The 143,687-nt window shown below is 42.7% G+C and overlaps 6 protein-coding genes, 1 long non-coding RNA gene and 1 other non-coding gene across 55 annotated transcripts; 4 read left to right on the top strand and 4 right to left on the bottom strand.

Annotated features, from left to right (window-relative positions):
* Positions 1–30,271: 30,271 nt before the first annotated feature.
* fnbp4 (formin binding protein 4) lies at positions 30,272–50,370 on the bottom strand. Of its 3 annotated transcripts, XM_090231266.1 has the most exons (18): positions 50,006–50,169; positions 49,373–49,456; positions 47,999–48,117; positions 41,835–41,936; positions 41,530–41,710; positions 41,241–41,391; positions 39,645–39,741; positions 39,196–39,522; positions 38,800–38,995; positions 37,549–37,658; positions 37,305–37,409; positions 36,897–37,030; positions 35,756–35,913; positions 35,130–35,401; positions 34,725–34,851; positions 34,285–34,469; positions 31,695–31,852; positions 30,272–31,297 (listed from the first exon to the last, which is right to left on the bottom strand). In XM_090231266.1, exons 5-18 carry the CDS (start codon positions 41,594–41,596, stop codon positions 31,204–31,206), a joined length of 2,181 nt encoding a protein of 726 aa, XP_090087392.1. In that variant the 5' UTR covers positions 41,597–41,710; positions 41,835–41,936; positions 47,999–48,117; positions 49,373–49,456; positions 50,006–50,169; the 3' UTR covers positions 30,272–31,203. The 3 variants fall into 3 exon arrangements, 2 of the variants coding, with proteins under 2 accessions (XP_090087392.1, XP_021454589.3); XR_016495131.1 differs by lacking the exon at positions 41,835–41,936 and having other exon boundaries at positions 36,401–37,030; positions 50,006–50,370; XM_021598914.3 differs by lacking the exon at positions 41,835–41,936 and having other exon boundaries at positions 50,006–50,369.
* A 2,493-nt stretch (positions 50,371–52,863) lies between these two features.
* lrrc10 (leucine rich repeat containing 10) lies at positions 52,864–55,855 on the bottom strand. The gene has a single exon (XM_021598913.3). It carries the CDS (start codon positions 55,358–55,360, stop codon positions 54,506–54,508), a length of 855 nt encoding a protein of 284 aa, XP_021454588.2. The 5' UTR covers positions 55,361–55,855; the 3' UTR covers positions 52,864–54,505.
* A 13,917-nt stretch (positions 55,856–69,772) lies between these two features.
* Positions 69,773–79,291, top strand: cnot2 (CCR4-NOT transcription complex, subunit 2). 40 transcript variants are annotated; one of them, XM_021598912.3, is made up of 15 exons: positions 69,773–70,289; positions 71,367–71,489; positions 71,868–71,940; positions 72,241–72,388; positions 72,622–72,807; positions 72,960–73,039; positions 75,292–75,417; positions 75,811–75,935; positions 76,195–76,312; positions 76,480–76,636; positions 76,762–76,823; positions 76,900–76,949; positions 77,069–77,169; positions 77,429–77,573; positions 77,906–79,291. In XM_021598912.3, the coding sequence occupies exons 2-15, from the start codon at positions 71,379–71,381 to the stop codon at positions 77,990–77,992; spliced, it is 1,569 nt and encodes a 522-aa protein (XP_021454587.3). In that variant the 5' UTR covers positions 69,773–70,289; positions 71,367–71,378; the 3' UTR covers positions 77,993–79,291. The 40 variants fall into 40 exon arrangements, with proteins under 40 accessions (XP_021454587.3, XP_090087391.1, XP_090087390.1 ...); XM_090231265.1 differs by having other exon boundaries at positions 77,429–77,579; XM_090231264.1 differs by having other exon boundaries at positions 76,462–76,636.
* A 1,113-nt stretch (positions 79,292–80,404) lies between these two features.
* Positions 80,405–105,504, bottom strand: washc4 (WASH complex subunit 4). Of its 2 annotated transcripts, none has more exons than XM_036968633.2 (30): positions 105,345–105,504; positions 104,554–104,693; positions 104,213–104,266; positions 103,875–103,940; positions 103,660–103,705; positions 103,519–103,586; positions 103,325–103,407; positions 102,942–103,088; positions 102,745–102,865; positions 102,242–102,365; positions 102,009–102,136; positions 99,908–100,068; positions 97,898–98,024; positions 97,675–97,800; positions 97,456–97,563; positions 97,139–97,285; positions 96,843–96,922; positions 96,570–96,675; positions 96,193–96,309; positions 93,338–93,506; positions 93,006–93,160; positions 92,241–92,315; positions 91,922–92,161; positions 91,534–91,709; positions 91,221–91,307; positions 90,955–91,102; positions 90,487–90,583; positions 89,911–90,107; positions 89,566–89,662; positions 80,405–83,373 (listed from the first exon to the last, which is right to left on the bottom strand). In XM_036968633.2, exons 1-30 carry the CDS (start codon positions 105,403–105,405, stop codon positions 83,312–83,314), a joined length of 3,513 nt encoding a protein of 1,170 aa, XP_036824528.1. In that variant the 5' UTR covers positions 105,406–105,504; the 3' UTR covers positions 80,405–83,311. The 2 variants fall into 2 exon arrangements, with proteins under 2 accessions (XP_036824528.1, XP_090087360.1); XM_090231234.1 differs by having other exon boundaries at positions 89,542–89,662; positions 105,345–105,501.
* A 3,100-nt stretch (positions 105,505–108,604) lies between these two features.
* slc41a2a (solute carrier family 41 member 2a) lies at positions 108,605–119,948 on the top strand. Its single transcript, XM_021598896.3, has 11 exons — positions 108,605–108,869; positions 109,613–110,089; positions 110,447–110,554; positions 113,212–113,283; positions 113,765–113,909; positions 117,601–117,747; positions 117,906–118,053; positions 118,138–118,217; positions 118,332–118,463; positions 118,598–118,743; positions 119,163–119,948. The coding sequence occupies exons 2-11, from the start codon at positions 109,685–109,687 to the stop codon at positions 119,343–119,345; spliced, it is 1,566 nt and encodes a 521-aa protein (XP_021454571.3). The 5' UTR covers positions 108,605–108,869; positions 109,613–109,684; the 3' UTR covers positions 119,346–119,948.
* On the bottom strand, positions 114,481–118,734 carry LOC110521381 (uncharacterized). The gene is made up of 2 exons (XR_002473129.3): positions 118,589–118,734; positions 114,481–115,878 (listed from the first exon to the last, which is right to left on the bottom strand). It is a non-coding gene; the product is annotated as an uncharacterized LOC110521381 (long non-coding RNA).
* A 1,039-nt stretch (positions 119,949–120,987) lies between the features above and the next one.
* nfybb (nuclear transcription factor Y, beta b) lies at positions 120,988–142,941 on the top strand. Of its 6 annotated transcripts, none has more exons than XM_021598895.3 (8): positions 120,999–121,123; positions 121,757–121,901; positions 123,197–123,290; positions 128,794–128,927; positions 135,759–135,956; positions 136,152–136,230; positions 140,845–140,924; positions 141,476–142,941. In XM_021598895.3, the coding sequence occupies exons 3-8, from the start codon at positions 123,197–123,199 to the stop codon at positions 141,506–141,508; spliced, it is 618 nt and encodes a 205-aa protein (XP_021454570.1). In that variant the 5' UTR covers positions 120,999–121,123; positions 121,757–121,901; the 3' UTR covers positions 141,509–142,941. The 6 variants fall into 6 exon arrangements, 4 of the variants coding, with proteins under 4 accessions (XP_021454567.1, XP_021454570.1, XP_090087359.1 ...); XR_016495128.1 differs by having other exon boundaries at positions 121,024–121,431; positions 136,152–138,756; XM_090231233.1 differs by having other exon boundaries at positions 121,024–121,431.
* LOC118945929 (small nucleolar RNA SNORD67) lies at positions 140,981–141,093 on the top strand. Its single transcript, XR_005041082.1, has one exon. It is a non-coding gene; the product is annotated as a small nucleolar RNA SNORD67 (small nucleolar RNA).
* Positions 142,942–143,687: the final 746 nt, after the last annotated feature.

Raw genomic sequence — 143,687 nt, 5'->3', positions numbered from 1 at the left:
GTAGGAAAGAGTTTGGTGACACTTTCCATGAGCAGGCCTGTGCTGAAGAAGATGTTCCAGAGAGCTGTTCTCTTCTTCTCATCAGGATACACCTGCTGTCTGGCCAAGAGAGACTTCCCTTTTCCCCAACCCAGCTTCAAGGGTCAACTAGAGGGAGCGGTGTGCTTCTGCCAGTATGTCTCCCAGCAGCTCAGCAAAGGGGAGTGGTCATACGAGTGTAGAGTGAGCAGCCATTTGAAATGTCTATTGAAGTTAACTGTTACATCTTTAAATGCGTCATTTTTTGCACATTGTAATGTGCATCACATTTTTGAGAAACATAAGTCAATATAACTTTAAAACAGTAAGACATTTTTTAATAAATACAATTGGTAAAGTTTGAGGGGAATAATGTCCTATTAGACTTGAGGACAGAAGACAACAGATTTAACTGATGTCTCTACAAGTGATCATGAAAAATCAGTTAACAAATCCCTATTTAACCCCCATAGACTGGGTCAATTATTTTCCCATTAACAGTATTAACACAGACCACTCATTACTCAACACTTATTCATTCAAGATCTGTGTCAAATGCTGATGAGTGCATAGTTGCTGAACTATAGTGTATATGAATCTTATGTTGTGGAGACCATATTGTGTAGGCTTGAGACTGTGGTGCAGAGTTCCCTTACTACTTATGATAAAGACTGTTAACTTTGCCTTCTGGTGTCACTTTTTCTGAAACAGAAACATATTACAAATTCATGCTCGGGCCATGCGCCATACACTTTTTATCAATTTACAACATTCAGTAAAGGGATTCAGGAAATGAAGCAGAGAGGTGACACACGGCGTTGCCAGAGGGGTCCTTAACAACCGAACCTGACGAACAGCAGGGAAAATCAGACTTGTTCAGATAATGTCCTTGGCTTGTCACCAGGGTGATGTTTGAGTCAGCCAAGGAACACACAACCTAATGGAATGTGTCTCTAGTGAAAACACAACCTGAATGACTAACACTTTGACATGTTACTGATGAAAATATATTCAGTATATTTGCATGTATAACAAATGTGAAATTATTGTAGCACAAGCTGTCCTCCTAGTAATTAATTAAGCGATAAGGCCCGAGGGGGTGTGGTATATGGCCAATGTACCACGGCTAAGGGCTGTTCTTAGGCAAGACGCAAGACGGAGTACCTGGATACAGCCCTTAGCCTTGGAATATTGGCCATATACCACAAACCCCCAGAGGTGTGTTATTGCTATTCTAAACTGGTTACCATCGTAATTAGAGCAGTAAAAATAAATGCTTTACCATACCCATGGTATACGGCCTGTCAGCCCATCAGCATTCAGGGTTCGAACCCAGTTTATAATTAAGCATTAAGGCCCAAAGAGGTGTGGTATATGGCCAAACTGGTTACCAAGGTATTTTGAGAAGTAAAAATAAATGTTTTGTCATACCCATGGTATTCGGTCTGATAAACTGTACCATGGCTGTCAGCCAATCAGCATTCAGGGCTCTCACCACCCAGTTTATAGTTAAGCAATACGGTGCCTTACTGTTATTGTAAACTGGTAACCAACGTGATTAGAACAGTAAAAAGAAATGCTTTGTCATACCTGTCGTATACGGTCTGATATACCATGGCTGTCAGCCAATCAGCATTCAGGGCTCGAACCACCCAGTTTATAATAATATTTATACCATTGTTGAATACTCGTTTCTGATTGGCTTGAAGGGCATTCTAGAGCGTGCATTATTTCCCTATGTATATTAGCAAGATAGAATCCATTGGCTATAGTTCATTCTTACATGTTCTATGTTTGAGCTGCTTTTGAAAGCAAAAGTAAAATTGAAAACATTATTGGCATTGTTGAATTAGATTTTCATAATAGCAAGCTAGGACTGATGGTTTGGTTAGTTTGAATGAATGAACCATTAGACTGTTCTCTACAATATTATAACCTTAATATGCTTTTACTTGACAGTGTTGATTAAATAAAAACGTTAATTTGCTGTGACCGTTGCTAGTTTAGACTACATTGCTCTTGGTTGTATTTGGGTGTGTTTGCAAATTCCCTCTGGAGTGTGTTCGTAAATTCAGAGCATTTAGCTCTAGGAGCATTCAGAGCGCACACTAGACGCTCTGACTGAGGAGTAAGGTTGATCAGAGTGTTCTGACCTCACAACTGGCAGTCAGGTACCCAAACTAACTTGCTGAAGTTGGCTATCTTGCTAGCTACTTCGAGACACAAATGATAGAACACCTCACTCTGACCATTCATCTCGCCTTAGCAGAGCTGGTTAGGCTGTTTTCATGTTTTCTAGAGCATTGAGGACTGTAACTGTTCTGCTGGCAACAATTTAATAAAACATTTTTGCCAATGTTTACTGACTCACCCATCTAATAAATCATAAATTGTCAGAAATTCATCCGTTATTCTGCGCTCTGGCACACTCAGACGAGAGTGCTCTGAAATCGGAGTATGTACCATTTGGAGGTGTTTCCGCTGGATGGCGAAAATATTTAAAGAAAATGGAGAAAAATAAGCAGACGAAGTCCGACGAGAGCGGATACAAATTTGTTGCTTTAACTAATTATGACAAATGTTAAGAAAATATTGAGCAATGTAATAAAGTAATGACTTTTCAAATAAGTGACGCTACACGTTATGTTGGCTGACAATTTGTTAGCTATGCTATCCTTATGAACCGCAAACCATATCATTACAGCAGTATGTACCGGGTATGTCAGCTACCTACTGTAACATTATTTGGTTACTAATACATCGAACTTGCCAGTATATTTAGTTTATGCTATCTTACTAACTACCCAACGTTTATTGACTTGATTATTTACATCATTCATAGCTTAGCTAAGTGGTATAGTTGTTTGGGTGCGTTCATAAATTCCCTCAGGCTATCTACTCCGATTTCAGAGCACCCTCGTCTGACTATGCCAGAGTGCAGAATAACTGATGAATTTACGAACGCTTAACACCCATTGAATATGGCTGATGTAAGTAAACGTCGGCAAAAAAGCTAAATTAAATTGTTGCCAGCAGCACAGTTACAGGCACCAACACTCTGGATAATATGAAAACAGTCTAACCAGCTCTGCTAGGGTGAGTAAAATGGTCAGAGTGAGGTGTTCTCTCATTTGTGTCTGGAATTGCTACCAAGTTAGCTTGGGTGTTTGACTGCCGTTGTGAGGTCAGAACGCTCGGATCAACCCTACTCCTTGGCAAGAGTGTCCAGTGTACCCTCTGAATGCTCCGAGAGTGAAACTCTGAATTTACCAATGGACAATCTGACAACTCCCTGAATTTACAAACGCCCAGAGCGCACTCTGGCACTCCAGATTGAATTTACGATCCCACACTAAGTCTAGCTAGTAATTTCTTATGCTAACAAGCTAGCAAGAGGTTGCATAGCAACAGCATCAACTTCCGGTAGACAGGTGAAGCGCTAGTATGCTCAACTGAAAGGATACCGTTTGTTTACAGTATACTAAAATGAACTAATAGGATATAGTATGTAGTATATACTTATTAAGTGTGTAGTATACAGTATGTTAGTATGGGTATTCAAATACAGCTATTATCTTCGCAGAGGGTGCATGCGGAAATTCAGTCTGTTAGCTAAGTAAAAAAATATATAATTATTCCCAATTTAGTTTTGTATTCAGCGGATTTCATTTAGAAAAAGCACATGTTTTCACTCACGAACCTGCAGCCAGTAGTTACAGGAACTTGTCAATTGACGTGATGTTCAAAGTTGGTGCCGTTCTGCCGCCGTTCTGCCGTGGAGCAGAGCCAGAGTTCTATTGAGCAGTGACCACTTTTTGATCATGCCTGTGATGACATCCCATTCCATTCCCTACAAACATGCTAAATTGCCAGTAACTTTTGGAACATATACAGTGCATTTGGAAACTATTCAGACCCTTTGACTTTTTCCACATTTTGTTACATTACAGCCTTATTCTAAAATGTATCAAATATTTTTATTTTACTAACTAATAATGACAAAGCAAAAACAGAATCTTGAATTTTGTGCAAGTGTATTAGTAAAAAAAACATGAAATATCACATTTGCATAACTATTCAGACCCTTTACTCAATACCTTGTTGAAGCACCTTGGCAACAATTACAACCTCGAGTCTTCTTGGGTTGGACAATGCAAGCTTGGCACACCCGTATTTAGGAAGATTCTCCCATTCTTCTCTGCAGATACTCCCAAGCTATTTTCAGGTCTCTCCAGAGATGTTAGATCGGGTTCATTCCGGGCTCTGGCTGGGCCACTCAAGGACATTCCTGCATTGTGCTTAGGGTTGTTGTCCTGTTGGAAGGTGAACCATCGCCCCAGTCTGACATCCTGAGCGCTCTGGAGTAGGTTTTCATCAAGGATTTCTCTATACTTTGCTTTGTTCATCTTTCCCTCAAACCTTACTAGTCTCCCAGTCCCTGCCGCTAAAGAAAATCCCCACAGCATGATGCTGCCACCACTATGCTTCACTGTAGGGATGGTGCAGATTTCCTCCAGACATAATGCTTAAAAAAAAAATAATAATAATATTTAACTAGGCAAGTCAGTTAAGAACAAATTCTTATTTTCAATGACAGCTTAGGAACAGTGGGTTAACTGCCTTGTTGAGGAGCAGAAGAACTCGATTCGATCTTGCAACCTTTTGGTTACTAGTCCAACGCTCTAAACACTAGAATACCTGCCGCTGTCATGTGCCTTTTACTGAGGAGTGGTTTCCGTTTGGCCACTCTACCTTAAAGGCCTGATTGGTGGAGTGCTGCAGAGACAGTTGTCCTTCTGTAAGGCTTTCCCAACTCTGGAGCTCTGTCAGAGTGACCATCGGGTTCCCACTGAAAAAGATGAGAGAGGCCTGTAATTTTCATCATAGGTGCACTTCAACTATGACAGACAAAATTAGAAAAAAAATCCAGAAAATCACATTGTAGGATTTTTAATGAATTTATTTGCAAATTATGGTGGAAAATAAGTATTTGGTCACCTACAAACAAGCAAGATTTCTGGCTCTCACAGACCTGTAACTTCTTCTTTAAGAGGCTCCTCTGTCCTCCACTCGTTACCTGTATTAATGGCATCAGTTTGAACTTGTTATCAGTATAAAAGACACCTGTCCACAACCTCAAACAGTCACACTCCAAACTCCACTATGGCCAAGACCAAAGAGCTGTCAAAGGACACCAGAAATGCATGTGTAAACTCTGACACTCAATGATATAAACAAAGAATGTTATCAGATAAATGCTGACTGTGACTGGGTCCTCAGTGTGCAAGGACCCACTTTCTGATCCTGTCTTGAATGAATGGCCAGTCTTACATTCCTCTGAGTGTTCAACTGTTGAGTCAAGTGGAGACTAGATAGTGAAGATGAACTATTCTGATAAAAGCTGTCTTCTATTTCTAATGAAATTCATATAAAGTTCTATAGACCAGATCATGCTATTTTATGTAGGATAAATAAATGAATAGATGGATTTACTGATCTGTTATTTACATATGGATTTACAGATGTAGGATCTTAAGTTGATCACCCTGTTGTGTGATAATTTACCTGCAGCGCAGGATATTTTTTACATGTACTGTATGTGAGGTTTAAAAAGGCTTCTAAAGTTTGTAATTTCCACTTTGAAATTTCAGACTTGATTTTACCTTGTGAAAAATGTATCAACCACTACAAAAATGTACATTAATTATAATCAACATAATAATTCATATTTCCTGTTTCTGCAGGAGGATTTTCCTTCTGTAGGAGACTGGCTCAAATTACTTGCACAAGCATTTCACTACACTCGCATTAACATCTGCTATCAATGTGTATGTGACAAATAATGTTTGATTTGATTTGATTAAGATCTTACATCTGTACAGATGTTTAAGGTTTTATTTATTTGCACCAAAGAAAACAAGTGAAAGATAAAACACTAAAGTTTTTTTTTAAACATACAGACAGTGTGCAGGTGAGGTTGGAAGCACAAAAATTATATAGAACTCAAACCACATAACTATATTAAAATATAAGCACCAAAAAAAAGTTTGTTAAATTTGTTAAACAAGCACACTAATTAAACATTGTACATGATATACACAATAAACAATAAAAACAACATGGTTTATTATGTATGTGTGTGTGAGAGCTAGGCTACATGGAGGAGACTACTGGGTAGTTTGGATCATCAGTCTGACCCCTAGTCTTCACTTGAAGTTATTGAGTGATGATGACGTTTTGTCAATGTGAAGATAGGAATTCCAGAGTATGGAACCTCTGTATCTGCTAGCTAGAGAATTGACTATGTGAGGCACGGCAGAGGGGAGGGTGAAGGTTATTGCAGTGTCGTGTTGAATGCATGGATATGGGAATGAACATGGAAGAATCCATTGAAGGTTTAGGTAGGCTGTCTGGGAGGTATTTGTATATGAAGGTCCATGGAGTATATTAATGTTTTAGATAGACAATATATTGAGTTTCTTAAACAGAGGGGCAGATGGAGCCAAGTAGTTAGAGGAGGTGGCTAGTCCTGCAAATTTCTTCTGTGTGATTAGTAATTTGTGTACGTAGGAGGCATATATACTGCCCCAGACAATATTGCAGTAAATTACATATGGGTACATTTAAACTGTAGTATTGTGTTAGGAAGCAAGGCTGAAACTACTAATCTTTCTAATAATACCAATGGACTTCACTACCTTGCTGCACCCTTGTGGGGCCCCAGTGTTGAGGATCAGCAGGGTGAAGATGTTGTTTCCTACCCTCACCACCTGGGGGCGGCCCGTCAAGAAGTCCAGGACCCAGTTGCACAGGGCGGGGTCGAGATCCAGGGTCTCGAGCTTAATGACGAGTTTGGAGGGTACTATGGTGTTAAATGCTGAGCTGTAGTCAATTAACAGCATTCTTATATAGGTATTCCTCTTGTCCAGATGGATTAGGGCAGAGTGCAGTGTGATTGCGATTGTGTTGTCTGTGGACCTATTGGGGCGGTAAGCAAATTGGAGTGGGTCTAGGGTGTCAGGTAGGGTGGAGGTGATATGGTCCTTGACTAGTCTCTCAAAGCACTCCATGATGACGGAAGTGAGTGCTACGGGGCGGTAGTCATTTAGCTCAGTTACCTTAGCTTTCTTGGGAACAGGAACAATGGTGGCCCACTTTAAGCATGGGGGAACAGCAGACTGGGATAAGGATTGATTGAATATGTCCGTAAACACACCAGCCAGCTGGTCTGCGCATGCTCTGAGGACGTGGCTAGACTGACGAGTTTCAGAAGAAAGTTAATTGTTTCTGGCCATTTTAAGCCTGTAATCGAACCCACAAATGCTGATGCTCCAGATACTCAACTAGTCTAAAGAAGGCCAGTTTATTGCTTCTTTAATCAGCACAACAGTTTTTAGCTGCGCTAACATAGTTGCAAAAGGGTTTTCTAATGATAAATTAGCCTTTTAAAATGATAAACTTGGATTAGCTAACACAACGTGTCATTGGAACACAGGAGTGACGGTTGCTGATAATGGGCCTCTGTATGCCTATGTAGATATTCCATTAAAAATCAACCGTTTTCAGCTACAATAGTCATTTACCACATTAACAATGTCTACACAGTATTTCTGATCAATTTTATACATTTAAAGATAATTTGTTTATCTGGAACCATTCAGAAAATGTGGCCATGCCTGAAGTGGCTTCATTGATTAGTGAATCGAAATTCTTGTGTGATAAAATCCGAGGATCTGGTGAATAGTAAGACCTGCTCTTTCTGCTCCTTACAATCAACACTAGACACCATAAATGGTCACAATGACAGGAAAATACATCTAGTTTGTGAATCTGTGGAGATTTAAGAATTATATTTACAATATTGGAAATGGATAGGAATAAAATAATTTGAGATACAGAGATTATCACTGACAAGGGTTTCATAAGGTCTTCTGGAAAGACCAGTATGATTTTGACCATACTATACCACTATATAATGTTGTTATACTGTTTACTGGACTCATGTCCGTTTACTTGTGTCTAACTCTTAAATCCAATAGTCTGGAACAATATCCCTTCCTCTATTTTTACATTGTTAATAAGTAAGATGTGTGTTAAAGGGGAATTTCACCCTGGCTCTGCCAAGGCATATAGTAATTACTATATTAACAACATTACATTTTTATCATAAACATCACAATAATCCAAACCGTAAACTAGAACTAGCAAATTTTCATTTCACTGTTACAATCGGGAAGTTTTGACTCCCTGTGTTCGCCCGCTCATAGTGAACCATAAAGTCCGGCATTCATAGCGAATGCTGATACCACCCACTAGGTAGAGGGGGGGTGCCAGCAAACTTGAATTATGGCATTGTTTACTTTGAACGACCAACACACAGTAATCTCAGAATTTATCTGGGAAATATTTTTTGAAGATGTTTGTTTTGCAATTTTTGCCTGTGTGTTGTCCTGTGCCTGGCTGTGCTAATTACAAACAAGTGCGAAAATGAGTTATCTTTCACCATTCTACCTACCAGAGATTCACCCCGATTCTGCCAGTGACTTTGGCTATCAAGAATGATGCGGTGACAGTGGTGACCTGTCATTCAGGGCATGTGGAGCACTATTTTGCTTCCTCTGCATGCTATTCGGTGGAGAGGGCGAGCTGTCCAAATCTGGCTTTAAGGATTTAAAACATCTGTCTGAAAGGGTCTCTTTTCCAAGCTTAAAAGGATAAACATTCACAAGCATCACCATGGGCCAGAAAATGTTGAATACATTGACCATGCTGTCAATCCAGCATTACTTCTGTCGCATTCAAAACAACGAGCTCGGACTGGGAAAATACTTTTTGAATGATCATCCAACTCGGAATTCCAAGACAGGAATTCTGACCTCTATCTAGAGCTCGGACCTGCAGATCACTGACGTCATGATAAAACCTTGTTTTTTCAGAGTTTCCAGCTGTTTTGAAAGGACCACAAATCCAGAGAATGCCAGACTTGATGACAAAGTTTGATGACAACGTTTGTCCACAAGAATGACCGCCGCGCCATGTTCAAATGAGCAAAGCACAACAACGATGAGTCCAAACATATGTCTTGTATACTGCTGCATAAATGGTGTAATATGCCAGGGAGATATGTATACAGTAGCTAAAAAAGTAATACTAAGTGTATGTTGTGTAGTAAGCTGTTAGTAGCCCATGCCTCAAAACTTAACCTACTGTTCTGACTTGGTGGTGCACATGTCGCGTATAGCCTGTTTTAGTGAAATGTCATCATCAAATATTGTATTCATTGTCTGCTTATATGCCCCTGTTATTTATCCTATGGTTCTGACTTGGTGTACAGGACGAATACTGTAAGAACGGCCCATGTTCTGAATTCTGGCGCTGTTCTGGCGCTGTTCATATAAGTGCTGAACAAATAGTTATATTGATTACTCTCTCATTAATGTCTTAATCGAAATTACGGCTTGCTTCTTATATGCTCATCGTTCCCCTATGCCAAAGTTTGTACATCTCAATTGTTATAGTGCTTATATATGTCTATCTCATTAGTATCTTATTCATCATTTTAGGCAATGTTGGAATTATTTCATTATTTTGCTTTGTGTATTAAAATTAGTTAATGTGCTTTTCTTCACGAGGGGATACTATATAAGGTTGTTGGGTCTGTAACCATGTTTGCCAGTGACAGTCTCTTCCCTTTCAAATAAAAAAAAATCAACAAGAAATTTCAGTAATAGACCCATGTAATTCCAGTTGATATTGCAAGGTTTGTTTTGTTTGCACGATGTGCTGTCTGTGCGTCAGTATATTGTCTATAAAAGTGGATCCTCGTGATTGTCAAATGTCAGTGTGAATCCCACTGGGTTCCGGTGACGGAGGAGTGTACAGCGGTGTGGGTTGGGGTGAAGTGGACGGGGTGTGGGAAAACCCCCTCTCTCTCATCGCTCCATGGCTGTGCCAAGATTTTGGAGCATCGCTGCGTGCTGCTGGACGCGCTCCACCACTGGTAACAGAGGACCGGGTGTACCTGCTGACTCCATATCGAGGTGCATGTTTCTGTCAAATGTCAGTGTGCAGCGGGTAGGACCGAGTCAGGCGCAGGACACAGAACTGAGTAAAAACGTACTTTACTCTGAAAAATCACAAACAAATTCCATACAGGGAAAAATATTCCAGCTAGACACAAAAGAGCGACTACTTAACAAAGAACAAACACGCACAAAACCATGTGGGAACCAGAGGGTTAAATATGGAATAGATTATAACGTAATGGAAACCAGGTGTGTACAATCAAGATAAAACAAATGGAAAAAGAAACGTAGATCGGTGGCGGCTAGAAAGCCGGTGACGTCGACCGTCGAACACCGCCCGAACAAGGAGAGGCACCAACTTCGGCGGAAGTCGTGACAGTGATTGTATTTTTCTTCCTTTTTAGACCACATATGCCTATTAAAATATACAATCTTGTGTAGTGCTTTGCTGGCATGCATCTAAAAAAAATGGTTGAGTTTGCCCCACCAAGATTTACATGCTAAAACCTCCACTGTGCGATGACCAAAGATAATCATAGGGAATTTCAGAATTAACTGATTTCGATGACAGCTGAGAAGTGATGCAAGACCATCAATTTATTTGCCTTCAGAACAAAAAGGAAGATTCTCAATTAGAGGTAACCTAACGTTAGCTAGCTTGCTAGCCTAGCTGAGTAATTTAGCCAGCTAGCTAGCTAACACAACCACCTTATTCTTCTCTGCAGATTTTCAAAATACAAAATTCCCCTGCAAAGGGCTACTATCAAAAATAATTATCTGTCAGTCAATGGGCTGCGGGAGGATTACAGAAAGTACTTTGAGATGAAGAAGGGGGTTTTGGTTGTGAAGGTTTGTGCTTAGACTGTAAATGTATTGTGTATGAGCACGATTGAGGTGCCATTTTCCTCAAACTCCCATACACAACAATTCATACTGTGTAAGAACTGCCTTCTTCAGCCCCCCAGCCCATAGGCCCCCAGCCCATTCACTTTGTTGACTGATCTTTACTCTCAAAAGCAGCTCCCAATGTCCCCTCATTGTCCCGAAACAATATGCTAGCCAGTCCCATTCGGTTGATACCTTGACCAACAAAGGCGTGTTGCCCTACATCCCTTCCATAAAAATGATAAATCTTCTACAAGAGGACCAAACCATTGGTGGGTAAGAAGACCTACACTAGCTGACCATTCACCGCAGACAGAACAAGCCATAAGCACAGAGAGGCTCAGCTTCCACAACCCACCATTGTCAGTGTACCAAAGCTGGATAAAGGACTATGGCTGCTTTTACACAGGTAGCCCAATTCTGATATTTTTTTTCACTAATTGTTATTTTGACTAATCAGATCAGTTCTGAAAAATAGCTGGTGTGATTAAGACCAATTAGTGGAAACAAATATCAGATATCAATTATCAAAAACAGATAGATATCAAAAATATAAATTGGGCCGCTTGTGTAAAAGCAGCGAGTGTGGCTCAGCATAAGACTATGGGTGCTTTATCCAACTTATTTTGTACATAATGTTGCCACTACCATTTCTTATGACCGAAAATAACTTCTGGACATCAGGACTGCAATTATTCACCACGGACTGGCAGAATCTTTTTTTTCCTTTAACGAGTTTGAAGAGCCCGACCAAACGATATACTACTTTCTCGGGAACAGGCCCAGATTCCCGTCATTTGCATGAAGAGGAAGAGGAGAAAAGCAGGAAGCACCAGGGACTAAATCAAAAGAAAAGTGGTCAGATGAAGCAGATGCTAAGCTACAGGACTGTTTTGATAGCACAGAGTGGAATATGTTCCAGGATTCCTCCGATGGCATTGAGGAGTACGCCACATCTGTCATTGGATTCATCAATAAGTGCATCGATGACGTCTTCCCCATAGTGACCGTATGTACATACCCCAACCAGAAGCCATGTATTACAGGCAGCATCCGCACTGAGCTAAAGGCTAGAGCTGTCACTTTCAAGGAGTGGGACTCTAACCCGGAAGCTTATAAGAAATCCCACTATCCCGACGATCCATCAAACAGGCAAAGCGTAATTACAGGACTTAGATCAAATCGTACTACACCGGTTCTGACGCTCGTTGGATTTGGCAGGTACATGCATGAGAGCACCAGCTGTACCGGAAGACTGTGTAATCACGCTCTCTGCAGCCGATGTGAGTAAGACCTTTAAACAAGTCAACATTCACAAGGCCGCAGGGCCAGACAGATTACCAGGACGTGTACTGCGAGCATGTGCTGACCAACTGGCAAGTGTTTTCACTGACATTTTCTACCTCTCCCTGTCTGAGTCTGTAATATCAACATGTTTTAAGCAGACCACCATAGTGCCTGTGCCCAAGAACACTAAGGCAACCTGCCTAAATGACTACATCTGTAGCCATGAAGTGCTTTGAAAGGCTGGTCATGGCTCACATCAACATTATTATCCCAGAAACCCTAGACCCACTCCAATTTGCATACCGCCCCAACAGATCCACAGATGATGCAATCTCTATGGCACTCCACACTGCCCTTTCCAACCTGGACAAAAGGAACACTTATGTGAGAATGCTATTCATTGACTACAGCTCAGCGTTCAACACCATAGTGCCCTCAAAGCTCATCAATAAACCAAGGACCCCCGGACAAAACACCTCCCTCTGCAACTGGATCCTGCACTTCCTGACGGGCCGCCCCCAGGTAGTAAGGGTAGGTAACAACACATCCGCCAAGCTGATCCTCAACACAGGGGCGCCTCAGGGGTGTTTGCTCGTCCCCTCCTGTACTCCCTGTTCACCAGGCACGACTCCAACACCATCATTAAGTTTGCTGATGACACAATAGTGGTAGGCCTGATCACCAACAACGACAAGACAGCCTATAGGGAGGAAGTCAGAGACCTGGCCGTGTGGTTGCATCACTGCCTGGTATGGCAACTGCTCTGCCTCCGACCGCAGGTACAGAGGGTAGTGCGAACGGCCCAGTACATCACTGGGACCAAACTACCTGCCATCCAGGACCTCTATGCCAAGCGGTGTTAAAGGAAGGTCACCAGCCACCCTAGTCAAACAGTTCTCTTGTGTTACCGCACGGCAAGTGGTACCGGAGGGCCAAGGCTAGGTGAAAGAGGCTCCTAAACAGCTTCTACACCAAAGCCATAAGACTCCTGAACACCTAATCAAATGACAACCCAGACTATTTGCATTCCCCCCCCCCCTCTTTTACACCGCTGCTACTCTCTATTTTTATAATCTATGCATAGTCACTTTAATAAAACTCTACCCACGTACATATTACCTCAACTAACCGGTGCCCCAGGACATTGACTCTGTACCCACCTGTATATAGTCTTTGCTATTGTTATTTTACTGCTGCTCTTTAATTACTTGTTACTTTTATTTCTTATTCTTATCCATATTTTTTAAACTGCATTGTTGGTAAGGGGCTTGTAAGTAAGCATTTCACTGTTGTATTCGGCACATGAGACTAATAAAATTTGATTTGAACAGGGGTCTCCAAACGTGTTCCTGGAGAACTTCCCTCCTGTAGATTTTCGCTCCAACCCTGTTGTAAGTAACCTGATTCAGCTTATCAACCAGCTAATTATTAGAATTAGGGTTGGAGTGAGGATGGTATCTCTCCAGGAACAGGGTTGGAGAGCCCTGATGTAGAACCACCATAAAATAAATATGGATCTTTTCTTTTAAATTTGTCTGCCCTTATGGATTCACAGAAGATATTTATATAAGCTGTACATGACTCTGTAGCATCAAACAGATGCTAGACATTCAGATATACAAAATACAGGAGAGTGAACACTATTTAACGCTAAATCCAGAGAACTGGGTATTCAACAACAATGTTATTTATGATGGTAAAAGTAACATACAAAACATGTGTATGAACAGAGTAGTAATAGTTCAGTGTGTCCGAGTGTGTCTCAGGTGTAGAGACACACAAGTGCAGAGAACTGTAGTTACACATTGTTAGACCAGATAATGTGATTTACCCAAAGGTTTTTGCCAACATCTTCTCTATTTCAAGTCTTCTCTCATTGATTGAGACAGGTGGTCATCCACCCCAAAGTGCTGCATGTCATGATGACAGATACCTGACTCGATCAAAGAGTGAGAAGACTTGAAATAGAAACGATGGCGGGCACATACTGTGCATTCGGAAAGTATTCAGATCCCTTGACTTTTTCCACATTTTGTTACGTTACAGCCATATTCTAAAATTGATTAAATTGTTGTTTTTTTCTTCTACACAATACCCCATAATGACAAAGAAAAAACAGATTGTTAGAAATGTTTGCAAATGTATTCAAAATAAAAAACTGAAATATTACATTTACATAAGTATTCAGACCTTTTACTCAGTACTTTGTTGAAGCACCTTTGGCAGCAATTACAGCCTTTAGTATTTTGGGTATGAGCTTGCCACACCTGTATTTGGGGAGTATCTCCCATTCTTCTCTGCAGATCCTCTCAAGCTCTGTCAGGTTGGATGGGGAGTGTCGCTGCACAGCTATTTTTAGGTCTCTCCAGAGATGTTCGAACGGGTTCAAGTCCAGGCTCTGGCTGGGCCATTCAAGGTCATTTAGAGACTTGTCCCGAAGCCATTCCTGCTTTGTCTTGGCTGTGTGCTTAGGGTTGTTGTCCTGTTGGAAGGTGAACCTTCGCCCCAGTCTGAGATCCTGAGCACTCTGGAGCAGGTTTTCATCAAGGATCTCTCTGTACTTTTCTTCGTTCATCTTTCCCTCGATCCTGGCTAGTCTCCTAGTCCTTGCTGCTGAAAAACAGAATGATGCTGCCACCACCATGCTTCACCTTTTGGGCTCCCGAGTGGTGCACCGGTCTAAGACACTGCATCTCAGTGCTAGAGATCCTGGTTCGATTCAAGGCTGTATCACAACCGTCCGTGATTGGGAGTCCCATAGGGCAGCGCATAGTTGGCCAAGCGTCGTCCAGGTTAGGGTTTGGCAGGGGTAGGCTGCCATTGTAAATAAGAATTTGTTCTTAACTGACTTGCCTAGTTAAATAAAGGTTAAATAAAACAAAACAAATTGTAACCTTAGGAATGGTGCCAGGTTTCCTCCAGACATGATGCTTGGCATTCAGGCCAAAGAGTTGAATCTTGGTTTCATCAGACCAGAGAATCGTGTTTCTCATGGTCTGAGAGTTCTTTAGGTGCCTTTTGGCAAACTCCAAGCAGGCAGTCATGTGCCTTTTACCGAGGAGTGGCTTCCGTCTGGCCACTCTACCATAAAGGTCTGATTGGTCGAGTGCTACAGAGATGGTTGTCCTTCTGGATGGAGGAACTCTGGAGCTCTGTCAGACGGTTCTTGGTCACCTCCCTGATCTATAGCAGCTTCCCACAAAGACGGGCTTAAGATGAGGAAGATGAACCTGTAGCCATATTACTTGAACAGTATTTAACATGAGATTGTCTTTAATCTGTACAGGGATGTGGTTCTGAATATAGACTGGAACACTGCCCCTGTTGGCATTTCTGTATTTTCGGTAGATGTTATAACCGTGTATTGCTACCACTGTATCAAAGGTATTATCTAAGTGAGTTTCAGAGATAGTCAGAATATGAATATCATCTGTTAAAAGCAAGTTAATGACTTCATGGACCTTTTTCAGGCTGCATATCTTAATATGGGCTATTTTTAGCACTTTTCTGGGTTGCTTGACTGTTTTGAATACTTTACAGGGAAGCTTATCAGAAGTTGACTTGCTCATGTCATTCATATTGGAGCTGATGGTGCAAGGTGAGCTGCACACAGTGGTCTTCCTACTAGGGGACCTTTATGGTAAAGTGGCCAGATGGAAGTCACTCCTCAGTAAGTGATAACAGTCAGCATCTGGATAATATATGTGAAATGCTTGATAATGTATGTGATATCAACAGAGAACTATATTTTCAGGGTGATTTAAATATTGACTGGCTTTCACCAAGCTGCCCACTCAAGAAAAAACTTTGAACTGTAACCAGTGCCTACAACCGGGTTCAGGTTGTCAGTCAACCTATCAGGATAGTTACAAACAGCACATGAATGAAATCATCAACATTTATTGATCACATCTTTACTAATGCTGCAGAAATGCTTCAAAGCAGTATCCAAATCCATAGGATGTAGTGATCACAATATAGTAGCCATATCTAGGAAAACCAAAGTTCCAAAGGCTAGGCCTACTATAGTGTATAAGAAGTCATACAAGTTTTGTAGTGATTCATATGTTGATGGTGTAAAGAATATTTGCTGGTCTGTGGTGTATAATGAGGAGCAACCAGACGCTGCACTTGACAGATTTATGAAATTGCTTATTCCAGTTACTAATAAGCCTGCACCCATTAAGAAAATGACTGTAAAAACTGTTAAATCCCCTTGGATTGATGAGGAATTGAAAAATGGTATGGTTGAGAGGGATGAAGCAAAAGATATGGCAAATAAGTCTGTCAGCCCCACTGATTGGCAAACATACTGCCAATTAAGTAGTAATGTTAAACTAAAGAAAAAGAAAAAGAAACTATACTATGAAACAAAAATAAATACATAGATACAAAGAAAGATAGTAAAAAGCTTTAGAGCACCTTACATTTAGGGGAAGAAGGCTAACTCGGCTCCATCATTCATTGAATCAGATAGCTCACTCATCACAAAACCCAGTGATATTGCCAACTACTTTAATTACATTTTCATTGGCAATATTAGCAAACTTAGGTATGACATGCCAGCAACAAACGCTGACACTACACATCCAAGTATATCTGACCAAATTATGAAAGACAAGGTTAGTACTTTTGAATTCCGTAAAGTCAGTGTGGAAGAGGTGACATTTTTTGTTGTTGTCTATCAACAATGTCAAGCCGCTGGGGTCTGACAATCTGGATGGAAAATTACTGAGGATAATAGCGAACAATATTGCCACTCTTCTTTGCCATGTCTTAAACTTTAGCTTACTGGAACGTGTGTGTCCTCATGCCTGGAGGGAAGTTAAAGTAATTCCGCTACCCAAGAATAGTAAAGCCCCCTTTACTGGCTCAAATAGCCGACCAATCAGCCTGTTACCTACCCTTAGTAAACTTTAGGAAAAAGTTGGGTTTGACCAGATACAATGCTATTCCACAGTAAACAAATTGACAACAGACTTTCAGCACGGTAATAAGGAAGGACATTAAACAAGCACAGCACTTACACAAATGACTGATGATTGGCTGAGAGAAATTGATTATAAAAAGATTGTGGGGGCTGTCTTGCAGCTTTTGACATTATCGATCATAGTCTGCTGCTGGAAAAACTTGTGTTATGGCTTTACACCCTCTGCTATAATGTGGATAAAGAGTTAATTATCTAACAAAACACAGAGGGTATTCTTTAATGGAAGCCTCTCAAACTTAATCCAGGTAAAAAAGGAATTCCCCAGGGTAGCTGTTTAGGCCCCTTACTTTTTTCAATCTTTACTTTGAGTAAAGCGAGTGTGTCTACGTATGCGAATGACTCAACACTATACACGTCAACTACTACAGCAACTGAAATGACTGCAACATCTCATAATGAATAATGTGGAAATTGAGCAAGTTGAGGTGACTAAACTGCTTGGAGTAACCCTGGATTGTAAACTGTCATGGTCAAAACATATTGATACAACAGTAGCTAAGATGGGGAGAAGTCTGTCCATAATAAAGTGCTGTTCTGCCTTCTTAACAACACTATCAACAAGGAAAGTCCTACAGGCCCTAGTTGTGTCGCACCTAGACTTGCTTAGTAGTGTGGTCAGGTGCCACAAAGAGGGAAATTTGCAGTTGGCTCAGAACAGGGCAGCAAGACTGGCAGTAAAAGTACACGAAGAGCTAACATTAATGACGTGCATGTCAATCTCTCATAGCTCAAAGTGGAAGAGAGATTGACTTCATCACTACTTGTTTTTGTAAGAGGTGTTGACACGCTTAATGTACTGAGCTGTCTGTTTAAAATACTTGCACACAACTCGGACACAACTCGGACACCCATCTCCCACAAGACATGCCACCAGAGTTCTCTTCACAGTCCCCAAGTCCAGAACAGACTATGGGAGGTGCACAGTATTACATAGAGCCATGTCTTCATAGAACTCTATTCCACATCAGGTAACTGATGCAAGCAGTAGAATCAGATTGTCACGCCCTGACCTGAGATATCCCTGTTTTCTTTATATTTTGGTTAGGTCAGGGTGTGACTAGGGTGGGTACGCTAGTTTTGTATTGTCAAGGGTTTTTGTATTGTCTAGGGTTTTGTAGGTCTAGGGGTTTTGTAATTCTATGTTGGCCTGATATGGTTCCTAATCAGAGACAGCTGTTTATCGTTGTCTCTGATTAGGGATAATATTTAGGTAGCCATTTCCCTTTGGTGTTTGTAGGATCTTGTCTATATGTAGTTGCCTGTCAGCACTCGTTTGTATAGCGGCACGTTTTGTTATTTTTTATTTTGTTCAGTGTTCAGTACAGTACACTTCCCTGGTCAAAAGTACTGCACTATATAGGGAATAGGGTGCCATTTGGGATGTGAGAATGTGAATATAGCCTCATTGGAACGTTAATGCCAAACCTTCCCATTTCATCTCCAACTAAAATGAAATCACAGCCCTATTAGAAATCTGTGATTGAGAGGGGTTTTTGCTGGCTGGCAGAAAATGTTTTTGGAAAAATGTGGGTAAACTATCTTTCACAATTTGGACACAGAATCCTTTTCACTGCACTGGCAGCAGATTTTCCATTAGTGTGATATCATCAGGAGTCATTTTCTGTGATACATATGGTGTTATTTGACATAATGACATCATCATTGAATATACACTGAGTGTATAAAACATTGGGATCACCTGCTCTTTTCATGACAAAGACTGACCAGGTGAAAGCTATGATCCCTTATTGATGTCTCTTGTTAAATCCATTTCAATCAGTGTAGATGAAGGGGAAGATACAGATTAAAGAAGGATTTTTAAACCTTGAGACAATTGAGACATGGATTGTGTATGTGTGCCATTCAGAGGGTGAGTGGGCAAGACAAAAGATTTGTGTCTTTGAACGGGGTATGATAGTAGGTGCCAGGCGCACCGGTTTGAGTGTGTCAAGAACGGCAATGCTGCTGAGTTTTTCACGTTCAACAGTTTCTCATGTGTATGAAGAATAGTCCACCACCCAAAGGACATCTAGCCAACTTGGCACAACTGTGGGACGCATTGGAGTCAACATGGGCCACCTTCCCTGTGGAACACGTGATACCTTATAGAGTCCATGCCCCAACGAATTGAGGCTGTTTTGTGGGCAAAAGGGGGTGCAACTCAATATTAGGAAGGTTTTCCTAATGTTTTGTACACTGTGGATAAAGGGGAAAAACAAGGGTTTAGTAGGACTCAAGAGTAATTTTGATGATGTGCTTCACTGTCCTAAACCTAACCAAGTCAGTAACACTGTAATACCATCTGGAGCCATCTGCTGTGAGAGCTTGTCAGAGAATGTGCCCATTAAATGGAACATCAAATCAGAGGGCAAGTGATAATTCATTCCCAGATAGACAGATATTTTCCATGGTTTATTTTTATGTCTAATTTCTGTGTGAGGGCCTCAAATGATTTGTGTGATCCCCTACAGCACTGGTTGATCCCCCTACAGCACTGGTTATTTAATCTGTTTGGTTTGGGATGGGTCCACAGACAATGTCGTTATGACCTGCTCACCACAGAGCTGTCCCTGGCCTGGATTCAGAGAGGATGGATTAACAGCCATATGGTCTAAGTTAATTTGGTCTCAGCACTGAGAAGAATATACTGTACAAAGAAAAGTTGCATGGTGATTTATTTTTAAGATAGTCCGCCCAAGGCACAAGTCATTTTCACATAGAGTAGGACAATATTTATCTTCACCATCCTCCACAGGTCCGGTCAACAATGATGCTATCACTTTTTTTAACAAACTTCAAAATAAAATGACTTTAAGGGTCAATCATGAGTGGGCTTTCTACCTGAAAGTCTTTTTTAGGTGATGCACTTCAGTCTAATCTTGGAAACCCAGAACTGAACCAAAATATTGCGTAATTGAGTCAGATGTTACTTGCGTCTGTCCACAGGATTGGGCGCGTTCCACAGCTAAGGTGAGGCAACGCAACAACCAATGGTCGTGTGCCACGCCATTGACTGTGTCATGGACTGACAAATTGCTTTAACATATGTGGTTAGCTGATACTTAAAATACCTATCCAGATGTTGTAAGATGTCAGGCATAAGCAACGTCTAAGCATAGGAACTTGCCCAATAACTTCTGTCTGATGCACAACTGTCCCATTTTCTGCCTCAATAAACATATGAGTCACATATCACTAACATTCCCCGATCATTAATAATGCCTTAATATAATTTTGTTTGCTTATAAAATATAGGCAGCTTAATTTAATACATTCCTTCTGGTCATTAGAGTTATATTACATAATATTAATATCCTTCACAGACATAAGGCTGAAGGAGACAATGCGGTACGATGTATCCTTACTTAGCAGAAAGTCATTTAGAGCCACTGTACTCAAGCCTAGTGGAAGAAACAGGGGCTTAAGGTTCAAATGTTAATTTATCTCATAGTTGGGCTTTGGACTATGTGTCAAACTATAACTAAATCTCCTCTATCTCTCATTAAGAGCTGTGAGGGAGAGAGAAAAGCCACCCATTCTCAGGGAATACATGTATGTGAAAACCTGACCCATACTGTACAAATAAGGACGTGTACACTAAGGTCGGTCACATCTCTAAGAATACTGCATTCAACACATGCATTTATCTGCCAAGGATACTTATCTAAGGAATCTCAGGAAGATAAACTTGTTTCAACATTGAGAAACTCACAGTCTAGAATGTCAAAAGGAACAAATTACAAAGAAGTGGCTTTCAATTCAGCTGTAGAAAGAAACATCACATTTCTTAAATAAAGTAGGCAACAGTGGGGACAAGTGCAGCTTGGGGCAATGGCATTGTTGTCCTTTAATGTGCATACCCCACAAGATGTGCCACCAGAGGTCTCTTCACAATCCCAAAGTCAAGAACAGACTATACTATAGGACGCGCACAATACTACACAGAGCCACAACTACATGGAACTCTATTCCAGATCAGGTAACTGATGCAAGCAGTAGAATCCGATTTAAAAAACAGATCAAATACACCTTATGGAACAGCAGGGACTTTGAGGAGATATGTACACGCACACACACGCTCCCGAGTGGCGCAACTATCTAAGGCACTGCATCTCAGTGCAAGAGGCGTCACTAAAGTCCCTGGTTCGAATCCAGGCTGAATCACATCCTTCCGTGATTGGGAGTCCCATAGGGCGGCACACAATTGGCCCTGTGTTGTGCGGGTTTGGCCGGGGTAGGATGTGATTGTAAATAAGGATTTGTTCTTAACTGATGTGTCTAGTTAAATAATAATTTGCATGCACATTGTAGTGGTGTAATAATGGTATATGATGTACTGTTTTATCTTTTGTTTTATATGACATGTAAGTGCCTTAATGTGTTTGGAACCCAGGAAGAGTAGCTGCTGCCTTAAGACACTGGCTTGAATCTAGGTTGTGCCTTTAGATTTAAAAAATGTACTAAGTAAGGAATTTTTCACTTCTCTCATTGACTTCTCAAACACAAAACCCAGGCCTGGTCTGTTTGGCAAGCTTTCCCGGAAGTCTTGCGATGTTGCAAAATCGTTTTTGACATTGGACCTGGACATCAGACTCCAGAGCCCTTTATTGCAAAATCGTGTCAATGAGGTGGTTGGTTTTCAATTGGCTAACACTTATCACATGGTTTGTGCAGGCTGAAAATGTGCAGGCTGAAATGTGTAGGCATTGGGATGCATTATATGGTTGTCATGCTCTATGAAATGTAAACATTTGTAACAAGCATGGTAACAAACATTCATTTTTACACCTCTGTAATTACAGACTGCAATTACCACCAGTTACATGTTTTTATTACAGTTTAACTATATATTATTAAAATGAATTACAATACCTGTTGCAGTGCAATTACATATTACACTGTAATAAAGACCCCTTAAAATGAAGCATTACTACCCCAAGTTAGAATATATTTTGGTTGGCTCCTGTAATGCATGAGGGTGGTATAGATGGGTTATAAATGTGTTATGAAATCTTAATGTAGGTAGCCTTCAGGTAAAGTATTACAAGTCTACTAACAGTCAGGGGTGTTGCAGGAAATACTTTCAAGTTTCACGTTTTATTAGCTGTATGTATGGGATTCACATGGTATACACCGTCCAACAAAATGCTTACTTGCAGGTTCCTTGTCGACAATGTAACAATAAGAAATTATACAAGATAAGAATATGAACATAAAGTAAATGGCTCAGTTGAATAAAATATTTTTCTTTGCATAAGTATAATACAGGAAGGCACAATTTATACGGGGGGGGCTGGTAAAAAGTTGTGCATTGTATAGTGAATACTAGGGTGCCACTTGGGATGCAGTCTGGATCTCCTCAGCACAACTATACAGATGAGACACTTTTCTCACTCTACTGTGCCTGAGATTACGGTAAAGCCACTCATATGGCTTCGCCGTAAGCCTCAGTCTCCTCAGTCCCTAAGAGAGGGGCTTCCCTGCTAGTGTGAATGGGCAATGATAGATTATATGTGTAAATCTTCTTTTGAGCTATATGTAGTCCCCTTTTGAATGTATTTTTGTAAGGATTACTCAAGTTAGGCAAACAGAGTGGTCTGGTCACATGAACATATGGCGCATAAATATCCTATACATCCTACTAGCCTCGAGTGCCAGGCTTCACGGTTCCAGATGCAGAACACACACATGAAAATGGTTGCTGCTTGCTGCGTGAGACTAACAAGATACTGTAACTTGAAATATATACAAACTGAAATAAAGAAATATATATGACACAGTTTTAATACTGCTAATTAATTTGGCAGACAATAATGTTGTATTTCACATTATAACCTCTCCGAATTCAATATACTGTATACAATTCATCAAGCCCTCTTCTGCCATGGCAGAATAAGATGATAGAGAACACATTTGTCGCCATCTTGAGGCTTTCTCGACCTCTTACAGGGAAGTGCCAATTATACCGTTTTTACACTCATGAAAAACATGAATGTTATGCAACTTGAGACCGTCTCACACCAATATAGATTTAGTTGAGTACATAAATATCACTATACTATACTATGTATACCACTATATACAATAAAATAAGTCATTAAAGGACTTTAGCCTAGTTTATACCCGACGTAACCAACGGAAGAACGCTTCGCAAAATGGCGAACCTGCGTCGAGTGAATCGTGGAGCTGCACGTCTGCGTACTTTTGCTACGCAACGCCAGTACTACGTAGTTATTTAATGCATACGTACGTAGGGTATAAACTAGGCTTTGCGCCTTGATCACACCGATGGTATTATTGCGCAATTTGTACGCAGTATCATCTGGCTATGTGTGCAACAAAAGTTCAACATTCACCTTCTGCTACCATTTCTGTCTTGCCGTATGCACATACAGTTTGAAGCATACGTTCGATAAATTCAACATATTGTAATACCTGCTCCCTGCTGTTTCATTACAATATGAACCACACAGAACGCTCTGAAACTGCCTCTGAAACGCAGCATTCCATTGGAAAATAATGTATTTCTGGTGTAGCAAATTGTAAGACTCTGTTGGTGTGATCGAAGCATTAGTCCAATGTCTTCAAATTAATACCTACACACTAAAATTAAAAATACAATCAAACTCTGCTATGCAAAAAATATGTAAGTGATTGAAAAATTACATTATTACCCCCACCCTAAAGCCCAAAAAGTTTAAATGATAATACATCTAAAAAAAATGGTGTAGATGTAAAATCGAGGGTATGGCAGTATCAATCCCTGTTGAAAAGCGCCACCTTCCTAGTTACCAGAGTAGGAGCTGATAAGGGATCAAAACCTATAGGGAATTTTGGTGTTGAGTAGCATACTTATAGTAGAAATGAATAGTTTCAATAACAAAATACAACAAGCTTGTTGCTAGCTATCTCACCCTTCAGAATCATAACACCCATCCTTCTGCCTCTGCGAAGGGTGAGCATCCTTTTTGTGACGTTGTCAGCTAACCAGTCAGCTAACCATTTCCCCCAGGAATACTCACACATGGGGAGAATTCACAGTAATGTCCACCTCTGGCTAGTCTGTAGTGTCTTCAAGGGCGATGCTCACTCTGGACTGTGATCAGAATTCAAGGATGCACAATTCAACTTCAATCTCACTTCCTTTACTTATACAATTATACTTACTGGTACCGATATCAAAAAACACAACCAATGACCATTGAAGAGTAATCTGGGGCTTGTCTTACCTTTCTACCGGTGGCATAATTCACCCCCTCAGATTCCGCCTCCTCCACATCATCCCTGCTGCATGAGTCCTCAAGGTCTGAGGCCTCGCTGTCATATGAGGTAGGCACTGAGGACAATGGAGAGCATCTCCTGATCCTCAAACAAATCCTACATTTTCAAGTAGTTTCAAACACTTGACCCTCCCAAGGTCTGTGCAGCTTCGATGCCATCTTGGAATCCAAACTTGTCTCGTCCTAAATCAGATATTTTGCCCACTTCACCGTCAACCAATCTCGCCAGCTCTGTGACCAGATTACTTATTTGAATGCACTGACGCTTCTTGGTCATTTTTGGCATGCGGCATATTTTCTAGACAAGCTTCATCAGGAAATCTAGTAGAAGCTCCCTGATTAAGCTGGAGAAATCGGATGTCACTTGTTCAACTGCTGTTCAATCTCCGCTTTGATGCTGCTCTGTTCAGCTTTCTTATTCAAAGATTGACAGGTCGTCATTTCTTTAAACAAGGCTGTCAATTCAAGGCTGTAGATTCCAGTTTTTCATTGCCTTGTGCTGTTTAGGTACCTTTATAGCATAGTATTTTTTGTAGCGCTTCATTTGTGCCATAGCATTGCATCAACTTTCTATGCACAGACAAGACCACCTGAAAGAGGTCTGTTGCCTTCAGGCAGACATTGGCTACGCTCCACCCGTTCTTCACCCACACTCACAGAGCACTAGTCAACATGTTAGTCACGTCCTCAAATAGGATCCAGCCAGTTAATCCTTAAGAGTTGCACATGTGCGTCAATCTAAGAAATATAATTTTAAAAACCTCATCAGAATCTGTCAGTTTAGGCCTCCTGGGTGGCGTAGTGGTTAAGGGCGCTGTACTGCAGCGCCAGCTGTGCCATCAGAGTCCCTGGGTTCGCGCCCAGGCTCTGTCGTAACCGGCCGCGACCGGGAGGTCCGTGGGGCGACGCACAATTGGCCTAGCGTCGCCCGGGTTTTGCCATTTATAAACATCAATGAGTTTCTATGGGTTATAATGGTAAAGGGCAAATTCTATATTTTATCAAATAAATAGAAGAAAAAAATACCTAAAGGTCCTACATTTCCAAATCAAATAGCTAAATGATCCATGATCCATCTTAAAACAACTCCATATGTTCTTGCACCGTTAGGTTTCTCCTTAAGCAAAAAGTTAAGAAATTTGATTCTTGAAAATAAAGTTATTGGATTTGTTTTTAATTGAATGTGAATCTGGGACCAGGTATACAACAATCTCCAGTGTGGAATGTAGACTGGGAGAGCATGCCAGATTCAATCTTACTCAAAGATTGTCCCTCCTGACCAGGATGTTTGTCTCAGACATCTCAGACATTGGGTACGGTGTTCTCTTTGAGACGTTTGTCTCACACAGCTGTTCCACATGGAATTTCTTGGAATACAACACTGCTTCTTGAATAGGTGATTGATTGCTTATGGTTGTAGCCAGGGGAAGAGTCCCCATGATTGTGCTTACCATCAGAGGTCAAAGCTTCACAACCAGTTCATAATGTATATTAAAGGTCATTCAAAATCAAATCAAATTTTATTAGTCACATGCGCCGAATACGACAGGTGTAGTAGACCTTACAGTGAAATGCTTACTTACGAGCCCCTAAACGACAGTGCAGTTAAACAAATATGGATAAGAATAAGAGATAAAAGTAACAAGTAATTAAAGAGGAGCAATAAAAAAGCAACTATATATACAGGGGGGTGCTGGTACAGAGTCAATGTGCAGAGGCACCGGTTAGTTGAGGTAGTATGTACATGTAGGTAGAGTGACTAAAGAGTAATTAAAGTGACTTATGCATAGATGACAACAGAGAGTGGCAGTGATGTGGAGAGGGGGGGGGGGGGGGGGAATAGTCTGGGTAGACATTTGACTAGATGTTCAGGAGTCTTATGGCTTGGGGGTAGAAGCTGTTTAGAAGCCTCTTGGACCTAGACTTGCCGCTCCGGTACCGCTTGCCGTGTGGTAGCAGAGAGAACAGTCTATGACTAGGGTGGCTGGAGTCTTTGACAATTATTTGGGCCTTCCTCTGACACCGCCTGTTATAGAGGTCCTGGATGGCAGGAAGCTTGGCCCCAATGATGTACTGGGCGATTCGCACTACCCTCTGCCTTGCGGTCGGAGGCCGAGCAGTTGCCAAACCAGGCCGTGATGCAACCAGATGCTCTCAATGGTGCAGCTGTAGATCCTTTTGAGAACCTGAGGACCCATGCCAAATATTTTCAGTCTCGTGAGGGGGAATAGGTTTGGTCGTGCCCTCTTCACAACTGTCTTGGTGCATTTGGACCATGTTAGCTGGTTGGTGATGTGGACACCAAGGAACTTGAAGCTCTCAACCTGCTCCACTGCAGCCCCGTCAATGAGAATGGGGGCGTGCTCTGTCCTCTTTTTCCTGTAGTCAATAATCATCTCATTTGTCTTGATCACGTTGAGGGAGAGGTTGTTGCCCTGGCACCACACGGCCAGGTCTCTGACCTCCTCCCTATAGGCTGTCTCGTTGTTGTCGGTGATCAGGCCTACCACTGTTGTGTCATCGGTAAATTTAATGACATTGTTGGAGTCGTGTATGGCCACGCAGTCATGAGTGAACAGGGAGTACAGGAAGGGGCTGAGCACGCACCCCTGAGGGGCCCCTATATTGAGGATCAGTATGGCGGATGCGTTGTTACCTACCCTTACCACCTGGGGGCAGCCCGTCAGGAAGTCCAGGATCCAGGCAACGGGAGGTGTTTAGTCCCAGGGTCCTTAGCCTATTGATGAGCTTTGAGGGCACTATGGTGTTGAACGCTGAGCTGTAGTCAATGAATAGCACTCTCACATAGGTGTTCCTTTTGTCCAGGTGGGAAAGGGCAGTGTGGTGTGCAATAGAGACTGCATCATCTGTGGATCTGTTGGGGCGGTATGCAAATTGGAGTGGGTCTAGAGTTTCTGGGATGATGGTGTTGATGTGAGCCATGACCAGCCTTTCAAAGCACTTCATGGCCACAGACGTGAGTGCTACGGGTTGGTAGTCATTTAGGCAGGTTACCTTAGTGTTCTTGGGCACAGGGACTATGGTGTTCTGCTTGAAACATGTTGGTATTACAGACTCAGACAGGGAGAGATTGAAAATGTCAGTGAAGACACTTGCTAGTTGGTCAGCGTATGCTCACAGTACACATCCTGGTAATCTGTCTAGCCCTGTGGCCTTGTGAATGTTGACCTGTCTAAAGGTCTTACTCACATTGGCTGTGGAGAGCGTGATCACACAGTCTTCCGGGACAGCTGGTGCTCTCATGCATGTTTCAGTGTTATTTGCCTCGAAGCGAGCATAGAAGTAGTTTAACTCGTCCAGTAGGCTTGTGTCACTGGGCAGCTCTCGGCTGTGCTTCCCTTTGAAGTCTGTAAATGTTTTGCAGGCCCTGCCACATCCGCCAAGCATCAGAGCCGGTGTAGTACGACTCGATCGAAGTCCTGTATTGACGCTTTGCCTGTTTGATGGTTCGTCGGAGGGCATAGCTGGATTTCTTATAAGCTTCCAGGTTAGAGTCCCGCTCCTTGAAAGCGGAAGCTGTAGTCTTTAACTCAGTGCGGATGCTGCCTGTAATCCATGGTTTCTGGTTGGGGTATGTACATACGGTCACTGTGGGGATGACATCATCAATGCACTTATTGATGAATCCAATGACAGATGTGGCGTACTCCTCAATGCTATCGGAGAAATCCTGGAACATATTCCAGTCTGTGCTAGCAAAACAGTCCTGTAGCTTAGCATCTGCTTAATCTGACCACTTTTTAAAATCGATCTAGGTCACTGGTGCTTCCTGCTATAATTTTTGCGTGTAAGCAGGAATCAAAGAATATAATTATGGTCAGATTTACCAAATGGAGGGTGAGCTTTGTATGCATCTCGGTGTGTGGAGTATAGGTGGTCCAGAGTTATTTTCCCTCTGGTTGCACATTTAACATGTTGATAGAAATTAGGTACAACTGATTTAAGTTTCCCTGCATTAAAGTCCCTGGCTACTAGGAGTGCCGCCTCTGGGTGAGCGTTTTCTTGTTTGCTTATGGCGGAATACAAGCTCATTCAATGCTATCTTAGTGCCAGCCTCTGACTGTGGTATGTAAAACAGCTACAAAGAATATAGATGAAAACTCTCTCCATAGGTAATGTGGTCTGCAGCTTGTCATGAGAAACTCTACCTCAGCCGAGCAGTAGCTCGAGACTTCCTTAGATATTGTGCACCAGCTGTTGTTTACAAAAATACATAGACCGCCGCCCCTCGTCTTACCAGAGTCCGCTGTTCTATCCTGCCGGTACATCGTATAACCAGCCAGCTGTATGTTGATATTGTCGTTGTTCAGCCACGACTCCGTGAAGCATAGGTTTTAATGTCCCATTAGTAGTTTAATCTTCTCAATAACTCGTCCACTTCATTGCACAAACATGCAATCTTTGAGAGCAGAATTGAGGGGAGTGTGGGTTTATTCGATCGCCTCCTACTCCTCAGAAGGCAGCCCGCCCTCGGGCCTCTCTTTATCCACCTCTTCTTCAACAAGATCACTGGGGTCTGGGCCTGTTCCCGAAGGAGCCGTATATCCTCCGCCTCGTCAGAGTCGTGAAAGAAAAAGGATTTCTGCTTTTTCATCAAGACTGAGTAATCGCAGTCCTGATGTCTTGAAGTTATTTTCGGTCATAAGAGACGGTAGCGGCAACATTATGTACAAAAATAGTTTAAAAAAAGTTAAACCCAGATAAATGAACAAAAAAACTATTGGTTAGGGGCACGTAAAACATCTGCCTTCTGCTCCGGCGCCATTTTAGAGTTTCATGGGAGCATCTTCCGGGCCAGTTTGCCCACTACCCCCTCCTGTAGACAATTAGTAGGGCTTGGGTTCTCATTCCCTCTGCTGCTGGAGGGTCTCTTGCTTCTTGTTGCCAGGAATTAACTGACTTTGTGCAATACAACCTTAATCAGGCAACTCCTCCACTGCAATCTTGTGCACAACCACGTCGCCGTCGTTGCTGAAATATGATGTCGGCAGATAAATGGCATAACAAATGGGCCTCAGGAACTTGTCACGGTATCTCTGTGCATTCAAATTGCCACCAATAAAATGCATTTGTGTTTGTTGTCCAAAGCTTATGCCTGCCCATACCCCCACCTTGGGGCACTGTTCACAATATTGACATCAGCAAACCGCTCGCCCACAATGACGCCATACACGTACTCTGCAGTTGAGGCCAGTAGGACATACAGCCAAATTCTCTAAAAACGACATTGGAGGCAGCTTGTAGTAGAGAAATGAACAATGAATTATCTGGCAATAGCTTTGGTGGACATTCCTTTGCAAAGGAGAAATGCTCACTAACAGGGATGTAAAACTTAGTGGTTTTTTTACACAGAATTAAGAGAAATAAGCATTTTGTGCACATGGGACATTATTTCAGCTCATTAAACATGGGACTAACATTACACGCTGCGTTTAGATTTTTGTTCAGTGTTATGATGCAAGGTGATGTGTTGATCAGTCAGTCAGCAGTCCCCTGCACTGTCAGCTGTGTCAAACAAGCCCAATGTCATAAGAGGATAGAACTTACGCAGGTTAGGAGAATCAGGTTTAGGGTTGGCAAAGATTCTCAGGCGAGACTCAAACATGCAACATGTCACTGACATTTGCTCCATCCCTTCTAGCCATGATCCATCACCCACAACTGACCCTGTGATTACTCATAATTCAGTCCCCCACAAAAGGTGAACAGTCAATGAAGACACCCATGATGGCACTGTCAAATGAATAATGAGCTGACAATTAAAGTTTCCCCAAAAAAGTTTAATAACTTGAATACAAAATTGTTGCCAGTGTTTTACTAGGACATAGGCCTATGGAATTCACACAGCTGAAAAACTGCACCCCCCCCCACCCCAAAAAAAGACACTCCCCTTGCCACCAAACTAGTCTTGATGGTTTTCAGCACAAGAAAAGACCTCTGAATTATGAGGATTATTTGTTAGCTCTTGACAAGAGAGTGGGATGGGTACTGGTTGCATACTCATCTACTGGCTTAAATTGAAAAACTGCAGAGAATTGTTGCAATTTAGAGGTTCCACTATAGGGCCATGTGATAATTCACATTTTATACATCACTTAAATCTCCCATCTGAAGTCAGATAAAAAAACTGATGAAAGGGTATGTTCAGGATATACCATGAATAAACTAAAAGTACTGTTAATTACTATAGTTGAAGCATTAGAAAAGACAAGCGCTCATTGCATTTCCATCCGCCCTCTAATAAAATGGAAGTGTGGATTATTCAGAGAAACAGCAGTTATTATTAGGAAGATGTTATTAAATCATAGTTTATTAAAAATGGGCAAGAGGAACATGGGGAGGTCAAAACAAAGAGTTGATCTCCATTACAAACAAAGATTTAGAAACTCCAGCATTCTTAGTGCCGTACGTTTCACAGAAAACGGCATTTATGCTTTAAACAGGTAGAGGGGGATGTTTGGTAGGAGAGTCCAGTTTACCATATTAAAAACCCTAGTGGGTTTTACAGCCAAGAAATTTAAAAAAAAAACATTCAAGCCCATCCAATATATTCACAGACGAAGATATGAGGGGCTATTCAAAACCTGTTTCAAAATGACAGTGAGTCAAGTGCACAGTCAGTCCTCTCATTCTTATCCAACATTTGGAGTCAGGTTAAGGAGGAGTGTGTGTGTGTAGGCGGGGAGGGGAGTGTGTGTTACGTGCTCTTCATCATCTTCCTCTTCTTCAACATCCTCTCTCGCCAGTCATCAGGTAAAGCCTCAAAGTTGGCATTCTTTCCAGCTTTGCCCCTGCAATCCAACAGATAAATCTATTTCTTACTGCCTTTCACCAAAAACGTGTGCATTACAAGTTAAAATATAAAAACCTAATGCATGTCTCCCAACACATAGTTTGCAATCACAGTAATTCAGCTCAGGTTTGTGAAAGTCCTCATCATTGAGAGGCATGTCAAGAAAAACAGCAGGTACACTAAGGAACAGTAACCACTGCTGGACTAGATCAAACAGACTTCTAATTTTTTTTTTAATCAGAGGCTGTATGCATCAAGTGTCTCAGAGTAGGAGTGCTGATGTAGGATCAGCCTTTTAGATCATTATGAATAAGATACATGGACACGCCTACTGTGCGATTCTTAATAAGGCCCAAGAAATGTACAACTTATAAAAATGGGGGGGGGGCTCTTACGTGAGTAACTGCTGCTGTTTCCACTCCTCAATGCTCCTCTTGTTGAGCTGGTCCCTGTCCTCGTCGCTAGAACTAGCCTGCTCCTCCTCGTCCAGCTCTTTCTGGATGCTCTGCCACTTCTTCACCAGGGACGGCATCTTCGTCTTGCTCTTCTTCGACTGGACACAGCAACCAGGGGAATAACGGAGAGAGTGGGGGATTGTCATTTAATGCCATCATTGATTTGATTCTACTAGGAGACGCTTCAAAATATATATATATATTTTTTTTATACATCAAATTAGACTGATCGTTTACAATCCTTTCTCCTCAATGCATAGAACAGATGAAAAGTTAGTCGCATGCGCCAAATACATCAGGTGTAGACTGTACAGTGAAATTCTTACTTACTAGCCCTTAACCAACAATGCAGTTTAGTTTATTTAGTAAATATTTTCTTAAGTAAAAAATAAAATGAGACAGGGGGTACCAGTACCAAGTCAATGTTTAGAAGCTGGGGGTTTAGAAGCTGTTAAGGAGCCTTTTGGACCTAGACTTGGCGCTCCGGTAACGCTTGCCGTGCAATAGCAGAGAGAACAGTCCGACTTGGGTGACTGTAGTTTGACAATTTTTTGGGCCTTCCTCTGACCCGCCAAGTATATAGGTCCTGGATGGCAAGAAGCTTGGCCCCAGTAATGTACTGGGCCATACGCACTACCCTCTGTAGCGCCCTACGGTCGGATGCTGAGCAGTTGCCAAACCAAGTGGTGATGTAACCGTTCAGGATGCTCTCGATGGTGCAGCTGTAGAACTTTTTGGTGATCTGGGGACCCATGCCAAATCTTTTCAGTCTCCTGAGGGGGGAAAGGCATTGTTGTGCCCTCGTCCAAACACACCAAGAAAGTTGTGACCATGATAGTTCGTTGGTGGACACCAGGGAACTTGAAGCCACTAGAGCCCCATCGATGTGAATGGGGTTGTGTTCTGCCCTTCTTTTCCTGTAGTACACGATCATCTCCTTTGTCTTGCTCACGTTGGAGAGGTTGTGGTCCTGGCACCACACTGCCAGGTCTCTGACATCCTCCATAGGCTGTCTCATCATGCTCGGTGATCAGGCCTACCACCGTTGTCGTCAGCAAACGTAATGAAGGTGTGGAGTCCTGCTTGGCCACGCATGTGGGTGGACAGGGAGTACAGGAGGGGCCCCAGGGCTGAGGATCAGCGTGGCAGATGTGTTGTTGCCTGCCCTAACCACCTGGGGGTGGCCCATCAGGAAGTCCAGGATCCAGTTGCAGAGGGAGGTGTATTGTCCTTCGCATAGTGATGAGCTTTGTGGGCACTACGGCGTTGAATGCTGAGCTGTAGTCAATGAATGGCACTTTTGTCCAAGTGGGAAATGGCAGTGTGGAGTGCGATTGAGATTGCATCATCTGTGGATCGGTTGGGGCGGTATGCGAATTGTAGTGGGTCTAGGGTTTCCGGGATGATGGTGTTGATGTGAACCATGACCAGCCTTTCTAAGCACTTCATGGCTACCGATATGAGTGCTACAGGGCAGTAGTCATTTAGGCAGGTTACTGTCGCTTTCTTGGGCACAGGGACTATGGTGTTCTGCTTGAAACATGTAGGTATTACAGACGCAGACAGGGAGAGGTTGAAAATGTCAGTGAAGACACTTGCCATTTGGTCCGCGCATGCTCCGAGAACACGTCCTAGTAATCCATCTGGTCCTGCGCCCTTGTGAATGTCGACCTGCTTAAAAAAGGTCTTGCTCACATAGGCTACGGAGAGCGTGATCACAGTCGTCCGAAACAGCTGGTGCTCTCATGCACGCTTCAGTGTTGCTTGCCTCGAAGCGAGCATAAAAAGTAATTTAGCTCGTCTGGTAGCTCACGTTACTGGGCAGCTCGCGGTTGGGCTTTATTGTATATAGGGGTGTGACGTTTAAACTAATTTGGGATCAATAACGTCTAAAATAAAAATCCTAACTGAAACCACCCCCTTTTTGTACAACGTCGTAGTGAAGTTATCACAACTACAATGAATAGATCCTGAGCATCAAAAATACAAATTAATTGATTGAGAGCTTGCAGAGAACAGTCAAGCTCTCAAAGACCATACGTGGCGTTGACAGATTGTTGGCCATCCATTAACATGCTGTTATTGAAATTAGCCATCACATTTATGAGAAGTGGGACATGAAGTACATACAAAAAAAAAAATGGAGGAGAGGCACAGGAGAATCTAAAATGGCATTAATACCATCGTTGCTGAGTGGGTGAAGGACAGCAGTTAGGTGAGCGCCATTAGGTAGGGTTTCCACAAGTTACCACAGACATAAAATCAAAATTGCCTACATTGTAAAAATGTATGAAAACAGGAAATTGTAGAAGTAGGTGGGCTTTATGACTGTGGCTGTGGTTACTCGTGACGACCAGTAGGTAGGTAGCCAGGACTGCAGTAGATTGAACTGCATTGTCCCCTAGCGGTTAGACGCAGAACCATATCTGGATTGTGAATTCGCATCATGGCGATTCTTTTTAAAATGGTTAAAATGTCAAGCATTTTTTGTCACATTACTAATTGGATATGAAAATAAAAAAACACCCACCTTATCCTTCTTTAGTTTCTTGGTCTTGTCCGTTAGCAATGTTTTAAACCCTGTGGGGTCCAAGGCAGAGGGGGCCTGAGCGGGGGGTAGCGGGGGGCGGGTAGGGGGAGGTGGGAGAGGTGGGGCCACGGTTTCAGAAGGCAGTGGCGGTGTAGCTACCGCAGACTCACCCCAGTAGGCAGCTCCTGACATCACAGGACAGACCACAAAAGTCAACTATTTGATACAAGCCCTACACAGTTTAATTGCAAACCATGTGATCTCTAAACACCACACACCTATACTGTGAGACACTAGTGACCTTACATCTCCCATCAGAAAAATACTTCAATCACAGTAATTCAGTACAGGTCTGTGAAAGTTCTCATCATTGAGTCCTGTTACTTCAAGAGTAATGTTGACGTTGTCAGTCTGCTGGTTTTCACGTTATTGCTTTTTACCTGCTGTGGCGATGGTCTGTGTGTAGAGGATGGCGCTGCTGCCAATGGTTACAGCCTTGGTCAGCTGACCTGATCCTGAAGCCTTGCGTTTCTGACTCTTACCCAGCGAGGCTGTAGACTCCACAACCTGAGGACAGAAAATACTGAAACAGATTAGCTTACAGTAAAAGCCCATCTTATGCTAATGTACATCTCCGATCAGATTTTTTGGGGGTTGCAATCACATTCATTCAGTACCGGTCTGTGAAAGTTATTATTTAGAGTTACGTTAACAAAAACCAGCAGGCCCACTGACTGGTACTTGGCAACTGCTGGACTAAGCTGTCATCTAAAAAAGTGTTCTTAGTCTAATCACAAGACTACTAGATGACATTTGAGGTCTGGATTAGTAGAACGGTCACATACCTTTACGCCAACAACACCCGGAGGGAGTGGAGGCTCTGTTCCAGGTGCTGGAGGCTCACTGTCATCATCCTCCATCTCTACCTCCTCTATCTCTCCATCATCCTCCAGGGGAGGAGGGGGGAGAGGGGGAGGTGACTCTGGGGGTGGAGGGGGAGGCGGGGGGGAGTCGGCAGGGGGAGGGGGCTGGTCAGGGGGAAGTGGGGGCTGAGGCACAGACCAATAGGAGGGAAGGCCAGGCTGAGGGGGGACAATGGGTGTGAAGACTGAAGCTCCTGCAATATGATAGAAAATATATAAAAGCTGGGGTTAGTTGTGTACCCTTTCTTTGTCAGAAGGGAGGAGTAAGGTTAACCAAATATTGACAAGTTAGTAATATATGACAGTGGCAGGTTCCATAGCTCAAGACTTGCTAGTTAGCTGCTGAAAGACAAATGTGCTAAGCTGTCCATCTCCCTTCAGATTTTTTTTTGCAATCACAGTCATTCAGTACAGGTCTGTGAAAGTTCATCGAGAGTCATGCAACTAGCCAACTAGTGTGGTTCAAGGCCAAGAGATTCATCTGGACCTGTAGATACAGTGGCTGTTATGGGCCGTTAAGAAGACAGTGAAGGGTCTTGGTGACTGACCTGCAACTGCGAGCCCACCAGTGGGTACGGGCGGGGGTTTGGGGTCCCCATGTATGGATGTCTTGGTATTTTCTACTTCTTCCACGTCTTCCTCTGCTGGGAAGTCCCACTGGGAGGCACTGGTGCGGTCATTGGTATAGAAATACCTCCTCTGCTCTCTAGAAGGAGGGAGAACAGAGATACAAGACAGTCTCAACAGCTGGCCTCATAACTGGCTGAGTCGCTGTATACTTGAGGGGGGGGGGGGTGGGGAATAGGGAGATGGGACTGCCACAGAGGGGGAATGTTGGGCTGGACAGCCAGGTTAGCCATCCAGGAGAAGGGACGGATTGGATTGATGGGGAACCCACCTTAACGCTCTCAAAACCAAATTAACAAACCAAAACAAACAGCTTGGGTCCTGTAAAGTCGATCAAAGCAGGGTTCAGATGTTCACATAATGTTTGTCATGACAACATACATAAACAACCTTTTGCCCCCCAAACATATATGCCAGAGATATAGGCATCTTCATCATCAACTCAACAACCAAATGCAAAGAAACTAAACACTTTATACATGTTTTTTTTACATCAGAAATATCTATCAATTTTCAGTCAATCAAGGAATAAAAACAGGAAACATATGAAATAGAGTTGGTCTGACCTGCTGGGTCCTCGTCAACGCTCCGTCTTCGCTTTAACTGAAACGGTTTGTGACACTTCTCGTTTCCGGGGGGTCACTCTGTCGCCCAGCAATGCATTCTGGGGCTGTAGTCCTGTAAAGTGCAAAGCTCTCGCGCACAACCACCTTCCTAGCTACCGTACCCCTGTTCCACTAAGTGGACCCCCAAAGCAGTCTACAGAGCTCCCCACCAAAATACAAGATCCAGAGTCTGGGCTATGGTTGGACAGGACAGGTTGTCCTATCTCTGGTGGTAGTGTTGGGGGATCAGGCTGCTCCCTTATCACAACTGGCAGTGCAGAGTGCCAGCATTGCATCACAGAAACCTTGAGTGTCTCCATTTCATGTAATCCACAGATTGGTTAGGATCTCCCCCATATCAGGTTAAAAAGGTGGCGACCCCAGCTCTGAGGGGGTCGTTGTCACAGGGGTTGGGGGGTGGGGTGATTAAAGATGTTAAAAGGTAAGGAGCGCGTACCTGTCCCAGTGGCACGACCAGCCTTTAGGGGCGGCGTTAAGTTCGTAATGTTTTATGTGCTCAGCGGCTTCCTGCAGCCTGCGGCGGAGATAGATCCCGTTCAGAGCCCCCTCCCGCCAGTCAGCGATCCGCGTCTGACAGAAAGGAAGGGAAAAGAGAGGGGGGGAGAGACAATGACTGTTAGGCATACACCTTGTTTTCTAAAATGAGGATGGTGATCAAATTAATAAAAAAATCTCCCATCAGAACAATAACTTGCAATCAGTCAGTACAGGTCTGTGAAAGTTCCCATCGTTGAGTCATGCAGCTAGCCAACTAATGCAGTTTTAAGGCCAAGAAATTATCATCTGGACCTGAAGATATAGGCTGTCATTGTAGGAAAACTATGACAGACTATGGTCCTCCTACCTCAGTCTGTAACAGAAGAAGCTGAAAGTTGGAGATAGTTTTCTTGTTGATCCCCAAAAACTCCATCTTGCTGGTTAAGGTGTTGGCAAGTTCGCCAATCTGAAACTGAACATTCAAAACATTTGATTAATTAGTTAGCCACCAGTTATTTTAAAATCACTCATGACTAGGCACACAGTTCTCATGCCAAGGCCCTACTACGAAGAGTTAAATTGGTGCGAGAGTTGATAAAAAGTTTCAGTACCTTGAGCTCTGGAGTTTCGACTTCCTCCTTTGGTGGCACATTAGGAACCGTTTTGTCCCCAGTTTCCTGGTCCTCCTCTTCCCCGGCCTTCTCTGGGACTTTGGAATGTGCTGCAAAACATGCATAAGAGGACTTGTATTAAGGCTAACCCTACATGTGTATGACAGAGTTGGCCTGGGCAGCATATCAGATCTTAAGGCCTCAGGACTCAACATTAACGCTGTCCGCTTGCAAGGGGCAAGTTAAAAAAATATAACACCTATTTTTTATTTTTGCAGATTACAGATCCGTTGCCTGAATGGACAAGTAAAAAAGATCATACAAAAGTCATAATATCAAAAACAATAAAAAATAAATAATAAATAATTGTAGGCCTGCATTGACAGGCATGAGCAGTCTTTCATTTGAGATCAAAGCGAGACGCGTTTGCACATTTGTTGATAATTGCTAGTGAGTTATTTGCCCAGTTTAGCCCATTTTGTTTAAGCAATAAAACCAATGCTGCATACTCTAGTTGTAAAACACTCTATTGGCCGTGTAATTCTGAGAAAGTAACTCCTATGCTGTCAAGAACTCCTCTGAACAATCAATTACTGAATTAGCTACCTTACCAATCTTAGCCATTTCATTCCAGGTTCACTGAACGAGTGAATTATTTCATCAAGACATACTGTAAGTAGTTGGATGTAATTGTAATGTGTCAGGCTTTTGAGCCAGTCTCACTTGAACATACCACATTGTAAAAAGAGTAAAAATAAATCAGTTTTGGTGTCATCAGTGCTGGTGTTTGAGCAGGGTTGGATGAAAAGCCTGCACACCCAGTAGCTCTCCAGATGGAGGGTTGACGGACCACGTGTTTTAAATAGTAGCCCATCAGTACAGTATTTTACTATGTTGGGGGGTTAAGTGCCTTGCTCAAGGCCACAACGGCAGGAGATGTAATACATGACATCAGATCAGCAGCCTTCCATTGTCAATACCAGTAATAATGTTATTTTGTGAAGTGGTTTCTTGCAACATACAACAATTTTCAGTTACCTTTTTGGACCATGGTGTTAAAGACCAAGTGACTTGAGCTTAAGTCCTACTTGTTCAAAAGACTAGTGGGTAAAAAAGTGAATGTCCAGCACTGGTCCTAGAGAAGAGTTTACATCCCAGGATGAACCACATCAGAACAATATAATAATGTAATCTGCCCAGAGTTTGTGTATCTGGACTGGATCGCATGCTAACGGTTCTCCAGACACTCACCTGTGTCTGGGTCTTCCCGTGTATCTGAGTCCCTGCTGTTTGAATCGGGGCTGGCTGCTCTGAGGAAGGCCGTCTTCCACATGGCCTTTTTCGGAAGCAGGCTACGAGGCCCGGTGGCGGCCTCCTGACTGGCCTCAGAACAGGGGCTGGAGCCCCCCACACTGCAATCGCCCTCTTCCAATGCCCGCAGCTCAGCCTAGGGGGCAGAGCGACAAAAAGAGGAAAGAGACTCATGTTGGATTCGTTGTAAAGGATAACTCCCAACTGTACACACTAGTTCTGCACGTGTTGAATTGTCAACATTTGTGACCTTTTCAAAAGAGTTACAATATATAAACTTGCTTGACACATGCAACATCCCTGGTTAAATAAAGGATGAATCAAATATAAGCTCACCTTTTTCCTGTCCAGAGCCAGCTCCAGCTCCATGGTGTCCTCTTCTGTCTCCTCTGCATCAGAGTCCTCCTCAGACTGGTTCCTGCTGCATTGGTCTCTCAGTGGGTGTGTGGGGGTGTCTGGCTCATTCAGTGGAGGAGCAGGGGACCCTGGGAGGCTATCCTCCAAGCTGTTCTCCCTCTCCTCCAGCCCCCCCACCAGCCTTTTCCGCCACTTCTCCTCCGCTTCTTTCACCTCGGCAGGGATGAGGGGACCGAGGAGGGAGGCTGCCACACCATGACGCTCCTCTTCCTCACTGGTAAGGGCCACCACACTCTCCATCACTTCCTGTCAAAGAGACACTCAAAGTAAGACATACACAGTCACACTTTTGCCAACAAATGGGCAGTCAAGTACTTTTTGGGGATTCACACTGAATCACTGAGCACAAAAGTAGTCAAATAACTCACCTTTTTTGTCTTGGATGTTAGGGAACTAACAGCAGTGGAGTGTTGTTCAGCATAGCATCCTGCACTCTGTGTAGCTCCATTGCCATTGACTGTTGAGCTACAGGGGATGAAACAGAAAACAGATAAAAACTAAGAACAAAACACATTTCAGAGTCATGCTATAGCATACAAATCCACTTGTATGACTAACATTCAATATTATGTTGTACCATCCACTAACACCTCACATGTCTGTGTACTGCTGCAGGCTCTGCACCTGGTGGGCTAGTTAGTAGAGTTCGACAAATAAAAATAAAAAATCGGCATGGCCGATTTCAAGTTTCATAACAAATCGATAAATCTGCCCTTTTGGACGCCGATTATGGCCGATAACAGTCAATCCACGAGGAGACTGCGTAGCAGGCTGACCACCTGTTACGTGAGTGCAGCATCAAAAGGACCTTGTGGCTGCAAGGAGCCAAGGTAAGTTGCTAGCTAGCATTAAACCTATCTTTCATTTTTTTTTTTTTAAATAGCACAATAGTTGCAATAATGTACCTAATTATAAACATCAATGCCTTTCTTAAAATCAATACACAAGTATATATTTTGTTAACCTGCATATGTAGTTAAGAAATTCATGATAGCAGACAATATTAACTAGGGAAATTGTGTAACTTCTCTTGCGTTCAGTGCAAGCAGAGTCAGGGTATATGCAGCAGTTTGGGCCGCCTGGCTTGTTGAACTGTTGAAAGGCCATTTATTCCTAACAAAAGACTGTAATTCATTTGCCAGAATTGTACAAAATTATGACATAACATTGAAGGTTGTGCAATGTAACAGTAATATTTAGATTTAGGGATGCCACCCGTTAGATAAAATACGGAACAGTTCCATATTTCACTGAAAGAATAAACATTTTGTTTTCGAAATTATAGTTTCTGGATTTGACCATATTAATGACCAAAGGCTCATATTTCTGTGTGTTTATTATAATGGAGTATATGATTTGATAGGGCAGTCTGAGCGGTGGTAGGCAGCAGCAGGCTCGTAAGCATTCATTCAAACAGCAACTCTCAGCAATGCTGGGATGCACAGCGCTGTTAATGACTTCAAGCCCATCAACTTCCGAGATTTGGCTGGCAATACTAAAGTGCCTATAAGAACATCCAATAGTCAAAGGTATATGAAATACAAATGGTAGAGAGAGAAATAGTATACCTACAACCTAAAACTTCTTAACTGGGAATATTGAAGACTCATGTTAACAGGAACCACCTCATGTTCTGAGCAAGGAACTGAATTTTTTTTTTTTTTTTTACATGGCACATATTGCACTTTAACTTTCTTCTCCAACATTGTGTTTTTGCATTATTTAAACCAAATTTAACATTTTTCATTATTTATTTGAGACTAAAAATATGTTATTTATGTATTATATTAAGTTAAGTGTTCCTTGTTCATTCAGTATTGTTGTAAATGTCATTTATTGCAAAAATAATAAATAGGCGGATTAATCGGTATCGGCTTTTTTGGTCCTCCAATAAATCGTATCGGTGTTGAAAAATCATAAAATCGGTCGACCTCATTACTACCAGGTAGTAATTAACATCTCACCTGTCTGTGTACTGCTGCAGGCCCTGTACCTGGTGGGCCAGGTAATAAGGCAGCTGCCAGGCCACTTCGTTGGTCTGAGTGTTCCAGTAGTAGTAACATCCTGTATTGTCATCCCACACCTCCTGCCAGTCCCCCATCTCCAATCCTCCCACTGGTTGACAGGAAACAAATAAGGAAGGAACTCTAGATCAGCAGAACCGCACACTTGACATGTCATAAACAATGGCCAACTGAACTTCTCAGGTAAGTTCTACACAAATGTATGAAATACAATAAAACCTGTCGTCACCTCCAGCGAGTGAAGTATGGGTATCGTACTGGAAGTCCGCCCCAGTACTCTCAGGCTCTGTCCCCATCTCAGAGGCATGTTGCTGGGCTTTGGGTTCTGGACGAGGTGGGGTGGGGGCTGGGGCCGACGGATCCCCTGTGGGCTCCTCTGAGCCCGGCTGTGTAGTGATTGCATCAATTTCCTATTGGGGGGGGGGAACAGTTAATTGGGTTTATTAAAAGGATAACACTTGCCTAATGACATTAACAAATCAGGGAAATAAAGGCCAACGCGTGGCGATCACTTGTATAGCGTCTGATTCGCACCTGAATCAGTAGACTAATCCATTGCGAAGGCTGCGGGGATGGCACATCACTCTAGACAGGCATCAGCAACGTAAGGCACGCGAGTGCCGCAGGGGAATTTGCCTTGGCATGCCAAGCAAGTTGATAAAAAAGGACAAAAAGTGAAATTGCATTGTTTTCCATAAATGGCTACTGCCTTGGACCAGACACCGTTTGAGAGAATATTCCTTAGGCCTACGGTATGTGTGAAGGTACGGTATGTGTGAAGATAACATGTCTTAGGTATAATTTTTAAATGTTGAGTCAACTCATGCGCATTAAATTGTGTCATAACTTCATTGTGTGAATTGTATCATTCACTGTTACCTATTTCACCAGTAGAACAGAATTTACAGTTAATTCCCATAAATGAGTGTAAACAGATTAGAAATTATGTTACTCAATTTAATACATTATCATCCTTTACCATTCTCATTGTTGGAGTGGACAAGTTGTTTGCAGAGCTCACAACCTACACTACACGTGTGAGAAACAAGTTTCAGTTTCATTTTAAATGGTCAATGTAGTTATTGTATTGTTTGGAGCACTCCTGTCAATGTTGAGTAAGGAACCGTAGGCCTAGGCTACACGACCTGCGCACAAATGTATACATTAACCCATTTGGGGATGTCTGGTAGTCTTAACTCACAACCACTAATGACCCGTGGAGCTTCTCAAAGTAATCTCTTCACCTCAAAACAGCAAGTAAACTAAGTGTTTTTAAATCCATTGGGAACAATAGTCTTTCCAGCGCTCTCTTTCGATAGCCACTGAACCTCGATGTGAAATTGAAAGATATCATGCTCTGATCAGGTGGAAACGTAATTATTACTGAACAAAAATATAAAATGTAACATACAACAATTTCACTGAGTTGCAGTTCATAGGGAAATCAATTGAAATAAATTCATTAGGCCCTGATCTATGGATTTCACGTCATGGACATGGGCCCACCCACTCGGGAGCCAGGTCCACCCACTGGGGAGCTAGGCACAGTCAATGATAATTAGTTTTTCCCTGACCAAAGGGCTTTATTACAGACAGAAATACTCCTCAGTTTCATCAGCTGTCTGGGTCGCAGACGATCCCGCAGGCAAAGAAGCCGGATGCGGATGTCCTGGGCTGGCGTGTTTATGGTATTTCTCTCTTCCAAAAGACAGCACCAATGTCCCCAATCACCACCCTGGGGGCTTTGGGATACTATTTTAGACCAGAGGAAAGAGCACCTCCTACTGGCCCTCCAACACCATTTCCAGCAGATCTGGTCTCCCATCTACAGACAGACCCGACCAACCCTGCCTAGCTTCAGAAGCAAGCCAGCAGTGGGATGCAGGGTGATATACTCCTGGCTAAGAGAAATTAACATTACATTTGCCAACAGCTGTAGTTGACATTCCTGCAGTCAGCATGCCAATTGCACACTCGGTCAAAACACCTGTGACATTGCGTTGAGTGGTAAAACTTCACATTTTAGAGTTGCCTTATTGTCCCCAGTACAAGGTGCATCTGTTTAATGATCATGCTGTTTAATCAACTTCTTGATATGCCACACCTGTCAGGTGGATTAATTATCTTGGCAAATGAGATATGCTCATTAACAGATGTAAAAAGATGTGGGCACAAAATTTGAGAGAAATAAGCTTTGTGCGTATAGAACATGTAATTTCAGCTCATGAAACCAATACTTAACATGTTGCGTTTATATTTTTGATATAGAGTACTAGTCAAAAGTTTCAACACCTACTCATTCCAGGGTTTTTATTTTTACTACATTGTAGATAAACAGTGTAGACATCAAAACTATGAAATAACACATATGGAATGATGTAGAAACCAAGTGTTAAATCAAAATATATTTTATGAGATTCTTCACCCGTTGCTTTGACCACCCTTTGCTTTGACAGCTTTGCATACTCTTGGCATTCTCTCAACCAGCTTCATGAGGTAGTCACCTGGAATGCATTTCAATTAACAGGTGTGCCTTGTTAAAAGCTCATTTGTGGAATTTATTTCCTTCTTAGTGCATTTGAGCCAATCAGTTGTGTTGTGACAAGGTAGGGGGGGTATATAGATGGTCTTTTACCAAATAGGGCGATCAAGAACAGCTCAAATAAGCAAAGAGAAATGACAGTCCATCATTACTTTAAGACATGAAGGTCAGTCAACACGGAAAAAATCAAGAACTTGAAAGTTTCTTCAAGTTCAGTCGCAAAAGCCATAAAGAGCTATGATGAAACTGGCTCTCATGAGGACCGCAACAGGAAAGGAAGACCCAGAGTTACCTCTGCTGCTGAGGATAAGTTCCAGCCCCCAAATAAATGCTTCAGAGTTCAAGTAACAAACATCAACTGCTCAGAGGAAACTGCATGAAATCAGGTCTTTGTGGTAAAATTGCTGCAAAGAAACCACTACTAAAGGACACCAATAAGAAGAGACCTGCTTGGGCCAAGAAACACAAGCAATGGACATTAGACCGGTGGAAATGTGTCCTTTGGTCTGATGAGTCCAAATTAGATTTTAGGTTCCAAATGCCGTCTCTTTGTGAGACGCAGAGTAGCCGCATGTGTGGTTCCCACCGTGAAGCATGGAGGTGGTGTGATGGTGGCACTGACAGTGATTTATTTAGAACTCAAGGCACACTTAGCCAGCATGGCTACCACAGCATTCTGCAGTGATACGCCATCCATCTGGTTTGCGCTTAGTGGGACGATCATTTGTTTTTTCAACAGGACAATGGCTATTTGACCAAGGAGAGTGACGAGTGCTGCATCAGATGACCTGGCCTCCACAATCACCTGACCTCAACTCAATTGAGATGAGTTGGACCGCAGAGTGAAGGAAAATCAGCCAACAAGTGCTCAGCACATGTGGAAACTACTTCAAGACTGTTGGAAATAGCATTCCTCATGAAGCTGGTTGAGAGAATACCATGAGTGTGCAAAGCTGTCAAGGCAAAGGGTGGCTACTTTCAAGAATCTCAAATCTATTTTGATTTGTTTAACACTTGTGGTGGATGAATCAGAATTAGTTGGGTAACATAAGTAATTAAGATGTCTTATCTACACAATATTCTTATGTGATATACTTTATTAGAATGTATTTCTTTGGACTCTAGTTTTGGCAGTTGCATTTCTTCCCTCAGCTGGGGCTCAGTCACTTGGGGCCCAGAGAGGGGAGAGGTCAGGCTTGTCTTTTACATGTCTCTGGTGCTATGCAGAATATCAGAAAGGGATGAGGACAGGATGGAACATGGTCTTCATATGTGAATGTGTCTTTACCTATTAAACCATGTGAAGGGATGGCGTGATTAATGGGGAACCAATTACTTGTCTCCACAATGTCTGTGAGCAAGTCACTCCCTCCTTTGGCATTGGGGGGAGGTGTAGGGCAGTGTCTGGAACCCCTTTATGTCCTCTCTGATGTTGCACTTATCCTGGGATAGTGTATGACCTAGAGGCTCGCTCCCCTCAGTGAGCATGTCCAGGAGAGGGGTCAAGAGGGGGTTTACTTGAGATGCGAGTATCTAGAGTTGCCAATTAAGTTATGCCATTGGATGTGGTAATGGTTCTGTGCTATGAAGTACCAGGAACAAGATTAGAACCTCGTCTTAAGGACCAAACTGAACAATAATTTATAGCGAATATTATCTGTTATACTCCTTTCTCAACTGTTCCTAAGATCTGTGGTTCATCATGTAAGTTGAGAGGGGTGTGTCTTGGCTATAAAATATCTTTGTACTTTTGTTGGTACTTTCAATGGTTCATTAGAGATGGCTCATCATTGAAAGTCAAATGCTATTGCAAAGCTCTTATTAAAGATGTAGTTTAAGTATAACTGACTGGTGTGTGAAGTTTGTAACTCTCCTCATTTGGTAAAGCAGAAATAAGCCACCACACACTTTTTTGGTTACTACATGATTCCATGTGTTACTTCATAGTTTTTATGTCTTCAGTATTATTCTACAAATGTAGAAAACAGTAAATTAAGAAAATGAGTAGGTGTCTAAATGTTTGACTGGTACTGTATATCCGATTACTTTTTATCCCTTGCGCAAATACAGCAGTGTCTGGAGCTCACTGAGGAAGGAAACTGAGGTACCAGAATAGTTGATACAATGTTTATGAGCTGTCACCAGCCCCAGTTGATACAATGTTTCAAGTATGATGCAGACAGGAGGAGTAGAGGGACGAATGTGATTGAACGAAAATGAACAAACCTCCAATATGATTCATAGGAATTATATATATTTTAAATCAGAATATTTTCTACCTGCAATGTTTGTGTTGGCTTTATGTGGGCTATTTTTACCTAGATGGCAATAAAAACATTTTTTTAACAAAAGTGTGCATATGAAAAATCAGAAGTGGCAGCCAGATTGGTAGAAACTGTAAATTGGCACTCTACATGAGAAAGGTTGCCAACCCCTGGTGTAGCATATTACAGGCAACTTCAGGAGCGTAATGGCAGAATCAGCAAAGGCCAGCAGGAGGAGGGCAAGGAACAGGTTCTGGTCATCTTTATCTGTCTACCTCGAGTCATGTGTGTATTAATGATGTCACACAGTGCCCTTAACAGACAAGCTTGGTGCATATAAACTCAGCAAATAAAGAAACGTCCTCTCACTGTCAACAGCATTTATTTTCAGCAAACTTAAGAGTGAGTATGTGTAAATTTTATGAACATAAGATTCATCAACAGACAAACTGAACAAGTTCCACAGACATATGATTAACAGAAATCGAATAATGCGTCCATGAAAAGGGGGCGGGTCAAAATAAAAAGTCAGTAGCTGGTGTGGCCACCAGCTGCATTAAGTACTGCAGTGCATCTCCTCATGGACTGCACCAGATTTGTCTGTTCTTGCTGTGAGATGTCACCCTACTCCTCCACCAAGGCACCTGCCAGTTCCCAGACATTTCTGTGGGGGGGGGGGGGGGGGCGCCCTCCGATACAACCGGTTGACGGTACAACCGTCCCAGACGGTTGAGATCCGGGCTCTACGCTGGCCATGGCCGACCACTGACATTCCTATCTTGCAGGAAGGGTACCATGAGCCTGCATGAAGGGTACCACATGAGGGAGGAGGATGTCTTCCCTGTAACGCACAGCGCTGAGATTGCCTGCAATGACAACAAGCTCAGTCCAATGATGCTGTGACACACCGCCCCAGACCATGACGGACCCTCTACCTCCAAATATATCCCGCTCCAGAGTACGGGCCTCGGTGTAACGCTCATTCCTTCGACGATAAATGCGAATCCGACCATCACCACAGGTGAGACAAAACCGCGACTCGTCAGTGAAGAGCACTTTTTGCCAGTCCTGTCTGGTCCAGCGACGGTGGGTTTGTGCCCATAGGCAAGATTGTTGCCGGTGATGTTTGGTGAGGACCTGCCTTACAACAGGCCTACAAGCTCTCAGTCCAACCGCTCTCAGCCTATTGCGGACAGTCAGAGCACTGATTGTGCGTTCCTGGTGTAATTTGGGCAGTTGGTGTTGCCATCCAGTACCTGTCCCGCAGGTCTGATGTTCAGATGTACCGATCCTGTGCAGGTGTTGTTACATGTGGTCTGCCACTGCGAGGACGATCAATTGTCCATCCTGTCTCCCTGTCTTAGGCATCTCACAGTACGGACATGGCAATTTATTGCCCTGGTCACATCTGCAGTCCTCATGCCTCCTTGCAGCATGCCCAAGGCACGTTCACGCAGATGAGCAGGGACCCTGGGCATCTTTCTTTTGGTGTTTTTCAAAGTCAGTAGAAAGGCCTCTTTAGTGTCCTAAGTTTTGCCTACCGTCTGTAAGCTGTTAGTGTCTTAACGACCATTCCACAGGTGAATGTTAATTAATTGTTTATGGTTCATTGAACAAGCACGGGAAACAGTGTTTAAACCCTTTACAATGAAGATCTGTGAAGTTATTGGGATTTTTTACAAATGATCCTTGAAAGACAGGGTCCTGAAAAGGGGACGTTTATTTTTTTGATGAGTTTAGTTGATTTATTAAAACATATTTTTTGTCTCCATATAGAGACGCAGCCTGTTTTTAAACAATTGCGATTGGTTGAAAGAACAGACTACTGTTGACCCAAAACAAATGTGGGGTCGGGGACAGCCCTAACAGAAATAGAGTATTGATATACTCACAGCCATGAAGTTGGCGAGTATATCTGCAGACTGGTGTTGGGTCCTGACAGAGGGAGGCTGTGGGTCGGCATCCTCTTCGTCATCACTGTCCTCATAGGCCCCCAAGAGGGACAGACCCTCTGAGGAGAAACGCAGAGTCACTGGTCAGGTGTGTACATAGGCAACTATGCTTGTGCGCACGATTAGTAAACAGCCCTGAAGACATCTTGTGTTACCTCCCCCAGCTAATGCATAGGCTTGAGCTCAGCAGGACAACAGTTGTCTGGCAGGAGACCTGGGTTTGAACCAAATTCACACAAGCAGATGTGCCAGGACGCACACACCAATATGGCATAGAGTGCCTTCAGAAAGTATTCATACCCCTTGACTTATTCTATATAGTGTTACATCCCGAATTCAAAATCAATTAAATACACAGACAACCAGGTTCTCTGTGATTTTTTCCTGTGCTTAGTTCTATTCCAATTTTTTTTAATCCTAAAAAAAAAAACTCTATATGAAGAGTGGTACTCCGTGATGTGTTGGATTTGACCCAAACATCGTATTCAGGATATAAAGTTCATTTATTTGCAATTTTTTTTGCAGTATAACTTTAGTGCCTTATTGCAAACAGGATGCATGTTTTGGAATATTTGTATTCTTTACATGCTTCCTTTTCATTTGGGATAGTATTGTGGATTAACTACAATGTTGATCCACCCTCAGTTCTATTACATCCATTAAACTAAATATTTTATAGTCGGTCATCATATGCTTTATAGTGAAATCCATGAGCGGTTTCCTCCCTCTCCGGTAAACTGAGTTAGGAAGGCCGCCTGTATCTTTGTAGTGACTGGGTGTATAGATACACCAACCAAAGTGTAATTAATAAATGTCACCATGCTCAAAAGGATATTCAATGTCTGATTTTTTATTTTAACCCATCTACCAAAAAGTTGATCTTCACGAGGCATTGGAAAACCTCCATGGTCTTTGTGGTTGAATCTGTTTGAAATTCATGGCTCGACTGAGGGAACTTACAGATAATTGTATGTGTGGGGTACAGAGATGAGGTAGTCATTCAAAAATCATGATAAACACTTATTGCACACATTGATTCCATGCAATTTATGCTATTAGTTGTTAAACAAACATTTACCCCTTAACTTATTTAGGCTTGCCATAACAAAGGGGCTGAATACTTGACTCAAAATGTAAACGTTTCATTTTTAATGAATTTGTCATTTTCGAAAAAACACAATTCCCCTTTGACATTATGGGGTATTGTGTGTAGGCCAGTGACAAAATCTCAATTTGATCAATTTTACATTCCGGCTGTAACAAAACGTGGAACAAGTCAAGGGATGGGAATACTTTTTTTAGGCACTATCTTACCTGTGGCCTTAACGGGCATCCTCATTTCTGTGGTTACTTCTCTTGGAAAACTGTATTCATCCCCGTTACCACCCTCCTGCTCGTCTGCAAAACACGCATAATTGCAATTGTTAAAATGGCTTATTTAGCTGGCTAGATATGTGGCCTGGATTGAGCAGAGGGCTCAGTAGAGCAAGTCTAGCTACCATTGATAGGCATAGCTAATTGTAGAAATTGTCATCGTGCTAGTTTGTGTAACGTGTTTGGTCACAATCAGACAACAGGCCGCACGAGACAACAAATCGCTATTTGCGCAATATGTTAGCCTAACATATTCACGTTAACTAGCTAGGTAGCCTAGCCAGCTAACACTTTAGAAAACGCGAAACACCCCAAAATCTACAGTGTTGCATTTGTTGCTTCTGAACTAGTTATTTAAATATAGTGAAGAAGTAAAACAAAGCATTAATTTCCGGAACATAACGTTACATTTTGAACGACTGACTAGCCAACCTAGCTAGGCTACGTCACCAGCTAGGCCAGTTAGCTAGCTTCTACAATGCGTGATCAGGGAAAAATGGGCCCGATTTTGATCGAATCATCCACCGACCGAAAACCAAAACATAAAATATGATATTGTCGTCGTGTTTTTACCTTCGGATGCTGAACCTAAAGAGTCTTCTCTTCCACAGACGGCCCCGCTTCGAGGTGGGAAAAGCTGCAGTATTGTTCTGCGTCCTCCTGTTCCTGTGCGAGTTCTCTTTCCCATCGCTGGTCTCTGGTCCCACTGAGGTATATGGGTGCAGCGTCTATGCACTAACCCACCGAGCCAAAGGCATTGCTGTTTGTACCGTTGAATTTTTTTAAAGAAACTATCCACAACACATCCGGTGTCAAAGGGAGGGTATCTGTACAAAAGTTCTAATGCTGTTTTATAAGACCTGTTTTTGTGTATTTCTTATATTTATATTACTTGTGTATAGGGAACATCATTGAGAGAGATGACATACGGAAGTCCTGTAGGCGTTAGTAGTAGATTACATACATTTAATTTGTGAACATTTGATTGAATTAAAGTAGTAGAGTCTAAATGAATTACATTCATATGTTTGCTATATTTCAAGACCAAAATCACCATCATGATAATTATAACTTCATCACAAGCTTTTCTTACAATAGTGCACTGCCAAAAAAGTGTGATAACTAAAAAATCTTCAACATGATTTGATTAGGCAACATTTGTTGTTCTTGTAGCCTACTACTCAGTCTCAGATAACACAATATTCCACTTGTGTGTCATATCTAGAGCTAGTCTCATACAGCTGTTTTTATTTTATTTTATTATAGATAAGAAGCTCCTGTGATAATATTAAAACCCATTTAAAGTATTTGAGTCAAATATATGGCCCTATCTGTCAGATAACCTAAATTATGCATAACTCTGGATGAAAGGTGCATAGCTTGACTTTAGCCATCCATCATAGATATTAATCACCTCACAGAAATAAGCCTTGGCAGGTAGGAACAGTTTTTCATATGCTAGAGAATTGTGGAAAATTAGATAGGTCTATGTAAAGTCATTAGTTAACTGATTAGTCACTCAAAAAGTGGCTCTGTGAATTATAATAGCCTATGACGAAATTATCTGTATTGAATCTTTTTATGAAAATAATGCCTACTCACAATACTATACAGTACATAATAAGCATTCGGAAAGTATTCAGAGCCCTTGACTTTTTCCACATTTTGTTACATTACAGCCTTATTCTAAAATGGATTAAATATTTTTTCCCCCTCATCAATCTACACACAATACCCCATAATGATAAATGACAAAAAACAGAAATTCCTTATTTACATAAGTATTCAGACCCTTTGCTATAAGACTCGAAATTGAGCTCATGTGCATCTTGTTTCCATTGATCATCCTTGAGATGTTTCTACATTTTGATTATAGTCCACCTGTGGTAAATTCAATTGATTGGACATGATTTGGAAAGGCACACACCTGTCTATATAAGGTCCCACAGTTGACAGTGCAAGTCAGATCAAAAACCAAGCCATGAGGTCGAAGGAGTTGTCCATAGAGCGCCAAGACAGGATTGTGTCGAGGCACAGCTCTGAGAAAGGGTACTAAAACATGTCTGCAGCATTGAAGGTCCCCAACAACACAGTGGCCTCCATCATTCTTAAATGGAAGAAGTTTGGAACCACCAAGATTCTTCCTAGATCTGGCCGTCTGACCAAATGGGGGAGAAGGGCCTTGGTCAGGGACATGACAAAGAACCCGGGCTCCAGAGTTCCTCTGTGGATATGGGAGAACCTTCCAGAAGGACAACCATCTCTACAGCTCTCCACCAATCCGGCCTTTATGGTAGAGTGACCAGACGGAAGCCACTCCTTAGTAAAAGGCACATGACAGCCCGCTTGGAGTTTGCCAACAGGCACCTAAAGGACTCAGACCATAAGAAACAAGATTCTCTAGTCTGATGAAACCAAGATTGAGTTCTTTGGTCTGAATGCCAAGTGTCACGTCTGGAGGAAACCTGACACCCATCCCTACGGTGAAGCATGGTGGTGGCAGCATCATGCTGTGTGGATGTTTTTCAGTGGCAAAGACTGGGAGACTAGTCAGGACAAAGGGAAAGATGAACGGAGTAAAGTACAGAGAGATCCTGAATGAAAACTATTTAATCCATATTAGAATAAGGTTGTAACATGTGGAAAAAGTCATGGGGTCTGAATACTTTCCAAATGCACTGTACAGTAAGTATGCTGTCCCCAGCAAAGGTTCATGAATAGAGTCATCTGGCAGAATTTCCTTCCCACTGGGCACAGACTGGTTGAATCAACATTGTGTCAATGTAATTTGTCAACGTATTGTGATGTCGAATCTACATGGAAAATACATATCATTTGAAAAAATTAATCAAAGTAAATTGTTGTTTTGAGGGTGAAATTTCAACCACATGATTGTCGTAATTTTAATACATGCAAACCTTGTGTAACACGTGTTGAGTTTGTACCATTGAAACAATGTCAGATCTTCAATTGTATATCCACTATCAGAATTAAAAAAACTATAGGCTGGGCAGCACCTCTTACTTGACCTATCTACAACAGCTATTCATTTGATATCCCATCCAGGTTTTTTTTAAGCAGGCCCAGTCCTGCTTAGCTTTGATATTTGACACTGACGACTACCAATGTGCTATCATGATATTGATAGATCTATTAATAATTAAATATATTCACTGTTGCTCTTAGAGTATGGTTACCCTTTAGAATGACTTTATTTGTCATATCATCAATGATACTATTCAGGCTAAGTAATCAACCGCTATTGTTTCAATTCAACTCAGGATTCAACTAAAAATAGACAATACATAAAGGCCTAGAGTTTCAAGCTTTGGTTGATTTAAAATTGAATGTATAAATTAATCATTGATATGTGGGATTCATGTTTCCATCTTAACCAAAAATCGAAATGAATGAATGGGACTAAATCAAACTTTATTTGAAGAGCATTTAAAGTTTTATTAAATGTATTCCTATTATTTAACTTGATTATTGTTTGAGACTTTAATCCAACATATTCATTAATAATTTGTAGACAGACTGGAATTAAAGTCAGACAACGTCAGTGACACAAAAGATACATATAGTGGGGGGGTGGGAGTATTTAGTCAGCCACCAATTGTGCATGTATGGAATGGGCCAAAAATACTTATTTTCCACCATAATTTGCAAATAAATTCATTAAAAATCCTACAATGTGATTTTCTGGATTTTCTTTTCTCATTTTGTCTGTCATAGTTGAAGTGTACCTATGATGAAAATTACAGGCCTCATCTTTTTAAGTGGGAGAACTTGCACAATTGGTGGCTGACTAAATACTTTTTTGCCCCACTGTAAATCTCCTTCAAATGTTGATATTTGGTTGCGTTGACAACCAAACACAATTCAATATCACTTTTGCAATACAGTAAATAGCCTATTAACTTGTTGACAAGTTAACAAATTATGTTGGATTTACATCTCCAACTAAACCAAAAATAAAATGTTAAGCATATGATTTAGCCAGTGGCTCAGATGAAACTATGCAAGCATTAGACATCCTTTAAATGTTGATATTTGGTTGCGTTGTCAACCAAACACAATTCAATATTACTTTTGTAAGACAGTAAATAGCCTAAAGTTTTTGCTAATTTACAAACTAATGTAATTGAATAAATACTATCTTAAAATGACTAACACATCCATGACCACATGTTGAGGTTACGCTAATGTAACTATAAATGTCTTCTTCTGAAATCATAGAAAGCATGCTTGTTCAAGATGCAAAGGTCGCAGGTCTGTGGAGCTCTTCACAAATGCTTAAATAATCTGTGCAGAATCTCTAACATCATTGATCACTTGCAATATGTACTTTTAATGTAATCTCAACTGCAATCCAAGTCATTTGGTTCTGCTATTAGATGAAGCACAGTGATAACACATTAAGTTGTTGTATAAATACAAAAGATCTGACATTGTATTATCATTCTAACTTTGTTGTGCTTTAAAATGGTTTAAAGTGCTGTGATAACACATTTTAGATGAAAACAAAACAAAAAAATCAGACATGGTTTTTCTATTGGAATTTTGTTGTGCTTTCAGATGGTTGAAACCATAGTGATAACACATTGGGAATACAACAAACTCTGTCTGTCATTTTGAGTGGGTGATTAAATGTTGAAATCTCATTGATCAACATCTCAACAATATTACCCCAATTTCCATGTTGAAATGACGTGGTGTGCCCCGGGGTTCATGTCTCCAGAAATGTATTGAATTGGAAAATAACCTGTAAAATGAACTGAATACGAGCAAAATAAAATCCTTCAAGTCTGCAGACAGTGATGTAAAAGTAGAGAACTTCATATCAGATTCCTCCTGGCACTCTTCGTGAGGTCCATGTTTCATCATGATGGAAACCAATCGTAACAGCTTATTATTTGTCATCTGTGTTTAGGTCCATATCATTGGCCTGACCATATTTGGAACAAAACACCATCAGGCCTGGCTGCTGGCCGTTCTCCAGTAAGTGGTCGTTCTTCAGTAAGTGCTCCACTTGACTGGCATCCTGTTCCCCAGTTTAGCCACGGTTGAAGGTCAGATGCTTCCACAACCCTTTTCAAGTAGTGAGTCCAGTTGTCCCTCTGGGGCAAGTTCCTTCACCTCAATCGGAGTCTCACACACTTTCAACCCATCCTCACCATCCTCTTCATCATCCGAGCTGTCTGCCCAGCGTCCAACCCTTCTGACCCCCTCCCCGACCACAGGTGCGTTCACACAGGGGTTGTGGTCGTAGATTACCAGTTTCAACCCCTGCAAGTGGGACAGACCAGGAAAGCGGCGGATTTTGTTGCGGTCCACATCGATCACGGCCAGAAGGTGCATGGCGAGCAACACTGGCGGGAACTCACACAGCTGGTTCCCGGCTAGCCAGATACTCCTCAGCTCCTCTAACCCACCGAGCTCCATGGGCAGTTTGCTTATCTGGTTGTACCCCAGATGGAGCGTCTTGAGGTTGGGGAGGTCGCAGACCACACTGGGGAACTGAGTGAAACAGTTAGTCTCCAACCACAGGGTATTAAGTTCTTTCAGCTCGCCCAGCTCCCGTGGGAGGCACCAGAGCTGGTTGTTGCCCAGATACAGGATGTTAAGCTGAGGTAGTTGACACACAGCCGCAGGCAGCTCCTCGAAACAGTTGAAGTCAAGAGCTAAGAGTTGCAGCTTCCTCAGGCCCTGCAAGTCTGCAGGTAGGGTGCTCAGGTTGTTGCCACTTAGGTAGAGCTTGACCAGCTCATTGAACAGGCAGGCAGCCACAGGAAGACGACGCAGCTGCAGTTTGCTCAGGTCTAGTGTCCGATCGAGAGGCATCTCCTTCAGGTCGCCCACCAGGAAACGCTGGCAGCGCTCGGAGGGGATAAAGGCCACAGCGCCACGTATGACGTTCCCCATCATGAGCAGCCTGAGTCTCCCTGATGCTGCCCTACACCCACTCTTGTTCAGCCGCAGAGCTGAGGGGGGAGTGAGCAGCTCATGGAAGAATGTCCAGGAAAGTCCATTCTCTAACTGTCATGATTAGCAGTAGAAGCTGTCAAGTCTGGTGCCATTTTACAAAAAACAACAAGAATAACACTGGAAATATGACTAGATGACTGAATCCCTTACAACTTGACTGAAACCCAGAAAGGCAATTCCAATGTCAAACTATCAGTCCATGCATGTTGTGACCCCCACAAAGCTGGAGATTATACTTGACGGTCTCTATAAAAACACCTACTTTAGAGAGTCGTGTGGATTGAGGGGATCCTTCTCACAATAAGACTTCCAAATTATGTTTGCCAGCTTTCCCCCAAATAGTGGTATGTCAGTGTTGTATCCCACCTAGTGAAGGTGTTGCCGATATTCCCAGACCCTTGCACAGACCTCTGTTGGCTCGCTCTCTTTCTGTCTGTGGCTCTGAGCTTTGCCTAGGCTCTTAAGCAGTAGCAAATGACGAGCTGCTCACTCCTCCCCATTTGTGCTTAATGACTTTCCCCCTCTCCATAACGTGAGAGAGCAAGGGGGGGGGGGGGGGGGGGGGGGTCTATGTTCTGCAGAACAGAATGTAGTCAGTTGATAAGTGTATAAGAGGTGTTAAGTGATCAAAGAGCACGGGAGGTCATCTACATTCCGTCCGTCTACAAGCCCTCCCACAGCCTGGGAGCCAAGTCTTTATCATCGCCACACAAGTGGCCTTTCACTCTTAAATAATGTGCAGAATTTGTGACTGTTACCAGAGGCTGTCATGTTTCTGAACTATGGCACAGTGTTGCAAGCAGCCATGTGAGAGAGCCAGAGAGTGTTTTGGTCAAGCTGGAAAAGCTTTAAATCATCGGGTGGTTTGAAATGTTTGCTGCATGGAGTGGAAAATTAAGTAACAGCCTCCAAAAAAAGTAAAGAGGCATATCAGGGGGATGTAAATGCCAGAGTGGCCTGGGCTTTGTCAACCCCAAGTTATGGAGTCCTGTCTGCTTAGCTCACACGTTGACTTGGTGTGAGCTGTGAGTGTGTGAGGGCTATGGACACCTAGCCACAGCTGGTGGCTGGGGTTACTGAGCTTCTGGGAAGTGTACTGTATGTAGTCTTTCTGTTTCAATTCCTTTTAAAGAAGATTAAAATGGGATGCAATCAGTCCAGAGCCAGACTGCATAGGGGAGAGTGGGATAAGTTGAGCCATTTTTTACATTCAGCATCACTTTGTCAAGGGAAATATAGTATTCTTTCTATCAAAGATATCTACATATATTTCAGGATGTTGTATTTCCCTGGACATAATCAGAATTCATGTAAACATTACAGTTTTGAAAACATAGCTTATCCAAAAAAAGTGGTCTCTTGCTACAACTTACCCCGGCCCGGGTATGGGGTAGGTTGAGTCGCATGATAGGGTAAGTTAAACCGCCTACAAATGCACAAATGCATGTAATGGTGGAAGCAGATACAATGTGTGATTTTGTTGGTGCGAGTGGAGTTGATGAGAATGATAAGTGGACAATGGTGAGAAAGAAGAATGGAAATAAACGGTCTAAAGTTGGAAATTAAGATGAATATATTGTTGGAGTGCGTTTCACCAGCAAGGATGTTTTTTTTAGGTGACCCGGTCGTTCGTGGTCTCAAAGATGGTAAAGGACACATTGGGAAAGTGGATTTGGTCAGGGTAACCAGAAGCGGTATGTTGATTTCCTGCCAAGAGAACAGAAAGAGAGCACTGTGGCTCTACAAACTATTAATGTATAATGTGGAATGCTATGATTTTCAGAGTAGGGCACCGAATAAAGGTGTCATCTCTGACGTCTCGTAGTACATTGAGGCTTTGTGGATTAGGGAGAACATACCTGGAGTGGTAGATGCACGTGGTTTAATCCCAATGATTGACGGAAAGAAGTTGGAAAGCCTATCAGTTTGGCTGTCGTTTGATTCAGTTTTTCTACTGACTCATATAATATTTGGGAATGTGAAATATTCAGTGAAGACAGTATGTACAAAATATGCTTCAGTGTTATAATTGTAAAACGTTTGGACATGTGGCAAGTATTTGTTTTTGTTGAAGAGTCTGAGGAAGCACGGTCCTGTAATTGTAATGGGAATCACGCTCCAGATTGCCCTGATAGGGTTAAAGCGGTTGTAGTAGCTAGCTAGGATCAGGGCTATCCAGCAGGTCTCCTATGTGGAGGCAGTGCAAGTAGCAGAAGGAGCAAGTGGATATAAGATGAGAGTGGATGCCACTCTGAATGTCATTCAACAGAGGGATCCTGGGATACTAACAGTGAAGAAGGTAAACTTTATTGTGTTTATCGCACAAGTGATAAATTGCACTGGACAGACAAAACAATCAAAGAAACTAGAAATCATTGAGAAGGCGGCAAAAATATTTTGGGATCATCAGGACTTCATGGCCGAAACGTGACAGGGAATACTGAATGAAGAGGTTCAACCCCTCTCAGGCTCGTGAACCTGTGTAGGGATCTGAGACGACATTTGAATCAGATTGAAGGAGTGAAGTTTTTGTTCACCCTTCCTCTTCCCCTGTTATTTATTCATTAAAGTTTATCAGTTTTCACCCATCCAGTAGGTGGTGGCATGCACTTCTAACATTTGTTTGCTGACCGCCATAATACCATAGAAGAAGAAAAAGAAGATGACAAATAAATAGAAACAAAGGGACTTCAACTTACCCCTTTGTCTCAACTTACCCCACTCTCCTCCACTGTAGAGTGAGTTTAATCTTGTTTTTTGGTCACATTATGTGACTTAATCTGTTCTTACTCTAGCATGTGCATGGGAGCCATTTTCAATTACATAACCCTGTTACGTAATTCTCTGCAATCTGGAAGGTGGTATCATCTGTTGTCTCGTTAGTACACTCTGAAGTGTGAATTTCCTACGTTATCTCCTGTACCTTCATTAGGGGCTATTTTCCAGATAAAGGGCAGGAATTTAATTTCCCTTATCAGGCCTGGGGGGGGGGGTAGACTGTGCTCTGATGGACTGTTTTTAGCTCCAGCCCTCCTCTCTAGGCAGCACATTACTCTTCATCTGGTGGCTTAGAAGTACGGTACCGACTGATGAGGGAGAAAATGTGGGAAATATGGTGGTCCCTCTATAGGATGTAATACTGTAGAGAGATTGGAGAGGACAACTTCTCTCCAACATGCTCTGTTAACCGATAGGCCTATGGCACAAATTAAATGATACAACATGTTATGCATAACACATAGAACAATGGAATGATGGAGAATCCTTGCAGATGCTTTCAAATGTTAGAAATAGAATAGATATAAGGTAATACTTTTTGAATCCTTATTGACATTCATTAGTGAAGGTGATTCGTAGCTAGTGAGTGACATACTGTATCAATATGATATGGTGATGCAATATGATATCATGTATAGCAGGGTTCCCCAAAAGTAAGCAAGGTTCGAAATGATTGTGTTTGGTAAAGTATTATTTGTTTGGGCTTCTTGCAGTCCATTTGCAATCTACTAATGATTGGTAATTATGTTCTGGTCCCATGTATGGTGGGGAGTTGACTCCAAAATAATAGATTCCCCGACTCCTTGCCCTTCAACTCGGATTTCTGGATGTCAAGCTTGACTCCTAAGATTCAGTATTTTTGTAACGGAGGAAACTATTTGCCAGACTACTTCGAGAACACAAACTATCGCATATTTCACAGCCAGTGGTTTAGCGGAGGGTATACGCCGTATACCCACTTATTTTTCAGTGGACATTGCAAATACTAACTTCTTAATCCCGACTGATACGTATCAAATTAGTTTAGTGAAGGCATACGCCATATCAATTAATACGGCTGATGGAACAGATCGGAATGTTTAGCTTAAAATTTTGATAAAATATTATTTCTTGACATTGTAGGGGCAGCAATGTACAGCATGGCAGTAGGTTACACGTGAACGTTCCAAAATGCCATTTCCAGAAAACACGGTCCTAAAATGCGCAAGTGGTTTCTTGGACAAAGATGGAAATATCAGTTAGAAAGAGGAAAGATTTAAAGATACAACAAGTATCATAGGTTGTTAATATGACTTGGATAATGGATTTGTCAGCTAGACAATTATTTTTTTTTTTTTAAAGAGCAGGAAACACATATTAGTAAGTCTTAATAAAAAAATAATTGCCACCAGGTTTTTATGGTAGGATTTTGGCAAGGTAAAACATGCCTCATAATTTGAAGTAAAACGTCCAGGTTTCAAACAATTAAGGAACAGGATATAGTGATGCTAATGATAGGTTTCTCATAGAATTTTTCTGACAAAGATGTAGGCTGTAGACTTTCACAATGCTGTATTTAGCAATGTATTGATTTACAATGTCTCATGCAAGTTCAGTAAAGAATGGTGTAGTGGCTTCCTTTCCTCTTTATCATAGCCATTGCCCAAGCCTGAAAGCGGGGTTGTTTCGTACGCATACAGTCCACATTCAAGGTTTCCAAACGGCCAAAACACTCAATGAGATCCAGGGATGTGGTGCAACAAAAAGGTTTATTCTTCTTGTAACTAACAAAAAGTTGATTCTCCAATCAACTTAAAGCATAGATTACTTGACATGGAAAATACATAGTATGAACTGTCTGTATGGTCAAAAGACTACAGTCTCCTCCCCCCGAAGGCCCAACTTCCTGCCTTTATTCTAACACACTTACCACAGTACAATGAATGGGCAAGAGGGGGGGGGGGGGGGGGGTTGGGGGCAAAAACTAAGTTACACTAATAATAAATGAATATATCTCAATGAGGTAAATATAAATCATAAAGGTACGTACCTAATATTTCATCATGTACATGGAGCTCTGTATGTTCTGTCTTTTATACAAATATGTCCAAATTGTCTATAACATACCGGCCCCTAATTGTTAACTGCTCTGAATGCACAACAATTACTTAATATTCAAACGTAATACACAAAACATTCTATACCAGAGCACTATTACAGTTCATAGCTATATACAAATTGTCCAAGGTCTCATATAGGAAAAGAGTCCATAGATCTCAGTCTGAGTTGAAGAGTTCCAAAGATGTCAAGAGTTCGACGTCCAAAAATATATGGCTACGACATCAAAGAATGTAAGAGTACGACATCAATGAATCAGAGGTGCACGTGATTCAAAGATGGAGCACTGTGTGTGTATGTTTGTGTGTGTGTGTCTCACTCAGCCGCCTCAAGGAGCAGACAGAGTGTATTGATAGGTCTCTGTAAGATATTTGTCTTGGTCTTAACCATGACGCTCCGAACAAGACCTTTGGCCCCTGGCAAAGCCTCCCACACACGCCCCATTAGCCAAGAGTTCCTTGGGGCAGTGTCATCGATGATGACAACAAGGTCACCAGGACTGAAGTTTCTCTTAGTTTTGTTCCACTTGTTCCGCTCCTGCATAAGTGGAAGATTTTTATTTCATTTTATTTTATTTCACCTTTATTTAACCAGGTAGGCTAGTTGAGAACAAGTTCTAATTTACAGACAAACTTTATTTTCCAAACGTCAGTTTGAACTTGTCAATTTGTTCCTTCAGTGATTTTGTTAAACTCTAATCTGATCCTGGATCAGTTTTTGTGAGCATTTTCCTTTTCTGTCTTAACTGTAGAAGAAGTCTCTTCAGTTTCAGCATCCAGGCAACTGCTTTCTTCCATGTTGAATAGTACTCAATCAGTTTGCTGATCGGACTCTTTTCTTCCACACTTGTACTATTTACATGACGTCTTTTCTCACCTCTGGATCATCCGGAGGGATGGAGCCAAACTCCTCAGGGACTTTCTCCAGAAATTCTTGTCTCTTTGAGTTCAGGAAAGTTTCAACATGTAATCCTCAAGGCATCATCGGCTGGGTTGTGTTTGGAGTTCAAATACCTCCTGTCACGCCCTGACCTTAGAGAGCCGTTTTATTTCTCTATTTGGTAAGGTCAGGGTGTGATGTGGGGTGGGTATTCTATGTTTTGTATTTCTTTGTGTTTGGCCGAGTGTGGTTCCCAATCAGAGGCAGCTGTCTATCGTTGTCTCTGATTGGGAATCATACTTAGGTAGTCTTTTTCCCACCTATGTTGTGGGATCTTGTTTTTGTACAGCTCTTGTAGCCTACGGAACGGTTGTTTTGGTTTCACTTTGTTAATTTGTTGCTGGTTCTCATTTAAATAAATATGATGACCACAAATTACTCTGCACCTTGGTCTCCTTCAAACAATGCACGTTACAGCTCCACTGTTTTGCTTTCGATAGGTCACAGATCATAGCAACCCTATTAGCCACAAAGGTATTAAATCTCTTGGTATCGGTGTGGAGGTATTTTAGCACAGACTGGCTATCTGTCCAGAAAGTTGACATCTCAAGTTCAATCTGGAGCTCCAACCTTAACATCCTGTCCACTCACACTGCCAATGTTGCTGTGGCAAGTTCCAGTCTGGGGATCATCATCTGCTTGAGTGGAGTCACCCTTGATTTCCCCAGTATGAATGCGATGTGGACCTTTTCCATACTGTTTGTAAACCTAAAGTAGCTTGCCGTGCCATAACCTTGTTCACTTGCATCACCGAAGTGATGCAGCTGTGCGGTCTTGACCAAAGTTCTCAAGCATCACATACCTGTCAATCTGGAATCTGGACAGCTGGTCCAGCTCTGAGAGCCATCTCTTCCATGAAACAGAGTGTTCTTCGGGGATGACTTCGTCCCATCCACACTTTAGCTTGCAGAGCGCTTGAAGAATTTGCTTTGCCTTTAATACAAATGGGGCAAGGAAACCTAATGGATCATAAACAGAGCGGACAGTTGAGAGAATACCTCTTCTTGGAAGTGACTTGGAAGGTAAACGCATCACTTTCAATGTTCCATCGGATTCCATGTGCTCTTTCAACAGGCAGCTTTTCTCTGTCCAGGTCCAGTTCTTTTATCTGCCTTTTATCTGCCTCATCAAGGATAGAAGCCAGCACAGTGCGGCTGTTGCTGACCCACTTGGTCAATTTGAACCCACCCTGAGAGCACATATCCCTGAGGTTTTTTGTGAGAGCTATGGCTTGTCCTTCTGTGGCCACTGACTTGAGGAAGTCATCAACATAGAAGTTGGACTTGACTGTTTGAATCACATCTTCGTCGTACCTCTCACAGTTGTCTTCTGCAGTTTTTCACAATGCAAAATTTGCACAACTTGGAGAGGATATAGCACCAAAAAGATGTACCCTCATTCTGTACTCTTTTGTAGTAATTTGCTAGTATCACTGTCCGGCCACTATAGGAATCGCAGGAAGTCTAAGTCATCTTCATGGACACGTACTTGATGGAACATTCCTTCGATGTCTGCCATCATGGCAATGTGCTCTTGCCGAAATCTTAGCAAGACTCCTATAAGCGTGTTTTTCAGATCAGGGTCTTGGAGTTTAATGTTGAGAGATGTGCCTTTATTGGATGATGAACAGTCAAACACCACTCGTATTGTTCCTGTGGTATGTACCATACCTTGCCTTTCTCTCTGAGGAGCTGTTCTTGTGTACTCTGCAGCGTAACCTTCGTCCTTCTTGAACTTCCTGATAATATTTAGAGCCCGATGCTCTGCTCTGCCATGTCATGATTGTTTGGCAGGACTACATCTTTGTTGTGAAAGGGCAACGGTAAGTAGTAGTGACGGTCTTTGAGCGTTATGGAGCTTGATACTATCTCCATAAAGTTACAATCCTCAGCTGACATCTCACTTTTCTCTTCATACTCTCTCTCAGGGAAGTCATGGTTGTACTGATTTACAAGAAGAACCCACAGGTCGGCCATTGAGATACGATTGACCATCATCGTAGGACGCCAAGATTCTTCTGCCATGGTACAATTGTTGAGGACCATTCATCAGCCATCCAAAGAGGGTTTTCACTGCCTTGGCTATTTATGATTTGCCAGGGTTCCATTGCCTTTGGAGCATTTACGCCAATCAGGAGTTCTACGTCGGCATCAATCTCCTTCAACTGAACCTCTTTCAGGTATGGCCACCTTTTGAGATCTTTTTGAGTGGGAATGTTCTCTCTTGTCACTGGGATCTTATTCTGGGTGTAGACATTTGGTAATGCGAGAAATGTGTCGCCTTCCACATTGCCAATCACTAATCCAGATATCTCAAAGCTCTTGATACGACTCTCCTGCCCCATTGTGCATAGCAGAATTTCAGTCTCACTGCCTTTAGCTTTCAGCTGCCTCAGTCTCTCTGTACAAAATGTTGCTGAACTACCATAATTGAGAAACACATAAGTTAACAGACTTGCTTCCATTTGCCATCTTTACTTGAACTGGCGCAAGTGCACAATCTGTACCGGCTCCGGTATCTTCACCAGCTTCCAGTGAAACAAGAGTACTGCTGACAGTCTCCTCCCGCTTTACTGCTACACCCCTCGTATCTGCCTTCAGAGATCTAAATCTCTCTCTTCCTTCAATGTGCCGGATAGTGGGGTGCTTTCTTTGACAGCTCTGATAGGTCATCCTTCTTTTACATTATTTTCTTAAGTGTCCTCTTATCAAACAGCAAAAACAAAGACTTTTTGATCTCAAACTCAACCTTGGATTTGTGTCACTGGGCCTTCACCTGTTGGCAGTCAACCAATAAATGCTCACCAGCACAAAATACACATGCAATGCTGGGAGCATCAGAAGGGTAGATGCCTGGTCTCTTTACTTTGAATGTTTGTTCTTTTAGAGGGTTTTCAGGGTCACAATCTGCCACTACAGCTACTGCAGTGACAAAGCTGCTTGCCCTACTCTTGGACTTGAACTGCTGTTTAAAGTCAGCTGCTGTTTTGGTTTTTAAAAACCTTTTGTTGGACAGGGGATCTTGAATATCTCCATACAATGGATCCTGCAATATTTTGGCCTATTTTTCCATGAATGTCACAAGGTCACTGAACTGGGCCTTCAGGTGGCTTCTCTCTAAAATATCACATGCTGTAGGCCTCCATTTTTCCCTTAGTTTGTAGGGAAGTTTTGACATGATCAACTTTTTGTTGAAGGGAGGATTAAGCTCTTCCATGTTCTGTAGGTCTTGCATAGCGTTGCAGCAACCTCTTAGAGTGCATAGCGTTGCAGCAACCTCTTAGAGTGCATAGCCACCCAGTCCCTTTCCATCATCCGGTTTGATGTTTATCCAGTTCCAAACTTTTTCCATGTAAGCAGTGGTGACTTTGATTTCATTGCCAAAGTGTTCCTTTAACAACCTCTTAGCCTCTGCATAGCATCTTCTGGCTTCCATATGCAGACAACTACGGACCAGATCCTTGGGCTGACCAGAGGTGTACTGTTCCAGGTAATTGAGCCTATCCTGGTGGCTGCTTGTCTTATCTTCTATGCCATGCTCAAATGCATGCATAGCCCAAAGTTTAGAGGATCACCGTCAAACATAGGTATCTCCCTAACAGGGAGTGTGGCCTGTTTGTGCTGTAGTACATGGAGGTCAGCAATTTAATTCTGCTTTTGCATGCTTTTGCACAGTGGAGAGGTTATCAAGGCTGGTATTATGGCTGATACCCGCAGTGTTGATTCTGTGTTGATTGATAGACCTTGCTGTTGGCTGCTGAAGGGTGTGGTTTATGACTGTTTTCTGAATAGATTTTGATGGCTTTGTTGTCGGTTGTTGTAAAACCCTTTGTAATGGGGTCTTTGGAACTGCATCTAATGCAGCAAACTCAACAGGTGATGGTTCAGGTTCCACATAGACCTTGGGTTCCTGGTTCTCAAAATAAGAGTTCATTCCATCTTCTTGGCTTAGTAAATGGGCTGCCACGGCATGGGATTGAGAAGTTGACTCACCACTCTCCAGGACCTTCAGTCTGGCATTATATGCTGCTATGTCCGTTTCCAGTGCCTTTTTTCCCATCCTAACCTTCAGTTGAGCTTTCTCCAGTTCCAATGCATGCTTGTCCTGTAATGATGCTTGGCAAGCTAGTAGAGCTGCTTGTTCTGCCTCAGCTTTTAGGCGTGCAGAGGACATTGAGGAAGCAGCCTTAGAATACTTTGTTTTATTTGATGTTTTTGACACATTGGAAATGCTGTCGTGTGGTTCAATGAGTGTTTGTGGCTCAACTTCATATTTTTTCCATATTTCCACCTCTTTCTTGGAAATGTTCATAAGTCCTCATTCTTGGTTGATAATAGGTAATGCTCTCATTTTCCTGTTCCTCTTCTGTGACCAGCTCTAGCACAGATTCATGAGCATTCTTAAAGTCATTGAGAACAGCTTCAAATGCTTCAAGAACTTCATTCACAGTTTCAACATTTCCTCCAACAACAAGAAGGACTTTTATTTCATTAATTTTGCATGTACATACTCCAAGTTTGCCTCTTCGGGCTGCATAGAGTGAATGTAAATGCTCTTCTGCCCTCTCCAGTTGGGTCTTATGTGGGATTTCATCCACCATCATTCACTTTTAGTTCCTTCAATTTACAATGACACAGTTGTTGGTTTGATTGTTAAACTTCTTTAATGCTTTAAAACACAGTCATCCATTTCAGCATATTGACCCATTTTTAAATGAACATGTGCAAATTCGGCATTTTAGATGCGTTTTAAACATTTCATCCCATTATAAGTTGTCCCCTTTAATGAAGTTTAAACACGCAGTATCTTTAGATCCTTTAGTTGCGTTCAGTTGATGCATTGCATTTCCACGTTAGGCCAAATATTAGACATATGATGAGGCTACATTGTGCATAGGATCTCAGTGTTTCCCAAACTCAAACTTCTCAATTGTTTTCACAGCGCTGTGTTTAGAATTCCAGTTTATCAGACGTTACAATTATAAAACACATTTGCGCTACCGATGTAAAGACCGTTTCAAGTTGGATATTCAACGGATATTTGCGCTTTCAAACCTCAAAAGCTTTCAAACCACTTGAGCCACAGACACCAAATAAGTGTCATGATGTTGGAAGAATTGCGCACAACATTGCACAGGTCTTATTGTCAAGATTTGGACATGAATTCGCTTTCCAAAGCTAATTAACATGTGGAAATGTGAGCAGCATTTTGTATTACAAGTTGAATTAGTTAGGGAGCGTAAACAAAGTACAAACTTTTTTTACACTCAAATTTCAATAGCTCCTTGGTCATGTGATCTACTGACTTCAAACAAGGTTCAGAATGTCCACTGACTACTCTTCTGTATTGCACACACTTTAGTTTATCAATTTTCATCTCACATGGTTTGTGACCTAGTGACTTCAAACAAGGTTCAGAATGTCAACTCAGTGGGCCTACACATTGCACACCCTTTAGTTTGTCCATTTTCATCTCACAAGATTTTAAAATAATTTTTCAAAATGTAGAATTTCAATAGCTTCTTGGTCATGTGATCTAATGTCCACTGACTACCCTTCTATATTGCACACTCTTGTTTGTGTACTGTAAAATCACGCGGTGTAACGTACATTTTTCATAGTTTCAAATTTGCAATAGCTCATTGGTCATGTCATTTAATTTTTTATTTCACCTTTATTTAACCAGGTAAGCTAGTTGAGAACAAGTTCTCATTTACTACTGCGACCTGGCCAAGATTAAGCAAAGCAGTGCGACACAAACAACAACACAGAGTTACACATGGAATAAACAAAAATAGTCAATAACACAATAGAAAAAAAGAAAGTCTAAATACAGTGTGTGCAAATGGCGTGAGGAGGTAATGCAATAAATAGGCCATAGTAGTGAGGTAATTACAATTTAGCAGATTAACACTGGAGTGATAGATGAGCAGATGATGATGTGCAAGTAGTGATACTGGTGTGCAAAAGAGCAGAAAAGTACATAAAAACAATATTGGGATGAGGTAGGTAGATTGGGTGTGTTATTTAATTACACACCTAAGAAGCATGCAGTGGATATACACCCATATTGCATAACCTCTAGTCATTTATCTTCTATATTGTTGTACATTAATATTAGTTTGACAAGGTTCAGTCCAGTGTTGTGTTTACCCTTTTCATTAATATTTATCTACAATAATTGGTAGTTTTAAGTACTTATTTTCCCTGTTTTTTATTTTTCCAGTATTTAACAGTGATACACAATAGGAGAGAGACAGATAATATCTCCTTTCGTCATTAATAGCAACCATAAATGAAAAGGGCAAAGTACGAGAGTCATGCTATTAATTGTCCAAAGCAGGGATGGAGAGTAAGGTAGGCTAGTGAGGTAGGCTGCAGTGGGTTTGCGGGTCAATACAAACACTGAACATGTAACCACAGTAATGGTGGCCAGTAAATCAATGAATAAAAATGTAATATTGACAAATTAAACAGAAATTGTAGAGGTAGAAAGTCTACCATAGATCATTAAAATAATGATTAGGATCACACTTCATCAATTTAAATATTATGGGGAGACCCATACATTTGGCAGCCAAGCACGAGTTATCAGTGTAGCCTATTATCGTCTAGACATACACTACCTTTCAAACGTTTGAGGTCACTTAGAAATGTCCTTGTTTTTAAAAGAAAAGCACATTTTTGGTACATTAAAATAACATCAAATTGATCCGAAATACAGTGTAGACATTGTTAATGTTGTAAATGACTATTGTAGCTGGAAACGGCTGATTTTTTTAATGGAATATCTACATAGGCATACAGAGGCCCATTATCAGCTACCATCACTCCTGTGTTCCAAAGGCACGTTGTGTTAGCTAATCCAGGTTTATAACTTTAAAAGGCTTATTGATCATTAGAAAACCCTTTTTCAATTATGTTAGCACAGCTGAAAACTGTTGTGCTGATTTAAAGAAGCAATAAAACTGGCCTTCTTTAGACTAGTTGAGTATCTGGAGAATCAGCATTTGTCAGTCTATTCTTGTTCTGAGAAATCAAGGCTATTCCATGTGAGAAATTGACAAGACACTGAATATCTCGTACAACACTGTGTACTACTCCCTCCACAGAACAGCGCAAACTGGCTCTAACCAGAATAGAAAGAGGAGTGGGAGGCCCCGATGCACAACTGAGCAAGAGGGCAAGTACATTAGAGTGTCTAGTTTGAGAAACAGATGCCTCACAAGTCCTCAACTGGCAGCGTCATGAAATAGTACCCGCAAACACCAGCCTCAACATCAACAGTAAAGAGGCGACTCCTGGATGCTGGCCTAGGCAGAGTTGCAAAGAAAAAGCCATATCTCAGACTGGCCAATAAAAATAACAGTTTAAGATGGGCAAAACAACACAGACACCAGACAGAGGAAGATTGGAAAAAAGTGTTATGGACAGACAAATCTATGTTTGAGGTGAAGAAGAACATTCGTGAGACGCAGAAAAATGAAAAAATGCTGGAGAAGGGTTTTATGCCATCTGTCAAGCATGGTGGAGGCAATGTGATTGTTTTGGGGTGTTTTGGTTGTGGTTAAGTGGGAGATTTATACAGGGTAGAAGGGGTCTTGAAGACGGAACGCTATCACTCTATTTTGCAACGCCATGACATACCCTGTGGACGGTGCTTAATTGGAGCCAATTTCCTCCTACAAGAGGACAATGACCCAAAACACAGCTCCAAACTATGCAAGAACTATTTAGGGAAGAAGCAGTCAGCTGGCATTCTGTCTATAATGGAGTGGCCAGCACAGTCACCGGATCTCAACCCTATTTAGCTGTTGTGGGAGCAGCTTGACCATATGGTACATAAGAAGTGACCATCAAGCCAATCCAATTTGTGGGAGGTGCTTCAGGAAGCATGGGGTGAAATCTCTTCAGATTACCTCAACAAACTGACAACTAGAATGCCAAAGGTCTGCAAGGCTGTAATTGCTGCAAATGGAGTATTCTTTGATGAAATTGAAAATCATTATTTATAACCTTGTCAACATCTTGACCATATTTCCTATTCATTTTATGTATGTTTTCATGGAAAACAAGGACATTTCTAAGTGACCTCAAAGTTTTGAATGGTAGTGAAAATACATTTGAATTACAGTTTTGAAAAAACGAATCCTGTGTGAATCATCCTCTGGAATAAAAAATGCACATACTTGGATAATAATTACAAAACCAACCTCTTTAGTAATACCCGTCGGAATAGGGCTATAATATGGCAAAGAAAATGCTTATCATCGTAGAGTGCAACACATCATCCCATGGGATCGGTCAAGGCTGCACACAGCAGAAATATCAATGACATAGTCTAGTTCCTACACATCACCTTCTATATTCAAACAAAACAGGCCTTTTATAGACTAAATTGATGAGCAACTGGGCAGCATCATGCTCATGTCAGTCCTCTAGAACGCAAATGTAGTTTTCCTAGTAGGACTCCGCAATAATGAGGTTGTATGTACGTGTGTTCGCATCCGTTTCAGCGCGTTTTGAGTAAGAATCGATTCCTTTCAACTCCATCCACAGGAGTCGATTCCAAAAATCGTGGAGTCGTGCACCACTAGCCCCCCCTGATCATCCACTCAAGAATAAATCGGCACGCGGCTGAATCTAGTTGATGATCCCTGATGTATAGGCTACTACCGTGATGTCATATCACTGATGCCTGGGTTCATTGCCTCTATGTTTTGAAAATAATATACATGAGAGTGGCGTATTATCATTTTTGTATTTGTTTACCTACTGAGTTTGTTGATACACTGATAATTTTCTACCGATAGTGAGTTCACCCAACAATATATGTAACTAGAAAAATAATACTGCAGACAATTCAAATTCATCCTGTAGTGTATTAGCCACTTTGTACCCACAGAAGTAGAACGTTCAAAATTTGTGTGCGGAAATGGTTAGGAGGTTGTGGAGAGGTCAGAGTGCAAAGGCTATTCACCCAGGATTCTCGATTGTGGAATACTGAATACACAGCCATCTTGGATCTAGCTACGAGGAGAAGGGAAATTAATGCGGTGAGGTTTTTACAGTATTTTTCCCTCAAATATAAACCCATTTGGTCCGACTCGAATCGTCACATCACAACACATTAATCTTTTTTGTCCTTGTCATTCGGTTTGGTGTGTTTTGGACCGGTTTGGCAGATTTGAATTCGAAAAGTCTTCTGCGCTCTGTTTTTGTCTGTGGCTCCTAGCGTAAATTGAGACCGAAAGGTACTGGGAACTGGATAGGAGAAACAACAGGCCCAACCTGCACATCGCTACCTATAGGCAAGCAGACTGCCTGACAAGGGTTGTTGAATTGGAGGGATTTAGCTAGCTAACGTTAGTCTAGTGATGCTTGTTGTTAAACTAACTGTTATTATAACTAATCAGACTCGCGCTGTATTGTTAGCTAACGTTAGCCACAAAATGCTTTACGGAAAGTTTGGTGTAGAGAATAATAACTGAACCTTTTAGTGTCACCTGAGCAGAAGCTTGTTGAATTGTTCTGAGGCAACGCTGCAGGGATGGACACAGTTTTTGTATGTTGACCAATGCATTTTCACACACCAGCATGATAACAGTGAGTGGAAAATCAACAACACTATAAACGCGATTGTAAATTAGTTTTGTAAGGCACACTGTATGCACCAGTACTTGACTTGGGCAGGAGCTGAGTAACCAGCACCTCAGATTGTCTACTGCTTGAGCTCCTGTTCGTCTTATACTGTAGTACATTACCTCTCAACTATTGTGGAGCTCCTGCACCTAAATTTAAACAGTACCGGCACCCAAAATGAGTACTGGAACCTATTTAATTCCAAGTCAAGCATTGGTATGCACACATTGCGCAAGGTGTGGGCGTGTTGTCTGGTAGTGAGATGTGATGTCGGACCAGTTGAAACTGAATGCGTAGTAAACCATAGTCATAGGACTAACACTACTGCGTGGCTTGTGTGTTTCTCTCATGTCCTGACCATGATCGGTTTTTAAATCTGATATGAACAGTGTGGACAGTGGATCCAGACATGCTGGTCGACAGTCTCAATTTCTATGGACTGTTGAGGAATTGAGATATTTAAACCTGTTCCTTCTTTCCACTCTCTGCAGGTGACAAACGGCATGTTCAGTGCTACGAGAAAGAAGTTTGTAGAGGGGGTGGAAAGTGACTACCCTGATGAGAACATGTACTACAGCCAGCCGTCCATGTACCCACATCGGTCGGACAAAGACGTAAGTGCTCTGTCTGCTCGATCGCACATCCCTACTACAGCTCCCTTTGAACTTGAAGTAAGTAAATTGTTTTCACGTCCATCTATAATGTAAATCTGTTTATGGTTATTTTTCATATTTAGGGAAATGTAGGCTACTCCATCATCCTATATGACTATAACTTGCCTTGGCATTGATGTTGTTATTATTATTATCCTTTTAAATTGAATACCCCAATTACAGTGTAATTCCAATGTAATGTGATTTGTAAATAATGATATACGAACTGCCCTAATGTGCGATTATGTGTTATTGATAAAGGTATTGTCATCTGTTGGTATTCTTGTTTCCAGTCCTTCCCTCTCACTTTGTGGTTTATCTCTCTCCTTGTCCTCCTAGATGCTCTCGTCTCCCTCACCGTCGTCATCAGGTCAACTATCCCAGCTTGGGGCCAGTTTATATGGCCCACAGAGTAAGCTGGCTGCATCTGTTCATTTACATTTCTGTCTGTGGTTTTCAGAGTCTTTTCTACTAAGGCTGTAATACATTTTGGTCTGCAACAATTTTGTAGTCAAGTCATACCTGGAGCTATTTGATCAATTTAGAATAATTACCCTGTAAATGTACCCGATTTTAAATATACCCAATTCAAAACAGACTTCAACACTTCTTGTTGATCTCAAAATATCGCTATGAGAAATATCCAATATTTTGGTCACTTTGGAATTTGATAAGAGTCCCATGTTGACTGTTTCTATTTCTCCTGTTGCAGGTGCACTAGGCTTCTCGATAAGGGGCATGGGCAACAACACGCCTCAGTTAAACCGCAGCTTAACGCAAGGCACTCCGCTACCGAGCCATATCACCCCCACCACTGGGGTACCCACCATGTCCCTCCATACCCCACCCTCGCCAAGCAGGTGTGTGTAAGATGGAGATGCTGGAGAAAGAGATTCTTGAGACCGAGAGACCACATAAGTCAATGTGTTTAAATGCCATGGAATCATTATTCTGCTGTTAGTTAGTTAGCTGTTCAGTTCAGTAGTTCCAGAGCAGGACAGGACATTATTAGTAAAAATATTCACCTGGCTTCATATCAAGCCATTCTGTTCACCCATTAGTCTAACTCTAACCCGTGATGTCTCCTCCACAGGGGGATCCTGCCGATGAACTCGAGGAACATGCTGAACCACTCCCAGGTGGGCCAGGGCATCGGGATGGGCGGCGGCAGGACCAACAGCATGGGCAGCTCAGGGCTAGGCAGCCCCAACCGCAGCCCCCCCAGCATTATCTGTATGCCCAAACAGCAGCCTGCACGGCAGCCCTTCACCATCAACAGGTACAGTCACACAGTCTGGCTGGCAATACAAATGAAAGATCTGCTGTTCTCAACTCTCTGTTTAAATGTCTAAATCATCAATCGTTTTTTGTGATGATTGAATATGAAGGTGATCCAGTTGGAGGCTAAAATTCTCCTCTGTATTTTTGTAGCATGTCGGGATTCGGGATGAACCGGAACCAGGCGTTTGGGATGAACAACTCGTTATCAAGCAACATCTTCAATGGCACAGGTTAGTAGTGTGTCTCTTCAAAATAACCAGCTATTTGATGTAGAGGTCGACCAATTCAATCAATCAATCAATCAAATTTATTTTATATAGCCCTTCGTACATCAGCTGATATCTCAAAGTGCTGTACAGAAACCCAGCCTAAAACCCCAAACAGCAAGCAATGCAGGTGAAGAAGCACGGTGGCTAGGAAAAACTCCCTAGAAAGGCCAAAACCTAGGAAGAAACCTAGAGAGGAACCAGGCTATGTGGGGTGGCCAGTCCTCTTCTGGCTGTGCCGGGTGGAGATTATAACAAAACATGGTCAAGATGTTCAAATGTTCATAAATGACCAGCATGGTCGAATAATAATAAGGCAGAACAGTTGAAACTGGAGCAGCAGCACAGCCAGGTGGACTGGGGACAGCAAGGAGTCATCATGTCAGGTAGTCCTGGGGCATGGTCCTAGGGCTCAGGTCCTCCGAGAGAGAGAAAGAGAGAAGGAGAGAATTAGAGAACGCACACTTAGATTCACACAGGACACCGAATAGGACAGGAGAAGTACTCCAGATATAACAAACTGACCCTAGCCCCCCGACACATAAACTACTGCAGCATAAATACTGGAGGCTGAGACAGGAGGGGTCAGGAGACACATTATGATTTTTCAACGCCGATATTGATTATTGGAGGACTAAAAAAGCCGATACCGATTAATCGCCCGATTTAAAACATTTTTTTTTTTTTTACTTAATTTATTTGTGATAATGACAATTACAACAATACTGAATGAACACTTATTTTAACTTAATATAATACATCAATAAAATCAATTTAGCCTCAAATAAATAATGAAACAGGTTCAATTTGGTTTAAATAATGCAAAAACAAAGTGTTGAAGAAAGTAAAAGTGCAATATGTGCTATGTAAGAAAGCTAGTTTCTTGCTCAGAACATGAGAACATATGAAAGCTGGTGGTTCCTTTTAACATGAGTCTTCAATATTCTTAGGTAAGAAGTTTTAGGTTGTAGTTAGGCAGGGTAGCCTAGTGGTTAGAGCGTTGGACTAGTAACCGGAAGGTTGCAAGTTCAAACCCCCGAGCTGACAAGGTACAAATCTGTCGTTCTGCCCCTGAACAGGCAGTTAACCCACTGTTCCTAGGCCGTCATTGTAAATAAGAATTTGTTCTTAACTGACTTGCCTAGTTAAATAAAGGTAAAATAAATAAAAAAATTATAGGAATTATAGGACTATTTCCCTCTATACCATTTGTATTTCATTAACCTTTGACTATTGGATGTTCTTATAGGCACTTTAGTATTGCCAGTGTAACAGTATAGCTTCTGTCCCTCTCCCGCTCCTCCCTGGGCTCGAACCAGGAACACAACGACAACAGCCACCCTCAAAGCAGCGTTACCCATGCAGAGCAAGGGAAACAACCACAGGCTCAGAGCAAGTGATGTTTGAAACGCTATTAGCGCTAACTAGCTAGCCATTTCACTTCGGTTACACCAGCCTCACCTCGGGAGTTGATAGGCTTGAAGTCATAAACAGCGCAATGCTTGACGCACAACGAAGAGCTGCTGGGAAAATGCAAAGAAAGTGCTGTTTGAATGAATGTTTACGCGCCTGCTTCTGCCTACCACCGCTGTCAGATACTTAGATACTTGTATGCTTGTATGCTCAGTCAGATTATATGCAACGCAGGACACGCTAGATAATATCTAGTAATATCATCAACCATGTGTAGTTAACTAGTAATTATGATTGATTGATTATTTTTTATAAGATAAGTTTAATGCTAGCTAGCAACTTACCTTGGCTTACTGCATTCACGTAACAAGTATCCTTGTGGAGTGCAACGAGAGAGAGGCAGGTCGTTATTGCATTGGACTAGTAAGGTTGCAAGATTGAATCCCCCGAGCTGACAAGGTGAAAATCTATCGTTCTGCCCCTGAACAAGGCAGTTAACCCACCGTTCCTAGGCCGTCATTGAAAATAAGAATGTGTTCTTAACTGACTTTCCTAGTTAAATACAGATTAAATAAAGGTGTAAAAAAAAAAACATTGGCCAAATTGGTGTCCAAAAATACAGATTTCCGATTGTTATGAAAACTTGAAATCGGTCGACCTCTAATCTGATGCTCAGTCTGGCCATCCAATGATGTATCACATTCAGCCCACTTTACTTATTCATTCACATACTATAAGACACTGTCAGCATGAAGAGTAACACCATTTTACTTTCTTACAAGTCTTTAACCTACCCCTCACAGACGGCAGTGAAAACGTGACGGGGCTAGACCTGTCTGACTTCCCTGCGTTAGCAGAGAGGAGTCGGAGGGAAGGAAGCGCAAACCCAACACCGCTACTCAACCCACTAGCTGGAAGGGCCCCCTATGGTAAGAACTCTGTATAGTGCACTAGTAAGGGTTTATACTAGTGGACTAGACTAGGAGGGCTACCCATTGTAAGGGCTCAGTGTAGTGCACTAGAAAGAAGGGCTCATTGTAATGCACTTGGCTTGGATGCAAAGGGAACTTGGCAATGCACATGTCCAAAGCATCACTGACTCGTCATATTACTGTGGGCCAGTCAGCACTGCTAGACACATTCTCAGTGTAAATACTCAGCCCACTTCAGTCTCTCTTCAAATATAAACTGTGGCAAATTGTGATGAAGAAAGGGAGAAGGCCTTCTCCAATGGTGTGTATATATAACCCAAGGCTAAACTTCTTTCTCATTGTGGTGATTTATTTAAGAAGCCTCTTCTCTTCATCTCATGACCTCATCAGTTGGCATGGTGACGAAGCCATCGAACGAGCCGACGCAGGATTTCTCCATCCACAACGAGGACTTCCCTGCACTGCCTGGTCCCAACTACAAGGACCCCACGTTGAGCAACGATGACAGCAAAACAGTGAGTCAGACAGACAGACAGGCTGCCTTTAGCCTGGTTGTCAGTCTGTTTTCATTGGTCGGTGTCATGCCAAACATGGATAAAGCTGAAATGGACAGGCAACCATACAAGGCCTCCTTATGTTGAGCAACAACAACTACTGCATATTCAAGTCTTTCACCATATAATTAGTAGAGTGGACATCCTATATTCAAAGCAATATTCCATGATGTCATGTGGCTTATAGATTATTCATTCATTTGTTTTTTGCTTTGTGCAGAACCTAAACTCTACAGGCAAGAGCACGTCCAGTGCAGACGGTCCTAAGTTCCCCGGAGACAAGACGAGCTCAGCTCAGAACAACAGCCAGAAGAAAGGGATCCAGGTGTTACCTGACGGTGAGCCCGCTCAACCAATCACACCTCTCGGTCTCAACCTGGGTACCTCAGTGGGTTTTGACATGGTTCCTGCATGGCCGTTGGTATGGTCCACATTTGCATTATCTGTAGGGAAAGCTCTACTTGGTTATTATTTTCCCTCACTGTAGATTTCCCCACATCTGTAGGGCGGGTGACGAACATTCCCGGGGGAATGGTGACGGACCAGTTTGGGATGATTGGCTTGCTGACGTTTATCCGAGCAGCGGAGACGGACCCGGGCATGGTGCACTTGGCACTGGGGAGTGACCTCACAACACTTGGACTCAACCTCAACTCTCCAGAGTAAGATGGTTGCTCTGTCTGAACATTAGGTTGAATGGCTACAGAAGTCAAAATCAATGTTTTGTTAGATGTTTTTATTCATCTTAAGTATGTTGATAGTAACGTGTCCACTCCTCTCCTGACAGAAACCTGTACCCCAAGTTTGCCTCCCCCTGGGCATCAGCACCGTGTCGACCTCAAGACATTGGTAAGACATTACCCTGACCACACACACATACCCCACACTAAGCCAGTTGGTGACCCTGGTGCATCCTATCTTTCAGACTTCCACGTCCCCTCTGAGTACTTAACCAACATCCACATAAGGGACAAGGTAAGTGATAAATCAGTAATCCCCTTTCAAGTGGTATTGATCTTATAATCTGGAAGAAAAGCAAAATGTCATAATTGGATAAACCAAATGATGGTGTTGATAAAGCCATCTCTCCTCAGCTGGCAGCTATTAAACTGGCGCGGTACGGTGAAGACCTGCTGTTCTATCTGTACTACATGAACGGAGGAGACCTGCTACAGCTCCTGGCAGCAGTAGAGCTGTAAGTGCTGTACTATCACTACTGAAGGCACTTTCACGTAGGCACCCTTGAGAGAGGTGTCTTTGAACATGGATCTTATCTAAATTAGACTAGGATTCATTAGCACACCTTAACTCCCAGGATCACCTTATCGGTTTCTTTCAGTAGTTGTTCATAATTTCTATATGTTGTTATCAAGGAGTTATTTGTGCCTTTTTCTTTACTGACTCACTGTGCATTAATGGCATCTCTCTCTCCTGCCTGTCTCGTGTTGGTGCAGCTTTAACCGGGATTGGCGGTACCACAAAGAGGAGCGGGTGTGGATCACGCGGGCGCCGGGCATGGAGCCCACACTAAAGACCAACACCTATGAGAGGGGGACCTACTACTTCTTTGATTGTCTTAACTGGAGGAAGGTAGCCAAGGTAAAGGTATTGGCTTTAGTATCTGCTACCCTCAATCAATACACTTAACATGAAGAGAAAATGCTGTGTGTGCTATTCAGATTTACATGTATGTTTTGAGTTGTGAATCTCCTTGGATGGAGTTACGTGCTTGACATCGTAGTTATTTTTTTAGGAACTTGTACGTGTTTAACGTTGGTTCAAGATAGACTTTTTGTATCTCTTTTACTGGTGATGTCTGTCACTGAGTTTTCAGCTCTTGATATTGATGATCAGTATTCTCACTCAGGCAATATAAACTCAACAGGAATCCTCCGTCTCCATTGCTGATTATGTGTTCTCTATCCCTCCAGGAGTTCCACCTGGAGTACGAAAAGCTAGAAGAGAGGCCCCACGTCCCATCTACCTTCAACTACAACCCAGCTCAGCAGGCCTTCTGAGGCCTAGTACAGTCCCAGGGGGACCGCTGTCCCTGCATACCTTCCTCCCAGCCTGAAGAGGATGGTGCGCTGCGGCCCAGGCGTCCATCCTGGTTTTTATTCCTTGAGGATCTGGCTAAAATGACTTCAGAGAAGGCGCTCACCACCGCGTAAGGGTGGGGAAAATTGAGCCCTGCCTTTCCCAAATTATGTGCTGCCCAAACACCTCCACTTGTTCTGTTTTTATTCCTTTCGTTTCATCGTTTTTGTTTTGTTTTTGACCAGGGTCTGTGTTTTGTTTACGTCTCTGAATCAGAAGCCTGTTTGGTCCAAGGTAGGAAAACGGACAATACCGACACACTTTACAGTGACAGAACAAGGGTTATGCCTCATCTCCCCCCACCCCCCAAGTGTTAAGAACAGAGAAAGGTGGGGAAGGCTAAGCCAACAAGTACCATCCCACACGTGAGAACGAAAGGGCGGAAGAAGTGCAATGTTCATTGTTGCATTATTTAGTAATAAAAGAACACAAATATTGTTTGTGCTTTTTTTTAAAATGTGAAAACACTCCCTCATATTTTGTTTTGGATAGATAAGTAGCCTGTCTACAAATGTCTCTCCACTTCTTTCTCTCCATCTCTCCTCTTGTACATTCCCTCTTTTCTTCTCCACCGGCCCCACATCCCTTTCTTTCCTTCCTTTTGACTGGTATTTTCTGTCTGGCTTCAATATACAAATCAGAGACTGTTTTAGTGAAGTGTTGTTAGATTACCTACCCAGCTTCATTGTTCCAGAGCGAGCAAAACACTTTCCAGTCTTTGTTACGATTTTGTAAACGTGTACATTTTTTAAAAAACATTTTGAACATCACATGAATAAAGATATATATGTACGAATGTGTATATATATGTATGTGTATACATATATATATGGCATCTATTTTGGAGGAAAAAATTGCCCTGCCTTGTACCTCATCTTTAGGAGGTCAGCATGGAGTACAATATGTAGATAAAACAGGACATTTCTGGATCTGCTGGACAGGGCATCATACTCGGCACTGTGGGCACTTACGAAGAAATACAAATTAAAAAGACAAACAAGGAAAGGCCTGATTCTCAGGAAAAACAAGGACATCCACCCCTAAAGTCCAAAGCAAGAGGACAGATGGACACATTTCACTCAAAGCTGTTTAAACAGCAGCCTTTCATAAGAAAAGGAAAAATGAATAATAATTTGAAGGGGAAAAAATCATACAGACCAATCTTGTATTTTCTGACGTTCAAAGCTTCTTTTTAATAAAGCAAAAAAGGCTTTCCTGAACTACTGTTGTCTGGTTTCTGAGGGAAGAGGGGGGGGGGGCATTCTTAATGAGAACCAAACACATTTGACACTGAATTTACACTGAGTGTACAACACATTAAGAACACCTTTCTAATATTGAGTTGCACCCCCCATTTTCCCTCAGAACAGTCTCAATTCGTTGGGGCATGGATTCTGCAAGGTGTCGAAAGCATTCCACAGGGAAGCTGGCCCATATCCAATGCGTCCCACAGTTGTGTCAAGTTGGCTGGAAGTCCTTTGGGTGGTGGATCATTCTTGATACACACGGCAAACTGTTGAGCGTGAACAACCCAGCAGCGATGCAGTTTTTGACACACTCAAACCTGTGTGCCTGGCACATACCCCATTCAAAGGCACTCAAATATTTTGTTTTGCCCATTCACCCTCGAGTGGCACACACAGTCCACGTCTAAAGGCTTAACAATCCTGATTTATCCTGTCTCCTCCCCTTCATCTACACTGATTGAAGTAGATTTAACAAGTGACATTAACATTTACATCATTTAGCAGATGGTCTTATCCAGAGCGCCTTACAGGAGAAATTAGGGTTAACTGCCTTGCTCAAGGGCACATCGACAGCTCAGCGATACAAACCAGCAACCTTGGAGCTACTGGCCCAATGTTCTAACCATTAGACTGCCAAGATCATAGCTTTCACCCGGATTCACCTGGTCAGCCTGTCATGGAAAGTGTTCCTAATGTTTTGTCCACTCAGTGTATACGAAACGATTTACAACTTCCAATGGTCCTCTGAGTTGAATCTGTATGATCTGTATATAACCAGTGTATTACTGACCTGCTGATACAGACAGGACCATCTCTGGGCCAGTGGTGTGGAAGGAAGGAGTTGGGTCGGAATAGGTAGAACTAATACAGGTCTAGGCTGATAATAGATCATTCTTGAACAGAGGTGTGTGTGATAATCACAAAATAGAGGATATTTCTTGAAGTCATAATTGGTTTGTGATTAGTGCCTGTGCCTAATGAGGAATTATACAAGTAAACACAACCTCAGTTAACCCAGAACTAAAATCTTGTGTAATTTGGTCAGAATGCAGTGTGTTCGTGAGAGATTAGTAAACACACAATGCATTTCTTTAGAAATCTCTTTTATTACCATGACATTGTATCTGTAAGATTACAATACACTAATCATGGTTATTAAACACAAATGCCTTGGATTTACTACAGGTTAATCAACATAAACAAGACATTGGAATTAGGATGCCAAGCTGATGGCTGAAATGAACCAACCTGGGTATCAAACCAATCCATTAACCTACTTTTCTCTTCTACAGTTAGGATTAGGGTCACAGTTCTCCCCAAAAGTCCTTACTGACCCCAACCCTGTCACTCGTAATGGCTGCGTTTACACAGGCAGTCGAATTCTGCTTTTTTTTTCTCTCCGCCAAATGTTGTTTTCTTGACCAATCACATTAGATCTTTTAACACCAGATCTTTTTCAGCGCTAGTATGATTGGTCAAAAGACACTCAGAACTGGTCCCTTAGATTTTAGCTATCACTTATAGCTACCATTTCATCAAAATATTTTTTCTCTCTTAATAACTCATCTTCATTCAATAATAGAATCAAAGCATCATTTTGTGCAAGTAGTTCAGATCAAATAGTCAAGGTGGACAGACACTTGTAGGCATGTCATAGAACCAAAAACAAAGCCTGAGGGATCAACCTTGCCTACATTTCTTTATTCAATGTGCACTTATGGTCTACGGCCCTGTGTTTTTGGCATCAGTGTTGTAAAGTACTTAAGTAAAAATACTACTTACTGTAAGTTTTTTTGGGGGGGTATCTGTACTTTACTATTTATATTTTTTAATACCTTTACTTCAATACATTCCTAAAGAAAATAACCAACGTTTTACTCAATACATTTTCCCTGACACCCAAAAGTATTCGTTACATTTTGAATGCTTAAGCAGGACAGGAAAATTGTCCAATTCACGCACTTATCAACAGAACGTCCCTGGTCATCTACTGCCTCTGATCTGGAGGACTCATTAAACACACATGCTTTGTTTGTCCGACTATCCGTAGATTAAAATTTTAAAATGGTGCCATCTTGTTTGCTTAATATAAGGAATTAGAAATTATTCATAATTTTACTTTTGATACTTAAGTATATTTAAAACCAAATACTTTTAGACTATTATTCAAGTAGTATTTTACTTGGTGACTTTCACTCGAGTCATTTTCTATTAAAATATTTTTACTAAAGTACGATGTTTGGGTACTTTTTCCAACACTGCTATCATGTAACATGACCAAGATTTGAACCTTTATTTGAAGCCTTTTACAGAAATTAGAATTACACCAAAAATGAAAACAAAGGTCTGAGGATGGTACTGGAACAATTGACATAAAAAGGGGACAGTTTGAAAAAAAGCTTTATAGAAAATGTTAAAATCCAGGTCATGTGACATGATTGCCCAAAACACAGGACTCTATGACATCATGACTTGGCATGTTCAAAGACCCTGCTTTAACAGATGAAATACTCAGCAGACAGGGCTATCAAGCACACATATCAAAACCCTATTAGCAGTACCATTGGTAGACAATAAAACAAGTCCTTTACTAACATGACAGCATGCAACAAGGAAACATAGAACTTTATGATGATACAGGAACCCTTTGTGTTTAAAGGAAAATATTGATTTGAACATAAAAGATTAAGTGCTTTGCGTCATAAAATGACATCGAGAAAAGCTGGACTGTAACCAAATAGTAAAGGGAGTTGGTATTTTTTATACTCTTCATTGTAGTTATGAAGTATCTTCTCAACCAGTATTTTATGTATAGAAACAAACACAATATCAGTTATCATTGAACAATCAAAAAGGCACCCTGGCCTGAACTTAAAGAAAATCACAATGGCAAGGAGTGAAATTACAATAGAATTTCATATAAACATAAAATGTCTACCAATTCATGTCTGTCTTTGAAAACATTCATCAAGTGAAATGTGATGCACACATGTCATAATATTCTATGGAGACATTACAGAGAATACAACTACCACAACAAATCACTCTTCTCTTCTGCAAGAACATCCGATTATCCTGTGTGTTCATTCATTGTGATGCTCAACATTATACGGACAAAGGCTACGATGTCAGCAACTGCAGAAGAGGAAGCAGACATGTTAGGATTTAGACGTGAGCTTCAGCATTATGTCTAAGGACAAAAAGTGGAAAGTAACATGTACACACACATACAAATCCATCAATGTAATTGATTACATCATCATCTCCCTGATATCAGGGTCATTAATTACACAGCTGCTGATTTTATCATATCAAAATAATCTCTGGCATGTTATGCCACTTGACATCTAGTCTAGTCTATTCAGGCTGATTAAAAAGTCTGAAGACACACCTCTGTCTCTCATTATTTATTACAACCAATTAAATGTAGCCACAGAAAAGAAATAACATTTTGCCTGACATTAACTACTCATTCCCCCAAAATAAATGATAAGCAGTCCAGTTAACACCACAAAGTAGCTTAATCCATACATACAGAGAAAGAGACCGACAAAAGAGAGAAAGAGCGAGTGTTTGAGCATTTGAGAAAGAGATTACATTTTATTAACGATGAGACACCTCCATGGGGGCATAATCATGAGATGCTTCGCAGACATGGAACCAGAATTACATGAAGCAAATCATTACTAGAACCCTCTCTGCCTATATCACCAGAGCCTCCCAGGACCAATCCAGAGCTTAAAAAGGACCAGCAGTTCAGGGGCAAAGAATGGAATTCTCTATACCATTGTCCTGTTTTCTGCTAAGGGGGGCTTCCATGTCTCTAAGAACACACTCCAGTCTTCAACTTTCCCTCTTGTGTCACAGGACATGACAGTAGTCTTCTGCCTCGTTTTCCCCCACCTTGTCCTCCTCCAGTGGAGTACCCCTGTCATCCAGATTAGTCCCAGAACTGATATTTGAACTATGACCTAATGAACTCATGTGTGTCCCTTAGCAGTCCCTTAGAAGTTCAGAGCCATCTGTACATGTGGGCACTGCTTTGGCAGCCGCTTCTGAAAGACAGAAATAAAGAAGGTCATTTTTACATAACATTATTCACCATTAGCTGATGGCATAACATCAGCTGATCTTCCTGTAAATTGCATTGGTGCTCTCTTTATAAAGCTACTATTCAAAACACAACCATCATTACATGAATATAAAATGTATTTCCACATCTCCTCAAAATATAAATATGAATTATTCTATAAATTATTGATTGAGGAACAATCTTCTGAGGAATGTGGCTATTTTTCTTGATTGTTGTTGTACTGATCTGATTTTGATTACATTTTGTCTCATGAATTGTATGCACAGGGCTGCCTTGTGAAAGAGACCCTGGTCTCAATGGCGACTCCCTGTTTAAATAAAGGTAAAATAGAAAATTAAATAAAAACGATTGACCTCCCCCCAGTGAACCCTCCTCAAAAGGTCAAATGGGGGGGGGGGGGGGGGGGGGGCTTATATCTGTTCTGTTTCACATGTACAAGTGTGAGGTGTGAATAATTTTTTATTTTTTTTTGCATAGCCAACTCCCCCGAGACACCCTTGGAGAGTTGTGTCATGGCTAGGGATCAACCATTATTGACAACGACCCTGGAGCAATTCAATCAAATCAAATGGTATATGTCACATGTGCTGAATCCAACAGGTGTAGGTAGACCTTACAGTGAAACGCTGAATCCAACAGGTGTAGGTAGACCTTACAGTGAAACGCTGAATCCAACAGGTGTAGGTAGACCTTACAGTGAAACGCTGAATCCAACAGGTGTAGGTAGACCTTACAGTGAAACGCTGAATCCAACAGGTGTAGGTAGACCTGACAGTGAAACGCTGAATCCAACAGGTGTAGGTAGACCTTACAGTGAAACGCTGAATCCAACAGGTGTAGTAGACCTGACAGTGAAACGCTGAATCCAACAGGTGTAGGTAGACCTTACAGTGAAACGCTGAATCCAACAGGTGTAGGTAGACCTGACAGTGAAACGCTGAATCCAACAGGTGTAGGTAGACCTTACAGTGAAACGCTGAATCCAACAGGTGTAGGTAGACCTTACAGTGAAACGCTGAATCCAACAGGTGTAGGTAGACCTGACAGTGAAACGCTGAATCCAACAGGTGTAGGTAGACCTGACAGTGAAACGCTGAATCCAACAGGTGTAGGTAGACCTTACAGTGAAACGCTGAATCCAACAGGTGTAGGTAGACCTGACAGTGAAACGCTGAATCCAACAGGTGTAGGTAGACCTTACAGTGAAACGCTGAATCCAACAGGTGTAGGTAGACCTTACAGTGAAACGCTGAATCCAACAGGTGTAGGTAGACCTTACAGTGAAACGCTGAATCCAACAGGTGTAGGTAGACCTTACAGTGAAACGCTTACTTACAAGCCCTTAATCAATAATGCAGTAAAAAAAAAATATTTAAAGAAAGAGATAAGAATAACAAATAATTAAAGAGCAGCAGTAAATAACAATAGCGGGGCTATATACAGGGGGTACCGGTACAGAGTCAATGTCAATGTGCAGGGGCACCGGTGTCGAGGTAATTGAGGTAATATGTACATGTAGGTAGAGTTACTAGTGACTACGCATAGATAATAACAGAGTAGCAGCAGCATTCCGGGGAGGGGGGCAATGCAAATAGTCTGGGTAGCCATTTGATTAGCTGTTCAGGAGTCTTATGGCTTGGGGGTAGAAGCTGTTTAGAAGCTTCTTGGACCTAGATTTGGCGCTCCGGTACCGCTTGCCTTGTAGTAGTAGAGAGAACAGTCTATGACTAGGGTGGCTGGAGTCTTTGACAACCTTTAGGGCCCTCCTCTGACACCGCCTGGTATAGAGGTCCTGGATAGCAGGAAGCTTGGCCCCAGTGATGTACTGGGCCGTACGCACTACCCTTTGTAGTGCCTTGCGGTCGGAGACCGAGCAGTTGCCATACCAGGCAGTGGTGCAACCTGTCAGGATGCTCTCAATGGTACAGCTGTAAAAACTTTTGAGGATCTGAGGACCCATGCCAAATATTTTCAGTCTCATGAGGGGGAATAGGTTTTGTCGTGCCCTCTTCACGGCTGGCTTGGTGTGCTTGGACCGTGGTAGTTTGTTGGTGATGTGGACGCCAAGGAACTTGAAGCTCTCAACCTGCTCCACTACAGCCCCGTCGATGAGAATGGGGCATGCTTGGTCCTCCTTTTTGCTGTAGTCCAGTGACCTCCGCCCTATAGGCTGTCTCATCGTTGTCACTGATCAGGCCTACCACTGTTGTGTCATCGGCAAACTTAATGATGGTGTTGGAGTCGTGCATGGCCGTGCAGTCATGAGTGAACAGGAAGTATAGGAGGGGACTGAGCACACACCCCTGAGGGGCCCCCGTTTTGAGGATCAGCGTGGCGGATGTGTTATCTACCCTTACCACCTGGGGGTGGCCCGTCAGGAAGTTCAGGATCCAGAGGGAGGATTGCAGAGGGAGTCCCAGGGTCCTTTGCTTAGTGATGAGATTTGAGGGCACTATGGTGTTGAACGCTGAGCTGTAGTCAATTAACAGCATTCTCTCATAAGCGTTCCTTTTGTCCAGGTGGGAAAGGGCAGTGTGGAGTACAATAGAGATTGCATCATCTGTGGCTCTGTTGGTGCAGTATGCAAATTGGAGTGGGTCTAGGGTTTCTGGGATGATGATGTTGATGTGAGCCATGACCCGCCTTTCAAAGAACTTCATTGCTACAGACGTGAGTGCTACGGGCCGGTAGTCATTTAGGCAGGTTACCTTCGTGTTCTTGGGCACAGGTCTGCTTGAAACATGTTCGTATTACAGACTCAGACAGGGAGAGGTTGAAAATGTCAGAAGACACTTGCCAGTTGGTCAGCGCATGCTCAGAGAACAAGTCCTGGTAATCCGTCTGGCCCTGTGGCCTTGGGAATGTTAACCTATTTGAAGGTCTTACTCACATTGACTGCAGAGAGTGTGATCACACAGTCGTCTAGAACAGCTGATGCTTTCATGGATGTTTCAGTGTTACTTGCCTCGAAGCGAGCATAGAAGTAGTTTAGCTCGTCTAGTAGGCTCGTGTCACTGGGCAGCTCTCAGCTGTGCTTCCCTTTGTAGTCGGTAATAGTTTGCAAGCCCTGCCACCTCCGATGAGCGTCGGTGCCGGTGTAGTAGGATTCGATCTTAGTCCTGTATTGAAACTTTGCCTGTTTGATGGTTCGTCGGAGGGCATAGCGGGATTTCTTATAAGCTTCCGGGTTAGAGTCCCGCTCCTTGAAAGCGACAGCTCTACCCTTTAGCTCAGTGAGTATGTTGCCTGTAATCCATGGCTTCTGATTGGGGTATGTACGTACAGTCACTGTGGAGACGACGTCCTCAATGCACTTATTGATGAAGCCAGTGACTGATGAGGTGTACTCCTCAATGCCATCGGAAGAATCCTGGAACATATTACAGTCTGTGCTAGCAAAACAGTCCTGTAGTTTAGCATCTGCTTCATCTGACACCTTTTTTATAGACCGAGTCACTGCTGCTTCCTGCTCTAATTTTTGCTTATAAAAGGAGGAATCAGGAGGATAGAATTATGGTCAGATTTGCCAAATGGAGGGCGAGGGAGAGCTTGGTACCTGTCTGTGTGTGGAGAAAAGGTGGTCAAGAATTTTTTAACCCTCTGGTTGCACATTTAACATGCTGATAGAAATTAGCTAAAACTGATTTAAGTTTCCCTGCATTAAAGTCCCCGGCCACTAGGAGCGCCGCCTCTGGATTAGCGCTTTACTGTTTGCATATGGCGGTATACAGCTCATTGACTGCGGTTTTAGTGACAGCATCAGTCTGAGGTGGTATGTCGACAGGTAAGAAAAATACAGATTAAAACTCTAGGTAGATAGTGTATCATGATAAGCTGTAAACCACACTACCTCAGGCGAGCAAAACCTTGAGACTTCCTTTGATATCGTGGACCAGCTGTTGTTCACATATTAGCATAGGCCCCCGCCCTGTGTCTTACCAGAGGCTGCTGTTCTGTCCTGCCGATGGAGTGTATAACCAGCCAGCTGTATGTTCTTAATGCCGTCGTTCAGCCACGACTCGGTGAAACATAAAATAATCCAGTTTTTAATGTCCCGTTGGTAGGACATACAGTGGGGAAAACAAGTATTTGAAACCCTGCCGATTTTGCAAAGCATGTAGAGGTCTGTAATTTTTATCATAGGTACACTTCAACTGTGAGAGACGGAATCTAAAACAAAAATCCAGAAAATCACATTGTATGATTTTTAAGTAATTCATTTGCATTTTATTGCTTGATATAAGTATGATACATCAGAAAAGCAGAACTTAATATTTGGTACAGAAACCTTTGTTTGCAATTACAGAGATCATACGTTTCCTGTAGTTCTTGACCAGGTTTGCACACACTGCAGCAGGGATTTTGGCCCACTCCTCCATACAGACCTTCTCGAGGGAGGTTTCGGGGCTGTGGCTGAGCAATACGGACTTTCAGCTCCCTCCAAAGATTTTCTATTGGGTTCAGGTCTGGAGACTGGCTAGGCCACTCCAGGACCTTGAGATGCTTCTTACGGAGCCACTCCTTATTTACCCTGGCTGTGTGTTTTGGGTCGTTGTCATGCTGGAAGACCCAGCCACGACCCATCTTCAATGCTCTTACTGAGGGAAGGAGGTTGTTGGCCAAGATCTTGCGATACATGGCCCCATCCATCCTCCTCTCAATACGGTGCAATCGTCCTGTCCCCTTTGCAGAAAAGCATCCCCAAAGAATGATGTTTCCACCTCCATGCTTCACGGTTGGGATGGTGTTCTTGGGGTTGTACTCATCCTTCTTCTTCCTCCAAACACGGTGAGTGGAGTTCAGACCAAAAAGCTCTATTTTTGTCTCATCAGACCACATGACGTTCTCCCATTCCTCCTCTGGATCATCCAGATGGTCATTGGCAAACTTCAGACAGGCCTGGACATGCGCTGGCTTGAGCAGGGGGGCCTTGCGTGCACTGCAGGATTTTAATCCATGATGGCGTAGTGTGAGACTGTGGTCCCAGCTCTCTTCAGGTCATTGACCAGGTCCTGGCGTGTAGTTCTGGGCTGATCCCTCACCTTCCTCATGATCATTGATGCCCCATGAGGTGAGATCTTGCATGGAGCCCCAGACTGAGGGTGATTGACTGTCATCTTGAACTTCTTCCATTTTCTAATAATTGCGCCAACAGTTGTTGCCTTCTCACCAAGCAACTTGCTTATTGTCCTGTAGCCCATCCCAGCCTTGTGCAGCTCTACAATTTTATCCCTGATGTCCTTACACAGCTCTCTGGTCTTGGCCATTGTGGAGAGGTTGGAGTATGTTTGATTGAGTGTGTGGACAGGTGTCTTTTATGCAGGTAACTAGTTCAAACGGTTGCAATTAATACAGGTAATGAGTGGAGATCAGGAGGGCTTCTTAAAGAAAAACTAACAGGTCTGTGAGAGCCGGAATTCTTACTGGTTGGTAGGTGATCAAATACTTATGTCATGCAATAAAATGCTAATGAATTACTTAAAAATCATACAATGTGATTTTCTGGATTTTTTTACCTATGACAAAAATTACAGACCTCTACATGCTTTGTAAGTAGGAAAACCTGCAAAATCGGCAGTGTATCAAATACTTGTTCTCCCCACTGTACGTGCTTTCAGCTCATTCCATTTATTTTCCAACGATTGAACATTAGCTAGCAGGACAGAAGGCAAGGGCAGATTAGCCTCTCGTTGCCTGATCCTCACAAGGCACCCTGATCTTATTCCACAAATCTCAGTTTCCTTCTCCAGCTAATCCCGGGAATCTGGGCCTGGTCGGGTGTCTGGAGTAGTATATCCCTCCCGTCCGACTCATTGAAGAACTCTCGTCCAGTTTGAGGTGAGCAATCTCAGTTCTGATGTCCAGAAGCTATTTTCGGTCATAAGAGACGGAAGCAGCAACATTATGTACAAAACAAGTTACGAACAACGCAAAACAAAAAATAGTATGGTTGGTTAAGAGCTGATAACACTGCAGCCCTACCCTCCTGCGCCAATTAGGGTTAAATGCCTTGCTCAAGGGTAGATTAAACAATAGTTTGAATCCCAGAGCCGACTAAGTGAATAATCAACATTTTGGTTACTGGCCCAACACTAACCGCTAGGCTACCTGCTGCCCTCGGCAAGACTACCTGCCCACCCTCATGACCCCTGACCTCTGTCTTTCCTCTCCTGGGTCTCCTCGGCGGCCGTCTTGTCAGCTCTGAAGAAGATCCGAGCGCTGCTCAAGGAGAAGTTAAGCAGTTCAAACTCCTGTAGGAGACAACAGAGACGGGGCATTACTGATTGATTGGTTGGTTGGATTGATTATTTCAGTGTCTATACACAAAGCTGCCAAGCTCATATTCCCCTCCTCTCCTTTTGCAGCAGTAGGTAGGATACCCATTCCCCATAAACACTGGTCCAGGATCAGATATTGTCAAACCCTCATGATGGTCAAGGCCAGGACTTGACGTTGAATAATCTAACCCTAGATCGGAGGTCAGTGGTCAGCCATGTACCTGCAGGTAGATGTCCAGTCTCTTCTGGGTGAGGTTCATTGTCTGCAGGAGCTTCTCATCCTGACTGGTGGCCTGGACATTCTGCTCCTTCACCACAGCACTCATCTCCTTCATGTACTTCTCCCTGACCGCCTGGAACCAGTGGAGGGAGTCAAACTCCAAGTACTGGTCCAGCAGCTTAAGGATGTAAGCCACACCTGGGGCAGGATAGTGGAATGGAGAGGGAGGGGTAGGAGGGAGAGGGAGGGGTAGGAGGGAGAGGAAGGGGTAGGAAGGAGATGGGGGGGGGTGGGGAGGAGGGAGGGGTAGGAGGGAGAGGGAGAAAGGAGATGGGGAGGAGAGGGAGGTGTAGGAGGGAGAGGGAGGGGTAGGAAGGAGATGGGGGGATGGGGAGGAGAGGGAGGGGTAGGAGGAAGAGGGTGGAAGGAGAAAGAGCAGAGGAGAAGAGGAAGGGAGAGAGACGAGGTGAGAGTGAGATAACAACGATCAGTGAAACTCATCAACAACTAATGTGAAAGTTTTATCCTATCCTACTACATACAGTGATCTGTGAAAGATCATACCACACTGACTCACCCATGGCAAAGCCATCATCTGTGAAGGCTGCCCCTCCTTTGTTCTTCTTGTTGAGTTTCTCCTTGCAGCCAATGGAGTGCTCCACAAAATTCACCGTCTGAAGGAGAGAAAAGGAAAGGTTGTATAAGAGAAGGTATCTGCTGCTTCAGAACAGAAAGTTAGATGGACAGGGAGAGAACGAGAGATAAACCGATACACATAAAGGAGAGAAGGATGGACAGACTGCTCACAGAGATGGGTGAATGTCTGAAAGACAGATGAAGTGCTCAGACATGAGTGGGTGAAAGATGAATAGAGAGAGGAGTGGAAGAGATGAATAGAGAGATGAGTGAAAGAGATGAGTGGAAGAGATGAGTGGAAGAGATGAATAGAGAGATGAGTGGAAGAGATGAATAGAGCGATGAGTGGAAGAGATGAATAGAGAGATGAGTGAAAGAGATGAATAGAGAGATGAGTGAAAGGACACACCAGAGGAGGTACAATCATGTAGAAGTTTCTCAGGTGCATGTTCTTGATGCTGCGGAACTCGGGGGCGAACACTCCCACCAGCATCTTGAAGTACTCTGTCCCCTCGGCAGAGTTACTGGTCAGATCCCCCAGCACAGAGTCCAGCAGGCTGAGAGGAAGACACATTCAGAAGAGATAAGAACACTTTATTTAGCCCATAGAGAGAGCAATTGTTTTGGTTAAAGCTGTGTGAATTGAAATACATCATCAGGTGCACACAAGCATACCTGGCAGCTTTCTGGGTCTCCTCTGAAAGCCCCTCCTCCTTCACCAGCTCCTCAAAGTTCACTATATCCTCCAGGTCAGGGACAAACCTGGGAAACACACAATACACAAGTGGGTTTATGGTTCACCATTTACTATAGAACTAGGTTACCCACAACCCCCTTTACAGTACTACATCTCCAAAAACGACATTACCCATAACCCTTACAGCACTAAATCTCCAAGCTTGGAACAAACTCTGGAAAACACAGTGTAGAACATTCCATATCTTAAAAATACTAGTTATAAATACTATCAATGCCCTGTGTCTGGTACCTGATGGCGCTGCTGCAACAGTGAAGTCCTCCAGAGCGGATCATGCGCACGTAGCCCATGGCATTACCGATCTGGCTAATGAGCTGTCTAAACTGGTCCAGGTAACTCTGCCCGTCTGGGGTGATGCCAAGCTTCCTGATGCCACGGTTAAACTTCTCTGCCCTCTCAAACGGGTACTAGATCAAACATAACACAGACATATAGATATGGCAATACAGTCAGAGGAAATGTCAGACTGGGAGCAACACTCCTGTTTGTTTTTAAAACCGGAGCCTTTTGTGACTAGTTCTTCTATTCCCTATAAGCTAAAGGGAAAGACCGGTCATGAAAGTATGACTTCACAACAGGTTTTTCCACACAACTGAAGAGGTGAAGTGAGCCCCGTTACCTTCTGGTCTGACTGGTCTTTGGTCTCCCTGAAGAAGCGGATGTCTTTGATGAGTCTGGACTTTATGTGCTCGTCGTACATGAACTGACTGAAGATGTAGAACTTCTTCCTCAGGAACTGGTAGGTGAAGTTGACCGTGGTGTTCATGATGCCCGTGCCGTGGGTGCGGATGGAGTTGGCGATGTGGCGGATGTTGATGGTGTTTAGGTGCTTGTTGTTGCTCGTCTTCTCAATGAAGATCTGAGGGACAGACAGACTGGTGAGACAGACCGGTGAGACAGACAGAACAATAGGATTGAGAGACAGAGACAGAGCTTACCTGGTTGTTGAGGTTGTAGAGATAGCGGGATACAAACACATGGATGTTCCTCATGATCTCCAACACATCCAGTCCCTGGCCAGAGCAAAAGGACACTTAGGCCAGGATTCAATCAAATAGCGCTGTGTCGACTATTCACCATTGTTAGATTCTGGGTTAAACTTGGAACATTGTTATACTCTGCAGTATAGTATCTGAGGAGTGAAAGAGACTGGTTTTTACATCAGAAGTTAATGGTTATCTGTAGAAGCCAGATGGCTTTGGAATGTGTTGGGTGGACGGGAGGAAGTCACAGGGTCGCTAGAGGGGATACGGGTGGAGATCTTTGGATAAGGCATCAAGGGGGTTGAGGTCAGGTCAGATTCCCTTAAGGGAGAAACAATGGTTTATTACCCTATCACTTGGTCTTCCTGTCGAACCATAAAAGACGTAAGGGTTGAAGAGAAGGAGAAGAGCCCAAACTGGAGTATATATACTTGTGTTGGTGGAAACATGTTTTGTCTGAATGCAGCTGTATTGACCCTCTGAGAAGAATTAGACTTGGTTAAGCTTTCATAATGTCCATTCAGTGTTTTACTCTGAGAATTAGAACCTAACACCATTTAAAAAGGTCATTTCCGATTGAGCCGACATAGCCTAGGTAGCTTTTACCATGAATACAGTCTCCGGCGAATGAGGGAACATTGCGTTTAAAGGGTGCATAGCCAGAAAAGCCGCTCTGATTGAATCCTGGCTTCAGCAGACTTCATCAAATGACACACACACCTGTTCAAGGGTCTGGCTGGGTAGATGTGCCTCTGTCATCATGAGTCCGTAGCGCTGTGTTGCCAGGTTCCTCATCTCGCTGTAGGTGGCCCAGTCATGCAGAGCCACTGTGGTTAGGTTATAGAACGTCTTATCCAGGTAGTGAGTCACATAGGCTGTGAGGACGACACACACACGGTGAGACATACTCTGAGACAAAGACACACAAATTGGCATAGAATAGACTGAACACACATCTTGGTAAAGGACTTGCAAAACCACGCACCCACCACACACGCAAACACACCACAGTGCTGTATCCCAGGGGCCCATCCAGTGCAGTGCATAGCTACCTTTAATGTGTATGAAGCGGTTGAAGAAGCGGATGGGTTTGAGGTAGAAGAAGTGGGCCAAGTCCTTCATGCCCACCTTGAAGGGGTTCCTGTCGTCCAGCTTCAGGTGTGTGTGGACAGACAGACGCAGGTCCTTCTCTATCTCTTTACACAGCTTGTCCAACAGATGCTGAGAGGAGAAAGGGATGAAGGGAGGGAGGTGGAGGACCAGTCAAAGGTTTGGACACACCTACTCATTTAAGGGTTTTCTTTATTTTAGACATCAAAACTATGAAATAACACATGAATCATGTAGAAACCAAAAAAGTGTTAAACAAATCAAAATATATTTTATATTTGAGATTATTCAAAGAAGCCACCCTTTGCCTTGATGACAGCTTTCCACCATCAAGCAACTATGATGAAACTGGCTCTCATGAGACCCGCCACAGGAAAGGAAGACCCAGAGGACTTCTGCAGAGGTCTGCTGCAGAGGATAAGTTTATTAGAGTTACCAGTCTCAGACATTGCAGCCCAAATAAATGCTTCACAGATTTCAAGTAACAGACACATCTCAACATCAACTGTTCAGAAGAGACTGCGTGAATCAGGCCTTCATGGTCAAACTGCTGCAAAAGGACACTGATAATAAGAAGAGACTTGCTTGGGCCAAGAAACACGAGCAATGAACATTAGATCGCAAGAAATCTGTCCTTTGGTCTGATGAGTCCAAATTAGAGATTTTTGGTTCCAACTGCTGTGTCTTTGTGAGATGCAGAGTAGGTGAACGGATGATCTCCGCATGTGTGGTTCCCACGGAGAAGCATGGAGGAGGAGGTGTGATGGTCTGGGGGTGCTTTGCTGGTGACACTGTCTGTGATTTATTTAGAATTCAAGGCACACTTAACCAGCATGGCTACAACAGCATTCTGCAGCGATACGCCATCCCATCTGGTTTGCGCTTAGTGGGACTATCATTTGTTTTCAGCAGGATAATAACCCAAAATACACCTCCAGGCTGTGTAAGGGCTATTTGACCAAAGAGAGTGACCGAGTGCTCCACAATCATCCGAACTCAACCCAATTGAGATGGTTTGGGATGAGTTGGATCGCAGAGTGAAGGAAAAGCAGCCAACAAGTGCCCAGCATATATGGGAACTCCTTCAATACTGTTGGAAAAGCATTCCAGGTGACTATCTCATGAAGCTGGTTGAGAGAATGCCAAGAGTGTGCAAAGCTGTCATCAAGGCAAAGGATGGCTACTTTGAAGAATCTCAAATATAAAATATATTTTGAATTGTTTAACACTTGTTTTGGTTTCTACATGATTCATGTGTTATTTCATAGTTTTGATGTCTTCACTATTATTCCACAATGTAGAAAATAGTACAAATAAAGAAAGAAAAAAACAGGAATGAGTAGGTGTGTCCAAACTTTTGACAGGTACTGTATAATTAATTAATTCATATATATACAGTGGCAAGAAAAAGTATGTGAACCCTTTGGAATTACCTGGATTTCTGCATAAATTGGCCGTAAAATTAGATCTGATCTTCATCTAAGTCACAACAATAGGCAAACACAGTGTGCTTAAACTAATAACACACAAATTATTGTATTTTTCTAGTCTATATTGAATACATAATTTAAACATTCACAGTGTAGGTTGGAAAGACCCCTAGGCTAATGACTTCTCAAAAAGGTCATTGGTGTCAGTGGTCAACTAACCTGGAGTCCAATCAATGAGACGAGATTGGAGATGTTGGTTAGAGCTGCCCTGCCCTATAAAAAAAACCTCACTAAATTTGAGTTTGCTATTCACAAGAAGCATTGTCTGATGTGAACCATGCCTCGAACAAAAGCGATCTCAGAAGACCTAAGATTAGGAATGGTTGACTTGCAAAAACCTGGAAAGGGTTACAAAAGTATCTCTAAAATCCTTGATGTTCATCAGTCCACGTTAAGACAGATTGTCTATAAATGGAGAAAGTTCAACACTGTTGCTACTCTCCCTTGGAGTCGCCGTCCTGCAAAGATGACTGCAAGAGCACAACGCAGAATGCTCAATCAGGTAAAGACAAATCCTAGTGTCAGCTAGAGACTTACAGAAATCTCTGGAAGATGGAAACATCTCTTTTTGCGAGTCTACGATACGTAAAACACTAAACAAGTATGGTGTTCATGGGAGGACACCACAGAAGAAGCCACTGATGTACAAAAAAAGGCACAGCAAAACCAACATCAAAACCTCATCCCAACTGTAAAGTATGGTGGAGGGAGCATCATGGTTTGGGGCTGCTTTGCTGCCTCAGGGCCTGGACAGATTGCTATCATTGACGGAAAAATGTATTCTGAAGTTTATCAAGACATTTTGCAGGAGAATGTAAGGCTATCTGTCGGTGAATTGAAGCAACCCGATTGAGATGCTGTGGCATGACCTCGAGAGCGGTTCACACCAGACATCCCAAGAACATTGCTGAACTGAAACAGTTTTGTAAAGAGGAATGGTCCAAAATTCCTCCTGACCGTTGTGCAGGTCTGATCCGCAACTACAGAAAACACTTGGATGAGGTTATTGCTGCCAAAGGATGGTCAACCAGTTATTAAATCCAAGGGTTCACATACTTTTTGCATCCTGCACTGTGAATGTTTACACAGTGTGTTCAATAAAGACATTAAAATGTATAATTGTTTGTGTGTTCTTAGTTTAAGCAGACTGAGTTTGTCTATTGTTGTGACTTAGATGAAGGTAAGATCACATTTTATACAATTGCCACTGTGTGTGTGTGTGTGTGTGTGTGTGAATGTTTATATATATATTTTTTTTAAAGCTACCTCTCCTCTCAGTTGCTTCTCCCTCCCTCTTCCCTCCTCACCTCATTGAACACCTGCATGATCTCTGTGTCGTAGCTCTCCAGTAGCTGGTCACATGACTCCATGTGTTTGGCGTGAAGCATGGTGGGTACGCTGTCCCTCAGGGCGCTGAACATGTACTGCACGAGCCAATCATAAACAGTCACAGGTAGGAGTGACAGCAGGACCGGCGAAACATATCCAACGACCAGGATAAGGGACAGCCAAGGGGACCAATCAATGCATCAAAAGTGACAACAGGAACCAATGAGAAGCAGAACAGCTAGCTACATATTGGTAGAGAAGTGCTGGCAGTTGATGCTTATGGGTAGTATGTTATGAAAGTGAGAGTAAGGATATCGCTTGAAGCTGAGAGAATAGAGGTGTGTTCAGTGCTTACGTGTATCCGTGCAGCATCTACAGCGTGGTCATACACATCATCCAGGTAGATGGGAAATACAGCCCTGTGCCAGTACAGGAAACTACAGTCACACTGGACCTTCACCCTGATCAGAGAACAGTGATATATTAGATACCGGTACATCACATTCATATACTTACATTTATCAAAAACAGTTTTCCTGGGGTTTTAGTTTGCTTAAATAGAACTGAAGACGTGTGTTAGGTCCTATAGCTAATGCCTAGGCTTTACCGGGCAGTGTGTTCCCCTCACCTCTCCTTGAGCTCACTGATCAGGTCCAGCTTCTTTAGCACCAACTGCAGCGGGAGCAGCTCCTCGTCTTTGAAGGTTTTCTGGAAGAATTTAGAGGAAGTTACCATTGCAACATAACCTTCAGTTCACGTAAATATTTTCACCAAATTCCCAGTTGGAAGATTCCTGGATTTTCTGCTCATTCCCTCCGGATTCTAGGAATATTCTAACTGGGATTCTTGGAAACCCTGGAAATTTGTAGAAAATGACCAGCATTTTGCAACCCTAGGCAGCAGAAACTTGAATAATGGTCATACCATCTGTGTTCCCACACTGAGGGCCAGGGAGACCACTAGGCGGCGCTCTTTAGTGCTGGGTCCATTGAGAGCGTTCTCTGCCATCACCAGAGATGACAGCACATCCAGACGCTGCTCGCTATACTTCTTGTCAGAGATCACCCTTTTCTACAGAAGAGAAACATATTCAAACTGATGGGAGAAATGATAGAAATGTGTTTCTTTGTCAGATGTGAATATGAGGTGTATAAATGTTGCATTTCTGTAATCTACTGCGTGTAAATTTAATTTCCCTACACAAAAAAAATATCCCGAATTGAGATGAGAGTAGTGTTTACCTTAGCGGTGCCAATGGAGTTGAGGGCCTGGGACTGCAGGTGCTGGGTTATGTGGGAGACAGAGTCAGCCACCACCATGGACCGCCTGTGGAACGTGTGCTCCACTGCCTGACCAGGGAGGAAGTGACATCACACCTCATTAAACTGTTGTGTTTGATACATTCACAATGTTTCATCTACAATTATTTATCACAATGCACAACAAATTAGCACACACACCTTGAGCAGCTCGACCAGTCTACAGAGGGCTTTGACGGAGGCCTTGGTCATGGGTCTCTGCATGGACATGTACAGGTTCATGGTAGTCTTAATGATGGTGCCGATACTGTAGGCATACAGGATACCCTGCAGGGGAGACATGGAAAATAATATGACATAAAATCATCCCCCTGGTACCGTTTGAGCAGTTTCTGAATGGTTAGTTAATAACGTCAGTCCACACCTGCACAAAGACGTTACATCTGCTACTGAGGTCCTCCGACAGCTTGTCGTTGCGCTGCTCCTTCGACGAGATGGCCTCCATTTTCATCATCCAGGACGTCACAAACACATAGTAAGACTGAACATCCCTGACAGGGAGAGAGAAATCATACATGTACATTACCAGTTAAAAGTAACTCATTCAAGGGTTTTTCTTTATTTCACTATTTTCTACATTGTACAATAAAAGTGAAAACATCAAAACTATGAAACGCATATGGAATTATGAAGTAACCAAAAACATTTTTTTTAAATCAACAAATCAAAATATATTTCATATTTGAGATTCTTCAAAGAAGCCACCCTTTGCCTTGATGACAGCTTTGCACACTCTTGGCATTCTCTCAACCAGCTTCATGAGGTAGTCACCTGGAATGCTTTTCCAACAGTATTGAAGGAGTTCCCATATATGCTGGGCACTTGTTGGCTGCTTTTCCTTCACTCTGCGGTACAACTCATCCCAAACCATCTCAATTGGGTTGAGGTCGGATGATTGTGGAGGCCAGGTCTTCTGATGCAGCACTCCATCACTCTCCTTCTTGTTCAAATAGCCCTTACACAGCCTGGAGGTGTGTGTTGGGTCATTGTCCTGTGGAAAAACAAATGATTGTCCCACTAAGAGCAAACCAGATGGGATGGCGTATCACTGCAGAATGCTGTGGTAGCCATGCTGGTTAAGTGTGCCTTCAATTCTAAATAAATCACAGACAGTGTCACCGGCAAAGCACCCCAAGACCATCACACCTCCTCCTCCATGCTTCACGTTGGGAACCACACATGCGGAGATCATCCGTTCACCTACTCTGCGTCTCACAAAGACACGGCTTTTAGAACCAAAAATCTCAAATTTGAGATCAGACCAAAGGACAGATTTCCTGCGATCTAATGTCCATTGCTCGTGTTTCTTGGCCCAAGCAAGTCTCTTCTTATCATTTGTGTCCTTTAGTAGTGGTTTCTTTGCAGCAATTCGACCACGAAGCACTGATTCACGCGGTCTACTCTGAACAGTTGATGTTGAGATGTGTCTGTTACTTGAACTCTGTAAAGCATTATTTGGGCTGCAATCTGATGTGCAGTTAATTGCCGATTTCTGAGGCTGGTAACTCTAATGAACTTATCCTCTGCAGCAAATCAAACTTTATTTGTCACATGCGCCGAACATAACAAGTGTAGACCTTACCATGAAATGCTTACTTACAAGCCCTTAATCAACAGTGCAGTTCAAGAAACAAGGTAACTCAAGCACAGGTAACTCTGGGACCTTTCCTGTGGCAGTCCTCATGAGAGCCAGTTTCAACATAGGGCTTGATGGTTTTTGCGACTGCACTTGAAGAAACTTTCAAAGTTCTTGAAATTTTCCAGATTGACTGACCTTCATGTCTGGAAGTAATGATGGACTGTCATTTCTCTTTGCTTATTTGAGCTGTTCTTGCCATAATATGGACTTGGTCTTTTACCAAATAGGCCTATCTTCTGTATACCACCCCTACCTTGTCACAAAACAACTGATTGGCTCAAACACATTAAGGAAAGAAATTCCAAAAATGAACTTTTAACAAGGCACATCTGTTAATTGAAATGCATTCCAGGTGACTACCTCATGAAGCTGGATGAGAGAATGCCAAGAGTGTGCAAAGCTGTCATCAAGGCAAAGGGTGGCTTCTTCGAAGAATCTCAAATTTAAAAAAATATTTAGATTTGTTTAAAACTTTATTTGGTTACTACATGATTCCATATGTGTTATTTCATAGTTTTGATGTCTTCACTATTATTCCACAATGTAGAAATTAGACAAAATAAAGAAAAACCCTGGAATGAATACGGTAGGTGTGTTCCAACTTTTGACTGGTACTGTATATGTTAACTCAGAGGACACAGGAAACAGACTATGACTCCCCTCATGTTCAACTGTTATCTAGGGTTTAAAGCAAAACAAATCTTGTAAATGTGATGGATTGCCTGATGGACCTACTTGGTGAGAGTCTGTGCTCTCTGCTGCAGATATGCGTCTCTCTGTGCTCTAACGCTCTGAACACTCTTCTTGTCCATAAGCTTGGCTGCAGCCGGGACCTTGGCCATGAGGAAGGTGTCAGGGAACCAGATGATGTTAGACGTCAGAGTCACTGCAGGCACCTGAGGGGAGAGGGGAAGGGAGAGAGGGGGAGAGGAGAAGGGAGAGAGGAGGAGAGACGGGAGAGGGAGAGAGAGAGGATGAGGAGGGAGAGAGAGGGAGAGAGGATGAGAAGGGAGAGAGAGGATGAGAAGGGAGAGAGGGGGAGAGAGGATGAGAAGGGGGAGAGAGGATGAGAAGGGGGAGAGAGGATGAGAAGGGGGAGAGAGGATGAGAAGGGGGAGAGAGAATGAGAAGGGGGAGAGAGAATGAGAAGGGGGAGAGAGGATGAGAAGGGGGAGAGAGGATGAGAAGGGGGAGAGAGGATGAGAAGGGGGAGAGAGGATGAGAAGGGGGAGAGAGGATGAGAAGGGGGAGAGAGGATGAGAAGGGGGAGAGAGGATGAGAAGGGGGAGAGAGGATGAGAAGGGAGAGAGAGGATGAGAAGGGAGAGAGAGGGAGAGAGGATGAGAAGGGAGAGAGCGGGAAAGATGTGAGAGGGAGAGAGCGGGAAAGATGTGAGAGGGAGAGAGTGGGAAAGATGTGAGAGCGAGAGAGCAGGAAAGATGTGAGAGGGAGAGAGCGGGAAAGATGTGAGAGGGAGAGAGCGGGAAAGATGTGAGAGGGAGAGAAAGGGGAAAGGATTGAGAAGGGTTAAACCACCGCACTCCCACAAGATAAAATACCTAACAAAAATAAAATGCAACATGCAACAATTTCAAAGATTTTACTGAGTTACAGTTCATATAAGGAAATCCGTTAATAGAAATCAATTCATTAGGCCCTAGTCTATGGATTTCACACGACTGGGAATACATATGGATCAGAAAACCAGTCCAGGCTGTTGATTGTGGCCTGTGGAATGTTGTCCCACTCCTCTTCAATGGCTGTGCGAAGTTTCTGGATATTGGCGGGAACTGGAATACTCTGTCGTACATGTCGATCCAGAGCATCTCAAACATGGTCAATGGGTAACATGTCTGGTGAGTATGCAGGTCATGGAAGAACTGGGACATTTTCAGCTTCCATGAATTATGTAAAGATCCTTGCAACATGGGGCTGTGCATTATCATGCTGAAACATAAGGTGATTGTGACGGATGACTGGCACGACGCCGAACTGTAGTCAGGTCAAGACCCTGGTGAGGACGACAAGCATGCAGATGAGCTTCCCTGAAACCGTTTCTGACAGTTTGTGCAGAAATTCTTCGGATGTGCAAACCCAGTTTCATCAGCTGTCTGGGTGGCTCGTCACAGATCAAGCCAGATGTGGAGGTCCTGGGCTGGCATAGTCTGGTCTGCAGTTGTGAATGTAATGTTTATTTATTTAACAAGGCAAGTCAGTTATTTATAATGACAGCCTACCAGGGAACAGTGGGTTAAGTGCCTTGTTCAGGGGCAGAACGACAGATTTTACCTTGTCAGCTCAGGGAATCGATCCAGCAACCTTTCGGTTACAGGCCCAACGCTCTAACCACTAGGCTAACTGCCGCGACATTCCTGCAGTCAGCATACCAATTACACACTCCCTCAATTTGAGACATCTGTGGCAAAATGTCAAATTTGAGATTGTCTTTTTATTGTCCTCAGCACAAGGTGCACCTGTGTAATGATCATGCTGTTTAATCAGCTTCTTGATATGCCACACCGGTCAGGTGGATAGATTATCTTTGCAAAAGAGAAATGCTCACCAACAGGGATGTAAACAAATTTGTCCAGAATAATTTGAGAGAAATAAGCTTTTTGTGCTTATGGAACCTTTCTAGGATATTTTACTTCAGCTTGTGAAACATGGGACCAACACTTTACATGTTGCATTTATATTTTAGTTCCGTGTAGAAAGAGGGGGAATCTAATCGCAACTACTATGATGTGTTGCTAATATGTCTATGTTGCGTTTATATTTTTGTTCAATGTATGTTCACACACAAATTCAACTACAGAACCTGAAGTCAAACACACACCTTTTTGCAGATGTCTAGCAGGGCTTTGTAGAGCTTCTTGTCGACAGTTCTGAAGATGTGAAAGTGAAGAACGTAAAGTCCACAGACCCCAGCATACTTATCCCTCTGGTCTATCTCTGAGGGCTCACCTAAAACAGACCCCAGACACACTAACTAAATATACACATCAGATTTCAAGCTTAATTTTCTGTCCAGTAAACAAAGCTGAAATGTGTTGGACCAAAGAGACTGACCGATCTTTGACTCCACGTTGGTGAATATGGTGCGGATGTTGAGGGCAAACTCCTCAGCGAAGGCACTGTTTTTAGAGACCGACACTCCCTCTCCTGGGTCGTCAAACCTCTGCTCCACACACGCCTGGCCAACACACACAGACAGATGGGTGAGTTCAGGAGTAGTAGTAGTACCCCCTTTCAGCAAGGTGTTCAGAAACTACATCTGAAACCTTCATGCATATTCAAATAACATTTTATTTGTCACATGCGCTGAATACAACAGGTACCTTACAGTGAAATGCGTACTTACAAGCCCTTAACCAACAATGCAGTTTAAAGAAAAATAGGTATTAAGTAAAAAATAGCAGTAGCGAGGCTATATACAAGGGGTCAGAGTCAATGTGCGGGGGGGCACAGGTTAGTCAAGGTAATATGTACATGTAGGCATATTGAATGAGACCCAAGTCACCTTCACCAGGAAGTGATGCCACCAACATGAAACCACTGAAGGGCGTACCCACCTGGAATATCATGCCGTCCAGCAGCTGTCCCTCTAGCTTAAAAAGCAGCTTCTCAAACGGCTTCAGCTTCTCCTCTGGGATGGCAAACTTCCCAGGGTTATGATGCACTGACTTCAGTAACCTAGGAAGGAAGAGGGACTAAATAAATGTATCTCCTTTATCTTTCTGTATATCATCATGCATCGGTGTGTTTGTACCTCTTGTACATCTTCCAGTGGTCTTTCAGGGTGCCGTGATTCTCCATGATCTCATCCAGAGTGAGCAGAACCACCAACAGCTCCCCCAGGTGCTCATACACTGTCTGAAAATGAACTCCGGACGACTCAATGATTTTTGTGACTCCCCTGAAAGATGAATAACAGTTGAAAAATAAAGCTCCAGTAAATGTGTGTGTGTCTGTATGGGTGAGTGTGTGTCTGTATGGGTGAGTGTGTGTGTGTGTGTGTATGTCTGCATGGGTGAGTGTGTGCGTGTCTGCATGGGTGAGTGTGTATGTGCGTGTGTGTGTCTGCATGGGGGTGCATATGTGCTTCTCCACATGAGATTTGGTTCTGGGTGCCAAGATGAGTCCATGTCTTACTTGTTGCTGTTGTAGAGCGCCGCCAGCTGATGGACAACGTTGACCACCACCTCAAAGCACCTCGACACAAAACAGGACAGCTCCTACAGCGGAGAATGAAGAAGAGAAATTGAGAGATAAAGGGAGGGACATTCCTAGAACTACAATAAATGTCCCCTGGGTAATAATTCCTCAGTTTTACTCTCACTACTGACCTGAAAGAAGGAGATGAACCGGCCCATCTGAACCTGTGACTCTCCTTCAACCACACAGCTATCTGACACTGGAACACACACACACAGTTAGACAAAACATAACAATAATTCAATAAAGCTACATAAATCATAGATGATTACCTCCTTCACCATAGTACAGCAAGCCATTGTAAAACTTGATTTCCCCCTACAGAGGGAGACAAAGGCATATACAATACAGTAAGTTGTGTATATCAAAAACTGTTGCAATGACTCACTGCCAAGCAGACTGAAATATTTGCATGTGCAAACAACACACACAGTGTGCAATTAAAGTTGAACAAGACCTTTAATCAATGAAGAAACATCAAGCTTACCTCATACTTCAGCTTTTTAACCTCACTGCAGAGGGCTGCATACACTGTAATGACTTTGTTCAGAACCTGTGGAGAGCAAAGACCAAAGGAATATCAACTCCACACTTGTACATTTGAGTTGCAATCTTAGACCTGTTCCCTTCTTAGTAAAATTGCAAGACTTCATTATGATCTCTTGGATCACAGCCAGCAAATTCATAGCATTGTGCTGCTAGGGATTTACAATACTTCCCTAACATTATAACATACATGAAACAAATATATTTCTGGCTTAATTAACTATTATTACAGTTTCATAATTCAAATGTCTGAGGAAAGTTTATCTTGGCTTCATTTACCTTGTTGTCAGTTTTAATCAGTTCCAACAACGAGGACTGTTCATATGGGAGAAGCTGAAAGAGGAAGAGTATCAAAAAATTGTTTTGTTTCATGTCCCCATAGAATCCACATAGAAGAATGGAGAATGGACATCGATAGAGCTGTCTGTTCTATTCATTCTATTATGGAGATCAACATCACTGAAGGTCACTTCATTCTAAGTCAACATGATCCCCAAGTCATGACACTGACTGCAGCCAAAACACGAGCACTGGAAAACTGGCCCAGACTCAGTTCCAGCAGGACAATGTCTCTGGAAAGTTAACCTGCGTGAATGTCAGGATGAGAGAGGGAGAGATACCTTCAGGGCTATGGGGTCCAGGGTGAAGTCCCACACGTCTCCTATGGAGTCGTCGAGAGCGTCCTCAATGCCTTTCAGCTGAGAGGTGTACTCCTCCAGAAACTTCCCATAGTTCTTCTGCTGCACCTCCGTATGGATCTCTGGAGGGACAAACAGACAAGACATGATCATAAGATTAACAGCCCAGCAATGTAAATCCGGAAGAAAGAGGATACACTTTGAATGCATGAGCTTTTAAGTTACAGCACTACTGTGATACCTGTACTGTAGCCTCCTGTCAACTCAACTGTCAATCACATGAATGAATTGCTAGCTGATGCGGAGGTGAGAGTTATATGTCTAAGTTAGCTAGCTACGTGGCTAACATAATTGGTCGTTATTGCTTTTTCTAATGGGTCAAACGTGCACTATATCTTTCCTGAAAATCTAGCTGTGTGAGGCAATGGTTACCTAGATAATGAATTCAACATGACAGCCATGACGGCCTGTTGCTGGCCAGTATTGTGCAACGACAACACTAGGATTAGCAAGACGTTTAAACCAACCATCGCAAAATATAATAATTAGCTAGCTAACTTCTGACATTTGACAGGCGCTTTAACGTTATCGTCTGGTAAGAAAACAAAAACATTGCAGCTCAGGCAAAGCGAAGCTGGGCCAGACAACTTGCTAACGTAGATCGCTAGCCACTCAAGCTAATATGCTTGGCTTCAAGCCCATGAGAATTTCACCGGTAAGCAAATCACACTTTTCTATCCGGATAGTTAAAAAGCCAACTAAAAGCTACTTACTCGTAGACCCATCATCAAATCGATCGAATTCCCAGTCAGGAGAAATCGCCTCCACCGCCATCGCAGTGCGATTGCTCCACTGATGTTAGCGGTAACCGTTGGAGAAAGTGAATGTGAATCCCATGATTTGCCCCATGACTTCAGGGTGTTTATGGGTAATGTAGTTTTTACAAAATACTGTACAGGCGCAGAGTTTCTAAATATGTACTGTCTTTGGTACAGGTGTGTTGGGGATACTACTCAAATTGATATACACTGTGGTTATTCATGGACAATTACATATCCATACAACAATGAGAAATATGTTTTTTTTGCCCTAAATGTATATCGCCTATTTTATTGTGTCATGATCATACCATAGGTTATTTAACACAATGGTATGAGATTATTAGGCCTACCAAAGATCCTACCTACCTACCTGGAGCGGTGGATGGGTAAAATCACTGGGGAAGCCAAGCCAAGACAGTAAAAAAGCCATACTACAACCTATGTTGTGATATTTGCTTTGTTTGCTCTATAAGCCATTTGTTCATACTCCACCGTGATGTAGAATAAGGCTGTGACAACAAAAAGGCAGGGGTCTACTAAGCTATATGGAATTGTTTTAACAAGGTCATACCAAGGATCATTTAGCTATTTTTTTTAAATGATTTGATGAAACGTTGAATTTGTCCTTACTGCTATTAGCCCATACAAACACATTGAATAACAGATTCACTACATGGAACAACAGATAGTCCCCCCAACAAATCTAATATTTATTTGCATGTATTTAACCCTCCTGTTGTGTTCTGGTCAAATTGGACCGACTTACAAGTTTTCTCTCTGAAAAATGTTGTTAATTTAATCTGATTGTCATAAGGTTTCATGACTTTGTCCACACAGAGCATCTGAACACACAAAATACATTTAGATGATTTTCATAAATCATAAAAATAAATGTTTTATTTAACTTTTGTACACCTGTGGTGTTCCCAGTCAAAAATGACTGGTCATTAGAAATAAATGGGTGAGACTACAACTACTGTATAAAATGTACAGGTGCATGTGTGTTTGAGCACACACACACACCTCACTCCCCTTCTTGGCTTCCATGGCAACCTCCACAGGAACCTTTCCCCAATAGAATCTTTCCCCCACGGGAACCACGGTAACCACTCCTGTTGGCATTCTCACAAACAATCACAACATTGTTTCAATAATATATAGAACTTTTCTCGCAGCTCTGGTAAATCAAGCTTTTTTGAGGCCTTGCTCACAATTCATTCTGTGGCAGCACAACAACCAAACGATATACTGTATGTGAGGCTCTTGATCATATCTTTGATCATGACACTGGTGAGGAGGAGAGAGGCCAGGAAACCGACAGTGAAGATGCTTTTCTCGCAGCTCTGGTATACTCAAAAACGAGATGTGTGAGCACAGGTCAATGAGGCCTACAGGCCATACAGTGCCTTGCGAAAGTATTCGGCCCCCTTGAACTTTTCGACCTTTTGCCACATTTCAGGCTTCAAACATAAAGATATAAAACTGTATTTTTTTGTGAAGAATCAACAACAAGTGGGACACAATCATGAAGTGGAACGACATTTATTGGATATTTCAAACTTTTTTAACAAATCAAAAACTGAAAAATTGGGCGTGCAAAATGATTCAGCCCCCTTAAGTTAATACTTTGTAGCGCCACCTTTTGCTGCGATTACAGCTGTAAGTCGCTTGGGGTATGTCTCTATCAGTTTTGCACATCGAGAGACTGACATTTTTTCCCATTCCTCCTTGCAAAACAGCTCGAGCTCAGTGAGGTTGGATGGAGAGCATTTGTGAACAGCAGTTTTCAGTTCTTTCCACAGATTCTCGATTGGATTCAGGTCTGGACTTTGACTTGGCCATTCTAACACCTGGATATGTTTATTTGAAATGAAATGTGGCAAAAGGTCGCAAAGTTCAAGGGGGCCGAATACTCTCGCAAGGCACTGTAAATAGCAAATAGAAGTTCAAAACGTGTAATGTTCACAAGAACTTAAGTAGATAAAACAATCTAATACAACATTAGGTGATAATATATGTATTATTATGGATTTATAATCAGCTATAATGGGGCGGGAACACAGAATTAATTAACATGAAACGAACACAACAGGAGTGTTAAACCCTTATTTTTGGCACTAAACTATCTCCATATATACTTCCATTAATTTTTAAAACTGGTATAGGGAGACCTTCAGACATGTCTTCTGGGGCATCCTAGAGCAAAACAACCGACACGTAGATTTTCGTGAGAGACTCATCATTCCAGAGGCACGTACAAACTAATAGTTTGTAGGCCAATCTGTTGGGATACTTCAGACGTTTTAGTGAGAAGACCGATTTGATTTTCGGGATGGCTCAAGGTCTGACACCGCTCTAGCTCTGCGACCTTTCACCCCAGGTGCGGAAGTGCAACATCAGCGGATGTGGTGGATTGAGACGCATCAATCTCTATTTTAAATTGACAGATTCTGATTCTGATTTTTTTATTATGCTAATTACATTTCTGCGGGGCCGCGGAAATCAACTTAATGGGGATTTAGTATTAACTACCGGTAACTCCTCTCATTATTTTGTTTGTCATAACAGCATTGCCTACACCAGGTGGCATACTTTTATTTTGAAACATCCCCATGTGGAAGGAGAACTGTGTGTGTGCTTGTCTGTGTGCAAGAATAGCCCCTCCTGGACATTATGGGCATGTGCATCTTGGTTGTTTATTTGTTTGGTGGCTCCCAGACGCCTAGCCCTCGCCCATCCTCACCTCTCTCCCCCCTCAAGTCAGAGACAGATAGATTGTGGCCTTAGGCAATAATTAAGTAGCCATGCACCTCACCCTTGTGCATGCCCTAAGTTCTGTTTCTAGATTCCTATTGGTCAGTTGGTCCGATCCATGCTCTTACAAGGGTATAAATATAGGCCTCAGTTCTCGGCATATTTTTGTTTCCTCCTGGTGTTGTCCTTGTGATTATTGTCTGCTATAATTAGTCACACTTTTCTAATGCTTATTAATCATCTATTGCGTTCCTAATACAGCCCTTTTTTCTCATGTATTACCGTGTAATACAGTCCTATTACTGCGTAATAGTCCACTCTTTTCTATACAGTGCTTTACTCCTGCTATTTTTGTTGTTGTTGCTTATTATAATTCATCCATTCATACTGTTCTATTCAGTGGTACTCTTCTCTGCTATTAGGTTTGTGATCACATATTCATTTCTATTCCTGTGTAGATCATTCCAATCCACATTATATCAATAAAGTCCTCTGTTTGGAATACTTTGGAGGTTGCATCATCAGGAGGGATTTCTTCACAGTGTGTCTGTGTGAGTGAGTGAAAGAGAGAGAGCAATGACATAGCTATGAAGGAGCTTCAGCCATTCAGGGAGGAGGAAAAGAACTCACGGACAGAATAAGCAGAGTGAAGGAGTATCTACTTCTCCAAAATCTATTTCTTCGCCTCTCATATCTCTAATATGCTGTGGTTTCACACTTTAGGTAAGTCACCTGTTTCTCTTAACGTACTGCCACTTGGAACTTGTACGTGTTTTTCTTTCTACAGTTGGTGTGTTTACATGTTTTCATCTTCAGACCAAATGTGTGGATAACTGCTAATTACTTACAGAATAACAAGCCATTGATTTGGTCAGTCTCACTCAATTCCAGATAGACGCACAGTCACTTTGAATACTTCCTGGTGAATTGTCTGTCGTTTTCAGATGCACAATGCTGGATACGACGAGATATTTCTATACAATTTGGACTTAACCAGATAATGAATAAAATATCTCCCTAAAGTTGTTTGGTAATTGTGTGACTGCTAGCACCATGAGGCCTCACATCGTTTCCATGTCTGACAAGGGGCGGCTTTGTGATGGCATGGAAAACCCCTGAGTATGTGGGAGAATACCTAACGAATTAAACCATACAAGCATCAGATGTTACGCATTTGCCGTGCTATAGCCAAGACTCTCTTGTATGCTTGTCTGTCTTATATGCTCACGTGTAGAGATGGCATGTATCTGTCATTTATCTGCGTCTGTGCGTCACAGGTGTGTTAAATTACACACTAAGCCTACCTTTGCCACACCTCTTACACAGCAACAAGTTCATTTATTTTTATGTATTTTTTTGCCAGCAGTTCATGACTAGTACCATGAGTGTTCAGTGATAACATCAATATCAAGGATGATATATACTGTAACTGTCTAATTACCTCCTGCTGGTTTTCTTTGACCCAGTCATATCAACTTACCCTTTCTTCGGAGTACCAGAAGGAGTGTCTAACTCCCTCAGGACACATCATTGTTCTGATGGCCAACACTGGGCAACAGGATGACCAACTGGCCCAGAGTGACAGCGTGGGTGCAGGAAAACACAACAGGCACCACTATGGGTCCTGCCCAGCCCCAGATGCACAACATCCAGGGGGTCACCAACGACTCCCAAATAGAGCTCAGTCCCCATCCAACAGCAACATCTTTAATGAACTCTGTCCATACACTGAGACAGACCCACTTTTCCCCAATGGACACATGCCTGGCTCCAAGGTCAATGAGGAAGTTACGGAGAAGGACCCAGAGGATTGTAGTGCCCAGGATGGTGTCAGAGAGATGCCCAGTGAGTCTGTCAGGTCCATGGTTCTGCAGATACTGGTGCCCTTCCTACTGGCTGGACTGGGGACGGTGTCAGCTGGGATGTTACTGGACGTAGTTCAGGTGAGGTACTTATAAATTGCAAGGTTTCTGTATTTGTTTATCTATTCTTGCATTATGTGTTGGTGTGTTTACTGCATGGTATGTTCATGTATTGTATTGTGTGTTTGTATGTTGATTCTGTTGCATTGTGTGTTGGTGTGTTTACTGCATGGTATGTTCATGTATTGTATTGTGTGTTTGTATGTTGATTCTGTTGCATTGTGTGTTGGTGTGTTTACTGCATGGTATGTTCATGTATTGTATTGTGTGTTTGTATGTTGATTCTGTTGCATTGTGTGTTGGTCTGTCTAGTTTTTCGTGCGTCAGTCTATTGCATTATATTTTGGTGTATTATTCCACTGTGTGTTGTTGTGGCAGCATTGGGAGGTGTTCCAGAGAGTCACAGAGATCTTCATCCTGGTGCCAGCTCTACTGGGCCTGAAAGGAAACCTGGAGATGACCCTGGCTTCCAGACTTTCAACAGCAGTGAGTACACACATAAACACACACAATTAATCCATACACCAACACAGTGGGAAGTCCATTCCTTACATTGTTTCTCCCTTGTATTGTGAGTTCTCTGTCCCTGTGTGAAAGTCCTCACCCGCCTGTGAAGAAAATGGCACTGGACAACTCCCTGCAGTACAAGACTGGACTAATCTGACTAGAACCTATACTGCATATATGACTCTGAATCTACCCTCCCTAACCGTCTGTTGTGCATACAGGATGTGTGGTGTGTTATTGGACTTTTGACCATGACTTAATCTGCTGACTGGCATGAGAGCATTTTCTGTTTCTGATTCTAGAATGCCGGACCCGCTCTAGTAACTGACTGTTTGGCAGGACACAGAGATTAATAATTCACGTTACTTTACTAAAAACAACAAATATTCCAAGAAGGAAAAATAATCAAGCTCACAAATACAGACCAATTTACAATGAACAAACACACACAAAACCATGGGGGAACCAGAGGGTTAAATAAGGAACATATAATTATGGGAATGGAAACCAGGTGTGTACAATGAATACAAAACAAATGGAAAATGAAAAGTGGACCAACTTCGGCAGCATTCGTGACACTGACGCTCTCCCACTCATCAATCATACAGTATGAATATCGGTGTTAATAAGTTTATGAGAGAGAAACATCAATCACATTTATTTTCAAACCCCTTTTTATATCAGCAGTTTTCACAAAGTGCTTATACAGAAACCCAGCCTAAAACTCCAAAGAGCAAGCAATGCAGGTGTAGACGCATGGTGGCTAGGAAAAACTCCCTAGAAAGGCAGGAACCAAGGAAGAAACCTAGAGAGGAACCAGGCTCTGAGTGGTGGCCAGTCCTCTTCTGGCTGCGCGGGGTGGGGATTATAAGAGTACTTGACCATTAAGGACAGATCGATATTCAAGATGTTCAAACGTTCATAGATGACCAGCAGGGTCAGAAAGAGGATTAGAGGGAGCATACGTACGATCACACAGGACATCAGATAAGACAGGAGAATTACACCAGATAAAACAGACTGACCCTGACCCTAGCACATAAACTATTGCAGCATAATACTGGGAACTGAGACGGGGGGGACACTGTGGCCCCGTTCAAAGTTACCCCCAGACAGGGCCAACCAGGCAAGATATAACTCCACCCACTTTGCCAAAGCACAGCCACCAAAGGGATATCAACAGACTACCCTTAGATTGTGACCCTGAGGCTGAGTATAGCCCACAAAGATCTCTCCCACCACAAGAGCCCAAGGGGTGCACAAAACCGGACAGGAAGATCACGTCATGGGCAACCCACTCAAGTCAAGTATAGCAAAAAAAGCCTGGCATGATGTGATGCACCCGTCCTAGGGATGGCATTGGAGAGCGCAAGCAAGCCAATGATTCAGGCCCTATAACAGGGTCAGAGGCAGAGAATTCCAGTGGAGAGAGGGTAGTCGGCCAGGCATAGACAGCGAGGCTGGTTCATCACTCCAGTGCCTTGCCATTCACCTTCGCGCCCCTGGGCCAGACTAAACTCAATCATAGGACCTACTCAAGAGAGGAGTCTTCAGTAAAAGCGTAAAGGTTGAGACCGAGTCTATGTCTCTCACATTTATTGGCAGACCATTCCATAAAAATGTAGCTCTATAGGAGAAAGCCTCCAGCTGTTTGCTTTGAAACTCTAGGAACAATAAAGAGGCCTGCATCTTGTGATCGTAGCGTACGTATAGGTATGTACGGCAGGACCAACTCATAGAAATAGGTAGGAGCAAGTCCATGTAATTGTAACGAGTGCGCTGAGAGTCGGGAAGCAAGTTCAGGGAGTGAGTGTTTTAAATAAATGAAACACGTAACACAAACAACGCACCAACATGAAAACAGAGTCAATAACACTTGAGGAAAGAACCAAGGGGAGTGACAGATACAGGGAAGATAATCAATCAGAGAGGTGATGGAGTCCAGGTGATTCTGAGGATGCACAGGTGTGCGTAACGATGGTGACAGGGGAGCGCCATAACAAGCAGCCTGGTGACCTAGAGGCCGGAGAGGGAGCACACAGTGACAGTAATGCTTTGTAGATTATCAGTAAAACCTTGTAATCAGCCCTAGCCTTAACACAAAGCCACTGTAGAGAGACTACCATTGGAGTAATATGATCAAATTTGTGATTTTAGACAAGACTCTAGCAGCCGTATTTAAAACTAGCTGAAGTTTAATAGTGCCTTATTTGGGTAGCTGGAGAGTAGAGCATTTCAGTAGTCTAATCTTGAAGTGACAAAAGTATGAATTAGCTTTTCTGCATAATTCAGATTTTTGCAATGTTACAAAGATGGACAAATCTGCTCTTGAAATATTTTTTATATGTTCGTCAAAAGAGAGATCAGGGTCCAGAGTAACGCCGAGGTCCTTTACAGTTTATTTGCAACGACTGCACTAACATTGAGATTCAGCAGATCTCTATGCTTCTTGGGACCTACAACTAGGATTTCTGTTTTGCCTGAAGGAAGCCTGCTTTTCAATAGGCATGTCCTAGCTGTCAGGCCTAATAAATGGTCATAGTCATGACACAGATATGTTGATGCTTTAGTCAAGACTAAGTATGGGATTTTACACTGAGAAAAGATACTAACATTCATGATTTTGTCCTTGTCAGGTGAATGTGGGGGAAATGGAGACAGCCAAAGAGAAATGGAGTTTGATTATTGGGAACCTGGCACTAAAACAGGTGATTTACTTTATGGCTGATACTGTCCAGTGTTTCCAGATTTCTATGACATATGATCTATAATGAATTACAATATGAGTGAAAAGTATTCATTAAAAAAAAATGTAATTAGTTGTGTTAAAAAATAAGCTTTTCTGTGTTGGAATGGTGTGGGCGTACCCTAACAACAGAATGGTGTGAGTCATTGATTTGAGTAGACCGCTGATTGGCCAGCTTGTCCTCCTCAAGGAGGATGACATCTTCCATTTTTTTAAATGGTCTGTTTGAGGTGGGGTTTTGAAGTTTTTTTCTCTCCAATTTATGCTTTGGCCACAAATACCTTATGAGTCAACAATATTATTTGGGTATGAGGTAATAGAATATTAACTTTAAAAGTGAGATTTTCACTGGAAAGTGACTTTAAATATGTCCCCCAAACCTTTATTTGTACTTCTTAGCCTTAACAAATGCCTAGTGTACAAAGAGTGTTTTCTTTCTCCAGATGCAAGCCACAGTGCTGGGTCTACTGGCTGCCCTGGCAGCGGTGGTCTTGGGCTGGGTACTGGAGGGAAATATGCTTCTCAACCACGCTGCTCTCCTCTGCTCAGCCAGCGTAACTACTGCCTTCCTTGCTTCCTTACTGCAGGGTAAGGAGCACAGCGAGACCTGTCCAAACCCTTAACCCACATCATACCTACAGTACCCACACAATGGGTTTTAGGTCACGGCTCAAACAGCTAGCTAGGTATTGACAGGAACGGACGAGCTATCCGTTCCTGTCTATCCCCACTGAGCCTCTCATTCTCCTACACAGGTTCACGCATGCCAATTCCTCCATGCGGAGAGGCCCTTGTCACTAGCATCTTAGTGTGAGGCGACAGTCTCTTCCTTATAGGGAAGCCCACATAAAAAATACTACATTTTTACTACAGAATAGTATAGTACTTACTGTAGAATTCTATATAATTTTGTAGTAAACTGTAGTATCCTGTGTAGAATCCTATACTCCACACTGTGTAGACTGTAGTATCCCTCGAGCATGTAGTGCTTACTTTAGAATTTTTGGATCGATTGGACTGCTAGCTAGCTTTACTGCTAGCTTTGTCAATGCGGTTTTGATTTGAACGTGCTGGCCTTGGGGAGTTCATGCCCTCGATCGTGTAGTGCTTTCTATATGATTGTTTAGTATACTGTAGAATACTATACTCTACACTGTAGTATCCCTTGATTTATTTTTTTATTTGACTATTTAAAAACACATAAGCACAAATGTGGATACAATGCATTTAGAAATTTGATGAATAATACAAAAAAAGGGGTCCTAGTTCAAACATCCAACATATTACACATTTACAGCTAACCCACATTAAAAAATACTATAGTATACTATGGTCTAAATACAGTAGTATTATATTTATATACTATAGTATTCACTGTTGTGGTTTTTTGCAAACATGAGTGTGGTATACTATAGCATTCACTGTAGTGTTTTTGCAGACATGACTGTAGCATATTGTGGTAACACCTGCCGACTAGGGTTAGCTAAACTGGCACAACTTCAAGACTACCCCAGTTACTGTTTAATTAGGGGAACAACTAAACCAGAACATAAGACACACAGGTTCATGACAGGCCACCTATTGAGTTGGGGCAAAAGTTCTGACAAATTGTAACATCTTAAAACATTAGACACAGGTTCTAGACCCATTAAAGGAAAACACTACAGAGGCAGATAAAGAACAAGCAAATTTTAGTAAAGCTGAGGATTAGTTTTGCTTGTTTGACACAGATAAATAACACACATTAACAAGAGTACACCAAAATGACTTCATAGATCTGTTACTTCCACTAGACCGCTTTCTGAAATACAAGAGTGCTTTCACAGAAATTCAATTGACCAAGTTCAGAATATTACCAAAAACAGTGACAAACAGTACTGTACTTCTGATGGTACAAAAGAAAGAACAGTTAACCACAGAATTGACATAAACAATAGATATTGTAGAAATGACTTGACTTAGACAGAGCCCTTTTTGGAGGGCACAGCCTGTACCTCAAACCAGCAACGCACAGCCTGTACCTCAAACCAGCAATGCCTCTCCAAACAAAGTGACTTCAAATAGAAGGCCATGATTGCAGTGGCCTTACATAATGAAAATCAGAAATATTGTCACTCAGGGGAAAAACTCACTGATGGTCAAAGTCAACATATACCATTCAGAACAATCGACTACACCCCAAACATTTCTTCAAGACAACATAGTCACAAAATGGTTCCTCGCAGAAATAAACCACCAGCAACACCATACAACCTGTACACACAAAGGACATTCACAGTAAAAAGCTCTCACCTGAACATGACCAAGGGGTGCTTTTATACATTTCCTACATGTCCTCCAATAATAAGGGTCCCCAAGGGAAACACTGAGGTTTAGGTGACGGTTATGGTGATGCCCATCTACTGAGCAGCTGGAGGCAGAGATGCAGTTCAGTTTAAAAGTCTTTCTAGATTCCGATAATGGAGATGATACATGGCAGGGAATGATTGACAGTTGTAGACATGAGATGCTTGTCTTGAATGGAGACTTGGTTGGCATTGTATGTAGTAGGGTTTATCTAAAAGGACACAAAGGTGCAAATAATAATGGGCAATAACAGCAATGAACATATGTAATTAATGGCAATCACTAGTAAATACTATAGTATACTACAGTCATGTCTGCAAAAACACTATATAATATGTAGTCCTGTTTCAAATCAAATTATATTTGTCACATGCGCAGAATACAGTGAAATGCTTACTTACAAGCCATTAACCAACAATGCAGTTTTAAGAACCCCCCCCCCCCCCCCAAAAAAAAGTAATAGATAAGAATAACAAATAATTTAAAAGCAGCAGTACATAACAATAGCGGGGCTATATACAGGAGGTACCGGTACAGAGTCAATGTGCATGTATGTACATGTAGGTAAGATTTTTAAAGTGGCTATGCATAGATAATAACAGAGAGTAGCAGCAGCGTAGGGGATGGGGCAATGCAAATAGTCTGTGTAGTTACCGCTTGCCATGCGGTAGCAGAGAGCACAGTCTATGACTAGGGTGGCTGGAGTCTTTGACAACCTTTAGGGCCCTCCTCTGACACCGCCTGGTATAGAGGTCCTGGATAGCAGGAAGCTTGGCCCCAGTGATGTACTGGGCCGTACGCACTACCCTTTGTAGTGCCTTGCGGTTGGAGGCCGAGCAGTTGCCATACCAGGCAGTGATGCAACCCGTCAGGATGCTCTCGATGGTGCAGCTGTAAAACCTTTTGAGGACCTGAGGACCCATGCCAAATCTTTTCAGTCTCCTGAGGGGGAATAGGTTTTGTCATGCCCTCTTCACTTTATGTATAAGTGGGTAACCTGTACTGATGTGAGGTGTAATATGGAAATGTTTTTTCTTTGCATATCTCACTCCCGCTGAGAGAGTGGGGTCACGGACGATCAGCCATTATTGACGGCGACCCTGGAGCAATTAGGGTTAACTGCCTTTCCCAACACTCCTTACCGCCAGGCTACCTGCTGTCCTACAGTGAACACTACAGTAAAGTCTGCAAAAACCGTACAGTGAATACTATAGTATATAAATATAGTAATACTACAGTATTTAGACCATAGTATACTATAGTATTTTTTTCTACATACACTACCATAACCTCTTTCTGAGGCACATTATCTCTTTCTCATCCATTTACATGTACAATTATTCCAACTTAATTGCAAAACAGTACACTTCTGCTGTATTCCTGGAAAAGCCTGAATGCTCTTTCTATTTGAGACGTACAGAATATAATCATCTGAGACCAGGAAGCTTAGCTACAACTGACATTGTAGGTTTCTTCTGTATCAGACCTGTTTGTTGCAAAACCATTTTGTTATGACTCAAATAAAACCAATGCTTGGGATCTGAAAGGCAGACCTGACTCTGTAAGGCAGAGTTTGTGATCTAGCTAGGACACCCAAATGAATTATTCATGTGGTTCATTTTCATTGGTCCACAGAATAACATGCTATTTTATCTGCCTTGGAATGCAAATATGTATCAACTAATTCAACTTGACCATCTGTGTTTACAGATATTTGATTTGCATTTACCACTTGATAAAAGCGGAAGTGAATAATACCACTGTAGGCCATTACAGTCCCTTTTCCCTTCCCCCAGTCTGACGCTTCTCCCAGCTGTCACCACATTGCTTTCATCTGTGCAACTCTTGGCTGCTCAATTCATGCACCTTGGTTGGAGAGTTGTGCAACTGGACAGTAGCCTGAATATGACTCGACTGTGTTGTTTTCTCCCAGGGATCATCATGGTGGGAGTGATCACCGGCTCCAAGAGGATTGGCATCAACCCAGACAACGTGGCCACGCCCATCGCTGCCAGCTTTGGTGACCTCATCACCCTGGCCATCCTGGCCTGCCTGAGCCAGAGGCTCTACGAATGCATAGGTATAAATCAAGAGGTTTAGCTTTCGGCCACTAGGGGGCAGTCTGGGCCCATTTACTGGAATGTCATAGCTACATTTACAGCTCTGACTCATCTGGCTAGCTATCAACTATATTTGTTTAGCTAGTGTGTGTCTGATCCTTTCCCTGTCTCCACACAGAGTTGTATCCCTATGTGTCATACCTGGTGTGTCTGTTCTTCCTCGGACTGACCCCTCTGTGGGTGGTCGTCTCCTCCAGAAACCCAGCAAGTCGCATTCTACTCTACACAGGCTGGGAACCAATCATCACTGCCATGGTCATCAGCAGGTCTGCTTCCCTGTTCCGTGCCCCTGAAGTCCAGTCACAGCATTCAAATGGAAATACCATCCTTTAATAAGTTTTTTTCTCTAGTATCGGAGGACTCATCTTGGACACAACTGTATCAGACCCGAACATGGTGGGAATGATAGTCTACACGCCAGTTATGAATGGTGAGACAAGGATCTGGATTTTTAGAAGCATACATTCAGGAACTTTCAAGAAAATGGTAAGTCACAAGATCTCTCCAAATGTATGATCATTGTGTATTCTTCATCTCAATCTAGGTATTGGGGGGAACCTGGTTGCCATCCAGTCCAGTCGTATAGCCACTGATCTGTACCACCACTGCCCACCGAGGCAGGTGCCTGAGGATCGCAGGAGCTGCTACAATCCCTGCAGGACCTTCTGTGGCTCAGGTAATGACACGCACATGTAGACAGGCTCATGAACATGACCAGTCCCTTTAACATACCTGTGAACACAAAAGGAATGAAATGTTCTGTTGTCAGGTGTATTCTATCTGTCAGTTAACCATATCTACCTCTGACAGGAGCCAATCATCGCTCTGCACAGGTGCTGCTCCTGTTGGTCGTACCGGGTCACCTGATTTTCCTGTACACAATCCACTTGATGAAGGGCAGCACCTCTCCCACACCTGTCTTCATCACCTTCTTCCTAGTTGTAGCCCTTTTACAGGTAAATCAGGAAGCAAGAGAGATCAGTTTGGTCAATGTCTGTGTCTCAGTAGTCATAAGTGGATTCTTTCTCCTCTGCTCCTTCATTAACACTGATACTATAATTAAACAATAAGGGCCAAGGGGGTGTGGTATACGGCCAATATACCACAACTAAAGGCTGTTCTTACGCACAAAGTGACATGGAGTGCCTGGACACAGCCTTTAGCAGTGGTATATTGGCCATATATCACAAACCCCCGAGGTGCCTTATTGCTATTATAAACTGGTTACCAACATAATTAGAGCAGTAAAAATAAATGCTTTGTCATAACCATGGTTTTGTTCTGATATATCACTACTGACAGTCAATCAGCATTCAGGGCTCGAACCACCCAGTTTATAATAAAGGGCTGAATCTTTCTCTCTCCCTTCTGTTAGGTCTTCACACTGTTATGTATTGCTGACTGGATGATCCCTTGTCTGTGGCGGACGGGCAAAGACCCTGACAGTTACTCCATCCCCTACCTCACTGCTCTGGCAGATCTATTGGGCACAGCCCTCCTGGTTCTGGCCTTCTTCCTGCTCTGGCTCGTAGGGGAGAAAGTTCCCACTGGAGACTGATACCCTGGGTGCTTCATATTCTCCCATTCTCCTTTCATTCTGCTTGGGTGAAAGCAGACATTTCAACTGCTTTCACCAATCCAGCCCTATTGGATCTGTAATTGTTTTAAAGTAAGGTTGGATGCATTCAAGCAAGGCCTGAGATAATGTAAGGCCTTAGGAAAAAGCAGGTGGCTCTACTAAAATCTGGCAGCAGAATTATTTGAATTTCAGGGTTTCTTTCTCAAAGGGGGTCTGTGTCCAACCCCCTGTTTGGAGTTTTTCTGCTGAATTTCCGCACAAGCTGAGGTACTTCTATAGGCATTTTGGATATTGTGTCAAGAAATTCTGTGCCAACGAAAATGAGGGTGATGTACATTTGGTTCAATATTGTGGGCAGGCAGCATTTTAATTGTAACATAATATGTAATATACATGTTTTCTAAAATGTCTGTTATAGAATATAATTTCCTTTTAATCTACATACATGGGTGAGTTTTCACAATGTGAATCAATAATATTGCAGTGTTACTTATTGTGTGACTGTTGTTGTATGTTATTACATTGTTTTGTGAGAGTTGAGAAAGAGTCCAACCTGTCTAATAAAGACAAATAGGATTTCAATTGGTTGATATTTAATAGGTAATTTACTCTCTCCTGCATATAGTTTAACATACAATAGTTGTTTCTGTCTCAGCAGGTGCATCAGTCTGATGAGTAGTCTACCTTTCAGGTACAAGTGGAGACAGTACTCTATTGTCACCAACAAACTAGAATGGTCCAAACACACCAAGACAGTCGTGAAGAGGGCACGACAAAGCATATTCCCCTGTAGGAAACTAAAAAGATTTGGCATGGGTCCTGAGATCCTCAAAAGGTTCTACAGCTGCAACATCGAGAGCATGGTTACATCACTGCCTGGTACAGCAATTGCTTGGCCTCTGACCGCAAGGCACTACAGAGGGTAGTGCGTATGGCCCAGTACATCACTGGGGCTAAGCAGCCGTCCAGGACCTCTACACCAGGCAGTGTCAGAGGAAGGCCCTAAAAATTGTCAAAGACCCCAGCCACAGATTGTTCTCTCTACTACCGCATGGCAGCCGGTACCGGAGTGCCAAGTCTTGGACAAAAAGGCTTCTCAACAGTTTTTACCCCCAAGCCATAAGACTCCTGAAAAGGCAATCAAATGGCTACCTGGACTATCCCCAACCCCTCTTTTACGCTGCCACTCTCTGTTTATCATATATATGCATAGTCACTAACTATACATACAATGTACATACCTCAATTGGCCCGACCAAACAGTGCTCCCCCACATTGGCTAACCAGGCTATCTGCATTGTGTACCGCCACCCACGTTTTCGTCTTTTACGCTACTGCTCCTCTGTTCATCATATATGCATAGTCACTTTAACCATATCTACATGTACATACTACCTCAATCAGCCTGACTAACCGGTGTGTGTATGTAGCCTCGCTACTTATAGCCTCGCTACTGTTTTTCACTGTCTTTCTATTGTTATTTCTTTACTTACCTATTGTTCACCTAATACCTTTTTGCACTATTGGTTAGAGCCTATTGTAAGTAAGCATTTCACTAAGGTCTGCTTCACCTGTTGTATTCCGCGCATGTGACAAATGAACTATGATTTGATTTGAAAACATTGCTCCTCTAGCGGCAAAGTAAGATAGTGCTTTTGGGACTCAGAGCTTCGAGCTGGGACTGGTTCCTTCGCAGCCATTTTCTGTCCAACCACACGGCCGTTTTGAGAAGCTAACCAACCAGGGCAGTATCGGAGGTTTGTGCCTGGCTCTGGCCAATGATTGCTATCCGATTTCTCGTTACCTCGAATCGAAATCTCCGCGTTTGACTGTTTCTTTGATGGTAGCGTGAGAGGGAATTAGCAGCGGGAAAGTAGAAGTTAACACTGCAAGTTGAGGAATTCTATATAGGACTCGCTAGTAAATGGTCTCCCCGTCACACAGCAGGCCCTCCACAAAGACTGAAATGCATCTGTCAAATGTAACAGGCTATGTTTGCCATGGGGGTGCTCAAATCCGACGGGATGTCTTGAATAGTGTGTAAACATGACGAATTTGCGAAATCGTGAGTTACTCATCGATTGTCTTTTTGCTTTGTATGTGAGTTGGTTAGCTAGCTAAGGTTAATAACTAACATTCGGTACCGCACATTGCTATCGCGAACTACAGTAGGTTGTTAGCATAGCTGACGTTAGCTAGGTAGCTATTGTAACTAGCTAAAGTTGTGTCTGGGTTTTCGTCTATAGCTATCTACTGTAGCCATGTCTTAAGTAAAAATAAATATTCTCCCCCGCTTATCTGGGTACAACATTAGCCAGTTACGCTAACTAGTAATACTAACTAGCCAGTTGGCTAGCTAACGTTGGCTTTTTTGTTTGCCCGCTGGCTAGTTGTCAATCAACGCAGGAACAAAGGGGAATGTTGCAGTTTGCTAGAAAAAGCCAAAGCAGAGCCATGCTGACTCGGTAAAACCTAACTAGACGCTAACTGGGTAGCAATCGGCTCATCGATTCATGACCATCCACGGCTGAACTGGTAAGAGAATCACTGAGCATGTCGTTTTTATGCAACTGGAAGATTTATAATGACAAAGTACAGTAACGGTTAACGTTACGCCGATTTACATCCTCGGCTACACAATAGAACGAGTCAAAATTCACCCATGGCTGAAAATGGCAGAAGAACGTTGTCTAAACTGGAACACTAGCGCGAGGCCATAGCAAATGAATGGAATCGAACGTTGGCAGAGCCCGTCACTGGAGTGACGCTTAGAATTCCATTTCGCCAAATGGCGCCAAAAAATGTATCCCCTTTTTATTTTACCACTACAATCTGTTCTTGGGACGAAACTGAAAAATAACTCGTGTAGAAAGTAAACACCCGCACCTCGATGGTGCCAAGTGTGACTGTCTGCAAAACAAGGAAGTAGAAGAAAAAAATGCAACTTATAACTATTTCACTGCCCAGCCTCACGTAATTAGAAAGATGAGATTCTCATGATTCAAAATGGTGTCCGACTTGAAAAAAATGTAAACACACACATTGCGAGATATTTGGCGAAATATACCAGCATGCCTCTCCATAGGAAAGGGGGAGCTCAGCGTTCCAAGGGCAAAAGGTATTTCATGGCTAGCGTTTGATGACAATGAAATACACAGTCCAGCACTACATAATTAGAAAGAGGGGATTCTCATGATTAAAATGTTATCCAATTAAAAAAATACACATTGCCAGCTATTTGGGGAGATAGACAAACATGCCTATATTTCCCTATAGTAAACAATGGAACAACCTCAGAGTTCCATGAGTCATTTTTTGTTTACATTTTAACTATGAACAACGTGGGCAGGTCTCCATAGCCAACAATAGCAAAGCAGGCAATGGTAAAACAATAAGCTGGGAATAGAAGTTCTGAAGGTGAGTTGGTGCCATGATGCTCAATAGAACTAATAGGAGCTGGCAGGGTGAAAATGCCCTAAAATAAGGCCTGCTTTTTTGTGATTACTTCAAAACTACGGCAGGCTGCTGGAATATATGGTAATATTATGAAACTGTGCTCCACGGCAGATGCAATGAACTCGTTTTTATCAGAAAAGAGCGTTGTTAAAAATTTAAACTGTCCAGCCTACAGTGTGGTGCACATGGCTAATGTTAGTTAGATACAACCTGTGCGTTCAGTTTTTGATTGACTATTTGGATAGTTCATCCAGGCGGTGTTTAGTTAATGTAGCTAAATCCGAAATAGTTTAGCATAGAGTCAATCCTGTATTTCTTAAATCATGATCTCAAAAGAACAGGGTTATAAATTCTGTCTTTGTCTGTGTTTATAGATGGAGGGAGACGGTTCAACCACTGATGCCTCTCAGTTGGGCATGCCAGGGGAGTACATGGCAGGAAGCCACTACGTCCTTCAGTCACAGGATGGTAAGTGGTGGAACTCCCTTCACAGACCAAGCACCATAATCAATAGTTACCGGAGTTGTAACTCCAGTTCTATGAGTGGAGCGGAGCCCCATAGAGGCGCTCTGCTCCTAGTGGTTTACCCCGCTGCCTAGGCAGTGAATAGCCTGAGAGAAAATTATGCTCACACCTGCAGGCAATAGGAGTACAGCTGTCCCGATATAAGGGGATGCTTCCCCACAATCAGCCTCCAGGAAAAAAATATTCCAGTGAGACTGGGGATCGGCAGGGCCTATAGTCCTATGGGGCTTTGCTCCACTCATAGAACTGGATTTACAACTCCGGTAACTATCGTTCTGTATCGTGGAGCTCTGCCCTATAGGGGAGCTCTGCTCCTAGTGGTTTAAGGCGAAGCGCAATGCTCCAAAATGTACTCCTTGCAGAGCCTAACACTTAATGAAAAGGTCGGGCCCAGCAGTGGCTGCGACCAAATCCCGCAGTACTCTAACACACTGTGAAAACACTGTCACAATGTACTGTGTCCTGTCTAATCCGCCCTACTCAGTCGAGAGGCACAGCCAATGACTAGGGGCAGATGAATATGAGTCATACTAATCTGTACAAGCAGATAGATGAACTCATAACTCTGTCAATATTAAAAGATGGGTCTAATAGTACTGTAACACCAGTTAAGCCAATGATTCGTGGGCAGATAACTGAATTTGAGCCAACTATTTATTCTGCCTCAGCAGGTGGATGATACCTCAATATTCTTATCAAATTCATTGACCGGTTTAATAGTGAAGTAATACTAGTTACAGTGCTATTTGCCTCATCACTCCGCCCCAACACAGTGATACACTGTTGGGCAGTCTAGATATTCCCAGCTGTACTGACAGTGTCAGACAAAGGTCATGTCGCACATGTCTCTCTCCTTGACAAAAAGAGTGGACCTAATGGGAACCATGCCCAGTCGTTCTGCATCTTTTCTTAACTCAAGTTCTCCCTTTAGCCACGCTGAGTACAGAACAAGCTAGAGAGTTAGACAACATCTCTAACAGGTAGAATCAGATAAGAGGAGACGGTGACGACCACTGCACAATTATCCTGTACCCAGGTTCCTCTGAAAAGGGCCGTAGACGCCTTTACTCTTACGCCCTGAGGCAGTGGTCGCCCTGCGCCTCATAAGCTGTCTCAATGCTTTTGCGAAGCCAATGTGACAGCCGCTGTTTTGAAAGTGGTGTACTAGCACAGTGACACAAACAGCTGAGGCGATGACCATCACTGTGTGCTGCACGTAGCACGCCAAGGCCTGTACCAGGCGCAGTCAATCAAGCCTCTCCTCTCTACTCCGCATGGGGAGGGGGGAGAAGGCCGACAGCTCAACAGTCTGTGACCTTTATGAGCTCTTAATAACCTTCAGCATAAATGCTGGGTTGGGACGTAACGCCGCTCTGCTCAAATCGCTATTGATGGCAAGGCAGTCGTGTCTTGTCGAAAGAGCACACAAATCACTGACGCGCTTGGCTGTAGTCAAAGCAAGTGACATTACTGTCTTCAAAGAGAACATCTTGAGGGGGATTTGATTCAATGGCTCGAACGGCGTCTCACAGAGTGCCTCAAGTACCAAAGTTAAATCCCACTGTGGGCAGCGTGGCTCTAGGTGTTGACCTAAATCGCGGCGTTCCCAATGGAAACCGTTTCACTAGAGGGTGGCTGAAGATGGTGTCTCTGCCAAACCCCTCATGACAAGCTGAAAGCGCTGCCGCAAACACCTTAATGGCAGCGGGTGAGCGCTGCTTGTCAAACATGAACTGTAGGAAAGAGAGCATGCTCTCGACCTGACAGCATACAGGGTCCACATTCTCTGGCACACCATCTGCTGGCATGCATCCTGGATGTGGAACTGGCACGCGAGCCCTGTTTGGTTCTGATTACTGAATCAGATGACCCACAGCGCTCTAACCTGTCCCTCTCGGGCCAGACCCTCGGTGGTTGGCCGATTAGAGGCAATTTCTCTATCATGCCTCCCGCCTGAGACATCGCATCCTCTTGGTGGAATTGGCCATGATGGCGAAATCAACATTTGAGTCATCTCTGCTTACCACGAAGCCCCTGGATGATCAGGGGCTATCAATATGATTGACAGACCTCCTGTTCTCACACAGGCTGGCAGTGGGAGAATGCAGGACAGTGGTGGAAATGCATACAGGAGAACATCTGGCCACGGTTGGTGCGCAAAGGCGTCTATCTAGTTGCGGTTCGTCCTGGGCTCGTAGGGATAACCATAGGGGACACTGTTCGTTCCCACGTGACGCGAACAGATCCACCTCGGCTCTCTCAAACCGTTCCCATATTTGGAGAACAATGTCGGGGTGCAGCTCACTCGTCGTCTCTAGGAACCCCTCGAGACATGAGGTCTGCTCCAATGTTCTGATAGCCTGGAATGTGTGCTGCTGTCAACGAGTGAAGGTGCCTGTGAGCCCACAGCCGCAATTCCTCCGTCAGCCAGTGGAGTGCAGGAGGCCTCACTCGTCCTTGGCGATTTATGTAGGTTACTGTGGTTCGGTTGTCCGACCAGAACAACACGTCATGACTCCATAGGGTAGACACAAAGTGGGTCAGAATCAGTGGAACTGTCTCCAACTCCAGGAGGTTGATGTGGCGTCCCGAGGGAGGACACACACCTCTGACCGCCCGAGTTTGACATGTCCCTCCCCATCCAGTCAGACAAGCCTCTGTAAACACTGGAATGTAGGAGGACACTCTGCCCTTTGGGGCCACTTGCGTCGGGACACACAGGTCTCCAATAGTTCAGGTCCGCTCTGAACGAGAAGGGAACCACCAACAACTGATGTTGGTGCCTCACTGGGTCCAGTCGTAGTTGGGCAAAACATCGCTGTGTTCTGCGCATGTGCAGAAGTCCCAGCGGAACCACCGAGTGGGCAGACGACATGAGACCCAAGTGTCATGACGGAATGCGCCGTCACCGTGCGGTTCGGATCAAACCTTTGTAGGGCTAGCAATAAGGCAGCCCGTCGAGGATCCGAAATTCGAGCCTTCATGGTCAGTGTCTAGCTCAGGTAGACAATCCGATGACTGGGCCAAGGCGCTCTTCTCCCAATTCACAGCGAACCCCAGACTTGTGAGATTAATCACTGTCTGTGTCGTGTGTGCGAGAACCATTAGGTCGTCTAGGTAGACTAGTAGCCTTATCCTTGAACGACGCAACTGTTCCAATGCCGCCTCCATGCATTTGGAAAAGATGAGAGGTGTCAGGGCGTACCTGAATGGCATCCTCGCATACTCGTACGCCACCCTCTGGAAGGCGAAATGCAGAAACTTCCTGTGACGCGGATGCACCAGCATATGAAAGTATGCTTCCTTTAGGTCTACGCTTATACAAAAGTCCTTGTTGTTGTTACATTCCAGCAGGCGTTTTGTCGTAAGCATTCTAAAGGGCCGTTTGGCTACGCTCTCGTTGAGAGTGCGTAAATCCAATATTGGCCTCATTCCTACCGTCTTCTTTGGCACTAGGAAGTAGAGCGACTATAGCCCGCTGTTCCTTTGCTCCTGGGGAACTACTGTGACCGCCTCCTTCGCCAAATGTTCCGTAATGTCTTTCACAAGAGCGACTACTTTCTCTGACGTCTTCATCACGGTCTCCACCACGCCCGTAAATGGGGGTGGAGTTCTGTAGAATTGGATGGTGTAACCCTTCTCAAGCGTCCGGCTTAGCCAGGGGGAGAGGGTGCAGCTTCTCTGCCCCCAACAGCGATTGCGTCATCGGCCCAACATGGGGCTGTGTACGCAAGACGTTCCTCAAACCCTTATTCACATTACTCCTGAGAGTGTGTGGTATAGGGTTTCCATGAGGTATAGCATGGCGGCTCATCAAGAGCGTCCGTTTTGCTGCCCTCATGTCATTTCCACTCACAACGTCCTCAGCTACGCACTCATGGTGTGCTGTGTTACACACAGAGTGATGTGAGAGAGAGACGGAACCTGAACGGTCTCAAGTTAGTTATGGGAAAGAGGTTCTCTTGTGACAGTAAGATAGAACACATTCTTTATTAATCATTTCAGCCTCGGTCAGTAGGGTGCCTTTTTTCAGAACCTGAGGCTAGCACAGACATGGCGTCCTCCAGAGGGAGATCTACCCTGATAAACGCCCACTGCTGCTTCTTCACCTTTAAAGAAAGGAGGGCACAGCAAGGGCATTCCGGGGGATCTGTGAGGCCGCCCCTAGCGTGCTGTGAAACCAAGCACACAAAACAAGTTGTGTGGGTCTGTAGCTGCCATAGTGGAGCAGCGACACTGAGCTCTTAAAAGAGCTTTTGGGGGGTGGATAAGGCATGCTCATAAAGGACGACGTTGAGACCAGGATATCGACAGCGGGTTCGTCCTGAGACTTCTCTCTTCTCTTCTAGGCTTCTTCAGTCCAGTCCTGTTGCTGAAGATTATGGGAGGCTGATTGTGGGGAAGCATCCCCTTATATAGGGACACCTGTACTCCTATTGGCTGGAGGTGTGTGCATAATTTTCTCTCAGGCTGTTCGCTGTCTAGGCAGCATGGTAAACCACTAGGAGCAGAACTCCCCTTGTTGGGCGGAGCTCCGCGATATAGAACAGAAGCACCCTCTTCTCTAGCTGAGTCTCTCAACTCTACATTAATGGAATTTAGTGGAGACGAGTGTGTGGACTGTATCTCCGACTACATGGAGTCGCTGTCAGGCTATACTTCTAAAAATTGAAATTCTTAAACCCTTACTGTGTACCACAGGAGGTTGGTGGCACCATAATTGGGGAGGACGGGCTCGTGGTAATGGCTGGAGCGGAATCAAACATGGTTTGATGCCATTCCATTCACTCTTTTCCATGCCATTATGAGCTGTCCTTCCCCAGCAGCCTCCACTGCCGTGTTCCTTTGTTTGTCCACTGTGTGCCTTTTTTCTGTCCTCTGCATGCCTGTTATTTTTTATTTAACCTTTATTTAACTATGCAAGTCAGTTTTAAGAACAAATTCGTATTTACAATGATGGCCTACACCGGCCAAATCTGGACGACGCTGGGCCAATTGTGCGCCGCCTTATGGGACTCCCAATCACGGCCTGTTTGCTGGAATCCCTTACTTTTTAATAAAATGTTAATCAAATACAACCACTGACTGTAGTCGGAGGTACACTCCGCCCACAGTCGTCTCAACCCAACTCCACCGAGATGTACATGGCGTTGAGTTGAGAAACCCAGCTACCTATTCTCTGACGTGCACAGTCCCCAACCCCTTTTTCAGAATAACATGGTATCCCAATGATACAGGACACCATCAGAGCACCCCTATATAAAGATATGGACATGGGCACTTACTGGCTTACTTACTGTAGTAATTCTAAATGACAATGTTTGACATTGACCAAGTCACATGTAGACTTGATCTCAATCAGACTAAACTTGCTTGGTGAATAGAGGTAGAGAAGATTTTTATAGGCAAAATATGTAGATGTAACATGCCCCTCTCCCTGACACAGATGACTGTGATGAGAGCCTGCATGACCATGAGGAAGGCAACGGCAGCAAGGAAAACTTCCGCGAGCAGGACATCTACCTCCCCATCGCTAACGTGGCTCGCATCATGAAGAACGCTGTTCCACAGACAGGAAAGGTATGGAGTGTGACTTGCTTTGCTTGTTTTTTGCTTTTTATTTATTTTTATTTATTTCATATTTTTATTATTTTTATTTTACTTTTAACTGGTATTTATTTGGATTCTGTGAGTTCATAAATCTACACAATTCAAGGTTGAAACAGCAACAAAGACAGATACATAGACCACAGACTCATCTAGGGCTGCCAACACCCCTAAATGACTATTAGGGATGCAAATTTTGTATAATTTTGCTGCCGACTGACCCTCAGAGAATACTATTGCAGATCTGTATATAATGACGAGATGCTTATGTTTCCGCCCTAACAATGGGGGGAGTCCCAAGGCAGGAAGGCAGGTGAAGCTTAGGCCCAAAATATTCCCATAGAAACGCATTGCTCTTATTTTGGACAGATTTGGGCAAGAGACAAACCTTTCGCATGGTTTCTTCCTCTCTGATACTACAAGGAAAGGGACATTTTTCATTAAGAGCTTAATGGAAACATCAAAAAACAATAGCATGCCAATTGTCAAAAAATTATATAAAAGGAAGAGGGAGACTTAGATTCCTCAAACAGAAACTAACTTTATTATAAGATTAGCAAAAATGAAGCAATCAACAATCACTCAATAGTGCAGAGTTAAAAGCCCAATGAACAGAGTTTGCTCTTGGCTTTTATAGGAAATACAACCTCTTTGTCTTCGTGGCAGTTTAGCAGATGTGTGGAAACGGACAGAACATAGTGTGTAAAAAGCGATTGGTTTGTCTGCAGATTAAGATGGCACGAGGGCTCAACTGTAACTGCATTTGCCACAGATCACACTAAAATGTGCTTCTTTCTGCAAGTTTCCCTTACAGCTGACTTCCTGCAGATAGTAAAAACACAGAATCTGTCACCTGCTGCGGGCGATTCCAAACGGATCTTAGCTATACGCCCAGTCTTATGCCTAAGTCACACAGACAAGTTTGTATCAGGTTAGAAAAAAACACTAGCATATAATGAGAATATTCTCTAAGTAATAAAACACGGGATAGCATGACTATTTTTCCACCACAGACATCCCTGCAATCAGCATGCCAATTGCACGCTCCCTCAACTTGAGACATCTGTGGCATTGTGTTGTGACAGCTGCCCATTTTAGTGTTCTTTTATTATCCCCAGCACAAGGTGCACCTGTGTAATGACCATCCTGTTTAATCAGCTTCACTGCTCACTAAAAGGGATGTAAAAAAAAATCTGCACAACATTTGAGAGAAATAAGCTTTTTGTGCTTATGGAACCTTTTTGGGATCTTTTATTTCAGCTCATGAAACATGGGACCAACACTTTACATGTTGCATTTATATTTTAGTTCCGTGTAGAAAGAGGGGGAATCTAATCGCAACTACTATGACGTGTTGCTAATATGTCTAGGATTGTGCCTTTTTAGCTTCTGGACAACAAAAGAAAGTCAATAGAACAGGAGATCAATTCTGGTTAATGGCATGAGGAAGTCTTTATAAAATAATTCCCTCTTTCTATGGATGGATTTTTCACAAAGCTACTTTGAAGTAAGGTATGCTTCATTATTTGAAGTGAAGTAAATTCAGGTTTCAAACAATTATACTGCCTTAAACTTCTCCCATTGCGAAGTGGTGGGTGACGTGGTGAAAGCCAACGGTAGGCAGGCTATAGCCTATGCATCCGAATGGAAGGAGCGCTTTAATTACAAGTTGAGATTGAGAAATAAAATAGCTCCTTTTAATCGTGTTTTTAACACCCGATTGCATTTAGAATTGTTATTTGTTGCGCAATGACTGGGATTACAAAAGAAGGTTTCACTCCAGTAGCCTACAGTCTTTTTGAGGAGCTACTCTCACGCTCTCTGACAGGTGGTAGACTATTCTACTCCTCAAACTAGGCTCTGTATGCTGTGTGCGTGTGATAAGTGAAATGCATGATGACTAACGAAAATACACATGCCAATTTAATTCCACAAAATGATGCAAATTAACCTATAGACCGATAAGCATGATTGGTCATGTATTTTGGCGGCTAACATTTAACATGTTTATTTACTATCATAACCAAATTGAGGCTATGTATTTTGAAGTGAGAGGGACTCATCCGACCTATGCAATGGTAGAGGAAACACTGAGACTGAGTACACTGTTGCTGCTTTTTGACTGTTATACTAGTGAAATTGTGTTTCCATAGATAGGGCTGAAAGTGAGGACTTGTGAAGAGTATTGGGAATTTTCTAGTACATGTGTGCACATTATACATCTTACTTTAAGCAGAATCAATGCAAGCTTAACCATTATATGTGTGTGTGGATCATTAGGCTAAGGGAAACCATTATGTAGTCCAGTGAGGTCCATTAGACGTGCATTAGGAGCAAAGGTTTGTATTACTTCAGCACCATTAGACATGCACGTTTCTTGGGATTGTGCATGTCTGTTTATTTTTGTACTATTGCTATGGTTACGCCACCAATATAATCTATGCCCTAATGTCTGTGCCAATAAGAAAATGGAAACCAAGCTGAAATGATTGCAAGGCAAAAAGATAATGGTGGCTAAATGCCAGAGGGGATGAGTCATTAACATAAAGAGGAGTTACTATGTGTGTGACGTAAGGATGAAAACTATAGAAAGTGTGTGCCGAGGCTGGAAAGTTGGTTGATCGTGGACCAGCTCGGCTCGTTACTTTGTCTATTTGTATTCACAAGTTCCGGTATCTGAGAAATATTATTGAGCAAATATTTCCACAACAGAGCGGAATCAACAACCTCTGCATAATCAAAACGGTTGCTTTGTGAGAAGGTGTTAGTTCACAGTTAGCCATTGTTATGTAAATGATAGGTGAAAGTACCAGTTAGCGCTGGGCGATATGGCCAAAATATTATATCATGTTTTAAATTTTTTTTAAAAAAAGGGCCGTTTGACGGTATTTTTTTGATTTTGAATAATAAAAGTTCAATGTTTGCTTTAAGTAGTGAGTGATCCTAGGGTGGCAAAGCATACATACATTCTAAGTCATTTCTCTGAGTCTGTCTCCATTATGATTGTTTTATACTGTTCAATTCAACTTCAATCAAAACAAATTGTAGCACTTTTATAATTTCTGCATTTCCTGCACTCAATTGCAGTGGTGGAAAAAGTACCTAATTGTCATACTTAAGGATACATTAATAGAAAATTACCAAAGTGAAAGTCACCCAGTAAAGTACTACTTGAGTAAAAGTATTTGGTTATAAAAATACTTAAGTAACAAAAGTAAATGTAATTGATACAATGTACTTAAGTATCAAAAGTAAAAGTATAAATAATTTCAAATTCCTTATATTAAGCAAACCAGATGGCACCATATTTTTTTATTTACAGATAGCCAGGGGCACACTCCAACACTTAGACATAATTTGTGCATTTGTGTTTAGTGAGTCTTCCAGATCAGAGGCAGTAGATGGCCAGGGATGTTCTCTTGACAAGTGAGTGAATTGGACAATTTTCCTGTTCTGTTCAAAATGTACTTTTAGGTGTCAAGGAAAATGTATGGAGTAAAAAGTACAGTGTTTTCTTTAGGAATTTAGTGAAGTAAAAGTTGTCCAAAATAAAAATAGTGAAGTACAGACACCAAACAACGACTTAACATTTTTACTTAAAGTACTTTACGCCAGGGCCTCCCGGGTGGCGCAGTGGTTAAGGGCGCTGTACTGCAGCGCCAGCTGTGCCATCAGAGTCCCTAAGAAAAGACAAACTAGCTTTTTGCTGATGTAAAGTAACACAAACTAATAGTGTCGGTATAGAACGCTGGTGGATTTATATTAAGAAGCAAAGTGAAAACAGCATTACTGTCATCAACATTGTTGCATTTGCTGCATTGACCATGTAGACTGAACGCAAGTGTCTCGTGGTTGAGGAACATCAAATGTGCTCCTTGAGTGACAAGGGGCGTGGCTAGGTCTGTATGGAGAGTGGCGAGGAGAGAGATGACTCAAGTAGCGAAGTAAACTATAAAAATTGACATTACACATGTCGAATCACATTTAACAAACCAAACATTTAAATTACGGTATAGAAGGTAAAGTAAAAACTCAAACCAGTCCCTGCATCAATACAGGTATATCATAAAATACAGTATACCACCCAGCCCTAGTACCAGTGGCCTGCCTTTAGAGCCAAGTGAAAGCAGGTCAGCCGGAGCCATGGCTCAGTGAGACACGGGAGCCGGCCTGCGTAGATGGAAACAGAAAAGTCTGAGCCTTTTGGGTAAAACACTGGGGTAAATCCTGTATGGAAATGCTCCATTTGATAAGCACAGAAGCGCCTTTCAGGTCACCAAGGACGCACTGCATTTGTATCATCTTTCAAGACTGAATAAGACAAGAATATTTGCCAGTGTTGATGTATTTCTCCTCTGCCTTAGCCCAAACACAAAGGGTTTATTGCTGTGTCCATTTCTTGGCCATCAACCAGTCACACTGTGACACTGAAGTCCATGGAGAACAAGAGCACCTCCTCCCAGCTGCCCACTGCACTGAGGCTAGGTAACACGGTCACCACCGATAGATAAATCCATGATTATCGAAAACTTCAACAAGCATTTCTCAACGGCTGGCCATGCCTTCCGCCTGGCTACTCCAACCTCGGCCAACAGCTCCGCCCCCCCCCCCCCCCCCCCGCAGCTACTCGCCCAAGCCTCTCCAGGTTCTCCTTTACCCAAATCCAGATAGCAGATGTTCTGAAAGAGCTGTAAAACCTGGCCCCGTACAAATCAGCTGGGCTTCACTGACCATCTCGAATCCCACCGTACCTTCTCCGCTGTGCAATCTGGTTTCCGAGCCGGTCACGGGTGCACCTCAGCCACGCTCAAGGTACTAAACGATATCATAACCGCCATCGATAAAAGACAGTACTGTGCAGCCGTCTTCATCGACCTTGCCAAGGCTTTCGACTCTGTCAATCACCATATTCTTATCGGCAGACTCAGTAGCCTCGGTTTTTCTGATGACTGCCTTGCCTGGTTCACCAACTACTTTGCAGACAGAGTTCAGTGTGTCAAATCGGAGGGCATGCTGTCCGGTCCTCTGGCAGTCTGTGGGGGTGCCACAGGGTTCAATTCTCGGGCCGACTCTTTTCTCTGTATATATCAATGATGTTGCTCTTGCTGCGGGCGATTCCCTGATCCACCTCTACGCAGACGACACCATTCTATATACTTCCGGCCCGTCCTTGGACACTGTGCTATTTAACCTCCAAACGAGCTTCAATGCCATACAACACTCCTTCCGTGGCCTCCAACTGCTCTTAAACGCTAGTAAAACCAAATGCATGCTTTTCAACCGTTCGCTGCCTGCACCCGCACGCCTGACTAGCATCACCACCCTGGATGGTTCCGACCTTGAATATGTGGACATCTATAAGTACCTAGGTGTCTGGCTAGACTGTAAACTCTCCTTCCAGACTCATATCAAACATCTCCAATCGAAAATCAAATCTAGAGTCGGCTTTCTATTCCGCAACAAAGCCTCCTTCACTCACGCCGCCAAACTTACCCTAGTAAAACTGACTATCCTACCGATCCTCGACTTCGGCGACGTCATCTACAAAACAGCTTCCAACACTCAAACTGCATCCAGTTTGCTGAGTAATCACAGTGCCATCCGTTTTGTCACTAAAGCACCTTATACCACCCACCACTGCGACCTGTATGCTCTAGTCGGCTGGCCCTCGCTACATATTCGTCGCCAGACCCACTGGCTCCAGGTCATCTACAAGTCCATGCTAGGTAAAGCTCCGCCTTATCTCAGTTCACTGGTCACGATGGCAACACCCACCTGTAACACGCGCTACAGCAGGTGTATCTCACTGATCATCCCTAAAGCCAACACCTCATTTGGCCGCCTTTCGTTCCAGTTCTCTGCTGCCTGTTGGAGACTTTTATCTCCCTCACCAACTTTAAACATCTGCTATCTGAGCAGCTAACCGATCGCTGCAGCTGTACATAGTCTATCAGTAAATAGCCCACCCATTTTTACCTACCTCATCCCCATACTGTTTTTATTTATGTTATTTTCTGCTCTTTTGCACACCAATATCTCTACCTGTACATGACCATCTGATCATTTATCACTCCAGTGTTAATCTGCAAAATTTTAATTATTCGCCTACCTCCTCATGCCTTTTGCACACAATGTATATAGACTCTCCTTTTTTCTACTGTGTTATTGACTTGTTAATTGTTTACTCCATGTGTAACTCTGTTGTCTGTTCACACTGCTATGCTTTATCTTGGCCAGGTCGCAGTTACAAATGAGAACTTGTTCTCAACTAGCCTACCTGGTTAAATAAAGGTGAAATAAAAAATAAATAAAAAGAACACTGATAATACTCACCCTTCCAGTTACTGTGGATTCTACTTCATACAGTACATGTCCTTAACTCTTGGTACTCCCTAGTTACAGCTTCAATGCCTGATAAATTGCACAGGACGGGTTGACCGGGCCATCTGTTTTTTTTACCAAATACATCAACAGACACAGATATGACAAACCCCAACACAAAACACTGCAAGTTATTTTTAAAGACGCTTACTTGTTGTTTATATAAAATGTTTTGTCATTTTAAATAGGTATTTTTTTAAATAAGTATTTTTGTAAATGATTGTAAAGCCTAATATTGATTTAAATGTGAACACTGAGTTAGATTTCCCCAACACACTTTCCGGAGATTCTCCAATGACCATGCTTTTTAGTTCAGGACTGGGCTTAATCTGTGTCCAGGAAACCGGCCCTGAATGTAGTATCCACATCAACCTTTGGCTGCATGTTGACCTAAATCCCCCTTCCCCTATTAATCCTGTCCAGATAGCGAAAGATGCCAAGGAGTGTGTTCAGGAGTGTGTGAGTGAGTTCATCAGCTTCATCACGTCGGAGGCCAGTGAGCGCTGTCATCAAGAGAAAAGGAAGACCATCAATGGAGAGGACATCCTGTTTGCCATGTCCACCCTGGGCTTCGACATGTACGTGGAGCCACTCAAACTCTACCTACAGAAGTTCCGAGAGGTGAGAGGAAGTGTGTGCGCCAAGTGCCATAGCTCATGCCATGCTCTCCAGACTGGTGTGTATGAGTTCTTATGCTATGCTTGGGCCTTGGCTCAAACACAAAGGTCTTGTTATCACTGTGTCTTTTCTAGGTGGAAATACAGCTCAATTCATAACCCTAACAAGTTCTCAATGTGTCTCTCTCTCTATTTGTAGGCGATGAAAGGGGAGAAGGGAATCGGCGGCATATCTGTAACAGAGGGACTCGGAGAAGAACTCACAGACGACAGCTTCGGTAAGTGGGGTCTCAATCCCAATAGAATTCATTAACATTTGCTGTTATCCCACAACACTATTACGCTCTAGGATTAGGCCTAGATGAGAGGTGCTGAATGCATACATGTACTCTTTTGTTATTCATGTTACAGGATCATCAGCTAGTTTATGGTCTAGTTGCCATGATGGCCTTATTTACTGCAGTTCTCCACCCCTGGGCCCCAGGCAATTTCTTACCCTGAGGATTGTTAAGTTTTCAACAAACAGTAAAAACTCATGGACGAATAAAAAAAAGCTCAAACCAAGTTTATACAACCACTGGGTCATACAGCTGCAAAGACAACATACAAGTCACACAAACACATCTTTATACCTTCCGACTAGGCGGAAGGACCTTGCATGTCTAAGAGAACATGTCCTTCTTTGGTGTTAGTTAGAACCACAGTAGGTTCCTCTTACTGGTGTTATGGCCCTGCCTAACTCTAGGACCCTCGTGGACGTGAGTATGTACAGTGCCTTGCACGCCCAATTTTTCTGTTTTTGATTTGTTAAAAAAGTTTGAAATATCCAATAAATGTCGTTCCACTTCATGATTGTGTCCCACTTGTTGTTGATTCTTCACAAAAAAATACAGCTTTATATCTTTGTTTGAAGCCTGAAATGTGGCAAAAGGTCGCAAAGTTCAAGGGGGCTGAATACTTTCGCAAGGCACTGTATGTGTACGATAGGACTGTAATCAGATGTTCTTCGATGTGGGCCCCCTTCCAGCAGTATCTTCTCTCCATCTGTTGACCTTCAATCGAGTTGAGTTCCTTATCCATAGTCCCTAGAACCCATAGTCCTGGTTCCGCAGCAACTGACCTGCCTAATCAAGAACTGAAACTAGACTGTTGCACTTTGCCTCCCTCGGGGACATTCATATTCAACAATAATACAGTGCATTTGAAAAGTATTCAGACCCCTTCCCCTTTTCCACATTTTATTACTTTTGTTGGATTCTAGCTTGAAATACTTGCTATATATGGAGGAAATGAATTACGTAGTGTGCTGTTTGATTAGACATACTATGCTGTTTTTTACTTAAAGAATTATCCATTGTTATATGCTAGTATTTTTTACTGATACAAACTTGTCTTGTGTGACTTCGTCATAAGCACCCAAGAAATTCCAGCAAGCGCCAGGACCGTCTCCTAAAGTTGATTCATCTGCGGGAACGGGGCACCACCAGTACAGCGCTTGCTCAGGAATGGCAGCAGGCAGGTGTGAGTGCATCTGCGCTCACAGTGAGGCGAAGACTTTTGGAGGTTGGCCTGGTGTCTAGAAGGGCAGCAAAGAAGCCGCTTCTCTCCAGAAAAAACATCAGGGACAGACTGATATTCTGCAAAAGGTACAGGAATTGGACTGCTGAGGACTGGTCATTTTCTCTGAATCCCCTTTCCGATTGTTTGGGGCATCCGGTAAAAAGCTTGTCCGGAGAAGACAAGGTGAGCGCTACCATCAGTCCTGTGTCATGCCAACAGTAAAGCATCCTGAGACCATTCATGTGTGGGGTTGCTTCTCAGCCAAGAGAGTGGGCTCACTCACAATTTTGCCTAAGAACACAGCCACCAATAAAGAATGGTACCAACACATCCTCCGAGAGCAACTTCTCCCAACCATCCAGGACCAGTTTGGTGACGAACATGGTGTTTTCCAGCATGATGGAGCACCTTGCAATAAGGCAAACGTGATAACTAAGTGGCTCGGGGAACAAAACATTGATATTTTGGGTCCATAGCCAGGAAACTCCCCAGACCTTAATCCCATTGAGAACTTGTGGTCAATCCTCAAGAGGCAGGTGGACAAACAAAAACCCACAAATTCTGACCAACTCCAAGCATTGATTATGCAAGAATGGGCTGCCATCAGTCAGGATGTGGCCCAGAAGTTGATTGACAGCATGCCAGGGCAGATTGCAGAGGTCTTGAAAAAGAAGGGTCAACAATTCAAATATTGACTCTTTGCATCAACTTCATGTAATTGTCAATAAAAGCCTTTGACACGTATGAAATGCTTGTAATTATACTTCAGTATTCCATAGTAAAATCTGACAAAAATATCTAAAGACACTGAAGCAGCACATTTTTTTTTTTTTTTTTTTTTCTCCCCAATTTCGTGGTACTTTTGGCCACGACTGTAGACTAGAAGGACAACCATCTCTGTAGCACTCCACCAATCAGGCTTTTTTGGTTGAGTGGCCAGACGGAAGCCACTCCTCAGTAAAAGGCACATGACAGCCCTCTTGGAGTTTGCCAAAAGGCACCTAAAGGACTTTTCAGACCAGAGAAGTGTTGTTGAACAGAGCCAAGTACAGAGATCCTTGATGAAAACCTGCTCCAGAGCTCTCATTACATCAAACTGGAGCAACTGTTCACCTTCCAACAGGACAACAAGCACACAGCCAAGACAACACAGGAGTGGCTTCGGGACAGCGATGCTCCCCATCCAACCTGACAGAGCTTGAGAGGATCTGCAGAGAAGAATGGGAGAAACTCCATAAATACAGGTGTGCCAAGCTTGTATTGTCAGACCCAAGAAGACTCAAGGCTGTAATCGCTGCCAAAGGTGCTTCAACAAAGTACTGAGTAAAGGGTCTAAATACTTTGTGAATGTAAATGTGATATTTCTATACATATTATTTAATACATTTTTTAATTTGGAAAGCCTGTTCTAAAAGCCTGTTTTTGCTTTGTCATTATGTGTAGATTAAGGACATGAAAAAATTAAATAAGGTTGTAATGTAACAAATGAGTCGAGGGTCTGAATACTTCCTGACTACACTGTGTATTTGAACTGAATATGAACTTTCTGCACTTTCCTTTTTCTTACTCAGTAACTTTCCACACACCAAGTTCCTCTTTACCCTTCCTTGACAGTACCAGTCAAATGTTTGGATACACCTACTCATTCAAGATGTTTTCTTTATTTTTACTTCTACATTGTAAAATAATAGTAAAGACATCAAACCTATGAAATAACACATATGGAATCATGTAGTAACCAAAAAAGTGTTAAATAAATCAAAATATATTTTTACGTTCTTCAGAGTAGCCACCCTTTGACTTGATGACAGTCTTGAAGGAGTTCACACATGCTGAACACTTGTTGGCTGGTTTTCCTTTACTCTGTGTTCCAACTCATCCCGAACCATCTCAATTGGGTTTAGGTTGGGTGATTGTGGAGGCCAGGTCATCTGATGCAGCACTCCATCACTCTCCTTCTTGGTCAAAAAGCCTGCACACAGCCTGGCAGTGTTGGGTCACTGTCCTGTTGAAATCGAATGATAATCCCACAAAGCGCAAACCAGGTGGGATGGCGTTTCGCTGCATAATGCTGTGGTAGCCATGCTGGATAAGTGTGCCTTGAATTCTAAATAAATCACTGACACCAGCAAAGCACCATCACACTTCCTCCTCCATGCTTCATGGTGGGAACCACACATGCATAGATCATACATGCAGAGTAGGTGAGTCTCACAAAGACACGTTGATTGGAACCAAAAATCTAAATTTGGACTCATCAAACCAAAGGACAGATATCCACCGGTCTAATGTCCATTGCTTGTGTTTCTTGGTCCAAGCAAGTCTCTTCTTATTATTGGTGTCCTTTAGTAGTAGTTTCTTTGCAGCAATTCGACCATGAAGGCCTGATTCACGCAGTCTCCTCTGAACAGTTGATGTTGAGATGTATCTGTTACTTGAACTCTGTGAAGCATTTATTTGGGCTGCAATCTGAGGCTGGTAACTCTAATGAACGTGTCCTCTGCAGCAGAGGTAACTCAGGGTCTTCCTTTCTTGTGGCGGTCCTCATGGGAGGCAGTTTCATCATAGCACTTAATGGTTCTTGCGATTTTCCGGATTGACTGACCTTCATGTCTTATTGTAATGGACTGTTGTTTCTCTTTGCTTATTTGAGCTGTTCTTGCCATAATATGGATGTGGTCTTTTACGTATACAACCCGTATACGTATACAACCCCTACCTTGTCACAACACAACTGATTGGCTCAAACGCATTAAGAAGGAAAGAAATTCCACAAATTAACTTTTATCAAGGCACCCCTGTTAATTGGAATGCATTCCAGGTGACTGACTATCTCATGAAGCTGGTTGAATGGCAAGAGTCTGCGAAGCTGTCAAGGCAAAGGGTGGCTACTTTGAAGAATCTCAAATATAAAATACGTTTTGATTTAACATATTTTTGGTTACTACATGATTGAATGTGTGTTATTTCATAGTTTTGATGTCTTCACTATTCTACAATGTAGAAAATAGTAAAAATAAAGAAAAACCCTTGAATGAGTAGGTGTCAACTTCTGATTGGTACTGTATGTTTCTTATACATGTAAAGCACTGCATAAATTCTGATATGATAACATGAGTATATTTCAAGCTAGAATCCAACAGTACACTCCTGTTGGATTCTAGCTTGAAATATACTTATTCATGTTTTCATATCAGAATTTATGCAGTACTTTACACTGTTTAAAATGTATTGGATTAATGTCTAACAGTGGGTAACAGTGATTGACAGAACGTTACTTCATGGAAATGGTAACTGCATAATCTGAAGTATAAATCTGTTTCCTTTTGCAGCGAACCAGTTGCCTGCTGGAATAATAACTGCTGATGGACAACAACAGAATGTCATGGTTTACACCACCTCGTACCAACAGGTAAGCGTGCTCCTGAGTCTACTCTCCACGCTTCATGTACTCATTAAGACCAAAAACGTGAGAGTGATGAGTTGCACCATCAGGCGGGCGCTGGTTGCAGTGGCACAGGCGTCCCGTCCCGCACCACTCTGGGGACACAACCATGTGCACAGGGGCCATCTGACTCACCCCCCACCACCACAAGTACACACAACTGTGCACCCCGGGACTTGTTAATCCATGATTAATCAATAAATCGTATCATAAATGTCTAAACATGGCTTGCAGCTGACAATAAAGAAGTGAGAAACAAAGATGATAGTTCTGCTCTCTCTCTCTGGGCGGCAGGTAGCCTAGCGCGTTGGGCCAGTAACCGAAAGGTTGAAACCCCGAGCCGGCAAGGCAGTTAACCCCCAACAATAACTGCACCGATGACGTTGATGTTAAGGCAACCCCCCTGACCTCTGATTCAGAGGGGTTGGGTTAAATGCAGAATAAACATTTTGGTTGAAAGCATTCAGCTGTGCAATTGACTAGGTATCCTCCTTTCCCTCCTCCTTTCCCTCTTCCAGATTCCCGGAGTGCAGCAGATCCAGTTCTCTTGAGTAGGTTCCGGAATTCCCAGTTTGCAATCGGAACACGTTTGAAATGGGGAAGAGATGACAGCATTACTGTACACTCAGGTCAAAAGATAGTGATGGGAAGATGGAAAGAGAGGGGAGCGTATGCAGAACTTGCATAGGTGGGTTTGAATCAGAATCAGTTTTATGTTCTGGTCTGGAGACGAGTTATTTGGCTTTTTTTTGTTAATTGAAGATTTTCAGAGTCACTTTATTTGGATATGAAGATTTTCAGAGTCACTTTATTTGGATAATCTGTATTGTCCATCTGCATGTGCTCTACAGCAAGGAAGGCATTAGAAATTATTTCAGTTTTCGAATAATATCTGGATAGTCTAAATAAATGTGCTTAAAGAAAAATATATTTTAAAACTTCAATGGAGACTTACTCGCGCGACCCGAGAGCCTGTTGGGGCGGCAGGGGCTGGTGTGTGTTTGTGGCAGTCTGTGTGGCACGGCGGGAGAGCGAGAGTAGCCAAACAGACTGACGCAGGTTAGATAACCTATGGCAGCAACATGCTTGTCTATCATACCATCTGGTAGTGCCTGTCTTGAATCCATAAAATTGATGTAAAAAAGCTAGCTAAAGTAGCAAAGCTAATTCTCAACAACTCCATTCAGATTCCACAGTTTACCTGATGGTTGCTCGTTGTAGCGGACTCTTCATTTAGCCAACTTAATTCCGTGATGTTAATTCCATTTTGCATTGATTATAAATCTCCCACTTCTCTTGCTACACAGAGCCTCTGACTGTAGCGCCGCTTTGATTGACCAACAACAATAACAACGAGCTTCACGTTGGCAACCAGTGTGTCTTTTTTATGGGACGCACTATTAACTGTCATAAAACTTGTTTATTAAAATCCTTGTAGGCTATGTAACAATGTTCATTTTAGACCAAACCTTTAACTTTTGTTGTGCCTATTTTATTTATCAAAAATGAATACTCTCAAAGTAATCAAATTCTAACGTCCATTCAGTTATTGGAATAACCGTGCCCATCACTACACTACAGAGGGAAACAACACACATGGTTGATAAGTAACCGCTTGCAAAGGTAAGGGTTAAGATTAGGGTTAGTAGATATTTTAAATGTTACTGATAATCCATCTGTAGATGCTCTAGAGACTATCCAAATAAAGTGTTCCCCTTTTTTCCCCCTCCAAGTTGCCTATCACTACGATCTTTGTTTTATGAGGGTGAAGAAATGGGGGGATGAACATAAGCTGAAATGTCTGTCTAGGGAATTGGTCATCTCTTTGACGACCTTGTAAAGCAATAAAAACAAAAGTAGTTGAATGTTGACATCTGCACTCTAAACTCTTGTAAACAATTGTAAGTGGCATGCAATTATTTAACTATTTTATAATTTTTGTAAAGTTATTCTGTTGGTCCTTTTAATAAAAATGTAAGCGTGATACCAGTTTCCATTTATTTTTTTCAAAAGTTTTTACCCTAATCTCTCCACCCTTGTAATAATACAGCACCACTTAAGACACACTGCCCTGGTGTCATGACTTGCCAGTCCTAAAATGGAGATTGTGGGTGCCCTTTAGGCAAAGGTCTGAAGACCCGCCTCTCCTGGGTCTGTTGGCCAGTTTTATGATGATCATAAATACCTTCCCTTGCCAATCTGTATGGAGGGAGAGATATTAGTATAACAAAGGGTCTTTTCCCACCAAAATTGGAGAATGTGGATCAGGGTTCCCACTGGTCCTTGAAATCCTTGAATGTTTGTGAATTTCAGGGGAAAAAATCAAGGCCTTGAAGGTTTTTGAAAATAAATATAAATAGACTTTGGCCATTGAAAGGGCTTTAATTTATATATTTTGTGCAAGAATAGAAATTGAAGTTCTTATTCGAATTTTAAAAAAAACGTAATGTCAGTAATAGGCTACGTTGCGCTGTCTGCATGTCTCCCGCCTTCTGTGCATCCTTGTTTCACGTGTCACCTGCCTAGAAAGTGCGACAGTCACGTGCGTGCATGAGTGATTGAAGTTGAATGATCTAGGTTAAACAGGCAAGCAAGCGAGAAATCTAACGTTAAGTGAACCTTCAGCTATGCCTGGAAAATGTAAATTCCAGGACTCGTGGCTCACCAAAGACATTCACAAAGACTGGCTTGTTAAAGATCCGCGGGACATCCATATGGACCGATGCAGAG

The sequence above is a fragment of the Oncorhynchus mykiss genome, chromosome 4 (assembly GCF_057628025.1).
Source record: "Oncorhynchus mykiss isolate SJ-2025 chromosome 4, ASM5762802v1, whole genome shotgun sequence".
In the NCBI taxonomy this organism is placed as follows: Eukaryota; Metazoa; Chordata; class Actinopteri; order Salmoniformes; family Salmonidae; genus Oncorhynchus; species Oncorhynchus mykiss.
This window is presented reverse-complemented; position numbering and strand designations above follow the sequence as displayed.

Bases quoted from the DNA above. Each gene is read 5' to 3' on its own strand.
- fnbp4 (XM_021598914.3), bottom strand. From the start codon at position 50,120: ATGGGAAAGAGAACTCGCACAGGAACAGGAGGACGCAGAACAATACTG. The intron at 49,457-50,005 runs GTAAAAACACGA...CGTGTTTTGCAG, and splicing joins TTTAGGTTCAGCATCCGAAG to ACGAGCAGGAGGGTGGTAAC. The intron at 37,031-37,304 runs GTAGGAGGACCA...CCTTTCTGTCAG, and splicing joins TTCTTCTGTTACAGACTGAG to ACGCGGATCGCTGACTGGCG.
- lrrc10 (XM_021598913.3), bottom strand. From the start codon at position 55,360: ATGATGGGGAACGTCATACGTGGCGCTGTGGCCTTTATCCCCTCCGAG.
- cnot2 (XM_021598900.3), top strand. From the start codon at position 71,379: ATGTTCAGTGCTACGAGAAAGAAGTTTGTAGAGGGGGTGGAAAGTGAC. The intron at 72,808-72,959 runs GTACAGTCACAC...GTATTTTTGTAG, and splicing joins CAGCCCTTCACCATCAACAG to CATGTCGGGATTCGGGATGA. The intron at 73,040-75,270 runs GTTAGTAGTGTG...CTTTCTTACAAG, and splicing joins CAACATCTTCAATGGCACAG to TCTTTAACCTACCCCTCACA.
- washc4 (XM_036968633.2), bottom strand. From the start codon at position 105,405: ATGGCGGTGGAGGCGATTTCTCCTGACTGGGAATTCGATCGATTTGAT. The intron at 102,366-102,744 runs GTGGGTACGCCC...TGTGTTGGCCAG, and splicing joins TGGACGGCATGATATTCCAG to GCGTGTGTGGAGCAGAGGTT. The intron at 96,676-96,842 runs GTGAGGGGAACA...TTCTCTGATCAG, and splicing joins ATCAGTGAGCTCAAGGAGAG to GGTGAAGGTCCAGTGTGACT.
- slc41a2a (XM_021598896.3), top strand. From the start codon at position 109,685: ATGGCCAACACTGGGCAACAGGATGACCAACTGGCCCAGAGTGACAGC. The intron at 118,218-118,331 runs GTGAGACAAGGA...ATCTCAATCTAG, and splicing joins CTACACGCCAGTTATGAATG to GTATTGGGGGGAACCTGGTT. The intron at 118,464-118,597 runs GTAATGACACGC...TACCTCTGACAG, and splicing joins CAGGACCTTCTGTGGCTCAG to GAGCCAATCATCGCTCTGCA.
- nfybb (XM_021598892.3), top strand. From the start codon at position 123,197: ATGGAGGGAGACGGTTCAACCACTGATGCCTCTCAGTTGGGCATGCCA. The intron at 128,928-135,758 runs GTATGGAGTGTG...AATCCTGTCCAG, and splicing joins CTGTTCCACAGACAGGAAAG to ATAGCGAAAGATGCCAAGGA. The intron at 135,957-136,151 runs GTGAGAGGAAGT...CTCTATTTGTAG, and splicing joins ACCTACAGAAGTTCCGAGAG to GCGATGAAAGGGGAGAAGGG.